This window comes from Carassius carassius, chromosome 16, assembly GCF_963082965.1.
Source record: "Carassius carassius chromosome 16, fCarCar2.1, whole genome shotgun sequence".
Taxonomy (NCBI): Eukaryota; Metazoa; Chordata; class Actinopteri; order Cypriniformes; family Cyprinidae; genus Carassius; species Carassius carassius.
In genome coordinates, this window is record NC_081770.1 from 17,187,980 (window position 1) to 17,332,158 (window position 144,179).

At 37.2% G+C, this 144,179-nt stretch overlaps 3 protein-coding genes and 2 long non-coding RNA genes across 6 annotated transcripts; all 5 read right to left on the bottom strand.

Moving 5' to 3' along the window:
* Window positions 1-544: 544 nt before the first annotated feature.
* LOC132159743 (transcription factor 15-like) lies at window positions 545-2,288 on the bottom strand. The gene is made up of 2 exons (XM_059569339.1): window positions 1,631-2,288; window positions 545-1,382 (listed from the first exon to the last, which is right to left on the bottom strand). Exons 1-2 carry the CDS (start codon window positions 2,174-2,176, stop codon window positions 1,350-1,352), a joined length of 579 nt encoding a protein of 192 aa, XP_059425322.1. The 5' UTR covers window positions 2,177-2,288; the 3' UTR covers window positions 545-1,349.
* An 8,209-nt stretch (window positions 2,289-10,497) lies between these two features.
* LOC132159765 (von Willebrand factor D and EGF domain-containing protein-like) lies at window positions 10,498-79,766 on the bottom strand. Of its 2 annotated transcripts, XM_059569365.1 has the most exons (32): window positions 79,453-79,766; window positions 72,043-72,227; window positions 71,744-71,972; window positions 70,764-70,829; window positions 70,033-70,265; window positions 64,937-65,026; window positions 64,603-64,744; window positions 63,997-64,214; window positions 62,028-62,101; window positions 60,157-60,433; window positions 58,597-58,799; window positions 56,960-57,897; window positions 45,939-46,075; window positions 43,771-43,935; window positions 42,463-42,564; window positions 39,135-39,249; window positions 35,553-35,803; window positions 34,137-34,356; window positions 26,022-26,159; window positions 23,588-23,770; window positions 19,817-19,984; window positions 17,660-18,490; window positions 16,027-16,122; window positions 15,829-15,924; window positions 15,127-15,222; window positions 14,912-15,007; window positions 13,853-13,948; window positions 13,273-13,368; window positions 11,787-11,882; window positions 11,407-11,502; window positions 10,834-10,931; window positions 10,498-10,740 (listed from the first exon to the last, which is right to left on the bottom strand). In XM_059569365.1, exons 1-32 carry the CDS (start codon window positions 79,535-79,537, stop codon window positions 10,720-10,722), a joined length of 5,937 nt encoding a protein of 1,978 aa, XP_059425348.1. In that variant the 5' UTR covers window positions 79,538-79,766; the 3' UTR covers window positions 10,498-10,719. The 2 variants fall into 2 exon arrangements, with proteins under 2 accessions (XP_059425348.1, XP_059425349.1); XM_059569366.1 differs by lacking the exons at window positions 14,912-15,007; window positions 15,127-15,222.
* LOC132159779 (uncharacterized) lies at window positions 51,463-53,419 on the bottom strand. The gene is made up of 2 exons (XM_059569385.1): window positions 53,200-53,419; window positions 51,463-52,785 (listed from the first exon to the last, which is right to left on the bottom strand). The coding sequence occupies exon 2, from the start codon at window positions 52,705-52,707 to the stop codon at window positions 51,568-51,570; it is 1,140 nt and encodes a 379-aa protein (XP_059425368.1). The 5' UTR covers window positions 52,708-52,785; window positions 53,200-53,419; the 3' UTR covers window positions 51,463-51,567.
* A 40,307-nt stretch (window positions 79,767-120,073) lies between the features above and the next one.
* On the bottom strand, window positions 120,074-122,059 carry LOC132159116 (uncharacterized). Its single transcript, XR_009437786.1, has 3 exons — window positions 121,949-122,059; window positions 120,628-121,162; window positions 120,074-120,245 (listed from the first exon to the last, which is right to left on the bottom strand). It is a non-coding gene; the product is annotated as an uncharacterized LOC132159116 (long non-coding RNA).
* Window positions 122,060-131,720: 9,661 nt separating this feature from the next.
* Window positions 131,721-134,271, bottom strand: LOC132159117 (uncharacterized). Its single transcript, XR_009437787.1, has 4 exons — window positions 134,066-134,271; window positions 133,008-133,068; window positions 131,970-132,685; window positions 131,721-131,884 (listed from the first exon to the last, which is right to left on the bottom strand). It is a non-coding gene; the product is annotated as an uncharacterized LOC132159117 (long non-coding RNA).
* Window positions 134,272-144,179: the final 9,908 nt, after the last annotated feature.

Sequence of the window (144,179 nt, forward strand, 5' to 3'; positions counted from 1 at the left end):
TGCAGTATCTAAAAATAAATTGTAATCACAGTAAATGTTAGGCTCAAATTTGTCTTTCCTACTAATTCTTTTAATGTAAACAATAAAACAAGGTTCAGCAGATGATGTTTTAGTGGTGTACTTGAGCTTAGCACACGCTCTAAGACGATTCCCTTTGACCTTAGTCAACTTGCCAATTTGTTGCACACTTTCTAAAATCCTTTCAAGGATTTGAAACTTTTTCTTTTCCTCCAAGTCAAGCAAGAGCGCGGCAATACCCAATGAAATTGCCAGATTGCCTCTCAAAAGACCAGTCTCATACATGCATACATTAAAAAAATAAACCTTTTTGACACATCATGAATCAGTTTAGCTTTGTGCATGCATTTCTAGAAGATACGATTGCGTAGCTATAGTTGTGGAAAATGATTGCATAATTGACGCATGAAATGTGCACAAAAATGTCTTAAATTGCATGTAATGCAACAAGCTTCTGTCTTGAGTTGGACTCAAATTTGTGCTCAAATGGCCTTCCTTCATGTAAGTTTAGTGAAATCTACAAGACTGAATCTGGTGTTTGATGTTTCAGAAGCATAAGCATGACAACATTTGTATAACAATTACCTCGATGTACCCTCTTCCTGAGTCTGCAAGGGTGTGAACTACTAATCGACAGTCTACGCAACTTTGTCACCAGTGTGTTCTCAAATTATGACTGCAAGGATTTAGGGTAGGCTATAAAACATTTGGGGTCAGGATCATAAAACCCAGGGTTCCTGTTAGGGATCATGTTCCTTGACCAAAAAGTAGTTCCCAAGACATGTTAGATTATGTTCTTCTCATTATGAAATACGTAGCATGAATTTGCCCAACCCAAATGATCATGCTGAGGTTAGAATCTTGTTTACAGTCTTCTGAGAGCCATGTTGGGATAGTGGTCCCGCCGTAGATGTGGAGACAAGAGGGAGGGGAGGAGATTTTTACCCGCTGTTGTACTGACAGCGACCCCTGCAAACCGCAAGGTTTCAATTACTATCATGTGACGTGCATGAGGCGGACACAAGACTGTTTTTTAAGGCGAGGGATGGTGTTGCTTACTATATCTGATTCTGAAATAGCCTCCCACCAGGTGCAACTTTACACATATTCTCCGGTTACATTAACCAAAACACAGTTGATAAAGTGGACACGCATGCAGAAAAAGTGCATATTCGTCTCTCATCTTGTTGCTTGTTTTGTCTGTCCTCAGAGATAAACAAAAAACATAAAACAATGTTTTGTCTCTGTGCAAGAAAATGTCTCTTTACATGTAAACATTCAGAAGTTCAGAGCTCCTATGTAGCAGCGGACAGTCGGGAGAACTTCTGCTGTCACGCAGTTGTGTGCTTTTCCCCATCTCTAAGCTGCAGAAGTACATGATAATTGAAAAGTGTTATACTTCATACCCACACAACAATTGGTTTACAATTCTATGCAAAATACACAGGCATGCATTATTGCAGTTGATCTCCTAAGAGATCAATTCAGGAAAAGGTAGAGGCAAGGTACTTCTGGCAAGTAATATTAAGTTTGGCATGCAAATACATTATCAAATTTGTCAGTGTCTGGAAAGTTCTGCCAGTTAATAGTTTCACCACCTTCAAGAACTCACCATTTTCCTCTGGTTACTCAAGCAGAAGGTGCAGATGGGTCGAACCGGTGGAGTTTTGAGGTTGGTGTTGCTTTGTAAGATGCTGTGATATTTCAGACATGGCTGCCCGTCCATGCAGTCCTCCCCTAGCAGAAGCACGTTGGCCAAGTGTGAAATGTAGCTCGATGCCAATCGCAGAGTCTCGATTTTTGACAACTTCCTGTCGGCTGGCTCTGTAGGGATGAGGGTACGCAGAGCCGTGAAGGCAGTGTTGACGCTATGTGTGCGGTCTCGCTCACGAGCATTAGCTGCCTGACGTTGTTTGCTCACCCCTGCAAGTCTATGACACCCTCTGCGTCTCCCAGCCTCCCTGTGGCCCTGCATGGGACTTCCTGCGCCGGTGGATTTCTCCGAGCTTTCGCTGCCACTGTCAAGCTCATCAGGGTCGGAGGGCAAGCTCTGGGTATCATGTGCAGGATGCTCATACTCCCCTGCGGTGGACTTCATGGCGTGCAGAGATAGACTGATAGTTGTGGGTAGTCCATGGTGTAGATGCTGGCTGCCCATGGTACTTTAAGCTGAGTGAAAATAGCAGCCGGGGGGCAGCTGTGTCTGATCCGGTATCCAGAGATCTTCCGTGGCCCCGTGGCACTTCAGCATGCCATTTCTTAAATGACTGATCCCTTTCTGGATTTGTCCGCCACCATGTGGCTGTGGAAAAGGATGGACAGGTGGAGATGGGGGGCACCTGTCATGTCCCAAAGAAGGAGGGCGTTTCGAAGATATATAAATAAGTGCACGCACCAACACACGTTCAGGGATTTTGGTGTTTTTTACACCTTTGGTCTATAACATTTGCGTTCTGGGTGACCTTGTGCAGGTCAACAGGAAGCCAGGATGGTGATCTGATCTATCTTCCCTGAGAAGACCTTGTTTTTGTCTCTTTGTTCTGGTCCATTCATCCCTTGCTCCTGATATTGTTTCCTCAACATTGCATGTTCTCTTTGGCTTATAAAGTCTTTGTAAGTTATATAATTTGTACGCAATAGCTAAGCAACCTTGTTCTGTTTGATCAAGCGCTAAATTTAGCTCCAAAACTTTTACACGGAGACTGTTGTCGTTGTCTGTAAAATTTGTATCACATGGACCATGGGTCACTCCAGGTCCAAAAGGAGAGAGACACATTTGGGTTTTTACTGCACGTAGGAGGCAGTGTTTCAAATCTGACAGAATTTTTTGACGAGAATAACTGTGAAGAGAGTTCTTGGAAACGGGTTGACTCAAAACAAGGTGTCAAAATCAGTTGGTGCCACTATTTAAGTAACTGGAATCATTTTGCTTACTTGAAGGCATACTCAACATTAGTATTATGAAGTTTTCTAAAAGAAAAGCTATTTTGCTATGTTTTAACATCCACCCCACCACCACCACCACAAGAATCCATGTAAGTGCTAATCAAACCAGTATTTTCCACAGAAGCTTTATGTAGCTCACAACATTAGTGCTGTATAAGAGTGCTCTCTTATTAGTCATCCTGTTCCTCTGTAATGCCCTGTCTGACTGAACAGCCCAGCTGTGTTCCTGTTTCTCACATGCACATACTGTCGTCAATCTTTAGAGGTGGTGAAAATATCAGTTGGTGTTCACCATACCTACATTACATTGTTGCTTCTTTTGTATGGTAGTTTATGCAGAAGTTTAGTTACACTTACAACTTGCTTGATGACAGTTTTATCTTTAGCCAGATTCTATGGTTTCCTTAAACTGAGTAGTAGGACACTAGGTTCATATTTTTCAGTGTCCACCACTAGATGCCAGTAGCACACCACTGGAGATTTAAGGCAAGAAGCACACATCTAAGAATTGCCAAGAAAATAAGTGAACTAATTAGGCATGAAAACAAAAATTTTAAACAAAAATTGAAAACAAGGTTTTAATGCACCGTTAACATATTAGAGGTTCCAGTGTGGAACCTATGAGCAATCAAAGCTTAATGTATGGAACTTATCAGTGCTTCATTGAATTTAAATTACTATCGACATCCTTTTTTAGCCATTTGGTAAGTTTGTCCAAATGAATTCTTCTTATATATTCACATGACAGCTCTTCACTAATTTGATTAATCTTTAAGTTCTATCTGAAGACCTAAATTACAATATTCCCAAAGTTCATGTGTGGATGAACTGCCCGTGGCCCAAACATACACTCCAGTGGGTGTGTTGTTTATCCTGACAGCATCGCCTCTAATCTTTAAGAGTGCCTGCTGGGATGCAAAACAAAGATACGCCATTATAATCCTCCGAGAGTTTGCTTGGCACTTAAATTTGCAGGTGAAAGCTCCTGGTAAGTTGCAAAACTCCGGCATTGGCTCATAGCGACGCTTTCCTGGATACCCGCCTTTGTGGAAGCAAGCAGAGCATGAAACAATTCATATTTTCATTGAACAGTTTTGCAGTTCCAAGTTTACATAGACAGTATGACATAGTTTACAATCCAGTTCCAGTTGAACGAAGCTGAGTGCTAATTAGCATTTTAAAGGCCTGATTTCTTGTGGAGCAAGATTATAAAGCTCTGTGCACACCTTTTAAGCACCTGTTTCACAAATTAGAACACTTTCAAAGCTCCAATGAAAACTCTCTGGCAGTTTTTTCTCTTGGGTTTTGGAGTGCTCTTAAATACAGGTCACCATACAAAGGATACCCTGTCCACCTACACATAGATTTGAACACTTGAAAAGCAACTAATCTATTTTGAAACCATGCCATGAAGCATAATCCAAATGATAAGGGCAATTGCAAATCATGTTTTTGAGATGCTGGTCTACTGAACAGCAGCGCCAAGAGAACATTAGCATCTTGTTATGCAGTACATTTTCACGTTCCTCATCATACATTATGTCATAATATATTACACTGATTTTTAAATTCAAAATTTTTGAAAATGTAAACCATATTAATTCCCAATTAAGTGAACACAAGACTGGTGAGAGAGAAAAAATGTAGGCCTATGTTGCAATTTTTACTAGCTGTGCTAATTAGGCTAACTGTGCTATGCTAACTTTTAAATGTTAACCCAGTAAGCTTATCCTACATGGTAGCCTTTTGTTTTGCATTTAAGGAACAAAAAACTGGTCCTTAAAATTGTGCTGTGAAATAAGTAATGGCAGATCATTTCAGATCATGTACTGTGATGAAGATCTGAAAATGTGCAAATGGATTATTGAAAAAAAAGACTAAATAACTTGAGAAGTCAATACATCAGAAGATATAAGTCTGCCATTTCACCAGAAAAATGGCAAGAAATGAAAAGAAACACACAGATTAATCATTCACAATAAGATAAAACAAGTTAATTTGGTTCAGTTTTCCCTTCATGACTTTAACAACATCATCCTCTAGGAAGTGACATCATTTTGGAGGGAAAAATGGAATGCACAATGAATGTATTAACAAAAGATTTAATGCCCCTTATCTTTTGATTGTTTTAATTTTGTTTGTGTCACTCTAAAGTTATAGAGTTCAAAAGCAACTGCGTAACAGGAACAACCTTTTGAACAAAACAAAAGACAGACAGGAAGAGACTGAGATTGAGGCCATATAATAAGGTAAAGAAACATATGACAGTCCAGCGCAGATGAGAGACACACTTCATGCTTTCATTTCTCTTGCTCGGCCGGAGAACCTTATGAGGGTCTCTCTAGTGCCCTTGCTGACCATTAAAGGCAACTAATTGGAGCCCAGGGACAGACAGCTCTGAGGGCTGTAGAAACCTCTCAAAGAAAAGAGTCCCCAGATAAGATCTCTACGAGGAAAAAAAGTAAATACTACTGCAGTGTAGGAACACAGTCTATCATGTACCTTCTTGCTACTCCAACTCAAGGGAGGAAAAAGAAAGGGAAAAAGTCTTGAGGTGATGGGTTTCTGGGATATATGGTTTACTCATCATGCTTGAGAGTTCTGAACTATGGCCAGAAAACTGCACTCCTTTCTTCTCAGCTTTTCCCTTTTCTCCTCTAATCTCCTGTGCGGTGGTCTTAACTCATTGTATAGTGGAAGTATAGTATCCATGTTTCTTTGGCACACTGATCCCCATTTGTATAACCACAGTTTTACTACAAATGCCCATGGCAACTAAACTATTGTTAGTGTAGCACAACCATGGTTAATTTTTGTAAGGGAACAGACAGCATAGACTTAGTTTTAGCAGATTTGTACACAAACATGTAGCTACGTGAACAGCCTCTTAAACGCCACTAATCGGATCTCAGACTAGCATACAGTGACATTTAGAAGCAACTTCTTCATTCATCTTTCTGATTGAATGGTTCATTCAGGAATAATGTACAGTTAGCTGGTCATTAACGCAAAATAAACCCAGACAAGGTGACCAGGACCTTGGCATAAAGCAGATGGCCCTTGTAGCACTCTGAAGGGGTTTGCTAATGCTAATGAGTGGCTAACTGCTGGCACAGCTATTTACAACATACATATATACATACAAGTTTAGATACTTGCTTAAACACTTAAAAAATAAAATATTTTAGAAATGAGGAAAACAACCAACACAGTAAAACAAATTTAGCTTAATGCTTGTGCTAATCTGCAATCCGAGGTAACAACATTTTTAGTGACAAAGTAACTCGTCTTCATCCTTTTTAAGTTCTTTTGCATCCAGCTCTTTGTGTTTCTTACCATCCAATCAATGTTGAAGTTCTGCAATCTGTAACTGCTTTGAGAGATAATGTAAGTTGCTAACTGCTAATCAGCCAAGACCGTAGAAAACAATGTTGCTGATCAGTAAAATATCTCACCTCATAACTTAAGTCAAGTACAAATAATAGATCAAATTAAGCTGCTCATCTTTCAATATGACCTCTAGACAAGCAAAATGTGATTAGAGAGAGTATCTAGCATTAACTAGACAATCCCCAACAGGTTTAAATATAACACATGGAGTGAGAATCACAGCTTGACAAAAAGATGTTAGAAAGCTGTCATCATATTCAGCATAGTTAACACATCCCAATATACTAAATAACAACACTGATCGAGTTAATAATGCAAATGTATGGCTTAATCTTTCTCTTTATTTAAAAGAGACCTTGAGACATAAGATTATTAAAGCAATAATGAGAGGTGGTGTGTTATAATACAAAGTGAAGCTGATTAGATAAACCCCCCTTTGACTCCTGTTAAATGACTGTAATGTACGTATACAGGCTCTAAAATCAAATTTCTGTTATTAAATGGTTTCAGCTGAAGTATCATAAAGAACCAAGTGTTTGATAATAATATTTTCATAATACAAATATAATACATTAGCTTGACTATTTACAGTAGATTTTTCCAATAAGCATAAACAAGAGAACCACTTATTGCTTATTTTAAAATGAAGCATATGTGTACTGAAATAATTATGTGCATGATTCATGCACATGACTGATTAATATCAAATTAGATGCATACCCAGAAGATTCAATCTGTTGAACATTAAATGGAAATATATCATTAAATGAAATAAATCTAAATGTTTTTTTTTTTTTCATTTATTAGGTCAATGCATTATAAAAAGTTTATAGCTGTTGAGGACACTTCAAAATCTAAAGAAAAAATAAATAAATCATGTTTTACACATAGAATGATGTTTTTAGGACTATTAAAAGGATGGTTCACCTAAAAAAATAAAATTCTGTCAAAAAATGTAATTGATCAAAAAAAATATAATAAAAATGAAAATAACGAATAGCCTACAATAGGCGTGTATAATACTACAATAGGCGTGTATAATACTGTAATGAAAAAAATAGTAAAATTGAATTAGTCTATAGGCCAATGAATTAAATGACAAACCTTAAATTTCTCATTTAATTTGTACAAATGATTTTTTTAAGTATTTTATTTATTTTAATATTAATATTATAAGGGTGAAGTATGACATTTCTTGATTTGAGATGTGCACACTCAGATGGTTTATTCTGTAATGTAAATGAACACCACAGTCAACTAACATAATAATACAACTCTGCCATCGTTTCAATCAGTCCTGATATTCATGTAGGCTACAGTGAGTCAAAAAGAACAGCTGATTGAAAGACATCAATTTAGCTTCGAAACCATTAAGATCAGAGCACAAGAACAGACTTTGTGCATATGTTGCTTGTTTCTTTGGCACCAGCACAAATTTATATTTCACGCACGCGCACTTTACTATCTTTCTGTGGACGTGTCTACAGGGCTGTCTGTCGGTGATTGACTGGCCTTGATGATGTCTAAAGTATAGATAAAGTATACTTCCCCCCATGATCTTCGTGTTTCTATTCCCACTCTGTGAAAACTCACACCACCTGTGGTTGTAATCTACAACCTGAGCCTGAAAGTGAGATGATGAAATTCATTGTCATGCCATCTTAGCGGGAGGTACGAGACAGGGAGCTACGCCTCTCCATGGAAACGAACACACTTTCAGTCACACCCATGGGCGGACACATTGGTAAGGTGCTTAAAGTTGTGAACTTGACGAATTATCTTACTGTGCAGGAATTCTTGATGTCTTTAATTAAAGATTTGTCTGAAAATCCCATATGACTTTCCTTAATATATCGTAAAAGTCACAAAGCCCTGCGCGACAACATGTAGACCTTAAAGAGAAAGTTCTCCTAAGAATTACAGTTCTTTAATCATGTTCTGATTATACTCCACCTTATCCAGCAGCCATATCACCCCGAAGCCCAAGACTGGTTGCCCACTGAAGCTCAGCAGGGTTGAGCCTGGTCAGTACCTGGATGGAAGACCTCCTGGGAAAACTAGGTTGCTGCTGGAAGAGGTGTTATCAAGGCCAGCAGGGAGTGCTCACCCTGTGGTCTGTGTGGGTCCTAACGCCCCAGTATAGTGACGGGGAAACTATACTGATAAAAAGCACAATCTTTCAGATGAGACATTAAACCGAGGTCCTGACTCTCTGTGGTAAATAAAAATCCAAGGATGTCATTCGAAAAATTTTTTGGGGTGTAACCCCGGCATCCTGGCCAAATTCAGCCATTGGCCTCTGACCGTCATGGCCTCCTTACCATCCTAAAATCTTCTGATTGGCTTCATCACTCTGTCTTCTCACCACCAATAAGCTGGTGTGTAGTGGGTGTTCAGGCACAATGTCTACCGGTTACGAAAATTAGACCTAATGGCTATCGTAAAAGTGTAGTAACTGTAGTAACTTTTGGCGTATACCATTTGTATAACCACAGTTACAAATACCATGGTTAAACTATGGTGAGTGTAGCAACAACATGGTTTAAGTAACCATGTTTTATTATTATTATTATTATTTATTTGTAGTAAAACCATGGTTAATTTTCACAAATTCATATAGATTAATTTCATGTTGCAAAATTAGTTTAGACAATTGAATTTTGTAAAATAAAAATTAGGTTGTGTGGCTGCATAAAGGTCCTACATCATGTAATTTTCACAACTTTCAAAGCTGTTTTAAGTTTTTGTCTGTCAAGTGTTTTTTTTTCAGAAAGCTGTTACATTGGTTGAACAATCTGTAAGTTGTTAACTGTATCTAATGAATGCGCTGTACTGATATTTTTCAGAGCCTCATTTTCATACCTGTCAGAAATTAAATATAGCCCTACATTGACTAATTCTATAATATAGATTGCTAATTTCCATTCAATTACACTGAATAGGAACAGAGGCAAAACAGATTTAAAAGTGCTATTAACGAGGTCCACTACATTCAAAAGCTTAAGGTTTGTAAGTTTTATTTTTATTTAAATGTTTTTGGAAGTCATATGTGTTCACCAAAGATTAAAATATAGTACAATTTGTAATATTATGAGATATTATTACAATTTAAAATGATTGTGAATATATTTTAAATGTAATTTATTCCTGTGATGCAAAACTGTATTTCCCGCATAATTACTGCAGTATTCAGTGTCACATGATCCTTCAAAAATCATTAGAATATGCTGATTTGCTGCTCAAGAAACTTTTCTCACAATCAGTGTTAAAAACATTTGTCCATACTGTGATCCATCATTCTTTGATGAATAGAAAGTTTAAAAGAACCATGTTTATATGAAACTTTTGTAACTTTATAAATGTCTTTACTGTCACTTTCGAGCATTTTAATTCGTCCTAGCTGAATAAACGTCTTTCAGAAAAACTCCAAACTTTTGAACAGTAGTGTGTGTATTTCATAAATATTCATAATTAATAAATCAAACTCTAATCGGCCTCCTCGTAACCCTTTCAAACTAATGATGAACAGTTTATTGCATTTAAAAACAGCAAGCAGTTTAATGTTTGCCGTCCTTTTCTCTTTATTTTTGCGCACCTCAGGTAATCGTATACGAACAGCTGGATTATTAGCTATGCATGAGAGGAACTATCTGCGGCTGACTCATTAATGGCAGCCATCAATGGCCGTTAATTAGTTCAGATGCTTGTTTGTGTTGTCACCGAGATGTCTGTTTATATTTGCCAAGCGATCTGCGGTAAACCTGCAGCCACTGCACGCTCCGCCAGGCGTGACACAAACAGCATGTTTACGTGTTTTTTTAACATTCCAGTCACATTAAAGGGGACGTCCTCTGAGAAATAGAGTGCAGCCGAATTTCAGGCCACTTAGTTGGAGGAAGGATGACAAAGGATGCTAAATTGTCTATGCCTTGGCTTGAATAACAAGAGAGATCGTTTTTCGGTCAAACTCTACTTTACACTGCAGTGTGATAAAAATCAAATCTGGCCAAACAAGTCGAAGGTCATTTAGAGGTGAAGCATGAAATTTATTTTCCACTGCCGTCCATCACTAAACGAAATTGCAAAAAATATTTAGATCTTCTGTGTAAAGTGCGAGTGGATGTTAGAATGAACTCAAAAGTGTTTCGTAAAATACACCCATTTATTTTGTTCGGAATCATTTTCACCAATATAGAAAAGTTTGAAAACCGTGTAATAAAAATATTATATTATACCTTGTACATAAATTAATATCTTCAGATATGATATTTACAAATTGAAACAGATGGTGTAACCCTGTCAGGATAATAAGTAGTAAAATATGGGCCCAGTGTCCTCAGTGCAGCAATGACTCATGTCATTTCCTTACCCTCTCTGGACAGGAAGCTGCAAAAGAATAATAATAAGAATAAGAATAATTTTTTTTTAATGCATTGTTTTTCTAATAAAAATATTTATTTATTCATTTTAATTAATTACCTTCTTAGAGCAAAGGGTTCCCATGTAACCACTTCTGCAAGCGCACACATTAGGTTGAACACATCGGCTTCCATATAAACACCTCTGTTCACAGATTGCTGTGGAAAAATCATGTCGTTAATTATCGTTTTATTAGATATATTTTAGATGACAAATTTTGAACAGAGTAAGTACAAATATAAAACATGATGAAATATGCATATATATTGATATATAGACTGATAGGAAGATAAGAAGACATTTTGAAGAATGTCATGGTTGCTCTTTTCCATATTAAAGTGAAAAAATGCTGTCAAGAAAAAGTCAAAACTTAAATCATAAATGGTATCAAAAATGAGTCCATATTTTAGCTTTATGTGATGAACTGAAAAAAATATATATATTATAAATATATATATATATATTTAAATCCATTGTAGCTCTCAAATCTCATTCAAATATGTCTAAAGTTTCATGTTAAATGAACTATTCCTATGCAGGTCAATCTCAAGGAAAAGCCATTTCAAACTGATCCTGATCCACTCTTCTCGTGAGAACATCAGCATTTCTGTTGCTCGGATAGGAGTCACTTACGGATTTGGCAGAGAGTTCCCTTCCAGCCGGGACGGCAGTGGCAGGTGTTCGTCCCCACACATTCACCTCCATTTAAACACTTCTGCAGACACACAGCTGGAGGAACAGAAACGGAGAGAAAAACTACAATCAAACAAACAAACAAGGCTCTAATCACTGGGACACACGACCAAACGTGTGATTTTGTTAAGATTATACAAGTAGAACTGTTAGTTTCTGCTAAATATTACACAGGAACTGTAGGATTTCTGTTCTAAGATACTTCTCTGGCTGTTCAAGGTCATCCCTGTGACTGGAATGTTTCCACTCTTGGACCGTTGCTAACATGAGGTAAGGAGGTCACTTCAAGGTCTTGGTCAGGATGAGGTTTGGTTACTCACGTTTATCACATCTCTTTCCGCTCCAGCCTGACGCGCAGTCACACACATCTGGTCCGACGCATCGCCCTCCGTTCATACACACCGGCTCACACACACCTGTGGAGGCATGGAAAGGTAAAGCTTTGGATTTACTGATTGACCGATGTAATAAAATAACTTTTTTTTGTAGACACATGAAGGATTTTAGAGTTGGATTGGTCTATATGTGTCTGAAATACTGATTTCAATTTTGACAACATAAAACAGATCAAATTAAAAGGATTTCTAAATAAAAAAAAAATAAAAAAAATATTTAAACCAACATTATTAATAATAATGTACTAATTTATAGACTTTTCCATTTTGATTTTTAAAAGATTGAATACCATTATAATAATAATAATAATAATAATTATTATTATTATTAATGTTTAATTCAATTATACTAATTATTCATACTTCACCCTACAAACAAATGTTTCATTTTTAATATGTAATATAAAATATGACATTCTTCTTATCATAATTGATTAAAGGCTTTAAATCAAATGTTTATTATTAATACGTTATTCTGTTTTTTTTATATTTAAAATTTGTTTAAATTATTATTTGTAATTAATGTCAAATATTTATTATTAGTATAGCTATTTAATTTAAGACATGTTTAATTATTGATAAATTATTCATGTTATGATTTATTTTTACATTTGAAATGTTCTTTATAATTATTTAATATAATACATTTTGACATTATTATTAACATTATTATTATAAACATTATTATTGTAGTTGTTGTTGTTACTATTATTATTATAAAAAACTTGTGTTTTATTTGGATGTCTTATTCATAAATCAGTTATTTAAATGTTTTTTATTATAAATATGACATTTTATTATTATTTTAATATTATTATTATTGTTATTATAATTTAAATATGCATTATTTTATCTGTTTAAATTGGTCTTTTCATTATTGACTATGATAATATTGCATTATTATTATTATTATTTTATTATTATTATTGCCATTAGCATTTTCTCTATTCCAACTATATTTAAAAGCAAAAATTAATTAGCTGCTTACTGACTATGGTGTGAAGTATATTTAGGAAAAAAATAAAAGGTTTACGTTTGACCTCAACATAAGGACATTATCAATGTATCTTAAATGTTATTTGAATATTAATTTAATGAAACTTGCCATTCAAATGATTTAATCCATTCCTGATCCCATATGTCTCGTAATTTTCACACTGAAATAACTCACTGTTTTTTCTTAATTTCATCTCTCTTCCTTCTTGATCAGACAGGCCATATGTAACTCCTCAGCTAACATCTGATATTGGCTCCCAGAGCGCCATTTTCTGTCATTTTGATCAACAAAACAACTCTATACTTTCCTTCCATATGCTGTGACTCCCATCATGTCTTGTGTTTCAAAGGGTGCTTAGAGATGTAAACCTATAAGTTTATGATTTAAGATTTACCAAAACCTGACAACACTTACTTTTCTCACAGCGTGGCCCAGAATATCCCTCCACACATGAGCAGATGTTATTTCGTATACAGTGTCCGTTGTTCTTGCAGGGTGGGCTGCACACGGCTGAAAGAAAGAGAAGCACATAAAAGTCCAGCATTTGATGAATGAAAATCACACCTGTGTTCTCTGAACTGATGACGGACACATCAAACAGCCGTAAGGTCAAAATCTGACATGGCTGGGGAAACACACTCTAAAAGCTCCTACATTTCACAAAACTTGAAGCAACCCAGACATTAGAGTCATTCCCCATCATCAAAAACATCTTTACCAAGCCGCTGTTTCAAGCCATTACGTGACTCATTCCTCACCCCATGAAGCTGCTGCAGAGGAATCGATAAATACACATCAAACGTCCTGCATCTGGAGCAAGCGCAAGACTTCAGTAGAATCCAAATGTTTTTTAAGGCCCATCCATTTTATTGTTTTAAAGTGCTATAGTCATGCTTCACCTCACACTCTTAAGAAATTGATATCCGGCCTTTGTAAGCTCTCAGAAAACAAGGCGATGCATCAGGAAAGTTGATTCAAAAAGAAGTGCTGTTACCGTTTTGACACCGAGCCCCGTAGAAACCAGGCTGGCAGGTGCAGGAGTTCGGCCGAATGCAGGTTCCACCGTTGAGACACACGGGGTCACACAGAGCTGCAGACAGATACATTTATTAAATAAAACGAGAAGGAAACCTTGGCTAGCGTTTTGGGGTCAGATCTCACTGTTGAGTGTTTGTGAGGTCAAAATCACAGCAGGGGCGGTAGAAAATACTCTGCAAAGAGAGTAAATCTGGCCTATCAATGACAGTAAATAAATAAATTATTGTTCAATGTCAAACTTTATTAAAAACCTTTTGAAAATCATAAATATAAATTGTACATGATGTTTATACAATAGTGAGATTCTAGGCTAGAATTATACACACACACACATATATATATATATATAGAGAGAGAGAGAGAGAGAGAGAGAGAGAGAGAGAGAGTGTGAGTGTGAGTGTGGTGAAATTAAAGTAAAAACATTAGAAATAACAGATGAATACCTATAAAAATAGAAAATTAGAAATGTTGCATTTGCAGTTAACTGAAATAAGCTCTAAGATATATAATTCTTAAGTTCTAAACATACTAAAAGTAAAAAATATATATATAAAAATAAACTTACACATAATAAAAAAGACAAAAGCTCATAACAAAATTAGTAAAACTTAACATTAAAATAAAAACTTACTAAATAATGATAATAATAAAAAGTTAATTCACTGTCTCTATTCCTAAAAAAACACCTCTTACCTATAGGAACATCTTATTGCTTTGTTAAGAGAGTCAGAGTTGACTTCTATTGGTTTAAAGTATTATTTATGTGAATAAAAACTACAGTTGTTACTTTGAGGCTTTCTACTCAATTGATAGTAATTGATCCTCACAGGTTGATGAGAGGAAGTTATCATCAGGCTGAAATAATAGCTGATGTTTTCTCTGCACCACCAGAAAAAATGAAAAGATAGAGGTTCTACATCAGCTAAATGCCACCAGGAAGCAGCACACACAGATATGATGGATTTAGTGAGAAGAGATTGGTCCCACAGGGAGCCAACCACACACACTCTCTCACCGGTCTCGCACGATGGTCCCGTCCACCCCACCAGACATTCACACTCATCCGGTGATGCACACTTCCCACCGTTTTGACAGTGACTGTTGCACACCACTGTGTAAATGAAACCAAAACACATGTGATACCATCCGTGGCCACTAGGGTTGCAAGAGATTATGTTTAACATCCACATGCGCATGAAATCCAAGAAAACGTGATTTATCAGGACTCACTGGTTTCACATCTGGGCCCTACGAAGCCATAGGGACATGAACAGGTGTTTCGTCCCACGCAGGTGCCTCCATGCAGGCAGGGCAAATTGCAGAGAGCTGCGGGAATATTCATACGACCAAATGCACATAAAATAAAGTCATATATCACAAAAAGCAAACCGCTAACACATACCTCATCAAGCCTGTGCAGATTATTCGACTCTAGCCTCTTTATGGAAGGCACAAATGGTACAGACTTGCAAAATGGTACCAAAAAACATAATACTTGAGGCCATCTGTATGCTATTTGACAGAAAATAAACCTACACTGATATAAAATGGACAATCATTTTCCTCATCATAAAATGCGTATGGAAACATTCGTCAAATGAAATGCTCTCAGAACAATGTTGTCTCCTATTAAATTTATAAATACCACTCCAACTTGTAATAAAAGCAGCAAATCATGGTTCATAAACAAAAGGCTGTGATGTAAACAAAAGGCTATTGACCATTAAAATCACGATTCATAGACTAAAGGCTGTTACAGACAAAAGGCTACTGACCATTGTTTAAAAAGACCAGAAAAACAGCACTTATCAAGCCATTTCATAGGATCATTAACTCAAAAACGCCTACGAACTACAAATAAGTGGAAAAATGCACTTCTTTACACAATATTTAAACTAGAGCTGAATGGCAATGAAATTTCAGCCCTCTTACCCCTTTCACAAGCCTCTCCATGGTAACCTGACATGCAATCGCATACATCTGGCGCCACACATTTCCCTCCGTTCAGGCAAGCTGGACTGCAGATTGCTGTGAGAATCCAAAATTATGTTATTCAACAAATGAGTCTTGAGATTATACCTATGACCATATTTACAACATCATAAACACTTGTGTTTTTTTGTTTGTGACCTGTTTTACAATTGGGACCACGATATCCCTTCTTGCAGCGACATGTGTTGGGGGCCGCACACTCCATGTTTCTACCGCAGGCATGTCTGCACACGGCTGAAGGCACAAATGGCATGCAAACACAAATAACACATGGTAAGATTCACTCTGTCAAAAGGCAAACACATATTTTCTGCCATCTGCGGCACTGAAGCACAGGAAGCGAAAACATACACAAATTATCTATGTACTATACTTATTTTAAGTGTGCACCTTTTAATTAAAGCAAGTCGTTTTTAAAGTTCAGGAGACACTAGTGTTATATTTTTAGAAAATGACCATGCTTGCTGTTTAAGATTCACCCTAAATTGTTCCTTCAAGCATTCAGAAAAATACAGGACTGATTTGAATAGTTGGGTATTGTTTACCACATAAATTTTGTAGAGTTCAACGCAAAACACCTGTGACTATTTTGTGCATGTTGACGCTATATTCATACCTTCAAAACAGTGCCAGAATATAATCCATGAATGCATAAGTAATTATTGTCCTGAGTGAATTTCAACATTGTAATGCAATAACATGGGATTACAATAGCAAACATGTTTCTAGTGATTCTTCCACTCACTGCTCTTGGTTTTCTCAGGTTCGCGAACCCATGGGATAGAGCTCAAGGAATGTATTTATCCCTTATGCCTAGAGCATGCTCGGGGAATTAACATATTGTTTACACCAGTTACTGTCAGTTGTCAGTCTTAAACTCCACATGCTGCACACTTTTCCATAGTCTAGACCTCAGAAATCATGCCCACAATCTGTCCACGGACATTTTACACATAAAATCAGCAATTACTATACAGATATTGAAAGTTAAAATCAGAATAAATGGCTTTGCACTGTTTCTGGGAGTCAGGGTCCACCATTTTGCCTAGGAGCCTAATCAGGAATGTCCTGGTTTAATAAAATGAACAAAGTTTGCCAGGTTAGTGGCATCTAAATTATGGTATCAACTATTTCAGGTAAACCATCCCTTAAATTACATATGGCTATCTGACCATACTTGTCGACACTCTTAGAAGGGCAGTTTTCTTAAAAGGGAAGCACCTGTCATAGAAGCACCTTAAGGGTACATATTACTGCTCTAAAGCCCTAAACACACTGCATGATTTTCGGCTGTCCCAGATGAAAGATTGGTATTGTGAATTGATCATGGCGATTTCTGTGATTGTGGCTCCTAATCGGTTGTCCTGTGTCATACAGTGAGAGAGGTTCAAAGATGGCCGTTGTCATGATTTTGCGACCAAAGTTAGCCTACGATACAGCATGATCATTGCACAGTGTGTTTGCTGGTACAATCCATGTTTACTGACCAACCAACCAATTATTAGATTCATGTCGGACAAGTGTGACCTGCAGTGATCTTGAAGGATTGCTAAAATCGTGCAGTGTGTTTTGGGCTATTTATTTATTTAAGTTATTAATATGCACATTTTAGGGGAGCGTAAGATACATAATATTTGCACATTTTGCAGTGTAAGTGGGCAATTTTTTTTCTCAGACGTTTATGTCATGGACAAGTAAGTCTCTAATGTTGGACTTGCAGGGCTAACTAATCAATAAATAAAGAAAAGTAATCTCGCAAATCTAAAATTACCTCTGCACATTCGCCCATCTCCAATGTATCCCAAAGGACACCTTCCACATATAGGTTTCCCATCCCCTGCAAGCTCACAGTGGACTCCTGGGAAGCAAGGGATATCTGCACAAGTGAAGCTTCTCTCCTCTAAGAGAACCACATTTTTGCTCTTGCTTTGGTGTCTACCATTCTGAAGAGTTGGTTGGTTTTCCAAGATTTTGGTTTGGCTTTGCTCACCAAGGTAGGTGGAACTCTCCTGAGACAGTGGTTGCGTCTCATAGGGGTCTTGGATTCCGGCCCCAAGGCCTCCATCTGCAGAGAACTCAGTCTCCGGAAAGGAGAAAGAAAGGGAGGTTAGGGCTGCCGTTAGGGGTTTCTGGGAGTCTGGAGGTGTCCAAGGTCGAGGTCGGATAATTGTGACCAGACTGGATTGCTCTGGTGACTTCCTTAGTGCTTTAATGTGCCTTGAAGTGTGAGGTAATGTGACTTTTCCAGACGTGACGCCTGCAAATCCACCTGCCAAGACTTTAAATGAAGCATCTCGCTCCTCTGGACTCTGAAGAACGTTCAGTTTACTGTGAGAGTGAGAGAGGAGGTGATCCCTGCTGCTGGTTGAGGCAGGTGTGTGTCTTGCAGTCAGCTCCAACTCCCCTTTCCCAGTGACAGGTGAAAAGGTTGGTGGAAGGGGGATGTGAGTGGTGACCTGATGGTGTGGGACCCTCGCTGGTGAGGATAGGCGTCTCTGAGGTTGCCTGAATGGAAGAACGGGTAGGTGCAGATGGGGAAAGCCGTGGGAGACATGGGGTATGTTGTTCGTGGCTTGGGTCAGTTGTGGTGAGTAGCGGGGTGCTAGATAAGAGGACAAGCTTATTATGCAAGAAGAAAAGCAACTTGTCAAGCTTATGAACAGTAAATAATTTTAATATATCTTTAAAAAAATTTACTTGTCAGCCCCAACAAAGCTCAAAATGAAAAGAACAGATTGATAGTGTTTTTTTGCAGTTATGATTCATCAACATCCTCTGGATATATTAAACAGACTATTGAAGATTATTCACAATGAGATCACCAGAAATACAGTTATGATCCAATGGTGCTCAGTACTAGCTTAAAACCTCATGGTGGTGCTGGTATATTTACTTATAAACAACAGAAAGTCACTGTGGCTGCTCGACAATATTTATTTTGTCCCCCATCCACATGCGAGAAACAAAGACACAATACAACAGAATGAAATCCCAACAACAGAGACACACAGTTGTTTCTGAGTGTGTAAGAATCTGGGATGCATGTGGCGACAATAAGGGAATTAGCTTACAAAATGAAGCTGTTTCTTTTCTAGTTCCCACTGTGTCTGCTCATGGATTCACTCCTGATAACGGCACTATTAGGAATGGTTCCAGCAGTGGCCCATTCATAGGGAAAAATGCATTAAAAGTCATTAGCCCGCTCTGAAGGCTTTTACCGTCGTGCTGCGATACTGCAACCAAGGAAAATGTATTCGAGGGATTTTTCATGCAAAGGAACAGATTAAGAAGTCTAACAACATTTCCATTGAGTAAAATGTAACATACTGTACTCTGGGGATAAGAAGGGATAAGATGCAGTCTGGTAGTTTTGCTTTTTTTTTTAATATAAAAGGAGAATCACAGACTAAAAAAAACAGAAACAAGAAAAAAATCCTCACTGTCTTCACCCCTACTCATCCCCTATCTAAATGAGTTTGCACACTTTTTCCCTAATTCCTTACTGTCTTGTTCTTTTCCCTATACTCGTCAGCCAAAAGCACATTGTTGGTCAGCAACCACCGATCCGCAGCCTGTGCATGACGGAGCATTAGACGTTTCCGGGTCTCACTTATCAACCGTATCAAAGCACCTGTCGCGTTCTGAGGATTACAATAGGCTTGTTTCCTGTTCGTTATGTTTTTCTCTAATTACTGGAGCTCTGCGCATTCAGGAGATAAAACAAGGAGGATTAAGAAAGGATTTAAATGGGAAAACAGACTCATTTTTAAACAAAGCTAAAAATGTAAGTTAAGTCTTCATGATGATGCAACAACTCTGAAAAAGTTGTATTGTTTAGTTTTGTGTCAGTCCTTGTGCATGCATTTATATATTTATATACAGTTTTGAAAGACTGATTGCAATGTTGTTAAGTTAAAAAAGTACTTACTGCTTTGCTTTGACTGTTTTGTGCAGGTGCGCCCATTGCCCTGGTATCCTGGAGGACATCGTCCACAGACGTAGCCAGTGTAGGGCGGCCGGAGGTCAATGCACTGAACACCTGGAAAACACGGCCTACTTGCACACTTGGATGTCACATTTAGTCCTTTGGGAAAACCTGCACCATAAAGAAATATTGCCTTTTAAATTTGCCATTAATATATAGACGTAATGTTCTGTTAGCATTCACTGATTAGCATCTTAATAGAAGATTAATGTGAATTTAGGGTCAGAAGCCCCCTGGGTTTTGTGTCCTCCCTCACCTTCAACTCCTAACAACAATTTCACACTCCTATATGGCCTCCGCAGCCTACAAACAGTTACCCAACCACAACAGACTGGTGAAGGATTAGCTATGCGGGGAAAACGAGGTCTCGCTCGTACACTAGGGAAGATGTCCTGATGTCAGAAGGTGTGAAGCAACACCCTGAAATCTTTACCTCATTTCCTGTGACTAAAAATGACCCCATTGTTTTATACACCACTGAACAAACCAGTGTCCTTTTTACTCTACCACATATAGGTTACAGGATCCATCTGAGCACTTTTGGAGCACGCAGGAAATTATTTTTTGCAGCAGGATATGGGGTCACATCATCATATTTTATTGAATAAGTACACCCTCATCTTGCTCATGATCATCCAGACGCACGCTCCTGTTCTGTCGAGCATCACGTGCCGTGTCAAATAAAACAAGAAGCCTGCCCTCTGCCAGTGGAGCAGAGAAAGATGAAAGCATTAGCAGCTGTCTTCCATTAAAAATAGATTTATCGGCCCTGTGATTACACATATGAAGGGTTATTGCCTGGGCTTTTTGTCCCATTTCCGCAAGGTCAGCGCAAATCCCTTAGACAACGATGGGATTTATCGGCCGAGGTGGGTGACAGCTTGCATCCCCTCTGCTTGCCATCTCATCTTCCTCCATAAGTGTGATGGCAGGCAATTTGCAATCCGGCAAGACTGTATTAGCAAGAGATGAGGTGCTCCCAAGGATGATAGCAGCTTTCCAGAGAGGTCTATTTGTCCCTGTTCCTCAAACTCTAGCCTTATCTACCTTTTGGAAAAGATGACTCATGGGATAGCAAATCTCTGTGGACTTTACAAATCCCCCCTAGTCCTCCATCTCAATCCTTTCGTCTCCTTTCCTGCATCAATTATGACAGAGACAAGAAAGGTAAGTGTAAATGAGGGTTTGACAAAATAAAAGGAGACGTACTGTTTGAATTGCTACTCGTGCAGCCTGGGGACAAATGGCCATTGGGGACACTGTCTAATTTCATTTTCAATTAGTATTTACAAAAGAACGACCAGGGTTCCTGAGAATGACAGGAATTCATTTAACCTTTGGGATTGTAGCACACAGTAACTCAAATGAATGAGTCTTTTTTTGGGATCCTATTATTGGATGTTTCTACATTGGTAATAGCCTTTAAAACAGACAGCAATTCAAAACAATTACAAGGGGTCCCCCATCTACATTGACCCTCTTAGTTTGTAAAATTAAAATGTTCTTTGCATAGAGTGAGAGATCCATTGTGCTGAATCATTCAGTTATGAGACAATCAACACCTTCCCATAGGAAAGAACAATCCCAAATGAGAGCTCATGAATATCTGAGTGATTTCTCTATGACTGAAATTAGAATTCAGTAGGGATCAAATTAAGATTCTTCCTACATACTGTGTTTCTCATCCTTTTTTTCTCCTAAAATTTCAACACTCTCAAACTGTGTTTATTTTTGCAATAATAAAGTTAAATATCTAATTATGAACACACACATTTCTAATGAAAATCTTTATAGGCCAAATGATCTTGTAATTGAAAATTCTATTCAATTTATAGCCCTAAAGTCAGTGTGCATTTGTCTATTTTATTTCTCCAAGATAATATAAAAGAAAATGAAACAAAATGTTGAGGCAAATATTGAAAGATGATGTTGTGGTGATAAAATAATAACAATATAAAAGGCATCAAAGATGTCTTTGCAAAGCTGGTTAGAGTACAAATATCCCCTGCGAACCCCCCCAAGTCTCTCTGGTTGATGTCTCATCTTTCTTTCTTTCCATTTTATTCCCAGAGGACATAACCTGAGGGAGTGAAAGGGAGGAGAGAGGGAAGATGAGAGGAGGGAATGGGGCCATAAAGCTAATTTACATTCCCCATTCTGATGTCCTCCAGGGGCCTGTTGTGCCAGTCCCAGCAAATATTGTTAGGCCCCTGAGCTATTTGCAGCAAAGTGCCATAAACATAGGTCTCATGACTTGTGTGCTCTAATCTTTGTGTCTTTTTCTTTGACAGGCCTGTTGTGAGGAAAAGAAAAACATTCTAATTGAAAATAATATTTTTCCTAATCATGTTTAGATCAGATGATTGGTCGTTTAACATAAGTAAGTTTTGCACTGCTCAAATGCTACATTTTCCAGTTTATTTTAAGATCTAGAGGTTTTGAATGCAGACTACCTTGACATTCTGACATTGCCGAGATATCCTCCAAAAAGCTCAGAGGACATGTTTAAGATTACTTTGACCTTTTTTTTTTCCTCAGGAGATCCCTTTAAAACTCATTTGTTGTTGTTGTTTTTTGTATGAAAATAAAATGGAGACTTCTGAAAAATCTCAGTAATCTTGCATACGTCTCTAAAAATAAAGATGCAGAATTTGCCGTGCAATGTTGGAGCTCATACTTGATTCTTTGTCTTTTGATTGCAAATTTATATCTTAGCAAATGTGAGGGCAATTTGAGACATTGTTGAGATCTCTTTGCAAACTCATGAGAAGTCAGGAGGTCTCTTTAATATATCAGTTGTCTCTCCTAGACACCAGTAAGGTGATCAGGGGAAAAGATCCCAGTAATTTCACCTCTAGAGTTCAAGAATTTGTCGAGTTCATATTGAGAACATATTGATTGGAGACTCGGATGTCTTGGCAAATATGAGGACAGTTTGGGACATCGGATCTTTTCCAAAACTCTAAAGAAAACTACTAAAAAGATTATCTTGGAAAATCTCCTCTAAGATAATCAAATAACAAATAACATCTCAGTTATTTCTCCTAGACAACAGATTTGATGGGATCAAATTGATTTCATTGTTTTCATTTCCTGATTCTTCGTTTTTAGTTTTCTATTGAGAAAAAGATGCCAGTATTCATTTTTAGAGTATCTCCTCTAAAATGTGATAGAATGAGATATCTGAGATTTAACAGACAATAGCATAGAAATATTACAGAGATTTGTAATTTCACTTTCATGTGGGATTATACATGCAATACAAAACACATTTGACTGTGTGTCTCTAGACTATTACTCTTCCAAACAGAGAGTGAGAGACGTCCTTTACTTAACCTTGCTCTGTTGAGTTTCATAGAGAGTCTGAATGCCTGGCATGGCTAATTAGAATCGCTTATTTTAGGCATTATACCCAGACAAGAGGGTAAGAGGTGCCAGCACAAAGGCAAGCCAGCAGGCCTTGTCTTGCTTTATGCTTAGCAGCTGGAGGAAAGTCATTTCCTGGGAACATCACACAGAAAAAAACCTAGCGCAGGAAATGACTCGAGGGGGATTGAAGGGACATCACACTGCGTCAGGGAAAAACAAAGAATCGTTTTCCGCAATGTCATGACACCAGCAGTGGGCGATTTGGCTCCGAATAAAACCCTCACAGTTTTGTTTCCTGGCCATCTGTGGACATGTAGAGACAGAACAATGGAAACAACAACTTGCCAGTTCTCTGACTCGTGCTGGTGGCGGCTTTGCTGACCGAGGTCTTGCTTGGAGATTCGTTGGACTCCGACGGGAGGTGAGTGGAGGTCGTTTTAGAAAGGGGGACGGGCATTTTGTTGATGGGCCAAACGGCGGGTCGCGTGGATGAGGTGATTGGACGAGATGTGACCAATCTTGCTGGTGCTGATGAAAAAGAGAGAAAGAAATGATTCATAATCAACTCGACAGCTTTTGCTACTGATCCCCCAATGACGACTAAAGGATAAGAGAGAGTGGGGTACGACATGTCAATTTTGGTTACATGACCATATGTTTAGGAAGGACCCATTATAAAAAATACTGACTGTAATTTAGAGATGCACATGATAAAAAAAAATTTGAAAAAAAAATTATTTTGCAAGTTGCTATTTTTTTACGAAAATATGCTAATTAAAGGGCTATCTCAGTTAAATACTTCTGGTCCTTCTAAATGACAATTAAATAATTTGTTCTGTTGCCGCATGGGTAAAAACAAAGTTGTTGTTGTTCAGCGGTCTCATTAAGTAAAGCACAAAAGTCATTTTTTTAAAGTGAGGTTATTGTTCATATTACTGTTCAGGAAAGAAAGCTTTTAATAATATTTAATATTAATAAAAAAAATTAATAATAACTTTCTTCACACTTGTAGGCTGTTGATTTCACCATGTTGGCATAAAGATAAAATACCCTTATTAACAAGAACTTTGTTTTCTAATACAATATGTTCTGAATAATACAGCATTGGATATATCTTCACAAACTTAAGGTTAAACTTTCACTTTGGTTTCCGCCGAAGAAAATCCTAGAGAATGAAAAGATTAAGACCGAAGATCTTTTTGTCTTTTTCCATTTTGAAGACTCCCACCTTGCGTTCTGTGAACATCTTGTGCCATACTCAGCCTGATACAACAACTGCCTAACCATTTCTCTAGCTCTGAAATGTTCTCCAAGGAACGATTTCAGAGTTGAGGCTGTCGTCTCCTCAGCTTGTCAGTAAAACCGCACACAGGAGACGTGAGAGTTTCACTTCCTCGCTGTCTTTCTCTCTTAACACGGAAACTACCGGGGAGCTGTTTTACCAATTATCTCTGGACAAGCACAGTGTCTGGTGTGGAGTTTGTGTGTGCACAAGGTGGAGAACTATCTTGTGCCATCTGGATTATATTGCTCTCCCTCCCGCGATTCTGCTGGTCATAATCAAAGTAGGGTGGCAGATCCAGCTCTCGCTGCTCTGTTGTATTTCTGTATGTTGCAATCAGACAGATTGTGTTTGTAATAGAGGCCCGGGCCTGGATGAAGGAGTCATCAAATCTTTGTCCCTCTGATGGAAGAAACCGTGAACACAGAGCTCCCCTGAATGAGGGTTTATCACTTGCAGATTACGGTCAAAAGACATTTGCAGAACATTTTGTCAAGGCGCATGGGGGAAGATGGAAAACAGCTGTGAGGAGCCCCTTGAGCAGCAGTGCAGAGAAAAATACAATGTTTTGTAAAACACAAATAACTAATCACTGAGCTTTAAGATTCGTGGTTTATGAAAGGCTCAATGACAATAGATGTCTGATGTGAAACAAATTTGAATTTTTAAAATGCATACAGGATCTCAGAAATCAACTATTCTGTATTCACATTCAACAGACATCTTTACATACACCTTGAATATACTTGAGTGCACACTTATTATTTCTCCCCATATTTTGAGTTTTAATTGTTTTTTTTTTTGTGTGTGTGTATTTTATTTATTTATTTTTATTTATTATTTTATTTTATTTTTTAAACCAAGACTTTATCTTTTAATTTGGTAAAGCATTTTGTCTTTTAGGCTCCCCTTTACATCCTTTGGAATGAATACACCATATACACTTTTCTTAATGAATAAATCCTTTGATTTAAAATTAAAGCATCATGTATTGTTGATCTGATTAATGTTCAAAAACTGTTTTGATAATTTTATTTTTTATTAATTTAAATTATTTAAAACACATTAAACATCATTTTTTGATAAATGTATTTTTAATCTTAATAATAAATAATATATAATAATAATATAACTTATATATACACTTACACACTCATTTAACAATTCAAAGTATAAATGTAGCCATTATTTTATTTAATATACTATTTTGACTCCTGTTTGGCAATTCTGTGAGCATATTATTCAAGGATGCTCTCAAGCTGCAAGCTGCTACTTTAAAAGCCCAGCATTCTCTAAAGTAAACTCTGGGCAGAACTACAGGATTGTGATGCTTTGGCATCCGTGGGTGAACGTGAAACAAGAAAAGAAAACAGTTTTCCCCTTTTTTGTGTGTACAATAAAACTGAGGTCATATTTTGTTTGGGACTGTTTAACTTCTCAGCAAAAACCTCTTCTTCAGAAGTAGATGTGCTTTGGGAGGAAACCTTGTTTTCTTACCTTTGCAGGAGATCCCATCTCCCTCCAGGCCCTGAGGGCAGGGGCCGCACCTGAAGGAGCCGAAGCCGTTCACACACCTGACGCCAGGAAAACATGGGCGTCTCTCACACTCATTCACATCGTCCTGACACGTGGCACCTGTGGACATTAAACAAATAAGCATTATTATAGAAATGAATGGATTCCACGAGCAGAAATAGTAAATGTGACCGCAACTTTAATGCAGTAATCAATGAATCATTCACTTAAACAAACGCACAAAACACTGATTCTTTCAGAAACAAAACTAGTTACTCTTTTATAAGTAACTGAATCATTCACTTAAACAGTTGCTCAAAACACTGATTCTTTCAGAAACAAATCAATCTACAGTCTTATAGGTAATTGATTCATTCACTCAAATGATTCATTCAAAATACTGATTCTTTCAGAGAATAATCAAGTCACTGTCTTAATAGAAATCGAATCATACACTCAAAGGATTATTCCAAACACCGATTCTTTCAGAAATAAATAATGTGACTGTCTTATACGTTTGAATCAAGTGACTGTCTTGAGTTTACATGGATTTCTACAGAAATTAAAGGATTTCATGTGGGAAAATGGTAAACATGACCCCACCTTTAATGCGGTAACCAATGGATCATTCACTCAAATGATTTGCTCAAAGCACTGATTCTTTCAGAAACGAATCAAGCTACATTCTTATGAAAGTAATTGAATCACTCACTCAACCGATTCATTCAAACAAAATGATTCACTCAGGAACAAAATGCTGGTAACTGTGTGATGCTCAGAGACAGTGGCGGACTGGCCATCTGGAGCACCGGGACTTTTCCCGGTGGGCAGCTGGCCAATGTGGGCCGGCCCACCCGGTACAAAAAAAATATATATATTTTTTAAATGACGGAAATCATAATTTTACATCTCTTTTCTATGCAAATGAATGATTGAGTCGATCGCGCGGCCGACGAGGAGTGTGTTTTGTTTGCATGAGTGTTTTGCCCTCCCTCCCCATTTAGTTTGGTCTACTCCATTGCATATCTTGAAACACATGCCAAGGGTGGCACGGGGTGGCAGGTGCCATCCTAAAAATGAGCTTTGCCACCCCAGTTGCCACCCCAAAGCAGCGTACGGGATCAAAGTGCGTTGATCGGAATAGCGCGATTTTGACTGAAGCAGGGATTTTCTGAAGGTCTGAGAATTCTGGATTTCCCTCGCTTTCAGAGTGCTCCATTACTGCTCGATCACCGGCACAATTAATGCTGTAAATACAGCCGTTCTAAACTAGTTCTACCTACAAGGATTGTACTGCACGCACACATGTACAAACACATAACTGATAACACACAAAAAAAAATATTGTCAACGCTGCCTTGTGATTTGTTAATAAAAATGCTTAGAAACTGAAAATTTATAGCCACAATTTCTTTGTGTTTTGAAGTAGTCAAAATCCACAGCTTCACCACAGAGAGACACTGTACAGACATGACTACTAATCTCACTAATGCATTCAAATTAATGTAATTTTGCTCTGCTTCTCTGTATCTGATTTAATAACCGATAAAATAACTGATTGAAATGTAGCCTACTATTATTTCATCCTTCCAAACAAAATTTGCACTTCAATAAGTTATTAATTCTGATAACCTTTGAACCGTTTCATGCCTAATTAAAGAAAAGAAAAGAAAACATATTTTTTTGTCATCATCATCATCATCATTATTATTATTAATATTACATTCATTTGGTCTTATCAGATCATTACTGTTATATACAGTTAATGCATTAAAATTAGGACAGCACAACTCACATTTTGCAGAAAATTAAACTCTTCATACTCTTCATATACTTCAATACAAATCAGTGCTGTACTTTGACAGTATTTTTTTACATTTCTTAGTAATTTTCTAATGTCTAATTATAAATCCAACAGCATAAGGTGAAAATAACTATGTACACAAGGGAGTGGAAACTGTAAGTGAATACATGAATCTTTGACAATTTTTTCACCATTGATTTGCAGAAGATTTTTTTGTGATGTTACTGTTAGGCAGTGCTGGGAAGGTTGCTTTGGAAATGTAACAGCTTACAGTTTACAGGTTACCCTATGTTGTCAAATGGTTTACTAAAGTAATGTAACAGAATATATTTGACTACATTTCTAAATGTCAAATATTTTTAACTTATTCATTTTCAAAAATATAAAGCAGGCAGGGTTAAGCTTACAGTAGAACTCAACACTTATTATTGGCAGACTTTCAAAAGCCTTCATCACTTAAATTAAGATTATAATAATTTACTTTTAAACCACAACCACCAGAAAATCACACTTTAGCACCTTTTTTACTTTGAGATGTGATTCTGATTAAATTCTGATCATTCTTGTTAAATACAGGTTTAAAATCATAACAAGAAATAGTTTGATAGCTATGATACTGTTTTTAAAATCAAATCTTTTCACAGCTATGACAGGAAACACTGGCATCTAACAATGTCTTATGTCAATGGAGGAAAAAGCCAGTTGATCTTAAAGCATATTGCATAATCCCAAATAAGAAATAAAACAGTTATTGAATAATCATGCATCTTATTCTGTGTACTAAACTCCTGAAACATTGGTGCCTTGTATTAAAGCAGTCAGTGCAATTAAGAAATAAATCAAATGCAACCCCCTTTGTAATTGTTAACATTTTCACAAGTAACTGTAATTTAATTACACTTTTTTTTTCTCAGTAACTGCAACAGATTGCACTTAAATTTATTTTGTAATTAAATGACGTAAATCCATCACATGTAACTAGTTATTCTCCCTAACCCTGGTGTTAGGGAATTGAACTAACACAATATATGCCACCCCTCATTCTGCTCTTGCCCCCTCTTTCCACCCCAAATATAAAATCCTGGACACGCCCTGCTTTCACATCGTCTAATTTACAGAGAGATAGAGGTTTTTCTTGTTTTGTTTCAATGGAAGATATCAGTTGCCCTATTGGTTAAAATCCCCAAACTGTATAGTTAAATATGAAATTAATAAATGACATCAAAACAGGGGCGGATGCGTTATGATGTGGTGGGCTGCTGTGGGCCAGAAAGTCCAGGGCCACTTTTTGGTCCCAGACAGCCCCTGCTCAGAGATGTGTTTCTACTCAGTCTTTGGAACTATTTTAACTGGGGGAGCAAAAATACACAAGGTAAGTGAAGGTGCTGTGTTTAAACGGTTAGTTATTCAGTATTAACTCACTGCTATAATTAATTGTCATTAAATTATGATAGAGACTGCATAGCAATTACCTAGCTACCACCAGAATCATAGCAGCAAGTCTGCATCAATCGTTTACCTCAGAACGTGTGACTAGTAACTCGTTGGCCAATATCTTGATTCATTATGCATGGTATGTTTATGCAAGGTATGTTTATGAATATTTTTGTCACTGTCTGGGAAAAACAATAGCATTTAGAGCCAATATTATGCTTCAAACCTCTGAAAAAAAAAAAAAAAGTTAAACTTTTCGTGTTTAAACACTTCTCAAACGCAGAACTTTGAGGCGGCAGACTCATTTGAAATTCAAATACTTCGTAAAAAAAAAAACACTAAAATTGTGGTGAAGCATTGTTTATAGAGAAAGATAATTATTTCCCCCACTTCTTTCTTCTGCTAAAACATCAAGTGGCCACACAAAGCACTGTTTTCAGCTAAGATAAAACATCTCTGAGCCGATTCATCACTGTGTTTTGGCCTGTTTACTACTCCCAGCAGCAGAATAGCATACAGATACTCTTTCCTCTGTGTGGATTCAGTAGCTGCTGGGCATTTGTCCATTTTTTTTAATTTTATTTGTATTTGTGTTGTTTGTGGCTTCTCTTAGAAATGTGTTTGAAGGGGATCTTTAATAATGTCCAAACCATCTGCAAAGGCCCAAAGTATTATGAGCCACAGAAAAACACAAACTTTTATTCAGTCAGCAGTGTTGGTTTATCTCAACCAAGCATCGCCATTAGTGGAAATGTACAAACTCTTCTGACCAGTTCGTTCCTTTGATAATAAACACAGAAAACACAAAGGTAAAAGCTTCAGTCTTGACAGGAAGGCTTCGCATTTCAACTTCAAGCAACAACAGTCATTGCATTCAGGCAGGAAAGATTAATTCGCACACTGGCAGCGAAGAGATTTCAACCACCGATCTCAGAATAGACACTGTGTGAAAACATCAACTGTTCAGCTTTTGTCTGAAATTCCCAGGCAGTTGCTTTAGAGCCTTTTTGTTTTCACCCACATACGCTCGGCTGCTTTCAAGCTTGGAGAAATTAAATGAGCTGATCCTCTCGGTCATAGCTAGGAATTGGTTTTGGCAAAATATGACTTTGTAATTGGATCAAGGATGAAACTGAGCCAAGAGTTTGTGTTTATTTAGAGGACCTGCTTCGTAATCAATAAAAAAACATGCACACACCAACAAAAAAAATGCAAAATATTGATTCAAGGATAAAGTACCAGAGCAATAATGTGAGAAAAACAATAAAACCCTAGTCATAACTCTTAATTGCTCAATGTGGATTTGTATTAATGTCAATATAATTATTTAACATACAGTATATACACCTATACTCCAATTATAACGCTTTTTTAAAGACTTTATTTGTTTATGAAGACCAGATGATCAGTTTAATTAATTAATAATCATTATTATAGTATCATTATAATTATTAAATAGCCCAATACTGCGAGAAACCTTGGACTTGGCAACACTGGAACAAGAACAATGTTAAGCGGTAGCTCTTAAAGAAATAGCAGCCAAAAAAAAAAAAAAAAAAAACAAAGAAAACACCTAATAACCAGCTGTGATGTCTGTTAATCAAAAAAAAAAAAAAAAAAATAGAAATCAATAACTTTTGCAGCCTTAACATTTAATAATTTAACATTTTAACATCTACATTTAATTTGGAATTCAGTGTTTGACAACTTTATTCAATTTCTGTATATTTCATACTTGCTGAAGGGCACAGGCAGCTAAATATGAAATTTATTACAATGGTTTTTGTGAAGATTGTTTTAATTTCACTTAAATTATAAGTTATTTTAAGTAGTATAATAAATGTTAAGATTGATAGTTCTTTTAAAGCTGAATGGCTAGTCAATGGTTAAATATTAGGGGGAGAAAAACAATTTCATAGAGACATCAGTAGAATTGGTATGACCTTCAGTCATTTAAAAGTTGCCATTATACAAATATTAGACATAGGCAACTTGCGACGTCTTTTGAACATTATTGACTCACCCGACCCGGTTAACGAACAACGTGCTATCCTCTCGCTAGATGCTGAGAAAGCCTTTGACCGGGTCGAGTGGACATATTTATGGTCTGTCTTAACCCGTTTTGGCTTTGGCCCGCGCTTTATACATATGATTCAGACCCTTTATGTTAACTCGTCTGCGCGGGTCTCAAAGGGTTTGTGCTGTTCGGAGGCATTCCCATTGAACCGGGGAACTAGACGTCCGTTATCCCCTTTACTATTCGCAATCTCATTAGAACCCTTAGCGCAGGCAATTCGACAAGACCACATTATTTCCCTGATTACTGTTGGTGACTCTAAGCATTTTATCTCTCTTTTTGCAGATGACATCCTGCTCTATATGTCTAATGTTTCCTCTTCTCTTCCTCAATGTCTTAAAATATTTAATGATTTTAGCATTATAAGTGGTTACAAAATTAATTGGGGAAAATCGGTATTAATGCCCTTGTCAGCGTCGACTATTGCTGCATTAGCATCCTCCTCGATCCCAATTAGCTCGATCTCAATCAGCAAGACATTTAAATATCTGGGAATTCAGATTTTTCCTTCACTGCAGACTATTTCTAAAGAAAATTATAGCTCTTTATTTACTTCTATCAGGCAAGATTTACAGAGATGGGATGTTATTTTAACCTCACTGCAAGGCAGAATTTCTATCATCAAAATGAATATCCTCCCTCGACTTTTATTTCTGTTCTCTATGATTCCTTTATCTCCCCATAGAACCTTCTTCAAAGAATTAGATTCCTTGATTACCAAATTCATATGGAACAAGAAGCGACCAAGAATTAAACTTTCAACACTACAGAGAAGATCCAATAAAGGAGGTTTGTCACTTCCAAACTTCCATTTGTACTTTTGGGCATGTCAGCTGCGATCTCTTAAGGTTTGGTTAAAGGATGATTCCCAGATCGCCTGGAGGGATGTGGAAGTGTCCGCTGTGCTCCCGCATCGGCTCCAGGATATTTTATTCATGGGTGTATTAAAGAAAGAGGTGAAGGTTGGGAACACAATTGTGTGTAATTCTCTGAAAATCTGGCATGAGGTATGCAAATTCATGGGGTGTTCATTTAAGTTCACGTCTGAATCTCCGATCTGGCATAATAATAATTTACAATCAGATAACAGACCTTTTGTTTTTAAGCCATGGTCGGATCAAGGTGTACATACCCTGTGTGATATATTCAATAATCAGGGCTTGAGGTCCTTTCAAGATCTGAAAGAGTGTTACAATCTTCCTGGACATTCCTATTTTTTATATTTAAGGTTGAGAAGTGCTATGCGTGCCTACGGAGTTCCGTGGAACTGTAAATTGGACTCTCACCCTCTGATGGACGGTGTGAATTATTCACAGGCACAAGGAGCAGTGTCATTTATTTACAACAGACTGCTTAAGCATGGCTGTGGTAGGCTCTCTATTACCACGATATGGGAAAAGGAATTCGCGCCCTGCAAACTAAATTGGGACTTGATATGGGACACTATTCCAACAATGTCTAAAAATCTTGCCCACCAACTGATACACTTTAAATTGCTTCATAAGGCATATGCTACTCCATATGTTTTGCACAAAATGAAGCGATTACCTACCCCCTTCTGTTCACTTTGTAATGCCAATTCTGTGGGTACCTATATTCATATGTTTTATGAGTGCCAGCGTATCAGTAACTTTTGGGATGAAGTGTTTTTAAGTGTATCAGAACTATGTGATAAGGTTATCATCAAGCACCCCGGTCTATGTTTGCTGAATATTGATGAGGATCTTGATCTGACGGTTAGCCAGCGCAGGATTCTACACACTGCTCTAACTGCAGCCAAAAAGATAATCTTTAAGATCTGGCATGAGCCTACGGTCCCAGCAGCCAAACTATGGCTTATAGAAATTAAATATATTGCACTACTAGAGCTCACTACAGCGAGAATCAACAAAGCTAAACCACAGACACTTAAGGCCTGGACTGAATTTGTTACAAAAATATCTCGTATATTAACTCGTTAGCTCATATGTACTGAATGTTTTGGAGTGTTGTTAAGGAGCAGTGGAAATCCTAGAGCTGTGCTAACGTTAATTAACCCCCTAACTTATCTATTTTTACTGTTAAATTTTTTATTTATTTATTTTTTTTTCTTCTTAAAGCAAACCCTGGTCTTGTATATAGTTATGGTATATATATATATGGTGGTCTCATATGGACCTTGTTCAATCTTGCAATTAATCAATAAATAAATAATCATAAAAAAATATTAGACATAGGCTATATAATATTTACGCTATTTTTACATTAATTTGAAGATAGGATGTGAAATTATTGCAATGTAAAAGTATTAGATTTGTTTTTAATGGGATTATTGGGATTGGTGGGATTAATCACAATTAACCGCAATCAAAGAAAAAATAGCAATTAATTAGTTAATGTTTTAAATCGATTGACAGCACTACTTTTAAAACAGTAATACAATAAGCTTTTAATAAAGCAACTCGACGTTTCTTCGCTACTAGTTCTAAAATTACGTTTTCTAATTGCTAATGGAGGTTTGCGCTCAATTTTAGATGTGAATCCATGGGAAGTAGTTCCACACACACACACACACACACACACACACAAAAAAGCTTTTAAAGACACTCCATTGTTGTTGTTTGTTTTTTTATTTACACACTCGTGCTGGCAAACTGTTGTATAAATGCAATATCACACTCGTGGCCATGCAATATGGCTTTATATCAGCACGCTGTGATGCCGAATCACAGCTGTGCAGATATACGAGTGTGATGGGTAGAAAATGGAAATGAATTTGTGTATTGCAGGTTGAACTAAATACCTGTGAGTCCAACAGGACACTGGCATTGGAAGCCGTCTATCAGATCTACACACACTCCTGCTCTACACGGGCTGGAGCTGCATTCGTTCTGCTCTTCCTGGCACAGGTCACCATAAATTCCAGCCGGGCACACGCACAGGTACTCGCCACTGCCCGCAGGATACTTGATGTTAGTCACACACGTCCCTCCGTTCATGCAGCCACACGGTCGCACCATCACCTGTAGCATGGAAACATGGACAGAACTGTAAGGTGACGCAAATAAAAATCCAACAAAATTAATTGTCTCAAAATAGCAAGAATCTGATTTTTGATTCAGATCTGATTTTTTTTTTTATTATTGCATCATAATTTACTGTATTAAAGACCAATACTAATATATTTGAATATTACACACTTTTTGCAATCCTATATTTTCCAATATTTAAATTACCTAATGGACCCAAAATATCATCTTTTTTTTTTTCAGCAGTGTTGCTAATTGCATCCAGTTGCTCTCCCTCCCCCTCTCCTGTCCTCAAACGACTGTATCTCTCAAACTCAGACAGTCTTTAATAAGCGCTAGGAGGCAGGAAGCAGATGCTTGTTAGCTGTCTAGGGCCCACAGAGGAGATGGAGAGGACGTTTGTCTTTCGTTGCACCGCATTGCTGTGAGACAAGACTCAGGAGAATCTGGGCAGCTGAGTTTTGCTGTCCTTATGTCATTTTTTGAAAGATATTAAACTCTATAACTCAGTATACTCAGTAGTACCATGGTACTGAAAGATTACCATGGTACAACATGCAACAACATACCATTTTTAGTCATCTAATGTCAGCTAGGCAAATTACACATTGTATCTAGTAGGAAAGATGCCTTGCAGGAACTACAATCCAGTCCTGTTTCAATAATTATTTTAATCTGTCTATGAATAAATGACCGGTCATTGAAAGAGATCATGAAATTTTAATATACAAGCTTTACATTTATTAATTTTAGAAGACTGTTTATCCAAAGCGATGAACAAATTGATTCACTAAAATGAATTAGATTTGCCAATCCTACATAAGTCGGAAGAAACTCTTTAGGAGAGTATATTGCATTACTGCTTCCACTCGCACAATAAAATGTGACTAAAATGTGATGTAACACTATGTAATGCCACAATAATGCTCATTGAAAAACAAAAAAGCTTGTTGCAGGAAATGCAACACTCATATGCTACTAAAATATGTTTGTAACAATTGTTATTGGAATAAATAAAAAAGGCAAACAAAAATAGATGTTTTTGGAGATGTTATTTCAGAAAAAAAGTTTAACTGTTTATTTTTATTGTAAAAATAACTGAATCATTATTTTCTACAAAACTAAAGTTTGCATCTCATTTGACCTAAACATCAAAATCTGTCAGGCATGAGTTTCTCAGAGTCTCTCACCTCCGCTGTAAATCTGCTCTGGGCATCACACTCATCAGACACAGTGAATTGAAAACTGCACGTTTCCTCCTCATCCACTTTCCAGATGAGGAGCCCGGCCGGGGAAATCGAGGCCCCAGGGGGTCCCGTCTCCAGCTGGAAGAGCAGGGCCGAGCCCTCGGGGTCCGTGGCTGTGAATTGGTACACAAAGTTCTCACCTACAAAGGTCTGCAGACCGTCCCGTGGCGCGTGGAAGGTCGGTGGATGATTAGCTGAGGAAATGAGAGGGAATAACATGAACAAATCAACAATTCCCAGAGCTGATTTTCAGGCTACGCAATATATATCAGTCAAATATTTTGTTTATTGATGAATATGTCTGATAATATTTAACAATGTCATTTTCATTAATTGTAGTCCATTGAATTTGGACTGAAATGAAATATATTTTTATTTGGCTAAGTTATTTATTATCATTATCTGTTTATTAATTGCAAATTGTAAAAGACCCAATTTATTTATTTATTTTTCAAGATTTTTTTATTGTAAAAATATATTTGTATAAATGATTGTTGCTATTCTAAAAATGTATTACAACAAATAAATTACAATTGTAAATTTTCAAAATAGAAAAATATAAATTTAATATTTCACTTTTTTATTTGCATATATAAATTCATAAATTCTGGCTAATAATTTTATGCAAAAAAAAAATAATAATAATTATATATATATATATATATATATATATATATATATATATATATTTATATAAAACAATATTATTGTTATTTGTATTTTTTTATTATTGCAAATATTTATTAATTCAAACATAATCACATAAAGATACATAAATATTCAAATATATAAATTCTTAACTCATAATCTTCAGGATTTCAGAAAGCAAAATGAGACATTTCTAAGTGATAAATAGTTATTATTATTTATTGTTAAAATAAATAACCATTACATATATATGTAATTTTGGCCATGTTATTTCTGAGAGCAAAATGAGAAATGTCTCAAATGGAACAAACAGGCACACAAGGAAAATGTGTTTTCTTAATATCTGGCATGATGACATTTGTGGGATAAAATGTCATACAGCATCATGCGTTACTATCCGACGGTTATTTCCCGCTTCTTCTTTCGTGTGAAACTTGACAAACAAAATCTGTGAAACTGAACAAAAATTTCCATCTTAAGTGACATGCAATTATCCACAACAAAACCCTAGAAAATAAACCAGCCCTGATCTTGAAATATGAAAGCATTTTCTGCACCAATCTGTCACTCATATTCAAAATCTCATTCACGAGCAGCATGACGTATACGAGCTTGTGAGTTTCTGGCTGGGAAATGTTGACTAACAACAAAATGGATCCATAAATCTGTTCTGACAGAAGTAAACAAACCCAATGCAAAATAACACGCTAAAACATAACATTGCTATTCTCACGAATGCAAACCAAGTGCAAAAACAAATGCTAATTGTTTCAAAATGGTCTGATGTCTATTTCGCTCAGTTATGTAACACTGCTTCTGCAGAACGAATGCTCATTTGAATCACTTAACATTTCAATTTCTAGATTTTCCTCTGATGATCATCTCGTCTAAATTGAATTTGTCTGCATGAATAAACGGACTCTCAGTTTTGCCACAGAATGATGAAAAAAGCACGGCAGAAAGCGTGGGGGAAATATCCAGCAGCAGGTAAGTGGATGTGAGGTGAATGCTTGTAATCTTCCTTAAAGCTGAATGTGTGTGGAGTCTCAGATAGCATCGGAGCGCAGGCAAAAAGACGGATGTTTGCTGTCATCGAGCTCTCTCTCTCTCTCTCTCTCTCTCTCTCTGAACACAGCGCTGTGGGTAAAGAGGAGGGAGTTTAATTCCCAAAGAACTCGCTAATAATAACAACAACTTGTGTGTGTTTGTTTTGCTTACTTATGAAGAATTTTATTTTTAATTGTTTGAGTCCCCATTTACAGTATATTGTGAAATATTTTTATACTTACTCTTAAGAGAGAGTGGCTGGTCTTCTAGTTTGAATAAATCTTAATTCAAATGCCATAAACATCTGACTCTAATAAGTGATTAGATGAGATGAACATTGTTTACGCGCATCAGCTGAGTTTTATATTAACACGGTTAAAACAATAAACAATATTACAAATGTTTATGAAGATGATGAACGATTTATGAACGATTAATAAAAAAGTAACAATAATCAGTCATTTCTGATAAATATATTTATCTTATTTAAATAAATAATATTTAATGATGATGCTATTTTGCTTATAATTAATAATAATTACAATAATATAAAAAATATTAATATTTAAACAAACAAATATGATAAGTTTGTGCTAAATTATGATTATTGGGATAATGATGAAGATTGTTATTGTTATTATTATTTTATTATTAATGATACTATTGTTGAAAGAGAGTGTGTGTGTGATATATATATAACAATATATATATATAATAATAAATATTTATATTATTATCAGCATTAAGCACAAATTAATTAATAATAAACTGTTTATTATGGAATATGTTTAATGTTAATATTACATAATATTATATATTATTATATTAATATTTAAAAAAACATTTGTAACAGCTCTATATTGTTTTTTACTAAATTATTTATTGACATTATAAAATTTATATATATATATACTGACATATAAAATCAACAAGATACAAGGTGTGCATCATTATGTTTTTACCACAGTAAAGGCATATTAATATTTACGCCGCTTTGCATCACGGTCAACAACAACACATCTGAATTGTGGTAAATTCACTTCATCCCATCATCTCATGACAGTCCAATACTTCATCTGTATCCTATAAAAGTCTCATGATATAAAAACAGTATTTAAAAAAAAAACCTACTGAAATATTACTCATCATTACAGACCCAGAGTCTTCTCAGGGTGCTTATAATCCCAAAACTAAAGTTTATTTCCAAGTGCTTTGCTTCATTTTTTGCAATGCTGTAAATTCTGAAAATGTAACGTCAGCTAATTGAAATTCAGAGCGAGCGTTTTCCAGCTGACTCACCATATAAAGTCTGTATTTAGCTGCTGTAATAAGGTCTGTTAGTTAAGCTGTGGGCTTTTAACTTCAAACATACTGAAAGTAATAGCAAGACATCATGTCTTTTCAGATTTACCCTACTACCTTTTACAGTTTGGTTAGAACTGACAAAATAAGGGCCTTATGCAATTTTCAATTAAATACACATTGTTAAGGTCACATTTAGTCAGTCTAAACAGTTCTTTAAAGCTTTTTTAGATATCAGGAATGGGATTCAAACCCCCATCTGCCACATGAACATTAATTAAATATTATGAATATTAAATATTAAGACTACAGCTTTGTATCTTTGTGTTAATGTCATTATGTTTGTTTGATTTAGCTTTAAATGTGATTGTACTGCAGAAGGTTGTTGGGTTGAGTCCCAAATCTGATAAAACTTGTAACTAATTTGTAGGTTAATGCTGTGCTGTGTAAGTGTCTACAGGTTCAGATAATGTTCAATATTGCTAGTCTCATCAGATCTCAGTTTGCTGTCATGTCGACTGTGTTTACCTTGACTAATGGACCAGGTGTATTTGGAGGCCGTAGAGTTACACAGGAGACAAGGAACGGAAGGACTGGAGTCTCCCTCAGCAAAACACATCCCATCTATATTGCACGTTCTCTCCTGAGAGAGAGAGAGAGAGAGAGACAGAGAGAGAGAGAGAGGTGTAATGATCAGTAATGAAAACTAAATACAAACATTAAAACTAAGTAAACTAAAAAAAAAAGGAATCTAAAATATACATATACATATATATATATGTATATGCATATATATATATATATATATATATACATATATATATATGTATATGCATATATATATATATATATATATATATATATATATATATATATATATATATATATATATACACAAATAATTAGTCCTGCATACATTTTATCGATAGCGACATTCAATTTGTGCTTTTACTGGGAATCGAACTCACAACCTTGTCACTTGTTAATGCAAAAAAAAAAAAACCTACAAGACAGAAAGAAAAAAGAAAGAAGGAGAGACAGAATTTGTGTTATTGAACTGTGCCATTGAGCGCTCCTGCGGTATCCAACAGCGTGGAGATGTTTTGCTACTGCTCACGGTTATACACTGTGACTCAAGCCAACTTCCTCTGTCAAACCTTTTTAGATAATCCTCAGCAGTCTTTGCTATAAATCACCAAAGCATAAAGCCTGGCACTGATACAATCTCTATATTTCAAGTTTTTAATATCCAGCGGGACGTGTAAGTCGCAACGCCTGGAGGACAACCGCGGCAAAGCAGAGAAGATAAACACAGACCAAACTGATCCAGCTAGATAACTCATCTCTCACGCTGAGATTACACGCTATGTGGCAGCTGAAAACCCCGAGAAAGAAAGCGAGAGAAGGGGAGGACATCAGGTGCTCAAAGGATAGGTTACTCTGTCAGTCTCTGGTTTTGATGTTGGGAATAATATTGTCTGTTTTCCACATCCATGCTCTGGGTTTTTCCAGCACACACCCCAGTGGCCTCACGTATCACTGTTGTCCTGCTGCATCGAGAGCAGTTTAGACACTAAACGGCTATGACAGACCTTTTGCCTTTTGAGTCTATAAACACGCATCCTCTGTGACTTATTTTCCAGAGGAAAATCCAGGCTGTTAATGTAGGAAGTGTTATTCCGCACAGTGTATACAAAGTACAGGATGATGGACAGATGGACAAATGAACAGAAGGTCCATGAGGGAAGCTGTGCGGGTGCAATCATGGATGTTTTTACACACAGTACTACAAATAACCGTCATTCAAAAGCTATTTAGAATCTGTTTAAGGGCTTTCTGAACAACTGCTGATATTGAAATGTTCCTTCTTTATAATGTTCTCCACGTTTTTTCTGTAATTAATTCAGATCAACCTAAATGTATCTTGAAATTAAGATTAGGATATTTGTGATATTTGATCAATTAATACATATTATTAATAAATAATATTGTTTATATTTTAATAATAGTAATAATAACAATAATAATAATAAAGAGATTGTTATAAATGTTAATATGACATTTTAATAAACGTAAGCATTTCAAATCAAACATCAGCAGTAATATCACTGTTTCTTGCATTTTTGCTGTTGTTGCAAAAATGATTAATTTATCAATAATATAATATTAATACTATTATTATTTCTAAGATACGCATTTAAAATATAATTATGAATATAAAATGTATTAATAATATTAGTGTGTGTGTATAATTTATAATACATTCATATAATAGTCATTAATAATAATATTATTATTAAGAAATGTATTATACATTAAAATATGCTCATTAAAATGTCTGAATATTATAGATATCTTCATAAATTGTAATAATACATTTGAATAAACTTGTATATATATATATATATATATATATATATATATATATATATATATATAAGAAATTAATAATCAATAATAAATATAATTAATAAAATATTTTATATAATATATGTGATATAATATATAATCACCTTTGAATTGCAAATGTAGTTACAATGCATACAATAAATAGTTGGAAGAAATGGTAACACTTTACTTGAAGGGGTGTGCATAAGACTGACATGACACCATCATAATCATGACATAACACATGTCATGAATATGAAGGAGGTTTTATGCATGTTTATGACAAATGTCATTAAGTGTCATTCGCTCAATTATGACATTTTTAATGCAAACATTACATTGTTTGAGATGTCTTTGTTATGACAACTTGACTTTACTAAGACAACACAACCTGTCATAAATATGTCATAAACATGACATAGCAGATTAATTATCAAACACTTAGCTTTATGGGTTAACATTTCATTAAACTGTCATGTGGTTGGTTTTGACATTGGCTGTCATGAAGCCATTATAACATTTTAATGACAAATTAAATTTGTACCACTGTAGTTGAGGTCAAGAAAAACATTCATGACACAGTTATAATGGCCTCATGACAGCCAATGTCAAAACCAATCACATGACAGTTTAATGTAATGTTAACCCATAAAGCTAGTGGTTTCTTAAAGGGATAGTTCGCCCAAAAATGAAAATTCTGTTCTCATTTACTCACCCTCAAGTTGTTTCAAACCTGTATGAGTTTCTTTTTTCTGCTGAACACAAAAGAAGATATTTTGAAAAATTTCGGTAACCAAACAGTTGATGGACCCCATTGACTTCCATAGTATTTTTTTTTCCTACTATGGAAGTCAATGGGGTCCATCAACTGTTTGGTTACCGACATTTTTCAAAATATCTTCTTTTGTGTTCAGCAGAAAAAAAAAAAAAAATCATACAGGTTTGAAACAACTTGAGGGTGAGTAAATGATGACAGAATTTTCATTTTTTGGCGAACTATCCCTTTAAATTTGATAGTTAATCTGCTATGTCATGTTTATGACATATTTATGACAATTTATGTTGTCTTGGTAATGTCAAGTTGTAATGACAAAGACACTGACAGGTTATGATGTATTGGTTTATGTCAAGTTGTCATAACAAAGACATCTCTAACAATGTCATATTTGCATTAAAAATGTCATAATTGAGCGAATGACACTTAATGACAGTTGTCATAAACATGCATAAGACCTCCTTCACATTTATGACATCTGTCATGTCATGATTATGATGGTGTCATGTCAGTCTTATGCACACCCCTTCAAGTAAAGTGTTACCGAAGAAATGCTATGTGCATTTGTGCATGTGTATTTTTATTTCACTTTTTTTTGTGCTAATCATGAGCAAAATATGAGAAAGAAGGACCGTTCAAAATCTATAGGTCTATTTATGCATGCATTACTAATATTTGTTTACATAGCATTACCTTCAGTTTGCAAAGTCCAGAGGCAGTCACACACAGCTGGCAAATACCGTCATAAAGGGTTAAAAATTTCCCCTCGCTGTACTGACGACCATCATTTGTCACCTAAAGAAGAAAAAGAGAATTAGAAAGGTTTAGATATCTATCCTGAGCCAATACAGTACTTCTAATAAATGTATTTTATTGTTTAAAGCCTAAAGTGCAGCTTTATGTGTGTGGTTGATTCAACATAAAGCTGTTTATTATATACTTACCAAAATGCTCAAATAACTTGACATAAACATTGATTCGAGTCATAATGTGAGAAAAAAAAGACAAGAACTACAAAAAATGAATAATAATAATAATAATATTTGCTCTGTCATATCAACCAAAGAAATGTGAAATAAGGATCATGCGAAATAAATGCATATTAAGAAATATCTATGGTCAGTAAACCTCAGATTGTTCGCCACTGGCGGGTGATGCAAAAAACTACATCTTCTTGTAATACTTCAGACTTCAGTGTCTTTAGCAGCACTAGTTTGTGCAAATCCAAAAGCAAAGTTAATTTTTCACCCCCTCAGTGAGTTTTAATCCCACAAGCCTTTGAGATTAATGCGGGCAGGAGTTATGTGGATTTTGAGATGTGTTACCTCACGGATATGTCTTTGCGCTGACCTTCAGAGACACCCTGTGGCTCTTTCAACATCTAAATTTATGTTAATGATTCTCCTCATCACAGGCCATCAATTTTTAACATCAGTAAACACACTCATTAACACGTACACACATTGATCAAGCCCCACTTTGGGATTGAGCGCCGAGGTCAATGATCAAAAGACCTGAATGGAGTTTACGAACTTTTTAATGTTCATGTAAGCCATATACTTAAAGATAAAGCCAAATTGGTTTTCAATATGAGCCGTCAAAGTATAAAAATGATTAAATTGATTGTGTTGCCTTTATGGCTGTCATTCAGAATGGAAAAGCTATCCTCCATCTCACGGCTCGTGATATAATATTTTAACGCACCCGGTACGCGTCATTTATCTTGGCCTTAAACAGCGGCCGGCATAAATTCAAGCAGATTTTAAACGTTAAAACCCACAACTGTGAAGGAGACTTTCTGCGTAATTGCATTTCGCCAACGTCCTCAATTCAATGGCCACTTCATCTTTCAATCGAAATGGAAAGTTTCGAAAAAGATGGCTAGCTTTTATCTAAACGATGACATTTTGATTAATTCAGTCACTGCAAAAGGTGTCACTGGAAAATCAATAACATGAACCCTCGGACAGATCTCTGTCCTTGAGATTGATGGACAGGTACCTTAATCTCCCATCTGGCATAGGGCTGCTCGCTGGCCATCATGATGTCCATCATGTTGACGTCCATGTTGCTGAGTCTCGGGACGGAGCAGTCCACCGCTTTAGAGCTCAGGAAGGTTGCTTTGGTTCTGCCTTCCTCTTTAGGGATCCAAACTCCGTTCATGTGCTAAAAAAACATAAATGAAAAGGAATTGTTTATCTTGAAAGGGACACCCAAAAAGAAGTACATTATAATAATGTAGAAATAATATTTAAAACAATATACTTAAGTATGAATGGAATGTAATGTTTTTGCACACTTAATTGTTATGTACATTTAAATGCAAATGTATTATTATAGTTTAAATTCATGTTTAGTTCAGCTAGTTAAACTTAAAAGTGTTATTTTTGACTCACTTAAGTAGGATTTAAGTATATCTTTAATTGTAATTTTCTAATGCCGAATGTATTTGTATTAATACAAGTTTATTGTAAACTAAAATATACTTATTCTAATTTCTTTTGAACTTGTATGGCATGCATTTAAATGTATTTGTAATGATCAGGGACATTACAAATACATTTAAATGCATGCCATACAAGTTCAAAAGAAATGTCTTTAGGGAACATGTATGACTTTGTTTTTTACATTCAACAAAAATGAACTTGGAATAAAAATTTTAGGTAACATTTTTTATGCCGAAAGTTTAGTATGGGCATCTGTGCTTCAGTTGTTCACAACTGTTTGAGATAAAAACTGCAATTAGAGCAATCTTCACCCCTGGGCCTTCGTTCTCTGAGAAAAACAGAAACAGCTAGAATAATGAATGTCAAACCAATTTGCTCAAATGGGATGACCTCACACAGCAGGCGAAACACCCCCTGAGAAAAGAGGGTGAGAAAAGTGGCCGGTTCGGAAATATCTGAGCGGTGGAATTCAAATGAGATGAAAGCGTGCAGGGAGCAGATTCAGATTTGCATGGTGGGATTCGTTAGTTACATTTGCTTTTAAACCATGATGTTTTCAGGTCCCAAATACTCCAAAGCTGAATTTTTCAAAAAAAAAATAAATAACTATATTTATTTAGAAATTACCCTTTGGTTTGCTATTAAATGCGTTTAAATTGTTCGTCTGAAGTCAAATACAAAGTAGACCTGATCTTTTCATAATTTCAGAAGTATTCAAAGTTAATGAAAGTATGTTTTTGAACTATTCAAGGGCTCTAGGTTTTTTTTTAGACCATGAGAGTTAAACTCAACCCTGCAGGGCATCAATTTGAGATCATTAAATTAACTTAAGCCCAAAACTTTTAAGTAAACTCGACAATTTAATAAAGGAGTCACCAGCGCATATAAATTCTCAGATAATTACAGCATATTATGTGTGTATTGCATGTTGTTTACTGGTCTTATTGTGTGATGTTTTCTTTGTATGTGCTCTGCTGTGTTGACTGATTACAGTTTTTATTGCTTTGGTTATCTCCTCAGATGTCCCCTATGCCTTTCCTCCCTCATTCTTTTAATTAAATATAAAAACAGATGGCAAGCAGGTATTAAAAAAAGCCATGCTAAGATTCATAAAGACTCCTTGATGAAATATTAAAGAAGACTGGCTTAGAAGAGTTGAACGTGATCTAATAATCACTATAAAAAAGCACAAAAATTGCAATTAAAAGATGGATGGATCAGTGTAATATGTGTATCCTAGATGTACAAATCATGTATATGTTTATACAAATTTATTATTATTATATATCTATTTTTTATGACTAAGTGATCATGTCTGATATATATATATATATATATATATATATATATATATATATATCATTATATATATATATATATATATATATATATATATATATATATATTCACACATGGTAGTATATAAAAATTTTATAAAACAAAAAATGTTATACTATAATAATATGTAGGCTATTATACCAAATTTACTTTGTATAAAATACTTTATTATTGTTTTAAAATACTTTAGTAATACGATACTATTTTTTTAATTATTAAATTATATACAAATAAAAATAAATATAATTATTATGATATTAAATTATTCAAATTATTTAATTATGGATAGTTTTTTTAATTAAAAAAAAAAACCCAAGTATAAAATACTACATTTGTCTTAATATACATTTTGCCAAATAAACACAAGTGTCATTTGTGTCTCACCTTTAGTCTAGTTACAAGACAAGCAAGGTCAGGTGACTCGATGAATCCCAGCCCAAAAACCCTCACGCTGTCACAGTCGAACTCCCGAACGTCACACAAACCGCCATTCTCCAGATCGGTGATTTCTATTGGCTGACCTGAGGAAACAAAATAAAACACACAATTATACACATAGCCTCAAAAAGAGCATAAGTAACAGTAGCAGTGGTTCCTTTAAGTATATGAGGGCGTGGCCTATTCAAGGGGTGTGGCCTTTTTGCTGGGTGTGGTCTCTTAAGCGACTTTTCAGACCTCTTAGCGACTTTTTTCCAAAAAAGCAACTTTCTTGGACAAACCTTACTTAGTCTCTGAGACTATCCAGTACTGCCGCACAAGCTTGAGGTCTTGCTTTCTCCTCTCTCTCTGCATCTGCAAAAAGATATTCTGTTGCTTCTAACTCTATTTTACATGCAAATATAGCCAAAATCACAGTACAACATTGACTTAATTTTATGTTAATTTGATTTCATTAGACAATGTCATGAAGTTTTAATGCAGATTAATATCTTTGAGATCTGGTTATGTAGTCTTAATGGTCCTCGTTTCAGTCATTATAATATTAATTCCGTTGTCCGACAACAGAAAAATGTAAATATAATAATAAAAACAGTTTTATTGAGAATTTGGCTGCATTAAAATGTAGTACATGAGCACAGGGAGGCAAGACAATAGACGCACTTATGTAATGAATATGCTAATTAGCGTATGACGTCATCTAGCGACATTTAGCGAGGGATAAGCTACTTTCCATTGAAAGAAGTTGGCAACAACACTTGTCCTTGACACTGCAGTTTTACAGCTCAAGACAACCAAACCCAGACAGCTAAATACACACAATCGCTTGGTAGAAAACAATTTGGGGAGTAAATGGAAAAAGTACAGACTTTTCTGGGTCACAGGGTCAAATCCAATTTGTTCTCTGTCATTCAACTCAACAACCTCATTCAAAACCTCACAGAAAAAGTCTTTCAGTCGAATGAGCCTGCAAAAATGACAGTCTGCCGTCTACTCATTGTTGATTCATTGAAAAGTCACTATGGGAGTCTTGTTAAACCCAAAAGCTAAATTGTAAATTTATGTGAAGTCTTTAATAATGCGCGTTCCCCGTCCTTTCCAAAACCCCCCAGTGACTAAAGTTTACAAGACTCAAATGGTAAAATGCAACACCGGCAGTTTGAAAGATGCCGTTAAACCAAATGAAAGTCATTTCGAAGTACATCGCCGCTAACAAACAAACAAACAAAACAATCCCAGCTTTAAGCTGTACAATACAGTACATCACTAAATATTCAGACTGCTGGATTCTGACCTTGCCAGCCCACGTTTGTCATTAAATAGGGAACAGATTCATTCTGTAAACATTATGGTATAATTAGTGCTGGGGAAAATAACGTTCTCCATAACTGAGGCTCCTAAATAATGCAAATGAGTAAATACAAGCTTGTTTGGGTGTCTCTCAGGCCTTATAAAACACAACAACATTTAATATAGTTTCAGTGACAGACTAAAATGACTGTGCCTTGGCTGCATTGCGCTTGATTAATGCCATTATCGCTCCCATCTCAGCTCATTTCAAATCAGTGTTTTTATTACCAGAGCATAACCTTATGTTCAGATCTCCGTGGGGCGGAAGTCTATTTAAGTCGCATATCTGAGACACAAACGAAAATGGATGTACTGGGACGGGATACTAAACTAAGCCAGAAGTGTAGTGAATATCTAAAAATGAAGAAGGAAAACAATGAGAGATATCAGAGAAAATGGTCCTCGGAGGAGAACAATTAAGCACAGAGTGAGTGCTAATGAATTTTGGCCTCATCAAAGAACTTCCTCCAGATGGTCTCATTTTGTGTAATTTTACACTGGTTAAAAAAGTAATAACAAAATAATTACAAAAAACAAGTCGCCACCCACAACTGTTTAGAAAAGATATACTACCATCAGAGACAATTAAGTTAGTTTTAAAATATTTTTGAAGAGTCATGCAATGAAAGTTACAACATCTGATAAAGAAAATATTCTATTAAGTATTTAGTTAGCTTAAAAAAATATACAAATAAAAAATATTAAAGTATTAAAAATATTATTTTTGATTCTGTATTTTTCATAAACGTTAAAAACATATTTGCATATTTTACGCATTTATCAACATATAGCCTGTATAAACTATAGAATATAAACTATAATTATAACTGTAAGTATAAACTATAATATAAATATATTATATAGATGCTTTTAATTAACATTGAATGACATTATCTCATAAACTGTTTAAATATATATAGAAATTCACTTATAAAAAATAACTTTCCAAAATGTGCATATTTTATACATTTGTCTAAATACATGAAATGAATTAAATAAATGAAATATTAATTATATAAAAAATAATGTAAATGTATAATTATAAACTATAATACATACATATATAGACTTAAATGCCTTTATTATATCAAAAATGCAGAGCATGAATTCTGAGTATGGCTCACCATACTTGGATGTTTGTCACGTCACTTTCAAAATGTTTAAAATATCTAGAAATTTACTTTACCTTTTCAAAACGCATAAGGCCTATTTCAATTATTCTTGCAACTTCTGAGTTAAACAATTAGCATGTTATGTGACATAAAAAGATTAAAAGGCAGTTGAAACAAGGATCATAATGGCTTCAAAACAAGCCAAAGATTCTAGGACCTTAAAAAAAGCATTACTCTCACTGCAGGAGTACCACACATATACTTTCCTAATCGCCTTGGAGATCAAAAATTTCCAGCTCAGCAGGTCAGTGAGGTGATTTTAAGATTTTCCCATGATTCACTCTGCTCCCAAGCTCCTAAAATGCAGATCTGAACCAGACAAGCCTCAAGTACTGACGCAGTGTACACACACACTTACACACTCTCACACAGTGTCCCTGACCATCCAGGAAGGGAGCGTCAGTGATATTCAGGAGTTTTTCATCTCTGCCACAAGGGCGAACCAAGTGCTTAATGTTTGAAGAGAAATGATGAATGAGGAGCGATCGGGATGACTCACTGAACCAGCTGTATGTATATATATATATATATATATATATATATATATATATATATATATATATATATAAAGTCAGAGATTAATCTAAGAGGAGTCCTTTCTACAGAATGTGACCCCTGCCTCACAGCTGAATAAAGGCAAAAGGGTGATTCTCATGAAATCCAGATATAGAAGGTGTCTAGCATCAGAATTTTTAAAATGCCCTTGAAGCCAATTTTCTTTTTGCACATATAAGATTGAGGTCTGAACTTACTATAACCATTATTTTTAGAAGATTTAAAAAAATATTTCCTATATAACTCTTACATTTTTTTAGATGAAGTCCATAAAAAATTATCATTACCGCAACATGACATTACATTAAATATATGGTTAAAAATTTGTATTTTTGGCTAATGTTAAAGTAGACCCTTATTACTCATGCTCAAAGCTATGTAAAACTCTGGAAAGATTACTTTTTCATATTTATTATTTTTTGTAATTTCCTTATTTTCTCTCATTACCGAAACATGCGTGATGATTTACAATTTCTTTTATTTAATTGTTTTACTAAAAGATACCGTACACATTTGTCATGTAGCAGACCTTAAATAAGCAGTGTTGTATAATATGTATATACATTTTAAAACAAAGTATGATTATCTAATTATTGCTTAATTTGTAAAAAATATACATGTTGCGGTAATGAAAATGCCATTTCGGTAATGAGGATCAATGTTTCGGAAATGATATTTAGCTCACACATTCACTGTTGACAAAGGGGTTTGATGCTTAAACCTATTTTACATATTTAAAACTCATACAATTTTTAAAAGAACATTTATTTCATAAACAGTGTTTAATTTTCTCATTTATCGTAATCATCGCAGTACCATGCCTTGTGTTAACAAGTTACAATCTTATGCTCTTCTTAAGAATCATGTCATGTAGCCTACACTGAAGTACTAATAATTATACAACCATTAGTATACATTTTATCATTCTAGTTAAACATACAACCATGTGATGAGAACTTTTTCAATGTAACATATCGTCATGTGGTCCTGAGAACATTTAAATATAACAGCATCATGTGCTCTTGTAAAAATAATTTAGTTTAGCTAAAACACTTTGAATAGCAGCAACTCGATTTATGAGTTGGTCAAACAACTAAAACAAACAACTGGAACGACTGCTCTGTACCAATCACGTTTTCCCTCAACTGTAACTCATTCATGAGCATTTCTTGTGTTTTGCCCATATGTCAGGTAAAATGCAGAAATGTCTAGCAGAGGAGGTGACAGGAAGTGGTTCTGGGATTATGTCCCGTATGTCCTGACGATAGTACCAGACCCTTTCTCCTGGAAATCTGATGCTTGGTACATAGAAGCGGTTCTCCCCGGCACAATTCATGGTGTCGACTTCATACTGCCCTTCAGCAATCTGTTTTAAAAACATTTGTATAGCCTCTACACATTTTGACTGGACAGCATGTACTGTAATATAATGTAACTGAGAAATATTCACACATTAACAGAAATCTTGAAATTAAATTCACCTGTGTGACTGTACCAGGAAACAAGTCACCATCGTATTCAATCAGGACCCACTTTCCAACCTCTATGGTGGCCTCTGTTCTGTCAGGGTCCTCATCTCTTCCCTCAGAGAACATGTGGCAATTTGTAGAAAAGCACTGGCAATTTTTTCCACAAAAGCATGACACCTCCCGTGTATTTATGACTCCTGGTTTTGTGGATGTCAGCTGTTAGGGTTGAATTGAAAAAGACACAATAACTCAGTTACATTATTTTATGAGATTATTTCAGATACTGGTGTGGTCTGCTTTCCATGTTAATTACATGGAGAATTTAACTTATTTATTTAACTTCTGTAACTACATACTACTTAACTACATTTACCTATTAAACTACATTTCTTCATATTTAATCATATAATTAACATAAATGTTGACTCACTTGGTGTATTTTCAGTGTCCCAGGAACTGCTTTCAGGTTGGGGGGAACCAATTCGCAGCTGGCCTTTATTTTCTCCTCTGATACTTTGTACAGAGTCACTGATGAATTGTTCTTCAGCTGCTCATACAGAGAGTCTGCATCAGGAATACTGGTCCCATAAGAAACAATTCTGTCCGCAAGATTCTTCAAGGCCCCACCAACTCCATCTGGTGCACCTTTGCCATGTGATGCCTCAGTATAGTTCCAGGTCACCCATTCAAATCCATGCATAAAGGGCACAGTGGAGGCTAGATAGAAAGATGTTTTGTTTCTATACTGGGAAGTTGGGCCATCTGAAATGAAATGTAGGTTGTGGACTTCAGGATACTTTCCTCGTATGTATCTCAGCACTGGGTCAAGATGAGCCCAGGTTGCCACTGCATCGTGCTGTAGAGATGATGAGAGGGATGCGAAGGCTTCCACTCTGCCCCTACTGAGATAAGAGTACCCCGGTGTGGAGGGTTACCTGATCATTCCCAGTTCCAAAATGGGTGTCCTTGATTTCTTTGGCATATTTGCAGCTGTAATTTTCGCTGTAATCCACATGCACAGCAACAGCATCATCTGTCAGGGTATCTTTCATTGCTTTCAATGACAAATATTGGTTTCTTGACATTAAACATGTGAATGGCAAAACCTGGAAGGTGTTCTGTTGTTAGGGCCAGCAACCGCTCAATGGATGAGGTACGTTTTTCGAGGACCGTTTTCTTTGTCTGCCTTTCCTCTGTAGATCCATCCTTGAGGGTCTTTGTTACAGTGACAGACCTTGTGACCCACTCTTGCCAGATGACAGTGTTCCCCTGAGTGAGAGGATCTAAGGATGTGGGAAAGGTCTTTTCTATGCATTTTTGACATCTGCTGTACATGCAGGACATGTTGCCAGTGTCACACACACTGGACTGCACAAGATCCTCTGGGCTTGATGTTTCAGTGATACCCAGTTGTTGCATTCTTTTTAATTTAAAGCCAATGTTCTCATGTATTTTACATGCACACGTCTCTCTGTCTTTAACTTTAGGCCTAATAATCCAAAATGGCCTCAATCTAAAGAACTGAGCTTTGGACACTGTTTGCTCAGGATGTTCAACAAGGAAGCGTTGATGGAGTTTTGCCAAGGTGTCTGTGAGTGCTCTTTTTCTATAAATTTGTCCCTTGCGACGAATCTCTCCAGACTTGCCATTTATGATAGTTGAGACATCATCCCGATGTAGGAACATGCTCACAACCTTGTCAAGTTGTTTGCGCCTGCTATTGATCATCAGTCCCTTTTTAGCCTCTCTGATACTGACCCCCTGTGAAATATTTGCTGGTAGCATTGCACTTTTTGTTCTATTAGCCGCCAGCCTTCTAATTTTTCTGTTTAGTGTCAGCAGTTGTGTTTTCTTTGCCCTAAGTTTCTCTTCAACATACCTTAGTTTTGCTCTTAATTTGGCCACAGTCCTTGATGCCCGCTCTCTTTTTTTAATGACTGGCCGTGTTCTCTGGGGGGTGGATGCCTCAATTGGCCCTTTCAGGTCTAAACTTTCTTTTGCTGGTGTTCTGTTCAGACTTTCATTATTTGTGTCTAGTTCCTGTCTGTTATTTTCTTCATTTCCAAAGGAATTTTCTGTCTCACTTAATGAAGATGTTGGGGTTAGATCTAGAAGTGCTTGCTCTTGCTTTTTTTTTCTGTAATATTTTGCCGAATTTTTCTTCCACATTTTTTTTTTCTCTCATGCTGTCTACTTGTGAGGTCCTGAGTAGTCTTAATTTTACCATTTTCTTTACGTTTCCGATACCTGAAAAAGAAAAAATAATGAAAGGTGAAATGCAGTAAGCACTGACATAAATACAAACTTTGGACACAATTTGCACACAATTTTTCATTTATGAATGGTAGGTGTGTGTGTGTGTGTGTGTGTGTGTGTGTGTGTGTGTGTTTGTGTGTGTGTGCATGCGTGTGTGATATTAGTGAAAGAGAGTGTGTGTATCTACAATATAGTGTATACTGTACAATTATGTCAGCCTTCACATTTGCATGTCAGCAACTGTGTGTTTGTGTGTGTGTGTGTGTGTGTGTGTGTGTGTGTGTGTGTGTGTGTACTTATGTTTCTGTGCGCGTACATGTGTCTGTGTGGGAATGAGTGCAAGTGTTGGTCAAAACAATTAATCCAAGTTATATTTGCTCCCTATTATCGCCCTGTCCCCCTGACCTTTCTCTCTCCTTTCTTCTGTACTCCTCAAGTAACACTGGATTACTATATATTTTTTCCCTATGCTTTGCAAGCCTGTCTTTCGCTGATGCCCTTTTCTTTTCAACTGATGCTTGCCTGTAACAAAATATACAATATCCATCTTGATTGAATGTAACATTTTATAAAAAAGACATAGAAATACATTGTTTTACAGTAAAAAATTAAATAATTAAATTAAATATTACATTTATAGTAGGTGGCCTATACTGCATTCATAATCCTTTTTGTGGAAGCACTTCATAAAAATGAAAAATTAGTGAGCCTTGCTGGGGGGGTTGTAATAGCTATTTTGTTTACGCAATCTGTTCAAGAAGTGTTTAAGGCAAATATCAAGTTATATTGAAATTAGCAAGAGTTATAGTGCACGTTTCTCCTTCATAAGTCTTTTTCTCATTACTGAAACATTGAGTATCTCCACCGCAACAGGCCTTCAATTGTTGCGGTGAATGATAATGGTGTTGCGGAGGATGAGCGACCTTAAACATTTTTGCTTACTGTGGAAGCTAAATGAGGGTTAGCTAAACTTTCCCTCTCTTTTTATATTTAGACCATAATGGGGTATATAGTAATCAAAAAATTAAACTGGCAACATTTTTTAAAACTTCGCAAACTCATGTTTCGGTAATGAGAACTAAAATGTTGTGTAGGTACTTTGACAAACAAAATTTTAACTTTTATCTGGAGAAAAAAAATAAGAACTGCTTACCTGGTAGCCATCTTGAGTGTCACAGTCAATTATGTCCCTTCCAGCAAAACTCCTTGAAAATGTTAGTTCCTTGAGGACTTAAACAACGATTGAAAATTGTTGCGGAGGATGAGAAAATTGGTCTTGGACACATTTATATTCCTTATTATTTTTACTACATTTACCACTGATCACCAAATACCACATGTTTATTTACTGTAAATGTTTATAGTACAACATGCACTGAAGCTTTTTATTTTTTATATTTTTTAATTATAAAAAATTCCACCTCAAAGAACCCAAATCCAGTCATGGACACGTTGCGGTAATGAGAAATTTTCCCTTAAATGTGAAAAAAAAAAAAAAATTGGTATTTATGATGTAATTTGAAATCATGTGCAAAATAGTAGATGAAGAGATGTTTATAACTGTATCTTTCTTATTTTGATAGCATTTACTTTTATCATCAAAATGTTTCATGACACCTCATAAGTCTAATTTCGCGAGAATCACCCAAAAGTGAGGTTTTCCATACTGTTCCACTATTGAATGCAACCCAGATATGCACAGGTATTGAATCCAGTCTGATTGCCTTTTCAATAGACTCGATTTTTACTCTTCCTGGAATTATATGAAATAAAGAGTAGTACAGCTTCATTCCGGACACCCTTCATGTTGGCAATAATAGCATTAAATCTGCCACAAGACTAAAGAGAATATGTGATGTGCAGTTTCCTGGCAGGTGCGAAAATGTCAATTGAATCCCTTTAGTTCCTTTTTCTCATCATTTTCAAATCTTGAGGTGAATCTAATGAACACACAGCCTGAAAATGTAGTCAGGATTCACCATTTGTATACTACAGGAATCATTCAGACAAAATGAAAACCCATTGTTTATTCTCCCTCATTTCGTTCCAAACTTGTATAGAGTCATTTTGGTGTTATCAAGCTTGAAAGATCACTTCAAGCTCCCATTGTATGAGAAAAGCTATGTAATCTTCAAAATATTAGCTTATTCTGTTTTACATGCAGAAAAAAAAAACCTTTTTGCAGTTTTGGAATGATGTAGTGTGATGACAGATGGCTAGTCTTAATATTCTATATTCTGTGGTATACTCCACTCTTTGGCTAATAGTAGGTCACCAAGTCAAAAAATTGCATACAGTACACAATATACATGCTATATTCAACAGAAATAAATGTAGCATGTTAGCACACTAACATATTTACAAATCAGAAGGCCAAAGGTGAACACAAACAAAATGAAGCCCTGCAAAAATCCACATTTGACTAGATGAAGTGGAATTAAAGTCAACTGAAAATGCTTAGGCATAAACGTGTCATAGGCTTCCGAAATAAACTAATGAATGGCGATCCCAGATGTGGAAGAGGCATCAGCCGATGATCAGTTGCGCAATTAAGCAGATTTATCTAGCCATCCTCCCTGTGCTACCTTGCACGTTGATCCTAGCGTGGTTATCATAAATGAGAGCTCGCTCTCGGAGAGGTTGAAAAATGTCAGTCTGTGATAAACAGCCCTCTCTAGCTCTCCTAATCTGTTCGCTAATTTGTGTTAAAACTCCCATTTTGTCACCAAAGCAGCCCCAGGGAGCATGCGAAAAACATCGAGGGAAACGGGGAAGATCCCAATGCTAATCAGAGCGTCTGGCACAAAGTCATGCGTTAGCATACCTGCATAACAATATCTCATTGATATGAAGGTTGGCTGGGAAAGCTAATAGCACTTGTGAGCCTCGCAGCTATTGCCAGAAACAATCAGTCAATACACACGCTCAATGACTTTGCCGTTTGAAAAGAGTTCCATACAGCAATTCAAATAATTCACATAATCAATAAAAAAACACATTGCTCAATCGTATGCCATCTGCGGTATCTTTGAAGACACGCTTGAGGGAGTAGGAAATTATTCTTTGCAGAGTGTAAGGACAAGGAATGCAGAACAACAGCATTCAGAGCGAAATATAATTAAAAGGAATTGAAAGCATACAACAAACAACAAGACCCTAAAAATACATACTTGATGAAAATAGCTGGCACAGGAAAAAAAATCATGACAAAAATGCTCTGACATGTTGGCCACCATCTGGTAATGGCAGCTGTAGTGAACTCTGTACTTGTGCCAATGAACAGGATTTTAATTGCACAAATTTGGCCAAAAGTGCAGCAAAAGTATTGACCCATAGAGATGCAACATCACATCACACTAGACAGTCATCTCCCATGCTTGTAAATGCAATAATAAATTGCCGAATTTGTAACGTCAACTGCTATCACACAAGACATATTTCCAGAGCCCTAGAGTTATCTATAGAGAAAATAAAAATGATATGTTCAGCAGGATTTCCTTCAAAATGTGGTATACTGCTCACATTGCACCTGCTTTATCTCCAGGAGCAGGAAGCGATGTGCCTTTAAACAGGAATTGATAGTGCAAAGATTTTCCTGAGGTTCTCCTGTTCTTCTAAGAAAAATACCCTTATAATCTCACTGGAATCACAACAATCTCACAGATTTGTGCTCTGATCTACCAAGATTATATAAACACTATAGAAGTAACAGATGCCAATCCCCAAGACCAAATTACTTAAGAAAATACTACATCTGATTTTGAATTTAAAGCTTTGCTCTCTTATATGTCAACAATTTTTCTCACTTCTGTTTTAACTTTAGAAGTTGACAGTCACCTGAGATATGAATGAACAACCTCTGATCAATAAATCTCCTCTCAGACCACACATCTTATGTAGAAAACTTTCAAATGACTCCATAATTTCCAGAGAGAGTGAGAACAAAGGTGGACGTTCCCTAGTCACCCGAACAAAGCCTCAAAGATAACTTTGATCCACAACTGTTTCCTGTTCAATTCTCACATCCCCTGCAGGCACGTCACACAAAACATGTTGTAGTACCCCGTACGAATTTCTTATTAATAAGCCTAGAGTGTGTCTCATAATTGAGGATCCCTGTGGATCACATTTGAAGCAATAGATGGATGTCAAAACGATCACTTACTGATAGTAAGACTGCAGTCGTAAAAGCTGTAGCCTGGATAGCACTGACATCCCTGCTCCACACATTCCCCATTTCCATTACAGAAATTTGGACAACGTAGGGCTGTTGCGATATCCGCAAATGGTCTAGAAGCCTGGGAATGCTGGATTCGGTTCTCCAACCACTTCCGTTCACATTCGTTCTCCAGGAAGGACACAAGGGCATCCTCCCAGGCCAAATCATCTTTCAACTGAAGATCCAGGATGCAGAGATCAACAGCTTCTTCCAGGCACCGACCCAGCAGACTCTTGCATACTGTGCCCACGGTTGAGTTCACCAAGGCCAGCTGGCAGACCTCCAAAGCTTTGGCAGAATTGAGGCCACTAGCTGTCGCCCAGGAAGGGTGGGCAGCTGGATGGCTGGAAGAGCGGTGGTCATCTGGAAAGAAGTAGGCAAAACTTTCGAGGTCAGTCTGGCTTAGGGCCTGGACGGTGTAAATGGGCAAAATGTCAAGGGTTTGTCTTTTAGGCCTTCCACCTGAGCTTGGTAAGGGCACCTTAGATTCATTCAAGCGAGGAGCATCAACTTTAAATAATGAGTCTAATTCTAATTCCTCTAAAGAAGGAGAGTTTTCTGCCAGACCTTGGGACACTTGAGACTTCAGTTTAACACCTAATTCTAACACTTCAATCAACGCCTCCCGCTTCTGGACGTTACGGGTGGAGACAGTTTTAACGGCGTACTCGGCAGTGGCATCTTTGTAAGGGAATAGGGTTGTGTAATCTGTGTCATCGTGAGATAGGCAGCGAGAGATGGGAGGCGGGTTTAATAGGTCTTTGGAGGCACGTGCTGAATGGAGGGACAGGCTGTATCCCTTTTGACAAGCACAGAAATTCCACTTTATCTCCTCATCCACGGCAGGTGGCGTGCTGTCAAACAGGCTCTCCCCAGGCGCGATCCTGACATGAGAAATAAAACAAAAATATGACTGTCTCAAATCAGCCTTTGAATTAAACCCTCAAGCACTGCGTCAAGAGAGGATTTAGAGTTCGAGAAAGGTTAACCCATTAGATTAGAGACCTTTCTCTGTTTTAATTATATTTGTCATCAAAACTAGCAAATGAAGGTTAAGTGGTGATGCAAAACCAAACTGATATCCAAGCCTCCTATTAACTCCAACTTATTTGGCATCTTTTGGAAGTTTACAGATTGTAAATGTGTGATAATTTTTGTACATATATCTGACCATGTTCATAGTTCTTACCAGCATTATAGCACCATATTTCTGAGCAGGACCATTAGTTGAATCTTCAGGTACACCTTAGAGAATGGCACTTCAACTTCAGTCCTGTGGGGCAAGTGTCCTCCTGAGTTTAAAACTTACCCCAACCAAACAACCCCAAGCAAACTAATTAAGGTGTTCAGAATTACTTTCAAATTACAGAAGGGTGGGTTAAATTGGGATTGGTACCAACGTTTGCAGGACAATAGCCCTCCAGGACTGGAGTTGAGGAGCCTTAGAGGACCTTAGTGGCACATCTCATGACAGCTTTGGTTCTGACTTATTTACCCATTCAGATTTATTACCCTTCTTATACTCTGTATATTGTTTCAAGTGAAAATATAGACTACATGGATGTTAAAAAAGCATTTCTCACCTCCAGTCCTGAATGAATTCCTCTAGGTTTTTGTCATGGTAGCTTGTGCCTACAGGATGGTGGAGGTCATTGTGGCTGTTCCGGTCAAATAACCCACACAGGCCTCTGGTGGCGTTAAAGTCCTGACTTGGAGCCCTGACGGACAGACTCATTCCCCAGTCACTGACGTCTGCTCGCACAAACGCCCCTGAGGCAAAAACGATCTGCAGGGGTCAGACAAAAATCACATAACATTCTTACATATTTAATGTCAAACATTAAACCATCAAACATTAAATCATCAAAATCAGGTAATGTTGACCCTTAAATATGTAAGGCTTTTTTTTTTTTTAATAAATATGGAGAAAAGATCTACAAAGAGAAAAACCTGTTCATTTATATTTCTATTTATTATTAATAAATTAACATATACATATATATATATATATATATATATATATATATATATATTTTATATTTGACAAAAATATTATTTATAATATATTATAAATTTATATACATAAATATATTCTTTTCACTGTCTGTCCATGCATACACTGGGTCTATTCAACATCTGAAATCATTACTTCATCTATTGCCTAAACTAAACATCAGTTTACCTCAACTTTAATCATAAACTAAATGCACACGTTAGTAAAAGATCCCATTTCTGTGGCAGCTGGTTATGAGGACATTAGCGGCAATTTGTCAAGGCTCTACATCAGAATATTACAAATCTAGATAAATGTATCCATCACAACCCACTTTCTCATTCAAACTGTGTCACAATGCAACAATGATAACATCTGCTGCATTGACAGGCCGATGGTCTATGGAGACGAGAGCTTTCAAAATCTTTTTGCAGGGAAAAAAAAAATCATCTTTTCTAGACAGATGAGGTCTGTGTTAACTTTTCAGACAATTTTGCCATGAAATTTAAACTTGAACAGCATATATTTCACAGTGAGCTTGACTGAGATTTCCTGAGATTGCATGTCAATGTGGTATCATACAGTCTATTGTGTATTCAGTTAGATCAAATATATATTTTAAAATTTGAGCAGTGTTTGGGAAAGTTACCTTTTAAAGTAATGCATTACAATATTGTATTGCTCCATGTGAAAATTTACAAATTTAATTACTTAGATACATTTTCTGGAAAGTAATGCATTAAATTACTTTTGAGATACTTTTTTTCACCTGGGCTGGGCTTGCTTATTTGTTTTTAATAACAAAACAACCACAAAAGTTATATTTTTGGCGACTGTAATGGCCATTTCACACCTCACTCCCAATTTCTCTCAATGGGGAGAGGTGTGAGTGAATAAATGGGAACAATAACTTGAAAAAGTAACTCAGATATTTTGTTGTAAATTTAAACGTAATACATTACTAGTTACTTGAAAAAGTAATCTGATTAACTTGCGTTACTTGCAATGCTTTACCCCAACACTGAATGAATTAGTGAAACAAATGTTTTACTGCAGCATAAAGTAGTCTACGAATAAAGCCTCATTTTTTAAAACCTATCCATATTAATTCATAATTATTAGCTACCACAGCATTGTATTGTAACCATACCGTGACTTTCTTCCCTTGATGCGTCTCATGGATCTTAATTTGATTTGTTATGTACGGTCCCAATGCCTTGACGGACAAGTGGGGGCGAGTTTCTCGCAGCTGCCCATTGCACATGTCAAAGGTCACAACCTCGTTGCCCTCTCGAGCCGCCACTCCGCAGGTACACGCCACAGAATAATGTCGGCTCCCACAATCCCATTGCCTCGTATGGACCTCAAAAACACGCTTTGTGCTCTTATAAAGCAAAAACGTGCCTGTTTGCTGGTTCTCGTATCGCCTGAGTGGAATAAGGTTAAAGTAAGATTAATAGATGACAATTTTAAAATGAATTAAATGTAATAAGATACACAGAAAGAGATACACAGACTGATAGCTATCTTGCTTCTTTTCCAAGTTCTGTTTTGCTGTGCTAAAAGTCATGGTGATTAAAATAAATGAAATTCAGAAAACCTCTGTGTGCACTCTATAAACAACCTTTAAAGACTAGACAGCTGAATACAACCTCTCAGAGGACTACTTGAACTTAATAGCAAAGTGGAGAAGAGGCAAGAAGAAAGAGTCTTCTTAAAAAGAACTGCAAGATAAAACAAGAGCAAGAAATTGAGGGAGAGAAACCGAGGCAGCCATTTTCACAAGACAGTTTCAGCATCATTTACTTTGATGGTGACCGTGACACTTTGCAGTTATTGCTCTGTGCGGTGGCTTTGCTGTAAACACACAGTGCTCTATATATTGCGCTATAGTGTGTGTTTAAATCCATATCTATTGTCCATTCAGGCCATATGTGCTTCTCCACTGGAGGAAATTGTGGCATAGGGCCGACATCTGTCAAGGACATATCCGCTAATGAGGACAGTTCCTGTACACTTTCATGAAGATCCCTCCTTCTGAGCCAAATTCAAAGTGTACAAACTGCGCCACACGAATCTGAAATCCAAAGTGACCTTTACGTTTCTGCCTCATTACCTGAAAATGTACCATTTGAGCATATGTCTTGTAAAAGTCACATAACTTATGTCGAAATAATCACAGGCGATCTAAAACAGTTAAATTGTCCTTTGCAAATGCCAAAGAAAGAAATAAAAACTCTCAGTAAATTATTTGTGCTGCTTCACAAAGAATCAAAAGTCATTGTTCTGTTCATTGTTTGCGCAATTCTTTACCATATGATCTCCAAAAAACAACTTGTACAAATCTTCCCTGCCATCAAATCAAATTTAAGAGTACAAATGATAGATCTGCGCTACACAAATGTGAAATCCAAAGTGACCTTTACGTTTGTGCCTCATTACCTGAAAATGTACAATTTGAGCATCTGTCATGTAACAACTTAAGTCACACAACCAGACAATTTATAAGAATTCAATTCGTCAATCACAAATAACAAAGAAATAAATAAAAAAGCCTTCGGGAAATTTTCTTTGTGTTCACTTTTGGGAATCGAACCCACAACCTTGGCGATGTTAGCCGTTATCACAATGCTTTACCAGTTAAGGTACAAAAAAAAGGACCTCCTTTTCTGAAAACTTGTAAATGTTTTACCTAAAAGTGCAAGTGATCAGTCTGTACCACACAAATCTTAAATCCAAAATGACCTATACATTTGGGCCTCATTAACTGAAAATGTACCATTTGAGCATCTGCCATGTAAAACTCACATAATTTGTTAATCACAGGCAGTCTAGCAGAATTCATATTGTCCACTGAAATGCCCAATAAAAGGGAATAAAAAGCTTTCAGTATATTTATTGTGGTCCTTTGGATTCAAACCTATGACCTTACCATGGTTATTGTCATATTATCAGAAAGCTTTACCAGTTGAGAACCAATAAAAAGAAAGAAACTTGTCTAAAAATTCAGAAATATTTTACCTGCCATCCAATGTAATGACATGAGGGTCAGTTAGGGAGTAACAGGTTGCCGTTGGAACATCTTGAACTGTGATCTGCATTCAGAAAAAAAGATTTAATTGGTAATGAATCATTCATACTGGCAGCTATTTGCACTGCAAATTTATCCATTGCTTACATAGAAAAATGACTCATAAAAAAGTAGCGAAACCATCTCAGGGAATCAAATTTCACAATTTAGATGCCACTGATGGGAATAATAGTTGCGGAGCTATGCTGTCTCTTGCCTAATTATAATGCTGAAGAGTATACAGTCTCTTCCCATTATTAAAGGGCACTGAGCAGCTTTCATGTTTACAGACAACACAGATGGTGGTCTGGGGCCAGCGGTGACAGATTATTTAAGAAGACTGGTGGTTTATGTGTGTTTATGTTTCTTTCCTTCATAATTACCACATTCTTGTCTGTCCTTTCAGTGTCAGCCTTATTAGAGGCTCTCTCTTCCTTTCAGAAGGGGTCAATTATAAGAGCTGTAAGGCCGAGTCACATTGGCTACGTTGACATGCACAATTTTTGGTTCAATCGGACTGAACTCATTCCGAATGATGAATCTGACTGTAGTGTTTAAATGAACGCTAAATAAAGTTATTGGGTTGATGTGCACATTTATATGTCCAAGCTTCGAATCGGAACAGATCTTTTTTTGACATGCGCACACTGCACAAATATAGAGTTCAACACCCACGCCCAAAACGGGTTGTCTGTACTTGAGTATCCAAAACAAGGTTGTCCTGCTCCACTTTACAGTTGCCGAGTGAAAGGACAGGACACGCATTTATACAACACTTTATTCTAAAGGAAGAGCCGTTCGTTCCGCGCTTCACACATCATTACGTTATTTCTGTGTCATTGCACATACGTAGTACTTTTAATTTTGTGGTTCAATCCGATCGAGTGTTTATATGCACTCTCAATCATATTTGAAGAGAAATAACCCACCCCCTTCAATCGGATCGAAATGTCCTTCCTATCAAGCTCAATCGGATCGATTAAGGTGTTTACATGAAGGCTTTCAGCCCGATTGAGGCTTCAATCTGATTACAAACGGATTATTTGGTTGCATGTAAATGTAGACAGTGTATCTCAAACCTGAAGAATTACGGAAAAAAAAAGAGAGAGAAGAAAATGCTCATGTCAAACTGTCTCTCTAAATTCTATATGAGCAGTTTTAACTTTTATATAAATATATTTTATATCAGATTTTATTTTATTTTTCAACCGTTACAAAAAAAGTATGACTGGATGAATGAATAAATAAAATAAATAAATAAAAAAGCTAAAAAAAAGAAAATGCAAATAAATATATATATATATATATATATATATATATATATATATATATATATATATATATATATATATAGTGGGAGGGGGGCACCAATTCCGAGTATGGGTTACCGTACAGTACTTGGCAAATGTCACAACTTTCACTTAAACTTATTTTACCCAAAAATAACTGAACAAAAATAATTTTCTAATTTTCCTGTGATCCTTTTTTATTTATGTTTTCCTTCTTACTTGGTAAAAGTGTTGAATGTTTTACTAATGCAATCATTACAACATAATTTGTAAAATAAAATTACTAAAATGTAATAACATCACACCTTGAAGTAGAAATGTTCCAAATGGTGCTACGTCTTGGGTACTGTACCTTTAAGACTTCTTAATGCATATAACCTTTGCTATGATTGGTTAATGTCAGAGTACCACCAGGGCACACTAGGGTTTCTTCAGGGTGGGTCAAATTGTAAAAAGAGCAAGAAAAATTCCCCTTGAAAACATTATCATGTAAATATATTCTAATCTTAAGCACTTCATTGTCCTTAAGGCCATTTCAAAGAGCACTTATCAAATTACAGATATTAATTAAGTACAAAACCACTCAAGCAACTAATATTAAATGTGAAATGCCTGCTAAAGTTGGGCTAACCTTCAGTGCAGGAGGGTTGTAACCTCTCCAGAGACGAGGGCTGCCTTCGGCGGGCTGAGTGGAGAGGAAGCTGACCCGGTCCCCGTCCCGGGTGAAATCAGTAACAGCGCTGAGAGTCACGGTACCCTGAGCACAGACGCTGTTTCGACAGGGCTGGGACAGGAGCTCGACTGAGCAGGATGATAAGGCCACGTTTGAAACCTTCACAACTACATTGTCTGAGACACACGGACAGAGATTATCAGTAGATACATCCTCAACCAAAATGAAAAAACTCAGAGACAAAATGTCCTTGAGAGGAAAAGGACAATTCATGCACAGGTGGTCACATTCAAGACATTTTACCTAAGCTACATAAAGCTTGGGAACAGTTTTTACAGAAGTGACTGAAGCACCTGCGTTGATAAAATAAACATACACACACACACACACACACATATATATATATATATATATATATATATATATATATATATATATATATGAATGTGACAATGAACCATTAAAAAAACCTGTTAAATAGTTTATGACACAAACAATTAAAACTTTACTTACCCATAGATTCAAAATGTACGTTAATAAAAAATAACACCAACATACACACACCTGCTTCATGTACGCTGAGAGCAAGAGTCACTTTGCAGCGGCGGTTGTGCTCAAACCCATGGCAGGGAATAGGGACTGTGCTGTGTACAGCCAAAACGTGCTTTTTAGCATCCTCACGGATGTGCAGGACATCTGGAACAAACTGCACAAAAAGTATTGTGTGGTTGGCCGAAGCCAGTGTAAACCAAACACCATCGTACAGCTCTTTTAGACATGGGTAATTATGCAACATAATATTTGCAATGCTGCAATGTGTATTTAGCCAGTAATTATTGCTTCAGATGTTGTGCATGATCCATCATAATTATGAAGAATTAAATGTGACAGGATTTACCTTAATTCCTGCGAAAACCCCTGCGCTTTCTTTAGACGCCGACTGCAAGCTGGAGGAGTTTAACAGGAAGGTGGACACGCTGCAGGAAAACTGTCAATCAAATAATACTGCCATGAAGGTCATGCTGATTGAGCAAAGAGATAGAAACTAGAAATCAATAGAAATCAATAATACACTTGTATTGCAGGGACCGTGTGTGTGTTTTTTTTTAATTAAGTTAATAAAAATGTAAATAATTCAAATTACAACTTGAAAATGTATTATTTTGTTATATATATATATATATATATATATATATATATACATGTTTTTGTTTATTCATGTATGGGAATGTAATAAAATATTGTCTACAAATAACTTTATTAAATATTTATTATTATTATTATTATTATTATTTCATATATGGATATATAATTTAAAATATATTAAAATAATAAATAACATAATGATAATAATAATAATAATACTACAAGGAAACATTAATTACTAAATAAAAATGAGAACTAAAACCTGAGATGGCAAAAATCAATGTTTCGTTTCATAATAATAATATTAATAATATTAATAATAATAATAATAATAATAATAAATACAAAATAAATGAATAATATATTTTTTTAATAATGTAAATATCAATATATAGTGAATTTACTTTTATTTTAAGGATCACTTTACTTTATTTATAAATAATGAAAAGAAAATGTACATTAAATGAATCATTTTATTTTAATTTTATTAATAATAATAATTTATTTCATTTTAATTTTAATAGTTGTATTCATACATGAGAATGTAGCCTTGCTGACATATCTTTCCAAAAAAAAGAAATACATACTTTTTTAAATAAATAATAATTAAATAAAAATAAATTTTTGTTTAAAAAGTGAAATTATTTATTTATTTTTCTTTTATTTATATATATATATATATATATATATATATATATATATATATATATACACACACACACACACACACACACACACAATACAATATACATGGACCCATTGGTTACAAAACAAAGATGAGAATTAAATCTTAATGCACGAATGTATTTGACAGACTTCATCATTACATGGCATTTAAAGCAATATATGGCACTGAAACAAATTATTTTTGTTTGAATTTGCTTTTGTGTGTGTATGAAGGATTTTCAGGTCTGTTTTGCCTGTATATGGTAATTACAGAGAGCATGAGGTGTGCTTGTATGACTGTGTGTGTGTGTGTGTGTGTGTTTAACTAAGTCCAGCTGTGACATGTTTAAGGGAACCTCACAACCCAAATCACAATGATGGTGTTCCTCAAACAGGGGCCTCTGTGATCTACAAACACGTTTTTTTATGACTGCAGGTAGCACAGAACATCTTAAAGTCAAACTTCACATCAAAATTAGCAAATCAGAATTAAACTTCTAGATAAAACTCCTTAATGTTATTTATGGTTTGTACACATGTGGCTTTGATTTGACCTTTCCTTTGACCTTCTTGACCAGCTCTCACTTCCGCTGTAACTCTTTCTAAACTCACATTAGAGGTCAAAGAGCGTCATGACTGAAGACACCCCTCACCAAAAACCCTTTCCTTTCTTGGTCTTGTGAGAAGAGAGCTAGATGGCTCTCTGGAGTATGTCCGTTATGCCAGAGAAAAAAAAAGAAAAAAAATTCAAAAGACAATGATGTGGCTAAAATTCAAACATATTTTTATCACTCAGTTATCAGTCAAAAAACTTCAATAAAAAAATCAACAACATACATTTTAAGTTGACTTTATATATTAAACGTTGTTTTAAGATTTCAGAGTCTAGCCAGATTCACATTTACATATATATTTTTACAAATTATACAAATTTTTCAAGTGTATACGAATATGTGTGTGTACATTGTTTTTTTTTTTTTTTACATTTTTGTACTAATTGTGGTATATCATAGTAAATTATTCTCGGTTTTGTCTGCCTTTAGCAAATAACATTTCCAAAATGTGCATATAAAAACGTATACACTCACTCCAGAAATAAATATTTTAGTACGGTAAGAAGCTGCACATATATATATATATATATATATATATATATATATATATATATATATATATATATATATTAGTGGTGGGCATAGATTAATTTTTTTAAATCTAGATTAATCTCACTGTGATCTTGAAATTAATCTAGATTAAAATGTCTCATTCGAATTCTGCCGAAGGCATTCAGAATATGTGTGTTACCCAAAGGTTTGAGAAGGGGTTTATCAAGCTAGGTGGTGCATTAGAAAAGGGGCTCATCTCCTGTTTCCAAAATGCATCACAAAGTGCTTGAACAAGCTGTAAACTAATTCCACATTGCACAAGGTGCAAACAACCTTACGCCTGTTTCACACATACTCCGTCTGCAGTGCCTATGCATTGCATATTTTTTTACGCAGCCATGTTAACGGATTCCAGTTGCGTTCCAGGAGCGTTGTGTCTGCAGCAGTGCAGCGATCGTTTATGTACCGAGTAGCGAACTGCAAACGCGTCCTGTGTGAAAGCACATCGAGTCTGTGCTGCACCACATATGTAACCCACACGGACTGCGTACGCACTGCAGACGGAGTATGTGTGAAACAGGCGTGAGCAGGGCCGGAGCTGGGGTCAGCGGGGACCCGGTGAAAGTTGTACCAGTGGGCCCTGTTGAAATTGTTTAATTTGTATATTCGTTTATTTTTATATTTATTTGTGCTATTATACACAATGTTTGAGTTTGTAGGTGTCAAGGTACAGAAACCAAATAATTAAATGTAAAATAGCACTGGATAGTCTTCAATGTAAAAATGAAATATACAATCAAACCTAAATTTATTCAGACACCTTCTACATTTCTCACATTATAACAGTTTTGCTATATATATCAAAAATTATATCTGGTGTCTGAATTAAATTTTGGTTTGACTGTTAAAACTACAAAGTAATTCAGTCAAGAGCAGTGAGTGATTTTCATTTTCATTTTCTTGGATTAACATTACAGCAGACAGTAGCTAAATTAGACGCGGTCACTTTAAGAGACGATGAACGCATCCAATATAATACACATTAGAGCTTAGATCGGGCCCAACAAATCCCCACGACTAGTTTAAAATGTTTCCATACCTCCAATTTTCCTCCAAACTTGCTCAAAGTTAATTCTCCTGTTTTAATTTTTTTCTTTGATTCTTCAAGCTCCATGTTGCACTTATTCTACTGAATAGTACAGCACGCACAGCAGATAAGATGCGTCACGCATGCGAGACTGCGAGTGGACGAGACGCTGCGCATGACACGTGACGTGCTTTATCAAGGGCCCGACCCGACCCGGCCCGGGGACGGTGGCGGGAACTATGGGCCCGGCCCGGCCCGGCCCGCGGGTCGATCTAAGCTCTAATACACATCCCATTTTTTTCCTCAACTGTTTACTTTCACTTAAGAAATAACTGACAGTTTTTTCGAGCATAATTTCCAAGGTGGATTTTTTGACATATTTTGTATGTATTTGTCGGCACAAGAGCAAAAATAAGCAAATTCGATGTTCAAGTGTTTTGTGACACCTTTCTCTGCGTGAGCCCTGAACACCAGAACACCGCGAGTACTGAATTGGGCTCTTTCACATCTTTTTGTTTGTTCAAACTGCGATTTGTTTTTGTTCGTTCAGGTGCAGGAGGGAGTTCGAGGAGAACTTCGCAGAAGAGAGCTCGGTTGAGTGTCGCTGTCCATGATACGCGGCTCTCTCTCTCGTGCGCATCGAACACAGCGCGCGAGTAACCAGCTCTGTTCAGCTTTTCCGTGTCTTGTTTTTGGATGCTTTAATGTTTAAATCGACAAGCGGTAAGGCTTAAAAAGACGTGAAAAAGATAAGCTTTCGTGACGATGCGCAGCAGTGGCCCGTCAACTGTCCTGAGCATCTTTTTAGGCTGGCCTCAGCCAGTCGGTTATATAAAATATCAAGGTGAAAGTCATCATAGCTTGCTTAGTATAGACCCAGCTCCCAAGCCAACTTTGAGAATAGATTAACGGCGATATTTTTTTTACCGCCCGATAAGAGTCTCACGTTATATATATAGTTATATATATATATTTATACACACACAAATAAGGTGTTTTTTACAACATTATTCCTTTTGCATAGTAGCAGTTAAAATATTTATTGTAAATCTAAACTTATAACATTAATGTAATTAAAATAAAAAATAAAACTAGCTATTTGTCACTGCCAGGATATTAACGTTTTTATAGAAAATATTTTATAGTTTGTTATAGAAAAACAAGTTATGCTCAGAGTCCAGAGCCTTGATCATAACATTATAACAGGCATCTTCCGAGTAGAGACCTGCGTGATCGCGGGACCCATCGCTGCAGAGTGCGGCGCGGGACAACACTTGTTGGGCGGGTACACACTCATGTGTGTGGGATGCGGGAGAATAATTAGGATGTGCTCACACTAGACAATCTTAACCCCCAAAGCCTGGTTCGTTTGACTAGTGTGATCGCACCGTTTAGCGGTCCCTGGCTCGGTTGGAAGAGGTGGACCAGAGCGCGGTTCAGTTATCTACAGATCAGTGAGTGTAAGCGCCGGAGCGCAGGTGTTCTGATACATGCTGCATGATTGCGTGAATATTTCTGAGCAGCAAAAGCGATAGAGGTGTACAGCAATATATTGACAGGCACATGTTCAATGTATGCACTATACAATATGTCCATCAAAGAAGTTATGTGACTGAATAATTCACTAGTCGTTAACAAACATAACATTTGTTAGAGCTATATATATATATATATATATATATATATATAAATTAATTTAGAAATTAAATTTACCACCTTAAAGGAAATGTTACGAGAAGCAAAAAACATCCAATCCGAACACGTTATGTATGTTTAATATGCAGATATGCGCTGCAGGATTTTAGACCAATAAGATTACACTGTGGGCAGGGCTAACCAGGCTAAAATGTATTTGCATAACATTGGAAATTTTACAGCAATTCACTAAAAATTTTAGCCCTTTTCATCATTCTCAACAAATCCAAAGTAAAATTAGATTTTCAAAATTTCATTTTACATTAAAACCACATTCTACAATCATCTCTTTACCGTTTCTCCCAGTCTGAAGTGAACTCCGTCCATCTCCACCAGTGAGTAGAGTCTGGTGGTTGTGTCTCGTCTGATCTCTACCTTCATGGTGTTGGAGGAGTATCTGGCCCACACAACCTGATACCCCACCGGCCACATGGACGTCACCCCAGTAAAGGAGCAGCGGAGGTGGACACTGCTACCGACCAGCTCTGGGGTCACCAAGGGTTTTGAGGTCAGTGAGGGGACGTTTGCTTTACAGAAAAACAAGAAAAAAAACAAAAAAAAAAACAAGGTCATAGGATGAAATAGAAATGCATTTGTGACCCTGGACCACAAAACCAGTCTTAAGTCGCTGGGTATATTGTTAGCAATAGCCAAAAAAACATTGCATTGGTCAAAATTATAGATTTTAAGTAAAGATCACTTTCCATGAAGATATTTTGTAAATTTCCCACCGTAAATCAAAACTTAATTTTTGATTAGTAATATGCATTGCTAAGAATTAATTTGGACAATTTTAAAGGCAATAAATTTTGCACCCTCAGATTCCGGATTTTCAAATAGTTTATCTCGGCCAAATGTATTCCGATCCTGATAAACCATACATCAATTGAAACCTTATGTATTCAGCTTTCAGATGATGTATGACCTTTTTTTTTTAGAAACTGACACTTAAGACTGGTTTTGTGCTCCAGGGTCACATATATGTATTGTATTGTATGTAGAAAATTCTAGAACTTAAAACTTACCCTTACATACACTGCTAACTATGGTTTCTCCAGGTGGGCACAGTTTAGGTGTGTATGGTGAAGCAACTAATTAAACAAAACAAACAACAACAACAAAAAATCATTAAACTTCCTTTTTATACTTTAATAGTATAAAGAAATCAATACTTATCATGTAATCTGTAAATATTATATATATTTTTTTATTATTTAGATTTTTTTTTTCTATAAGACCAGTTACCTTCCTGCTTATACTTTCCTATTATAAATAAATAGATATATAAAATCGAATATACAAGTGTGTTTTTTATTAAACAAATTAATAATTTATTTTTTTAGGCAGGCAGGCAGATATATAGATAGATGTCACCTTAAATAATGCATAGTGCTATGGGATGAAGCCCTCACTTTCATGTCGTGCCAAAACTCTAAAATCCAAACAGTTTCCTTCTCCCTGAAGCCATCATCGAAGTGTCATAAATCCGTGAAAAATTGCTACATGAATCCAGTAATCTGATTTGCGCCCCTGCAGAACTTCGGTCACCCAAAATCGATCCTAAGCTAAAAACGACCCAAATACTCTCACACATGGTTGATGATACAGTCATTTATATGGATATAGGAGATGTTTGAGAAAGTCAGTGAGGAAATGCAGCCAAAGAAAGTGAAATATTGATCACCCACTACAAATTAGATGGCAGTTTCTCACTGGGCTGTTGTGTAGGGAACATCTTGACGTGCTATTAAATGGGCCTAAAAGAAACTCTTCATTGTTTCTTCTACTGGGGCAAGCCTCGCTGTTTTAGAGGCTATTACAGGTGAATTATATCACTAAGATGCAAATCAATAGGAATTAGATTTAATTCTGCCTTTTCATTTCAAACATTGTGTGGTCTCACGCCAAAATCAGAAGTATTAAATTATTTTAGAATCATTATTATTTTGTGTCTGATAACATTATTTTCATAAAAATCCAGCATATTTATTAATATAATATATACCTTCCGCACAGTATCCCATGCAACCCTGTGTCGGCTGCAGGAAGTAGAGCAGGAACTTTCCACAATTCCGGACGGAGATTGGTATACGGAAAAGGCAGCAGTCTTTGGTGCTTCCATGGAAGAACTGCCAAGTGGCACAGGCCGAGAGCTGCTTGACCTCTCCAGGCCTCGGAAGAGAGCTGTCCTTTAGAGACAACCACACTGGAGCCTGTGTCCCACAGCGGTTCATCTACAAAAAGAAACACAGATCAAGAAACTGCAGTTTGGAAACCAGTCAGAACTAATTGACAACTTCCCACCTCAACGCAGTGGGTCGGCATCTCCGCAGGCTTGTTGTTTATGGAAAATCGGTACCATCCGGGTGGCAGCGAATGGTCACATATCAGATCCTGTATCGCTGTGTTCTGAAGTTCAGTAGAGTCGAAATCAACACTACGGTATGCATTTCTCAATGTCCTGTATCCGCCCGGATAGCACTCTGGAGCTGGAAGAACCAAGGACACAGTCAAACCACAGACTGAATTACAACCTTCAATATTCATGAAAGAGTTTAAAACAACCTTTTGGCAAAGACAAAGGTCAGGACTCAGAAGACAGCGAGCGAGAAGGTAGAAAACTGTGTCATTATGGTGGCTTGAAAACGTCACTCAGGTTCATTAAAACCCAAATGGGGGTTAAAGTGACCTCCTCAGCTGCACACATTTATCTAAGGTAAAAATAAAGCACCTTTATCGGACCCCCTTTTCATTGCTCCTAACTTTACATCATAAAGGTCAGCAGAATCAGTGATGTGTGTCCGTGTCTAACGGCAAAACAGAGGAACAAAAACCGATGTGTGACTTTCAGGCTAAAACCTTTTTAATCCCTTGCCTTTTCCTAAGACAGCACATCGGTAATACCTTCTCCTTCTCCTTCTCCTTCCTGTATCTCAGAGCCGAAGTGGGTCGGATGTCTCTATTGCGGCTAATTATGAGGGAAGGGAGATCGACAGGACCTGTCTCGCTTTTTTGTATGAGGATGCCTGAGGCCAGCAGTACACTGGTAATCCTCTAATGCTCCTCCTGAACATGCTAATAGAAAGTTTGGGTTGGATATCATGCCATCTCTGCCAGTGAACGTGGGAAACAGAGACAGGGCAGATAGCAGACATTATAGACACAATAAACTGGTGGGAAAATGTAGACTTTAGACAGTACACAAGACTTTCACTTGGTGCTTATATCAGCAAAGCATAAAAAAACAAAAAGAAAAAAAGACCAAAACAAACACACGCACAATACAAAAATGTCACCAAAGCCTAACGAAAAAAAAAAAAAAAAGTCAGCTAAAAATAAAAAAATCACTAAAGCAACAAAACAAAAACAAAAAAAGAAAATGAAAAAAACAAAAACAAAAAAAGAAACAAAAAATAATGTTAGTAAACAATTAAATTGTTAACAAAACACAATAAAGCAGTAAAGTACAATTAAACAAAAAAGCAAAGCAAAACATCGCAAACACGCAAATTAAAACACAAAATAAACATCCGCAAAGAACAACAAAACAGAAAAGAAATAAGCAAAGCAACAAATAAATTTTCACCAAAGCACAATTAAACAAATAAAACTGTCAGCAAGTGAAAAAACAAACATCAGCAAAACACAACAAAAGCAAAAGGCCAAACGAAGCAATATTACATTGTTATAGTATCCTCTGACGAGATTTCAGAGTTTTTGCCAGAGTGGTCTAAAAGAACAGAGACTTTAGAGGCTTAAACAAGTAAGTAATCAACCATTTCAGCATCAAGTTTTGCATAGTAAAGCACTCACATTTTCATCAAAAAATGTTAAGAACTAGTTTAAGCTACATCTCTTAGTGAAGCCTCAAATACAGAGTTTGTTCAGAGGAACACATTTCCACTAACTATCTAAAAGTCCTCATAAAGAATAAGGGCAGGAGACCTTTGACCAGCATGGAAAAGAGCAGAAAATATCTCCTTTAATCCTGTCTGCTTTCCAGAGGGTAGACGAAGACGGGCCGAGACGGCTTTCTGCCCCACTGGAGTGCTGATGAGATCATGTCTCGGCTGGTTTAGAGTCTCTCCAGCCTAATTCAAGGATCATTACTCTGCAATTACGTCTTAAGCTTTACCCTTAGAGGTGTAATGGGGCAAGATGAAGATAAAGACATTAAAGTGTTCATTTTCTAAATTCCTAATAATGGTTTGGTGGGGAGATGCAGGGATGATTTGAAGCAACATTTCTTAAGAGGAGGTAATGGAGTTTCAAGGTGGCCGCCTTAAAGACAAGATGAAAGCAAAAGCAGCTACTGCCACACCAAAAACCCATGTCATAGAGACAGAGCAGAAGTTTCGTTTGTTTAGAAGATCTGAGCACATTTGGTCTCTGTCTGTATTTGCAGGGGTGACAACCATGGACAGATTTTGTTACCCAAGGTCAAAGGTCCCAAAAACACTTTCAGCCCTCAGCCCTCAAACCAAAGCTGGGACAGCGCTGCTGGGTAAACACCTCAGATCGCTCGGTTAATTTGTTGACTTAAGGACGGGGTGAATTTCAGACACTTCCTCACAAGGGAATTCCACTGAAAACTTCAGACGCCGTCCACTTTCTCAACATGTCACTGCTGTTGCACACAACACTACTTTTGAACAATGCACACACTTTTTTTGTGCTAAGCCAGTTACTGCAAAAGACTAGAAGATGGATGGAATAATTCCATATGTGGTCAAAACCTTTGACATCTTAAAGTGGTTTAAGAAATGAAATATAAATAGACCAAAATGGGTTTGACAGCCTGATGTCCTAGTAGAACCTAAGTTGCACAATTAACTTTTTATAGTTCTATGTGCTGGCGTTTTAAATGAACCACAAATCAATGCTCTGATCGTATGACACTACTCCATTCTGACATATACCTGACAACAGGCCCGCCTACTCAACCATCAATCAAATGAGTTTAAACTTAAGAAATACCTGAAAAAATTTGGAAAAGTGCATACAGACATTAAAAAAGATGCAAATGTTTTCAGGCCAAAGTAAAAATAAATGGAAAACAAAATAATTCTAGAATAAAATTTTAATAAGAACTACTCATATTATAATAAATAAAGTCACATTATGAAATGTAAAGTCTAAAGAAAACATTGAAAAAGTTTTTGAAAGCAAATGCAAAGCTTCTTACAGGGAATGCAAGCAAATCGTCGATTTATCGGGGTCAACAAAACTTTCAAAAGCAAAAGGTTTTTGCTGTCATTCGTGAAGTTTCTAAATGTTGAGAGAACACAAATGCTTTGAGAGCGAAATAGCATTTCCTTGAATCTTGATGGTACTCCATCACAAATATCATTTACAAGGATTTTGAAACATTTTGACAAAATGCTAAAGTTTTGCGACCAAATGCAAATTTCAATCATAAAACGTTTGCGAGAGAAACATAGGCTGGTTTTCCTCCCATCTATTTCTGTTGTCAATTGTGGATTAACTTACACAAGTCTCTAAAAGTTTTGAGTACACGCAAAAGTGTTGTCAGCGAGGAGAGCAATAAACTTTTAAGGGCAGATGCTAAAGTAGGGCTGGGCGATATATCGAATATTAGCGATAATATCGGAATAATTTTGACGACGATGTACAATTTGAATATATCGGGAATATCGAATATTTCAAATTCAAGCATACTTTCCCAAAAGAAGGCGCCGAATGTCCAAAAAAGGAACCTGTAACTGCTGACTGCTCTACGCCCCTCTGCTACGAGAGCTTTAATGATAGCGGTTGCCAGATAACAAGAGTTTAAATCTCCGAATCAGAGCTCCACTGTTAGAAGGATACATTTTCTGACCGGTGTTTGCTTATTTTAAGCAATCTGGCAACCATGCGCACGTGCTCACTCCTCATTGCGGAAGAGCTGCTGACGATAATCTGAAAACACTGACAAGCTGGAATTGAGCGATCTAATGAAAGCGTCGTTCAGCCGGTCTGTGTTCTGTCGTGAGATTTCAACTGTATTGTTTGCATTTGTGATCGCAAAATAAATGCACTTACTCGACCGCTGATGTTTGAATAGAGAAACATAGGCTATGGCCATTTGGAATTACTATTGGGGAATTTCACTGATATGTTTACCAGTTTCCATAATATAGACAGAGAGAATGCAAAAGTCTTTGGTATTCATTTATATATATTTATATATAAGAAATTGCTATGTGCTTCAGCAACTAGCTCCCCATCTAAGAGGGTTTTTAGTGTCAGTAGGAACATAGTTTCATGCCACAGAGCTTCTCTTAAAACCACAGACAGTTGACAGACTTGTGTTCTTAGCTTAAAAACTTATTAAAAAAATTAAAATAAAATACTTATCCTAGTTGCATAGTTTAAATTGTGAATTGCATGCACTAAAAAGTTGACAGAATGCACTTTCTGTAACTGTTACTTAATTTGCACTGCTTCAGTTACATATAGGCCTACATGTATTCATTTAATAAAAAGCAGTAAGTGATTTAACTGCTGAAATTAGCTGTTTAATCTAAATAGTTTTTTTTTTTTTAATGGGCAAAAGAAAATCATGTTTCATTTTTTATTATTTAAATGCAAATGCAAACATATCGAGATATATATCGAATATCGTAAAAATTTTGACAATATCGAGATATAATTTTTTTTGTTTATCGCCCAGCCCTATGCTAAAGCAATATTTTTTTCCATCACCATGTTAGATATAAAGTTATATAAAGACATAAAGTCATGGTTTAATCAAACAAAAACTATATAGCCAATCAAGACTCAACTCAACTCCTACAGAGTAAAAAAAAAAAAAACAAATCAATAAAAAGGAACCTGCTGAACCAAACAAGCTGCAAAGAATCTTTTTTTTTAAGCATGTAGTGTTTAAGGATTCTTAAAACTGGAGAACTTTCACACAAGTTCATCCATATGTGCGTGTGGGAGGGTTGCAGCGCTGCTAAATGTGAGTTATCTGTTGTGACAGTCTGCCTCTCGGTAGAATGAAGAGCTGATTACACTGCAGGAGAGGAACAGCTCCAGATATTTACTTTCTCTGGCCCTAGAGAGAGATTCATTCAAAAAAAATTGGTTTGTTGGGTCTGGGTCTGTTGCGTTTATGAAATATCAGTGACCACAGGAAACCATCCTTGATATTAAAGCGAAAGACTTTCACAGTCGCAAACGCACTCATCTGTTTACTCCTCTCACTCAGCCAGGAATTCAACCAAACCCAGAGGACTCAGTAATGTCTCTTTTTCACTCGATTTTGTTGAGTGAGGCTTATGAGGGATGAGATCGCATGATCCAAACACACGGCTGTCAGACATTTAATAAAGACTGAAAAGTCAACGCTGATGATTAACTGAAGAAATATCATGGAGAAGGGCTCGTTCACGGTCTGCTGAATGAAAGGACACCACTGGGAGGATTTTGTGAAAGAGACAATACCAGAAATTGAGACATTATATATTTTATGTACAGCTTTGTTTATTCCTAAAACTCCAAAACAATAGAAATATTACTTGCCAAAAATTGTAGTTTAGCACAAAATAATTGATATACAATATGTCAAAACTTTAATATACATTAATGTCATTCATTACCTACAATAATGTTTTTCCTGGTGACCCTAACAAACAAAATGCAACCAAAATCACCAAATGCCTGATACAGATGATCAGGTAAAATGTTTTGCAATTAACTGAATAAAAAAATAAAATAAATAATAATAATAATAATAATAAAAAGGTTTTTTACGATATTTACCATTAGACTTTTGCTACATTTAAGTGATAATTATGTTTTGAATATGGATATTTTTCTTAAAACCCCCTAAACCTCCCCAAGGTCCCCCATTTTTGTATTTTTGTATTTTTTATGGATGGCCGCTTTTTATTTAACTTCTTTTGGACTGATGCACTGTAACACACACTGAGTGCCATTAAACAGCTTGAAAGATCAAACACTATATTTAACATAACTCCGACTGGATTCGTCTGAAAGAAGAAAGTCATATACACCCAGGATTCCTTGAGGGTGAGTAATTCATGAGCTAATTTTCATTTTTGCGTGAACTAACTCTTTTTGTACCTTGTGGTCATAAAAGGCACTGCAGGACATGCACATAAATAATAAATAAAATAAAAATAATTAATCAAACAGTAACCCAGTTAATAACATAAATAAAGAACAAACAATAAGACAAAAATCACGAAAATCCACAAAACTACTTAATAATACAATAAATCTAAAAGAAAGAAATGCAATAATAATTATAATGATAAAAAATGCATTACAACAATATTTTTCCAGGTAACAGATAAAATGCAACCAAAGTTGCCTCATTCCTGGTTTAAATAAACTGCTAAAATGATTTACAATTTTGACTCGATTCAAAAAATAAAAAGAAAGAAAAGAAAAATCTCAATATTTTCCTCTTGATTTATGATGAAAAGGTACTGCAGGCTATGTACTAAGAAGGTACAGAAATTACATAAACAAAAAAATAATCATGGAATATCTAAGCAATTTAAAATTCAAACAGAAAGTAATTTAAAAATACTGTATTAAATTTAATTATATAATTAAATCTAATTAAATTATAGAAATGTATCACCAATCCATCCATCCATGCAAAAAAAAAAAAATTAAAATTAAAAACAAAATATTATTAAATAAATGTTATATACTATGTCATTTTATTGTATTGTATTTAACTTTATTTACAGAGCAATATAGACTATAAAAAATAAAAATAGTAATAATTAAATGAAATTATTAAACAAAGCAAAAAGCAAAACAGTATAGTGTATTGTGCATGATGTATAGTCCAAGTTCTCTAACTGTGTAAATGAGCACATTTACACAGCCTGCAATGGCACTGAGGTATGAGCTGGAGGAAAGGACAGTAAAGATATCACAGCCTCACTAATCAGTCTGACCCCACAATCATGAGGCTCACATTCCCACAATTACTGCACCCCTGAGGCTTAATACTCACCTACTGACTGCTCTAATGACTGCTGAAAACATCTGCACGCACACACACACACACACACACACACAGAGAGAGAGAGAGAGAGAGAGAGAGAGAGAGAGAGAGAGAGAGCGTGCGTCCATTTCTCCACAGAGCACGTTTTCATCACTGCGCAGACAGACTCTCCATTTGGTGCGCAAATGGATGTCAGTGCGCAGAGCTACAACAAAGTTTAGCACAGGTTTCAAACAGCTGTTCAATCCCGCTGGACCGGAATATTGAGCACTAATGAAAACAATGTCTTGCGGATTGAAAGCACATTATCTCAACACCACGTTCCTGACGCAGACAGACAAAAATCTTATGCACACCTTTTAAACGGTTATGAGCTACAATAACTATAAAAAGCCTACATTTCAACATAATAATTTGCAGAAAAAAAATAAATAAATAAACAAAAACAATCATAAATAATGACAAAATGAAATAAGGGGGGAAAATACAACATTTCTATGCACAAGGTTTGTGAATCTTTAAATTTCCCACTGGGAATGTGGCAAAATCTTGAGTAAACAAGCAAGCATCGCCTTTTAGCTTTCAGAGCTTAGAAGTTGCATGCGTAAACTATTTCCACCAATAACGCATCTGCAGCATTATACAGAAACCGTCTTAAAACTGCGCCAAATGATGCCTTCTAAACAGCGTTTGTATTTAATATAAGCATGTTTTTGACTTACCCAGCTGCGCAAGTAACTTCAGCGGTAATAAACACAGGCACCAGATGCAGATGGGTGAGTTTAAAAAGACGTTGAAAAGTTCCATGTTTGAGACTCACAGTTGCGCGTTTTTCCACGAGGATCTCATCGGAAAGTTTGGGGCAGTTTGCTAACACAGGAAAAAAGTTCGCGGGGTGATTGAACACTCTGCTCCTGATGTTGGCATTCCTACAAAAAAGACTAAGGAAGATCCCTCGCGAACAACATATTGTCCTTAATTTATGGGCAGTAAGAAGAATCCTGGACCATTTTTGTCCCCCTCGTATGTGTGTGTGTGTGTGTAAACACTCAGCTGTTTTGAGGAGTGAAGGGGGCACTCCAAGTCAGAAGCCCTCAATTAACTGGAGAGCTGGAGGACACTTACAGGGTCTCTCTAGTGAAAAAAACTCGCGAAAAGCAATGAATAGCTCAGAGAAAGGTAATTTACTGAAGCTAAAATGGAGAAAAGATGATTATTTCCACATTAAATTATGTGAAATCACTTTTCCATGGCGGCATGTTTCTGCACAAGGTTCCACATTCAAACAACCTTTCTAAATAGAAGTGAAAAGGTGTTTTACAAAGATGTAAACAAAGATGCTTTTGACTTGATGGGTCATGGGTGTTTTCTAGGGTCACGGACAGAAAAGCAATGCCAAATGCACCACAACTAATGCATAGCCTACTGTGCGTGTGTGTGTGTGTGTGTGTGTGTGTGTGTGTGTGTATATAGAGAAAGAGAGAGAGAGAGAGAGAGAGAGAGAGAGAGAGAAAACCAATTAAAACAGGAAACAAAAATGACAAGAAAATCACAATAAGAGCCAAAACATAAGTAATTGATTGGTTGCTAAATGGGGCATTTTTCTTTTCTCACTCTCTCAGCGTCCTCTTAGTACAGTACATCAAAATAAATAAATAAAAAATCATTAACAATCCTTAAAAACTATTCAAATGTGTGAATTCGGTTCTCTTGATGTATCTATTAGCCCAGATGAAAATGGTTGTGCTGCGTAAAGAAATGTGAACAAATATGAAGTTGGGGTGTGGATGAATAAGAAGAAACCGAGTCAAATGGACTAATAACAATAAATTGGTGGTAAATTATCATCATGGATGGATGAATCTGTGTTTGAACTTTTTTCGTGGTACATTTTGAATGGTAACACATGTAGAATTTTTTCAAAGCACCTGAATGGGCTTCATTTTACCTCTGTTAAAGGTTGATACCTAAAACCAATGCACTGAACTATAGAAAAAAAAAGAAAGAAAGACAATCCAAAGATACACATATAACATCAATACAGCAGTTCTTGAACCTTATCCTGCAAAGAACCAGCTAGGATTATAGCTGATTATAGCTAGACCTTCATTTGAATGCTGTTAAGATGACGTTTCACTACTCTTTCAGTGTGAATTCCCCTATCTGAAAATATCTGGCACTTTTCAATATCAGCTGATCTTCTTTAAAGCATCCAGCTTTTGGTCTCAGACCTTCAGCCCTCCAGAGCTCATGATAAGGCCAACACCTTGCCTCTCTGGGCTTGTTCTTCTCCAAACCAAATTCCTGACTGGCCAAATGTGTATATCCCTCTCAATCTCTTGGCACGGAACGACTCGGATGCCACCTGGAAGAGGGTGAGAATGCTGAACTGTCTAAGGCTGAAGATTAAACCATTATATCCGCTTCTAATGCCTGCAGTCTGGCTGAGAGAAGAAGTTGAGGTCCCTGTCATGAACTGACGTTAGTGAAGGTCTTTGGGTCTCATTCTCCCTCAAGCTGTTGGATTAAAGTTCAAACCTCATGCCAAGGGAGAGCCTTTGGAGTTGGGCTGAAAAAAGTCTCCATCCTTCCTCGCAATTGATGAGCATCTCTGAGAAGGGATTTTCCTTTAAGCTGGAGCTTTGAATAGAAGATCCCCAGAAGATGTGATCAAGGACCAGTGCTATGTTCCAAAATCCTTTACCATCATAAGAGAAATATAAAACTTTTCTCAGATCATCTGCCTGGGACGTCAAAAGCTTCTAGACTTTACACTTGAGAGAAGCCTTCAGAGATCCAGTTTGTTTTTCTTCCTGAGAAGTCACTTACCAGATAAAACTGTGGAAAACGTCCACATTCTCAAATTCTGGAGGTGATTTCCATCCCAGTGTGTCCAAAATATACCTATACTTGTGGTGAATATAAATTAAGGTTTTCTCATAAAATTGTTATAAAAGGTAGGCAAAGAAAATGAGGACCTGGAATATTTTGAGTGATAATTACACAACCTTCTAGCAATGCAATCCACTCTATACAATGCCATATAAGAATCTTTTTTTGTCTAAATGGTTTTATAAAGAACCTTAAAGGTTGTGGTGAAAGACGGTTCTTTAGAGTATAAAAAGGTAAGAAAGAGATGGTTCTTTAAAGAACCTTTGACTGAATGCTTCTTTGTGGAACCAAAAATGGTTCTTCCATGGCATCGCTGTGCAGAACCTTTTGAAGCACCTTTATTTATAAGTAAGGCAGGAATCACAATGTTTTAATCAGGACTTAAAGTATTAAATGCAAGCTCAGACAAGCAACCAATCAAACAAACAAATTGTATTTATATGTACGTATTGTATGTGCAATGCTAATTCATAATTTGGATATTTCTTTTTTTTTTTTTTTAAATAAGAGACAAATGACGGACCCATTCACCTTTTAAAATTAATCATCTAAAGGCATTCAATCAAAATATGAGCTACAAACTTCTTTACCAGCTTAAATGTAAAAAGAAAAAGAAAACCCTTCTAAAATCATCTTGTACTGGGATGCTAAATCAAGATCTTTCATGTTTTAAAAGGTCATGCTGGAAGGTGTCAGTTTAGGAAACCTGTCACTCTGAAAGCCCTCTAAGGTCTTTTATTCTTTTATATACGCTCATCCCTCCCCTGCATATTTTTTCCCTCTAACTTTGTGTTAGAAGCACTAGGTTTCTTTATTCTCAAAGCTTAAAAACACATTAATATTTGACAAAAAAAGATAAAATCGACATTCAGTGACATTGACATACAATTAATTATTCCCTCAGTGCAGCTGGAGCTATAAAAGACACTTTTCTGTCAGTTTAAGTTCAGATCAACGGAGGTCTATTTAACACTAACTTCTCTAAAGCTATTTTAGGCAAAAATTATTCTTAACAATGTCTTTCCTGCTGAGCTTTTGACTGAGATTGTCTTGCTATCTCAAACACAAACATACATGTGATTTTTCCCCACATGAAACTGGCTTTTGTGACAAGCACCAGTCTTGCTTTCTTTACTCATAAACAAACTTCACAGGGGGTTGAGTGTCAAATCAGCAGGTAACAAGCTAAGCCGTCTCAGTTCTTCAAGGCACACTGAGCGTTGTGTCTTTTAAGGTAGAATTTGGTAGTTCATAAATTGTTAATGTGTGCGCTCAGGCCTAAATCTGTCAAAGCGTAGTCCTTGTTTCAATCGAGCTTCCACAAAAAAAAAAAAAAAAGAAAATTGAGAGGAAAATGATTAACTGCAGCTCTTGCTGTACTAATATATTCAATGTTATATCAGAACATGTTTTTCAGAAGATGATCAACTAATGAATGATTTGTGTTCATAATCATCATCTTATTTTGATCTATTTTGATTTTGTAGATAAAAATGAAAACGGTGCATTCTTGTGATACCATTTATATTTGAAAGTTACTGAAAAATATTTAGATATTTTACTTTATATATATATATATATATATATATATATATATATATAAATAAAATGTTCACACAACGTCCACCCACAATCAAGTTTAAGCCTCAGTTGTCACGCCCACGGACCATTGGCAAAATGTCTGATGCGTATGGGACACAAAAGTGGAAACACTTCAGGAATGTCGAAGTTGTCATCGAATTGGGGGAATTATTCAGGATTTCCGGGAGACGTGTGTCACGTTCTTTAATGTTCTGCCTAGAGACAAAGATGCTGTTGCGCCAAACCCCCTCACAAAAGAAGAAAGCCGTAGTGTTTATAACAGTGACAAAGAGCGCTTATCAGGATCAACTAAACGCTGGATATTCAAAAGTATGTGAAATATTTAAAGTTTGCGGCATAGAATCTTTCAATTATGTCCGACCGTTTTACACACCGATCTGTTATTGAGGTGTCATTTCCACGCCCTGAAATGTGGTGCTGTACGAAACAAACTGCGATTAACATGTCGTTCTAACGGCTTCATGGGCGGGCCATGGCCAATGAAAGCTGCCTTGAATTCCAGACCTTCAGCCATCAGTCTAAAGGTCTGGCTACGCGAGACTACCCACAATCTAACCAACCCCCCAAAAAATTCCCATCTGAGACTGGATTTTACCACCGTCTCTCCAAACAGTGGGGAAAACAAAGAAACATCTTTATGACCGCCTGTTTAAAAGCTCTGTAAAGCTGTGACTGTAAATGTTTTCAGGCCAAAACCGGAAAGTCATCAGTGTCTGAGCATTATCAAGCTCAGGAAGGACTCTGATAGTTTGTCCTCTCCTAGAGCTTTCCCCTGACCACTTCAAGCAACTTCACAAGGGAGAAAACATCATCCGGATGCTTTGATCCTAAACCTCTCCCAGGGAATCACAGACTACGGGGCTGAAACCTGTTCCAGATGTCACCCGTGATGTTTACGATGAGAAAACACAAAACGAAAACCACGTGTAAGTCTGTAAGTTCGTAAGTAAGAGTGTAATTGTTTGGTTAAAATTTCAATATACAGAGAAAATGAAAACTAAATTGTTAGTAAACTGATTCCCCTAGAAAACTGTAAACATAAAAACATTCCTTTGTTTGTTTAAAAATTCAACCAGTCTGACATAGCAACACTGGCTCAACCAATGGTGTGAGTTTAGGGCGGAGCTGTCAGTCTGGCCAACCAATTACAGAGAGGGGAGCCCAATCTTCAAATTAACTCTGGAAACATTACATTTGTCTTTAAAGCATTATTATAATTGTAAAAAAAAAAAAAAAAAAAGATTAACAAACTTTGGAAATGTAACAGCTGCAGAGAACTTTACAGAGCAAACACTAAAAGCCACTAATGTTGGAGAGATGTCCTCCGTCTCAGAGGTGTCTGGGAAACACTATAATTAGGGTATAAAGTGGTTTTACGGGCCCACATCATTCACAGAGTGAGCAGCAGGACGTTCTGAGGTTCGTTACAGTAGACCGCAGGAGTTCTTCTCCAGTGCCCGCCATGTGTGTTTTATCATTAATTAAACATCATTACAGATCAGGCTGGACTAGTTTTATGAAACCATGTGCTCACAAGTTATTAATCATCCTCATCTATCAAAAGGTTAAATGTATACTCATAAATGTTAAATAGCGTTTATATGATTTAATAAAAATATGGTACCGTTGTACAGTGATTTTGTCAGGGAATAATATGGTATATATATTTTAGGTTTGTTTTTAATATATTTTTTTATAAAGTAACTACAGGTCTTAGAGCTGTTTTGGTCATTGCAATGGGTAAATCCAGTGTTATCAAAAATATCCTGGTTTTCAGTAAGAAAACGGATCAAATAGACACGGAGGTGAATGTTTTGAAGGCAAGATCAGGCATGACACTGCATGTAAGATATGGACTAGTGCAGAGAAACCGAATGAGAGAGGGGGGCTGATGCAGGGGTCAGTGGGGGTCTGTCTGGTTGTTGGTTTGTTGAAAGTCAATACAATTTTCACTGCGGGGGTTACAGCATCATGATAAGGAGAGCTGTGGTTTGTTATTTACTGCTTTTGGTGTCCCAAATATCAATTAAAACTAATTCAGAAGCCTGAATGCACAAGCACTCATTTATATTGCTGCTGATCAAGGTGGACAATTTTATAATTCTAGAATTTTCCAAAACAGTTTTTGTGTCAGACTGCCAAAATACGTCCCAAAAGTTACTTAATCACAGTTTTCCATTAAGCATATCTAAAAATGCTTCATACGAGATAACTGCAAAATTCACTATCCAAAGCAGCTTACAAAATAGGAAACAAGTGATTCTAGTGATTTTAAAGAGGCAAAACACAACCGCAAGCCATACAAAGTTGAAAACATTTTCCAGAATAGCCTAGTACAAGAGAGAGTTTTAAACTTGAAACTTTTGTGAGATAGGGCAAAAATATATATAAGATATTAAATGATGCAATGCTAATGCAAAAAACACCACATTAGCAACAATGGCTAGGAAGGCAGCACAAGCATGTGATATTTGAACTGTGCAATTAGCAAGAAGCTAAAACTTAGCTTACATTAAAACTCTATATTATCAGTTTGTCTGTTTCTGCTCTGAAAGCAAATATATTTCCAGACAAAACTAACAGAACCATCAAGCGCCGGCGAACAAAAACAGTGGTGATTCATACTCGGATGGATCAGCGTGTTTGAGCGAATTGATTGAATTAACGATTCAAAGAATAACTCATAAATATAAACGTGTGTGTATATGACAGGTATTGCATTTAATTCACTTAATTTGTGATAAAGCATGCAAACACCGCGTGAGTGTCACTAATGGGAGCAGAAAGTGTTCGGTTTGATGGCTCCATTTTCAACTCTGTCCCCGACTGCAAGCGGCTGCTTTCGCCGATCACCGTCTGTAGCTGTGCTTCAAGTCAAATACACCCAATGGTTGACTTACTCATAAAGACCCTAATTGCATTCCTGAACAACTCAAGGCTGCCAAACGAATCAGTTTGAGTAATTGATTTAAATGAATCACGCATAATGACAGTCGCTTGTCGCCACCCACTGGGAGTAAACAACAGAAATAGCATAATACAAATACTAAGCAAACAACACCATACGAGGTCACAACCTTAAGGTTGAGAACATGAGCTTTAACTGTATAAAATATCCTTTTTGATATATTTTTAAACGGATTTGACTGAGCTGAGAAGATTACTTTATTGATCTGTGTCATGCTATCAGTCTTTCAGATTCATAAATTGTCATATCCGTGCACACCTACGAACATAGAACCACATGTTCCCTTCAAAACTGCATAAACCGCACACATTTCATCTCTGGACCAGGTGCTCTTGCAGATAAGACCTGAGGAGGTGTGAATACATGAAAAGACAGATGAAAGATAAAAACAATAATAAAAAAAAAACTATATATTTCATAAAATTTCAGGAGATTCTCAAGTGCCCCTATTCTAATTCAATCAATGCCTGTTTCTAAACAGTAATTACACTGATTAAGAAAATTAAGTGTGTTTGAGGGGAAAAGTAAGAGGTGCTGCTTCTACTCTCGGTTAATTACAAGCCACTTTGTGAGCCGACTGGCAGCCAAATGTTACACAACACTTTCTTGCATCCTCTAATCGAAAGTGTAAACTACTCATCAGTTGTAAATGTTTTACAAACCTTCCGGTTACAGGTTGTGTGTGTGTGTGTGTACAGAACCTGTAATTGGACTGATGAGTAGTTTACACTTTAGATTAGGGGATGCAGAAAGTGTTGTAAATGATTTATTCATGCATTTACACAACGAGTTTTGAATACTTCTTAGTGTGTACTGCAATGTATAAGCTGACTAGAGAGGATAAAGCCAGATGTCTTCTCTGACACACATGGAGTACTTTAACGCTGTTAATTCGGTTTTTTTTCTTTTAATTTTTCTGAATTCCATTTTAATGGTTAAATTAAATTGTATTAATCAAAAAGCGGGGTGGGACGGGGTGTCCCCTAATATAATGGCAGGGAAAATACTGCTTTGCATTTTAAAATCAACTTCTAAATGTCTGTTCAGTGGTCCCTATAACATGACAGTTTCATTTGTGGAAGTAGATTCCAGACCACAAACAATCTGTTCAAAATTTAGCTAATAATATTAGGCAATTAATGGTTGACTTTTCTTATTTTTAAACAGTAAAAAATCCAGGTCCCTGCATATCATCAGTTTAAGGACCTTAACCTTTGTTTCTAATCTTGTTCAGAGAGGGGTTTTTATGATCCTGTTCACCGGCTGGAGTTGTGATTGGGATTTAGTTTGACAGGAACTTTTAGTGCCCTCTGCTGCCTTTAAATACTCACAAAAGTTGCTGAAGAACTCCTGAAGGACTTGAGTCGGACAGCTCTTTCTCTGGATTACTTGCTAGTTTACTCGCAGGTGACATGAGGCGTAGATAAAACATACAAGATGTGGAAGGATTAAAGGATTGATTTCATCACTTTCTTATCAAAGTTCTTCAAATCTGCAGTGAAAAACTTTGAAACTCTACTGAAATGAGTGTAAATGATTGTAGGCTATAGCCTATACCTGCATAAATCATTATAATAATATTTTTTGACTGTATGACAAACTAAAAATGGGTAGGCTATAAGTTTAATAAAAGTTTGAAAACCTAAAGTTAATGACACACCGTGGAAAACCGTCAATGTGTCATTTTAGCAGTTGTGGATAGATCAGAGCTAGTGTATTTCACTCTGAGATTGAAATACAATTCTACAAATTACACAACATTTGGAGAAATACATTTTTGGATGCCTTTTTTTCAAGACAAACCTGTTCTGAGGGATAACAAGACTTTTTTATTTTATTTTTATTTTTCTATACTATTCAAAAAGGCTTTAATTATCAGGAAGTACAGTAAAAAAAAAAAAAAAAAAAAAAAAACTTACAAGACTTGGAATAATGTAGCCTATGGTGTATATGCATACATAGCAATTGCATTGCATTTAGAAAGTTACTTATTTTGTTAAGATTTTTCCTCTTTTACGTAATAAGAGCAATGATTTTGGCAAACCAAGCAATAGTTAGAGAGATTCTACGTTTTAAGAAAGTTCAATCCCCTGTCCCAGCATTGAGGTTTCTACAAATTAAACAACATTTGGAGAAATACATTTTTGAATGCCTTTTTTTTTTTAGCTGTGACATTCTCAAGATGCTCAAGATGAACATTACAATCCTACGTTTTATGTTTCACTTACATTTTTTATATTATAAAGTGAAAATGTAAAGGGATTGTCAACTTAGTGTATAGTCAGTACCTTACTGTGTAAACAGAGCAAATGATAAATAAACCTGACTTTTCTCTTACACTTTTAATTGTACACTTAGGGTGTCGAAATCATTTCATGAAGATGCCAATTAAATGCAATTTAGCAGATACCAAAAGGCTGTTATTGTAACTCGACATCAATTGCAAGCTAATACATACAATTATTATTATTATTATTATTTTTATTATTATTATTTTGGTTGCTTCTGTTTCTTGAAATATCCAGGAGTGAAGTTCACTAGATGCTTTCACTTTTACTTTGCAATATATATATATATTTTTTTCTCAGAGCATACAGGCATATTGAAGAAAAATCTACAAATACATACATGTTGGGACAACATGAACACACACATATGAATTCCTTTACTTTATTAACTTGCCAATCACACCTATAAAAGCTATAAAGACAGGATCTGTACTTTGATTCATCAGCTAGGTTAAGCCACAAAACAGTCAAACATGACTGGATGATTTCCTGCTGCAGTGATACAAACAAGATAATAAAGTTATTCAAGAAATACAAAGTATCACACGATAATAAAGTTATTCAAGAAACACAAAGTATCGCACAACACATACAAGGACACATGCATAATACCCGACAAATCTTTGAAAATATACTATTGTGGATCGTAGTATTTCAGTGTGATTTGTTGCTTTTAAAGAAAGTTGTATTTTTTCACTGTAATTCAAAGTCACGTTATGTAAACTTACTGTAAATACTTACTGTAGAATAAAGCATTAGCCTACTACAATACTGTGCCTAATGATATTGAAACAAATCCTACTGATAACAGAATAAAACAAATAAAATGCAAATGAGAAAATACTTGCACTCTCGGAAATAGAATATGTAGAGAATATAAACACAACACATGATCTGGAAATTATCTATTAAACTTTTTCTTCTATTTCTTCTATAACTTGACTTGGATGTCTAAGTCGGGAGCCATAATCCTGAAACTTGCCCATCTCATGTTGCACACTTTGTTTCTTGCGTATGTCTGCCAACATATCACACCGTTCCTCGCCGTCATTTTCTGGAGCTGCATTTCTGCAGCAGGCTGAATTGCGACCTCTGTTGCAGTCGTTAGCAGTCACAATAATAATTGCTATAATGCAGAAGAGAGATGCCAGACTATAGCCTATACACTGAAAAAAAGGGAAGAAGATAAGATTCAATAAATAAGGAAAGTATTTGAACAAATACCTACTGCTATTTACCACTTCTGAGTTCATAGTTAGAAACAGTGTTGCAAAGTCAACGATTTTCCCGTGAAACTGGAATGCTTTTACACTGTTGTCGCATGTTGTTGGCTGCACCGTATCCTAACTATCTGCGACACGACAGTGGATTTTATTTAGAAACTGTTCTATTCCGTCGACATAGCGGCTGGTTCAAAAACATACAATGACAATGATAGTCTATGATTATGTGTGTAATTCACTGATAAAAATGTCTAATGTGAGTTTGAAAATCATTTTGCATGACCTTTATAGCCACAATGAAAGCAACAATAGATAAATTACGTTAGATATTTAAAATAAATTAAAGAAAATTGTAAGTTAAAACTGTCAACAATGCGACCAACAATGTATTCCATAAAAAAGATGGTATCAGTCACTCTGTAGGGCCTATGTAATATTTCTAAAGTTAAAAGGTTTTATATTTGAATGTGAATCCAGAGAGAGCCCACCCACACATGCTTCTGACTGGCTGTGATATTTGATTTATTCGAAAATTAAACCAAATCAATTTTGACAGTCTGTTAAAGATTCTTGGATGTGTATTTCCTCACATACTGTATATATGCGGACATAACACCTTAATAAATCAGTTTTCGAAAAAAAAAAAAAATTGGAAAACTGGTTCCCAAGCAAATGATTGCTATAATCCAGGGCCCGGTTCCCCAAAACGTTCTTATCGCTAAGTAGTTCTTAACCTATTCCTTAACCTCTCTCTTAACCTCATGGCACGATTCCCAACACGTTCGTACGCTAAGTATATTTTCTGTAAGTCACACTTTCGTAATGTTGGTCTGGACCATTCGTAAGCTCTCTCAGCATTGTTTGAGCTCAAGACGCTAGTCACCTCCACTGTGCAGCAGTCTTTAGAAATCAGCGCAGCGCAGTACAAGTCAAACTATGGTATGACAACAATGATTTTATGTTATGGACATTTTAAGACTCATAATAAAATATGTTCGCAATGGATATAGGCCTATTTATGAAGTTGACTTTATGTGGTATCAGAACTAATATGGTGGTAATTAGCCTAGGCTATTTTGTAATGTAATTAAAGCGTTTAAATTGGCAATCACTTTTGATAATTCAAATCTGGCAAACAATTTGGCTCTAAAACGCTAAGATCTATAAATGGGTAAGCATGGTGGCGTCCAGTAAGCGACCAACTATGGCAGATATCCAACGTGTCCTTAATTGAATCAAAGACGGAGCTTGACGTGGAGCCGTTTAGTCCATGTCAATTTTTTTATTCAGTAAAACTTAAGCCCTTTTGACATTTTGCCTGACATGGATATATTTAAAAAAATAGCCTCCCAAGACATCTCATTATGGTGCTGCTGGACCTTCTCAGACCTGCGCTTGCCATGCTAACGCAGCGGAATTTTGCTTTAAGCCCTGAAGTCCAGCTGCTTGCAGCACTACTTTTTTTTTTTTTTTTTGCTACAGGGAGCTTCATCGAGGTCGTGGGAGAAGGCTACGGCCTAATCAAGACCTCGGTGTGGAGGTGCGTCCACACTGTCACCAAAACCTTTCTGCGCCATGCCGGGGATTACGTCCTGGTAGATGGCACACTCATCCCTATCGCCAATCCATCAGTGATTGATCAGGCATACATATCGCGAAAGGGATACGCAGCCATAAACATGCAGATTATAGTGGACCATAGGGGTGTGATCCCCGACCTGGTGGCAAGGTCCAGCAAAACTTCAAGTTCCTCTGACGAGAAGCTTGGTGCCCTTTTTTACGTTGCTTCCCCAGCATATTTTGTATCTAACTCTCTCTCTCTCTGTTCATTGTAGATAGGTTGCTTTTTATTGAAAACATTAACCAATGGCAATCAATACCGCATTAAACAGAAGTAACTGCAGCTGCTTGCCAATCAATTCTGATTGTAAAGTACCTTACCATTAATATAAAAGTGTATTACATAATTTTTAGAAGTTGTTAAACCCATGTCAAGAAGCAGCACAAGTGGCACAACGGGATAAGAAATAAAAAACTATATAAACTATATAAAAAAATAATATAGTAATTGTAATTTTCATAATGAACCAAGAAATGTTAATGGGCTTATGTTATGCCAATAATAATAATAATCTATACAATTCCCATCCTTAACTGTATGTTGTATATTTGTTCTTTCATATGTAACCCTTGGCCAAATATGTATCTGTTGTGGTTCTTGTGGTTGTGTGTTCTGAGGTTATGTTGGTCTTTGAGGTAAAATCCTCTGACATTTACCTTTGATTTGTCAATCAACTCTCTTGTTCGTTCATATAGTTCAGTGTCATTTCCTCTTTGGTTTAATTCAGTAGGTTTGCACCAGTTCACACAAATTGGATGCAGGTCCTTATCACAGGCATAGCGTCCATTCCAGTCTGTGAATCCACATGCAAGATAATCCCCATCAATTAAAAATATGCAGACCCACACAATCGGTGGAATCAGACAGGCCATCAAAACGGTCCCAAAACTCTGCATCGTTTCTTTAGACTCATATTTTGCACTTTTGTCCTGTTCTTGAGATTGACCACTTTTTTCTTGTTCGTGAGAGGCTTCATTGTTGTCCTGACCTTGGATTCTTCCACCGCTGTTCTGTCTTTCAGAACGGCTGCATTTATATTTACAAGGCCTCAGAAGCATGAGCATTATGACGAAAGCAAAGAGACTGGGTACAACAAAGAGGAAACCTGATATAAGTGAATTCCACTTAACTTTGCATGGGCATGCAAACTGGACATCAAGCAACGCCTGCAAGCCCAATAACATAAAGCTCAATGGAACAGAGGTGATGGCATTTTTATTGGAAATCATCTTAACAACTGATTTAAAAAAGGTTTTTAGTTGCATCTTCAAAGCTGTAGGAATTCTGTCACAAAGCTGTTCCTCTCTTACAGTTTGGGAAAATCTTCCACAAGATACAATAGTGAGAATCCTATTCAATGAAAAGGACACAAATAATTTTCAACATTTCTTCAATACAGGTAATACAATAACAGAGTAAAAAAAAAGTTTTTTAAAACTTACTTATACAGGTGATGAGAGTGTCGCAAACAGGTAAGTGTTGTTTGATTATTTTTCCTTTTTTCCACATTTATACTCTCACTCTTTCAGTACTTACCATTGGTCAGCCGATCCTTCAATCTCAATAACTAATTCTGATTTGTGCATTCAGAATCACATAGTGCAACAACAGGTTTCAGATTTCTAAATACAACAGGAGCGATCGCCTAGTATTTTTTCCTAGTAAAAATGCATTTCAGTCATTGCTGTCAAAGATTGTTGTTTCACCTTAATTTTATTCTTTAATGCAGACATATGGTAAAAATAACTCTTTATTTAAAAATGTTTGAGCCAAGTTTAAAATAATTCAATATATTAAACAGCATTTTAAATGAGAGAGTAACATTGCTTTGTGAGTAACATTAAGACGATATTTTAAAACAACCATTGGGCTTACATTGTTTTAACTGTTTATTATATTTCACATCCACACTATTTCCATACATTTTACTTAACACAGTTAGAAGGTCAATTTGAATTGAAATAGTTACCAAGACCGAACAGCGAACCACAAAGGTGCATTAGCAAACAATCCATCAAGCAAAAATGCAGTGAATCCAGATAGTTTTGTCAAAACAACAGACATCACCTTAGAAATGACCCATCACCCAAGTTGTTCCATGTAACAGTCTTAATCTAGGTGTATCTATATGCAGATCAGCCTGATGAGTTCAGACATGCCACTTTAGTTCAACCTCAGAACCGTAGAGGGATGAATCTGATAGTTGTGTTGGTCTATTCCACTTTTCTTGATGCTTCAGACATCTTGATCTACAACCCCAAAAGCTTACATTGGCGAGGAATGCGAGCAGCACTAAAGATGAATATATATATATATATATATATATATATATATATATATATATATATATATATATATATATATATATATATATATATATATATATATAGAGAGAGAGAGAGAGAGAGAGAGAGAGAGATAGATAGATAGATAGATAGATAGATAGATAGATAGATAGATAGATAGATAGATAGATAGATAGATAGATAGATAGATAAAGATAAAGCCCAAGACAAAGAGCGTTAAAAAAGAAACCATAAATCTGAAAAAAAGCTAATTCAGTGCATTGATACAATACAAAAACAATTATGATAATGGCACACTTAAAGTGACAGTACTTCAATTCTAATTCAACAAATGCTTAACCCCTTAAAGGTGCTCTAAGCAATGCCGGGAGTCGAAACTTCTTGTTGACGTTCAAATTGTTGTCAAACAAAACGGAGGCTAGCTGCACCCTCCCTCCTCCTCATCCATGCACCAACCCCCCAAACCCCACCCCCAAATCTTTCTTGTCGGTTATTGGCTGGAACAGTTTGTTATGTTTTGTGGTGGGGGTGAGCCCAGTTTGTTTTTCTTGTTGTTTGTGGAGCCTGTGGTGTCTAGAGAGACCCCATTTTTTTTACAGTGTGTTTAGGGGACAAGCAGCTAGAGGATAGTGAGGAGATGTTTGCTGGATGTGACAAAACATGTTTTGGCCTAAAAAATGTGTGACATCACTTAGAGCACCTTTAACTGTCACTCACGTTTTTGAAAAAAGACTTTATAGTGCACTTACAACTTACATTTTTATAATTCATGAATGAAAAAATTTTGTAACATGATATTGATGGCCTATTTACATTGTAATGCAATGTCTGATTTTAAATTGGGTTTTAAAGGATGAATTTTGAGATTTTACGTTTTCAGTTGATATATAATTTCTGATGATTTCTAAAATGTGATAGAGAAAAAGGCAACGTCTTTTTTTTTAAACAAAGGTCAAAACTACTGTTATAATGTAGATTTTTGAGGGTGCAATTTTGTCATAACTTAATCTATTACTTTTCCTACATAACTTAAAAATAAACATTGGTAAAATATATATGTGGGAGTCTTAGACCTTTCCAACGATATACTGTATAGTTTGTCAAGATTAGATAAAATTTAATTGTAATATAGTGAAGTAAATGTAGGCGTCCCGTATATGGGACAGGGTGACAGTTAGTAAGCTCATTCTTATTTCTTGCACAGTACATATACTACTTCAGAGAATTTGTGAAACTTTGTGTGCATCACATTTTTTTAATGATCTAAACATAGACTAAACATTTCGGAAGATAGGAACATGGAGAAATCTTCCAGTATATGACTTACCTGTGATTTGGCGATAATGTTAATAGTCAGAGCTTGTAGTTCGGTCTCATTTTTTCCTGGAACTGGTTCAGTGGGTTTGCACCATTTCACATGTTGTTGTTCATCTGAAACATACACTTTATTCCAGTCTGTTTTCTGACAGGCAATATAATCACCACCAATGAGCACAAGCATGATCCACACAAAAGGTGAAGTTAGGGTAAACAAAAAATGTTTTACAAGACATTATAGGTCCATGTTTAATTAGCTGAAAAATGCACATTAAACTAAAACAAAAATGCATGGTGCAATGAGAATTAGGGTTAGTAAAGGGCTAGTTCACCCAAAAATGAAAATTATGTCATTAATGACTCACCCTCATGTCGTTCCAAACCTGTGAGACCTCCATTAATCCTCGGAACACAGTTTAAGATATTTTAGATGTAGTCCGAGAGCTTTCTGTCCCTCCATTGAAAATGCAGTGTTCTATGTCAACAGCATCACTGTATTGTTATGAACGCATTGTTCCAGCTTTCTGGAGATTGTTGGTAATTTTACAGACATGTATTTTAGAGTTAATTTTCACAACTTGTATGATTTGTCTGTCATCAACTACTGTTGTTTTTCTCAGCCGATCAGGTCATCGTTGTTTGCTGATGTCGCCAGTACTTTCCAAACTCTTGATTTCTCCATGCCCTTTGTTTTTCCTATAGTTTTAATTGACTTCTTCTTTTAGCATTAAAATTTCTTGCTTTTCTTTCAGAGTCGGTTTCCTTGCCTTCAGGGGCGTAGCAAGCTTTTCAAAAGAAAGCATAAATACTCATTCAAAGTACCTGGAAAAGGGAGATGTAAATAACCATAACCATAAGTTCCCGCCTCCTCAGCACGAGCTGACCGATAACACCCCAAGAGAGGCGGGACTTAAGGCAGAACAGCCAATCATCAGCCGGTCACACTCAAAGCCGGTGTCATGTTTGAGAGGGAGGGGAAGAGGAGGCAGCCGCAGCAGCGAGCACTGACACAGAGCGGCCAGAGAAACGGAGGAGCGACTGTAGTAAGGCGTTTGTGCAAAACTGCGGAAAAACTGCAGAAAACGTGCAGGTGTTGAACCCTCTCACTGGGAAAAGTGTCCCCCACGGGTGCGACGCCCCTGCTTGCCTTCATCCTGGTTTGTCATGTCAAGTCAAGTCACCTTTATTTATATAGCGCTTTAAACAAAATACATTGCTTCAAAGCAACTGAACAACATTCATTAGGATAACAGTGTGTCAATAATGCAAAATGACAGTTAAAGGCAGTTAATCATTGAATTCAGTGATGTCATCTCTGTTCAGTTTAAATAGTGTCTGTGCATTTATTTGCAATCAAGTCAACGATATCGCTGTAGATGAAGTGACCCCAACTAAGCAAGCCAGAGGCGACAGCGACAAGGAACCAAAACTCCATCGGTGACAGAATGGAGAAAAAACCTTGGGAGAAACCAGGCTCAGTTGGGGGGCCAGTTCTCCTTTGACCAGACGAAACCAGCAGTTCAATTCCAGGCTGCAGCAAAGTCAGATTGTGCAAAAGAATCATCTGTTTTGTCCTGGTGGTCATCTGAGACAAGGTCTTTACAGGGGATCTGTATCTGGGGCTATAGTTGTCCTGGTCTCCGCTGTCTTTCAGGGCTGTAGAGGCCCTTTCTAGGTGCTGATCCACCATCTGGTCTGGATACGTACTGGATCCGGGTGACTGCAGTGACCCTCTGATCTGGATACAGACTGGATCTGGTGGCTACGGTGACCTCGGAATAAGAGAAAAACAGACTAATATTAGCGTAGATGCCATTCTTCTAATGATGTAGCAAGTACATTGGGTGTTATGGGAAGTGTTCCCGGTTCCGGTTTACCTAATTAATGCAGCCTAAAAATATTTAACCGATTTGGATATTAAAAGCATATTAGTACGTTATGTGTAAGCCAGGTTAAAGGGGTGGGTCTTTAATCTAGATTTAAACTGCAAGAGTGTGTCTGCCTCTTGAACAATGTTAGGTAGGTTATTCCTGAGTTTAGGTGCCAAATAGGAAAAGGATCTGCCGCCCGCAGTTGATTTTGATATTCTAGGTATTATCAAATTGCCTGAGTTTTGAGAACGCAGCGGATGTGGAGAATTATAATGTAACAGGAGCTCATTCAAATACTTAGGTGCTAAACCATTCAGGGCTTTATAAGTAATAAGCAATATTTAAAAATCTATACAATGTTTGAAAGGGAGCCAGTGCAGTGTTGACAGGACCGGGCTAATATGGTCATACTTCCTGGTTATAATAAGAACTCTTGCTGCTGCATTTTGGACTAGCTGTAGTTTTTTTACTAAGCGTGCAGAACAACCACCCAATAAAGAATTACAATAATCAAACCTTGAGGTCCTAAATGCATGGATTAACATTTCTGCATTTGACATTGAGAGCATAGGCTGTAATTTAGATATATTTTTGAGATTGAAAAATGCAGTTTTACAAATGCTAGAAACATGGCTTTCTAAGGAAAGATTGCTATCATATAGCACACCTAGGTTCCTAACTGATGACAAAGAATTGACAGAGCAGCCATCAAGTCTTAGACAGTGTTCTATGTTAATACATGCAGAGTTTTTAGGTCCTATAATTAACACCTCTGTTTTTTTAGAATTTAGCAGTAAGAAATTACTTGTCTAGTTTTTATATTGACTATGCATTCCGTTAGTTTTTCAAATTGGTGTGTTTAACCGGGCCGCGAAGAAATATAGAGCTGAGGATCATCAGCATAACAGTGAAAGCTAACACCATGTTTCCTGATTATATCTCCCAAGGGTAACATATAAAGTGTGAAGAATAGCTGCCCTAGTACTGAGCCTTGAGGTACTCCATACTGCACTTGTGATCGATATGATACATCTTCATTCACTGCTACGAATTGATGGCGGTCATATAAGTGCGATTTAAACCATGCTAATGCACTTCCATTAATGCCAACAAAGTGTTCAAGTCTATGCAAAAGAATGTTGTGATCAATAGTGTCAAACGCAGCACTAAGGTCCAATAGAACTAATAGAGAGATACAACCACGATCAGATGAAAAGAGCAGGTCATTTGTAACTCTAAGGAGAGCAGTTTCAGTACTATGATACGGTCTAAATCCTGATTGGAAATCCTCACAGATACCATTTTTCTCTAAGAAAGAGTATAATTGTGAGGATACTACCTTTTCTAGTATCTTGGACAGAAAAGGGAGATTCGAGATCGGTCTATAATTAACTAGTTCTTTGGGGTCAAGTTGTGGTTTTTTGATGAGAGGCTTAATAACAGCCAGTTTGAAGGTTTTGGGGACATATCCTAATGACAATGAGAAATTAATAATAGTCTGAAGAGGATCTATGACTTCTGGAAGCACGTCTTTTAGGAACTTAGATGGTATAGGGTCTAACATACATGTTGTTGGTTTAGATGATTTAACAAGTTTATACAATTCTTCCTCTCCTATAGTAGAGAATGAGTGGAACTGTTCCTCATGGGGTCTATAGTGCACTGTCTGATGCGATACTGTAGCTGACGGCTGAATGGTTACAATTTTATCTCTAATAGTATCGATTTTAAAAGTAAAGTAGTTCATAAAGTCATTACTGCTGTGATGTTGGGAAATGTCAACATCTGTTTGTGTGTCATCGTCGAATGCAAGACTTGCAATGGCTATAACTGATAAGACACATTCCCTGCTTTTAATATCTAAAGAATTAATGCAACAGGACACAGCTGAACACTTAGAAGGACCTGTTATTATTATAATTTGTAAGGTTTAAGGATATTTTTTTTATAAGTAGCTTATATTGTATAACGTATTTAACCTTAACACAATTAAGTGAGTCTGATCTGGGAGTTTAGTCTCATTCCTCCTTTGTTTTAGAAGCTACTTTAAAGTAACCTGTTAAACAGGCAATAGCATCATTATCAGAACATATGAGAATAAAAGGAATCAACTTGCTTTATAAAGTGGCAGCTCCCGGGATTTACACTGACGCAATCTGTCTCCTGCAGTCCAAAAGAAATTATACCAACCCAGTGATTATACACATGCACACACGCAGACTGCATAAAAATGTACAGAACAAATTTATATCTCTTTTTACTCAAATGATTATTACAGGGGGCAGATTATTAAATAAACAAAGCCTTGTTTTGCACAGTTTTGTAAGAGTAAGACAGAGCATGATACACTTTCTTTTTCTGTTCCATCTATAGGCATTGTTTAATCTGGGTCTGTCTAACATAGCTAATGATCATTACAATAATAATTATAGAAGAATAACAGATTTCAGAATATTAGTTAAATAATGGATTAGGGGTCCATTTTTTAAATTGACAATCTCAGTTTCTGTCATGCAAAATAATTAACACAATACAATAAAATGATACAGAGGAAGACATTCCTGGTTTATTTCAGAATGGACTTTGACAAAATGCTATCAGATAACTCCATCTCTTCCTCTTTTGTAGAATATCTGTAATATTATTAATCTGTCTGAGCCAGACATACAACTGCTCAATACTTTGTACTTATGAATCTCTGTTTATGTATTTTCATAATTTCATATTTTTTTTATAAACAATTTCATTACAATAAAAATACAAATGGACAAATGGACATATATATATATATATATATATATATATATATATATGGAATTATATACATAACAATAAAGTGTGAAACAACTGAAAATATGTCATATTGTAGGTTCTTCAAAGTAGCCACCTTTTGCTTTGATTACTGCTTTGCACACTCTTGGCATTCTCTTGATGAGCTTCAAGAGGTAGTCACCTGAAATGGTCTTCCAACAGTCTTGAAGGAGTTCTTTGCTTGGGATCATGTAGAGCCCTTTGAAGCTGCATTGAAACTAAAATTTAGACCTTCAAGCCTGTGGGGTCTCATTGAGGTCTACTATATGGATAAAAATCCTGGAAAGTTTTCCTCAAAAACCTAAATTTATTTTTGACTGAAGAAAGAAAGACATGAACATCTTAGATGACATGGGAGTGAGTAAAATATAAGGACATTTTTATTCTGGAAGTGAACTAATCCTTTAATATAGGCACTTTTGTACTTCCATGCAACTGATGTTTTGTTACAGTGAAAAATTATTTTATGTTCGTATATGTTGTCTCTGTCATTTAAATCTGGCCAACAACATAAATTGATCGTTGTTTAAATATAAGCTAGGTTCATAAGTTCATCACCTGAGCTGGAAAAGGAAACCGCATTCCAATCAAACAATTTTGCAGCAATGTTCTTGGGTAAACATGAATGTAAAAAATCTTTGCAGTGTTTGTTGTGTGGAAAATGTACATTAACATTTATTAATTAACAGATACAGTAAGCGTTTCAACTTTAAGAGAGATTAACAATAATAGATATCTATTCATTACTCCCTGCAGTTGGATCATTTTCATGTCCATCTACTCAATTAGAATAAAAATATATAATAATTTTATATATTATTATTATTAAGCATAATAATTGGCCTGTTTACTTTTAATGTTGTGTGCAGAAGATACAGAGTGGAAGCAGTCTTATTTACATTCAAATGAGCTTACTTTGCATACTGCACATGCTTTGTTTTATCTTTATAATAAATACCAAAATTACTGATAAAATGATTTGTACAAGCAAAATAAAAATAAAAATAACCCTACATACTGTAGTCATATTTAAATGCAGACTAAACAATGCACTTGTTAACCTGGGCCTAAGAACAAAGATGTGACTCAACTGACAAGTTACTTTCTTTCTTTTTGTTTTTCTCGTGACACACCTGCTTCAGGAATGTACTCTTTCCTACCTCCTTTCTTTTCTTTCTCTTAACTATAACAGTAAACATTTTTTGGCGAGCACGTTGTGGCACGTTGTATGTTATACTACATCATGTATACACTCACTAAAGAAAAAGTGTCAGCTTTTTAGCGGTTATGAGTACTCAAGCAAGCTTTCTAGTCTATAATCCATTTAAAATCTAGAACTTGCATGTTGCAAAGTTTCGGGAATGACGTCTGCATATTTATACGGGATTTGCTTTCAAAGAACAGTGATTGGGGCAATGTCCTTCAAAGTTTAGCTCCAACCAGCTCAAACACATTTGCCAGGAAGCTTCAATCAAGTCTGAAGACCTTGATTACTATCAAGCAAAACAATGCAGGACATGTCCCAAGATGTCCCTCTAGGAACAGGTTTGGACACCCTTGAACTTGGGGTGCACCCTCCTCTTCCCAGATGTCCACCTTCTACTCTTAAATGGTTCTGTCACTAAAAACAGTAGCATTAATCTCTTTTTTTTGTAAATTTTGCAGCATGTGTAACTCTCCCTCTTGTGGTTGAACAGTGCTGAACGTGTCACTGGATAGTTGATGTGGTTTCATTGTCCAGCTCTACATGCTGCTCAAATCACCATTTTTTTCTGATTTTCCAGAAAAACAGTGAGAGAAACAGAAATCTAAATATAACCAAAGAGCTGATTAAGAATAAATCAATAAATCTTTATTTAAATGCATTGAATTTACTACATGTGAGAAATACTTACCTTTAATTCACCGGTTGTCACACAAGGCAGATGAGGAAATCATGCCATGATGTCGACCCATGGTGGAGCCGATGGAGGGAGGAGCCATGGAGGAGGATTGGGGGCCAACCAACGGCAGCGGAGCAGGTGGAGGAGGAGCCTGAGGCAGAGAAGGAGAGCCAACGAGTCAGGGAACAAAGTGGAGTAACAAGGTGGAGCTGGCAGGAGGAAGGAGCCCAATGGAGCTGGTGGGACAGAGCAATGAGGCATTTTCAAGGAGTGGGCACTGGAGGGCACATTCTTGGAGTCGGCACTGGAGAATCAGAAGCCTCAACAGTGCTGGTCGAGGGAACCATGGACAAAGGAGGCCTGGATGGTACCAGCGGAGACAACGGAGAGAGGAGAGGGGGCAGTTCAATCTCCAGTTCAGACTCTCAGTCTATTAGATTACCCTTCCGGTTTTGGCTCCATCTCCGCTCCATGCTCAGCTCACCCTCAGCCGCGATGCAGTGGGCGGAGATCGTCACTGCACTCATACCATCCTCTGCTTTCTCCCTCATGGTGGGACCAAAGGCAGCAAAATTTGCTCGGGGACTGTTACGGTCCCTACAAAGGTCTAGGAGTTTAAAGGGACGCATAACATAATAGATGGACACAGCTGGAGTATCCCAAATTAATCCTTTATTTTAACACAAAATACTCACAAAAATAACAACAAGATAAGAGCAGGAGACGATGTGGTAGTGGAGAAGTCTGTGGCTGGCAGAGAGAGAATGAAATGGTCCGCCTCCTTCCATTTTATAGCCTCGTTTCCCCAGCTCAACCAATCAGAATCTGAAGAAGACAAAAAGAATAAAAAAATTAGCACTACTAATTATTGTAGGACTCTGGGCGGGGCGTACGCGAGACGCGCATAACAGGGACCACCCTCACACGACGGCGCTCTGTACGAGATGTTCAAGCTGACGTTGTAGAATGCACAGACCAACCACATCGTTCGAGTAGTTGGTGAGGCTTGCCAGTACCAAGGAACAGTCTGGTTTTGGGCCCCGAATGATTTCTCCCCCTGCTACAGCAGGAGGATGAGGTATTCTGGGTGAAGGAGGGGATTCATGGGACACAACGGAAAGAAAAACACTGGGGGAAAAAAGAAACAAAACGGAGGGACAGACAAGGAATTCATGAAACGAGAGTCTTTAATAATCCAAATGGGGAACATAGAGCACATGGAAGACATTCAGACATCATGCAAATGCAAACTGAAAGGACTAGGGCTTATAAACACAGGATAATTGGAGAAACACAGGTGCATGCAATAACTAATTAACAGAGACATGGAACACATGTGGATGGAAAACACAACATAATGAGTCCAGGGGTGTAACACCAGTGTACTATTCATCCAGATTTTGAAGTGTTGTCCCATTTTATTCATAGAACACTCAAATTATACAGCAGTATGTTGTTCAACAAACAACATATTTGCTTAAATGTAACACTTAGTTCCTTTTCAGGAACTCGAGCTGCGTCGAAACGCTTTTGGGGAACGTCCCTGACGAGACCGACTCTGAATATCGTGTGCAATCAGTCCATCGGAAAGGCGTGACGTCACGGGCGGGGTGACGTAGCGACCAGGAAGCTATAAAAGCACGTGCCGTGCAGCTGGCTTCAGCTTCGGATCTGTCAGCAAGCGCTCTGTGTGTGCATGTCAAAGTCTGTCCTGTTGGTCCTATTTATTGTTGTCTGTCCCTTAGCCATTAAAAAGATCGCTAAAACAGCTCAATATGCCTAAGCAAAAGCAAAAGACCAAACATATGAAGGGCGATTCCAAGCCACGTTATAGATTGTGTGTTCCTCCCTGCCCTCGCTACATTACGAGCGGGGATACACACAGTCTGTGCGTGGCTTGCCTGGGATCGAAGCACGCTGAGTCGGCTCTCGAGGGGGCCGACTGTCCGCATTGCGAGCGATTGCCAATGCGGATGCTTCGATCCCGGAGGGATCTCTTCGAGGAGGGAGCCTTCACCAGTGTTCCTCGCGGTGCTGGCCCCGCTTCTGCCGAGGCAGAGCGGCTGCTGCACTCGTGGGGTTCGCAGGTGGATCTGTCAGAAGGAATGGAGACGGGCCAGTCCTTATCTCCTTCCTCATCTGCCAGATCCGGCGCCCAAACCCTGGGTTCGGAAGCACGCCCGGGGTGAGGGATCAGCTCTTCACCTCTCGTCCTCCGAGGAGGTCGATGTGGAGACTGTTGCTGGGGATTCACCACCCCTGTCGCCCCAGTATGAGGAGCTTTTGGAGGTGGTCACGCAAGCAGTAGATAAATTAAAAATCGACTGGCCTGCTGAGAAACAAACTGAGCCGCAGAGAAGCAAATTAGACGAATGCTTTCTGCGGCCGAGGCAACCACCTCCACGTCGGAGCCTTCCGTATTTTCCCGATCTCCATGATGAGTTATCGAGATCGTGGAACCACCCGTATTCGACCCGCCTCTTTGGCCCCGATTCACTTTATTATGGCAACGTGATGGGGCTGGGAGAGCGTGGTTATAGAGCGATGCCACGGGTCGAACAGACGCTCGCGGGCTATCTGTCACCCGGTTCGGCTTCGTCTCTAAAGGCTCCTACATTGCCCACTAAGCCGCTTCGAGTTACATCATCGCTAGTGGGCAAAGGTTATGTGGCAGCAGGTCAGGCTGGGGCGTGCCTTCATACTATGGCAGTCCTGCAAGCTTATCAGGCTGACCTGCTGAGAGATATCGATGAGGGGGAGGGGATTAAGTCTGAAGATGTAGAAGAACTCAGAAAGACCGCTGATCTCTCCCTCCGCGCCACTAAAGAGACCGCTCGCGCAATTGGGTGGTCTATGGCAGCCTTAGTGGCCGCGGAGAGGCATTTGTGGCTGACCCTGTCAGAAATTAAAGAACGAGACAGGGTCTGCCTCCTGGACGCCCCGCTTCAAGCCTCGGACCTGTTCGGCGACACAGTCAACACTGTCGTCGATAGGTTCCAGGAGGCACACAAGCAGGCGGCGGCGTTCCAGAGTTTCCTCCCTCGTCGCTCTCGTGGTGCATCTGGGCGGGAGATGACCACGCCACATACCGGCTCCTCACACCGGGAAGCGCAAAAACAGAGTGTCGCCACTCGTGCTCCCCCACGTCGGGACCGAAGGCAACGACGCTCTGAGTCGGGGGCTTCTAGGGCAAAAACCGATTTAAGATCTGTCATCGAATCCCGGAAGTCCTCGACGAAAAGATCCTGACGCCAGGATCCAGAGGGTAGCCCCTGCTGGGGTAGAGCGCGGTCCACCTCATTATACGGTGCCCGTCTCACCTCAGTACCCTCAGGAGGTCGGTCTGCCAACCCTGACAGAGTTTCAGGGCGCAGCGGCCTCCAGCGAGCGCCACTCCCAGTTACTTCCGCCCGTGAGCGTAGCGGAGCTGGGATGCTCGCCGCCCCTTCGGGGGCCTCTTACACCAGAGGTCAGTCTCGAGAGACTGATTCCCTTAGTAGATTATTAAGCAGCGTGGAAGCTACTGCCAAATGTATCTCAGTGGGTCCTGCGTACAATAGAAAGAGGCTATTGCATTCAGGTCGGTCATCCACCACCGAAGTTCAACGGGGTTACACCAACTGTGGTCGGCCCCCAGCAGGCTCTGGTTATGGAACAAGAACTGAATACCCTTTTAAGGAAGGAGGCCATCGAGGTGGTCCCTCCTCTAGACAGGGAATCCGGGTTTTACAGCCGGTATTTCATAGTTCCAAAGAAGGATGGGAGGTTGTGTCCGATCTTAGACTTACGTCTCCTGAACCGCTCAGTCATGTCACTGAAGTTCAAAATGCTCACTGTCAACCAGGTTGTAGCTCAAATCAGATCCGAGGACTGGTTTGTCACAATAGATCTCAAAGACGCATACTTCCACATATCCATCCTTCCACAACACAGGAAGTTTATGAGGTTCGCTTTCGGGGGCAAAGCTTATCAATATCGAGTACTTCCCTTTGGCCTCGCACTCTCACCCCGCACGTTCACGAAATGTATGGATGTGGCTCTGGTATCCCTCCGTATGCAGGGCATCCGCATATTAAATTATATCGACGATTGGTTGATCCTAGCTCAATCAGAGCAGATGGCGGCTCGACATCGAGATGTCGTTCTCGCACACATGGGGGAGCTGGGTTTGAGACTAAACGTCAAGAAGAGTGTACTTTCTCCAGTTCAGAGAACCACCTATCTAGGCGTAGTGTGGAATTCGACCACAATGCAGGCACGTTTGTCTCCTGCTCGGATCGAGTCGATCCTCACATCAGTCGAGAGAGTCAAAGAAGGCCAGTCACTCACTGTCAAACAATTCCAGAGATTGTTAGGGCTGATGGCAGCTGCGTCCAACGTGATACCTTTTGGCCTGCTGCACATGAGACCCCTACAGTGGTGGCTCAAGTCCAAGGGCTTTTCCCCGAGGGGAAATCCACTTCGAGTTATCAAGGTCACGCGGCGGTGCCTTCGTGCCTTAGACATGTGGAAGAAACCTTGGTTCTTGAATCAGGGCCCGGTGCTGGGAGTTCCTTGTCGCCGTGTAACACTAGTGACAGATGCGTCCCTCACCGGTTGGGGTGCGGTCATGAGTGGCCACCCTGCCCGCGGTCTGTGGAGTGGTCGCCATCTGACATGGCACATCAATTGCCTAGAGATACTAGCAGTCTATCGAGCATTGAAATATTTCCTCCCAGACCTGAGAGGTCACCATGTGTTGGTGCGCACCGACAACACATCAGTGGTCTCTTATATCAATCACCAGGGGGGTCTGCGTTCGCGCCCCTTGTACAAGCTGGCATACCAAATCCTTCTGTGGTCCCAGGGCAAACTCCTCTCGATCAGAGCAGTGTATGTTCCTGGGAGATTGAATGTGGGAGCAGACATACTGTCGAGACAGGGGCCGAGGCCCGGGGAATGGATGCTTCACCCCGAGGTGGTGAAGCAGATATGGAGAGTATTTGGCACAGCCCAGGTGGACCTCTTTGCAACTCAGGAGACATCGCAATGTCCCCTCTGGTTCTCTCTAGTTCATCCAGCTCCTCTGGGACTGGACGCTATGGTACAGACCTGGCCGAGGCTTCGTCTGTACGCTTTTCCCCCTATCGCTCTGCTCCTGGGAGTTCTGGCGAGAGTACGCCGGGACGGGGCCCGTCTACTACTAGTAGCCTCGTTCTGGCCGGGCCGAGTATGGTTCTCAGATCTAGTCTCGCTCCTCGACGGCTCTCCGTGGGAGATACCGATCAGGACAGACCTATTCTCACAGGCGCAGGGCACGATAATTAACCCTCGCCCGGAGTTTTGGAAGCTGTGGGTGTGGCCCCTGAGGGGGCACAACTGTTAGCAGCTGGTCTCTCAACCGAGGTTGTTGAGACCCTACTCCAATCCAGAGCTCCCTCTACGAGGAAACTGTACGCCCTGAAGTGGAAGCTCTTCACTTCATGGTGCAGATACCGCCAGCTTGACCCAGCAGACCACAACCTATCGTACTGCAGGCCTTCTGTCCTCCTCCCTTTCGGGAGCCAGACCAAGAGAAGCTAAACTGTATGTGTCCAGTGCGAGCACTGGACGCATACGTCCACAGAGCTGCCCTGTGGAGAAAATCCGACCAATTGCTTGTTTGCTACGGTCCTTCTAACAAGGGTTCTCCAGCCACCAAGCAGACCCTTAGTCGTTGGATAGTCGAGGCTATCAACGTCTCCTATGAGTCCTCTGGTCTTCCCCCTCCTTTGGGGGCCAAGGCTCACTCTACTCGGTGTATGGCGGCCTCCAAGGCCTTCTCAGCAGGTGTGTCCCTCTTGGACATCTGCAACGCTGCGGGGTGGTCCACGCCCTCCACATTTGTCCGATTTTACGATCTTGACATGCGAGCCACGCCGGGCTCTTCTGTTCTCTCGTCTTAGCTGTGCTCTTTGACTACACACTAGGCAGGGATTTGGAAGTCTGGCAGCGTGGGCACATCGTTCCCCAAAAGCGTTTCGACGCAGCTCGAGTTCCTGAAAAGGAACGTCCCAAGGTTACGTATGTAACCCTAGTTCCTTGAAGGAACGAGACGCTGCGTCCCAGAGCCATACTCCCGGCACCCCTGCCGGCGCTTGCTTCCCTACTCGAAGCTGAAGCCAGCTGCTCGGCACGTGCTTTTATAGCTTCCTAGTCGCTACGTCACCCCGCCCGTGACGTCACGCCTTTCCGATGGACTGATTGCACACGATATTCAGAGTTGGTCTCGTCAGGGACGTTCCCCAAAAGCGTTTCGACGCAGCGTCTCGTTCCTTCAAGGAACTAGGGTTACATACGTAACCTTGGGACGATTTGCTCCACTCTCTTATGGTCTATTTCCCATGATGATAGGTCCAGATATTGATAAGAAACAACAGTGTTTTAAAGTATCCAATAAACAGAACACAAACGACTAGTTTTAGCTTTATATTTAGAAAATATTAAATAATGATAATGAATAATAATAATAATAATAATAATAATGCAGCTTTTATGAAGTGCAGACAATTTTAGAGTGACTACAAGGTAATAAAAAACCAAATAAGACCTACATACAAATGTCATTAGTGTAAAAATAAATAAAATAAAATAAACACCATCCCTTCGACCTGTCATTCTCTTAAATTACCTTCAATGTAGTAGACATGTACTTGATAATGATCCATAAATCCTCTAATAAAGCAACTATTGGGTTTGAATTTAATTGTTTATTACATACCCACACTGTTAACACACTTGCATTTTAGGAATAATGGGGTACACAACTGAGCATATTACTTTTAAAAAAACATTATTAAACAGTAGACGTCATCATAAAATTGACCCATCACTCAAGTGGTCCCCTGTATTAATGTGAATTTGTATGTAAATAATCCCAATGATTTTAGGTGGCCCGCTGTAGTTATACCTCTGAACGATAGTAATCTCCTTTCCAGTGTGCCATGCGACACGCAACATATTAACCTTCAAACAACAACAGAAACATCCACAATGATGGTGGAATCAGACTTAATAAAACGAGCCCAGCACAATGAGAAGATGAACGTCTGCAAGGTCTTTGGAAGAACATCGTCATAGTCAGAGCCAGAAGAGCAGGTCCAAGAAAGATGAAGCTGATCAGCACCATGTTAAACCCAGGGTTACATGGGCAGAAAAACTCCTGATCTATCAACTTCTCCAGGCTAATTAGTATTAGCATTATCCCATATCATAGTCCATGACAGCAAACAGCAGATATTTACACTGAATCTCTGGTAAACCCTTATCTTTAAATTAGAAAACATTAGATGAAGCCTTACTGACTTTTCACAAAGATGAACAGGTCACATATAAAAGCTATATAAAACCGAATAAATATGTATGACAAATCACATAGTCATATTAAAATAACCAGCACAATCCAGACTGTTTTGAATCTCCTAGCTCAGTCTTAATAGTACACTGCTAATAAAGTGATAAATAATGTACTCGCTTGTTTTGCTGATGCACCACCCTTTACTGAAAAGCACTAGAACAGCTGCTAATTTCCATTTCCACTGAAAAAATGTGGCTCAGTGTGAGACTATGTACACTGGTTTAGTTTTACACGTTTGTGGTTAATGAAGTGATGTTTGAAAAAACTGTGGAAATACTTGGGTAATATGAAGAATTAACAAAAGCTTTCCTTACAATCTTGCAAACTCACCTGTTGAACATTCATCTGTTTCCATCAGTTTCATGATAGCTGGTTCATTGGCATGTTGGTGTAGACTTACTAAATCACAATCATTATTAGTTTACTGTTAACACTAGATAAACTATAAGGCAAAAAGAATAAGAATTTGTACAAAAAGTAAAATGTACAAAACATATGTTTCAAAACAAAAGTAACACATATACAACACAGCGCCACCATTGGTGACTAAGGGAAGTTCAGCTAATAATATTAGTTTGGTCTCAATTCTTCAGTTTTCGAAGTCACTCCAAAAATTCAACAGCATCATCAGAACCATCAGAAATAAAAATTAAAGAAATCGAAACTGCTTTATGAATTGGCATTCCTCTTGATTGGAATATAAATTGGTATCGTTTCATTAAGACTTCATGATTGCAGTATATGTGTCACGATCGTCAGCTGGAGTGCCAATGATGATGGCCCACGTTGCCTTGTACCTTACATGTGCAGTGACAATAAAGTTGAATCTAGTCTAAATCTAAATCTAGAGGGCACTTCACTCAGGACTCTTGAATTTGGTGTCCATTCCCATTTCCAACTCCATTTCCCATAATCCCGTGCTTAGGGCTAATCACCACCAGGTGTTCCCCATTACCACTCCCCTATACTGTGTTTGGACTCTCAATGAGTGCGAAGTCTTGTTTAGCCTTGTCTAGCATTTCTGAGCATTTTCCTAGTGTTTGTTCTTTCAGTGTGTGATTGTTTATACCACCTGTGATTCTCTGCCGCCTGCCCTGACCTCTGCCTGTTATTGTTTCTGACTCTGGATATCCCTTGACATACTTGACACTATTCTCTGATAACTGCCTGTTTGACCATTCTATATTAAACTACTGCAAATGGTTCCAAACGTCTCTGACTCCATGTTACAATAAGCATGTTTGCAGTCTGGGTTCATGATTGTACCAGATCGGTGAAGTAAATATAATGCATGTTATTAGCCACTCTTACTTATATTTCACCTTATAATATCCACCAAAAAAAAAAAAAAGAAAAAAGAAAAAAGAAAAAGAGAGTGCCTATGTAGTAAATATAAAAATTACAGTCAAAACATGATTTACATATAATGAAAAGATAAACTATATATATATATGTGTGTATGTGTGTGTGTGTGTGTGTGTGTGTGTGTGTGTGTGTGTGTGTGTGTGTGTGTGTGTGTGTGTGTGTGAAAAAACACTTATCATGCAAAGATGTTGCTTTTTGTGTAGGTTTAGTATTGTTATTCTTTTAGCAAGTTTACAAAGACTGCTTCATTCAGCACATTGTAGCCTACATTGTAAGGACCAAAACAACAAATTCTGGATGATTTTAAACCACTCACGGAGGAACTGGGCATTAGTTGTTCTTTCATTTTCTGTGCTGTGTTGTTGTTAGCTCAGCATATATTGCCAACAAGTCACATGGGTGTCTGGTTCGAGTGAGAAGCGTGCAATCTGAAATCGCTAATGCAATCGCTTTTTTTGTGTGTGCTTTTTTTTTTTTACTTTCACTTTCGCTTTTAAAATTGATTACAGTGAGTAGGGAGGGGCAGGGCCGGCCCAGGGCATAGGCGGTATAGGCAAATGCTAAGGGTGCCACTCATCCATAGGGGCGCCAGAATGAGTGAACGAGTGAATTATTATTATTATTTTTTTTTTTACATATTTTTTTTATTTTACACACACACACACAAAAAGTCCGGCTCTTCAATCTTCCCCCGCCCATCGAGTGCTTGAAGTGCGTCAGAAACAGAGCGCGCGCACGATGAGTTGTTGGTAATTTGTTGTGTAGCGTGCCCGACGCCGCATCCAATGTAGACAGCACTGCTTTTGTTAACACACAGCTCGTAGAAACGGGCCTGGCAGCTCGCGCCAGTTCTAGACACGGTGAAAGTTTCCTGATTGTGACGGAAGGCCGAATTTACATGACACATTATAAATGAGCATAGTCTGCGATAGATACAGTGCCAAAAAGAAGAGAAGAGGATAAAGACAGAGGTAAAGAGATGTAGTGAAAGAACAATTTATTGCATAGGAGTAAGATAGTATAATTTCATGGCAGTTATTTTTACCTTAAACTTAATGTTAGCAGTTGTTCTGAGTTCTGATTCCCCAGACTGTGATTTTGTACAATCATGTCAGTTTTAAGACGCATTTTTTATTATCACTTTTTTATTAATGTTTTACTCTACAGTTGTGCAGTTTTGGGGGATACAGTACAGGCCAAAAGTTTGGAAACATTGCTATTTTTTATATTTTTGAAAGAAGTTTCTTCTGCTCATCAAGCCTGCATTTATTTGATCAAAAATAAAGAAAAAAATGTAATATTGTGATATATTATTACAATTTAAAATAATTTGTTTTCAATTTATTATACTTTAAATTATCATTTATTTCTGTGATGCAAAGCTGAATTTTCAGCATCATTACTCCATTCCTCAGTGTCACATGTGACATCCGGTCTATCACATGATCCTTTAGAAATCATTCTAATATGATGATTTATTATGAGTGTTGGAAACAGTTCTGCTGTAATTTGTGTGTGTGTGTGTGTGTGTGTGTGTGTGTGTGTATATATATATATATATATATATATATATATATATATATATATATGCTAAATCATGAACACAATGACAGGGTGAAATGGGCTGCGATGCATGGGGCGCCAGGTAAAATCTTGCCTAGGGCAGCATATTGGTCAGGGCCGGCCCTGGGGAGATGAGGCATGTTCCTCTTTTGGAGTTGCATTTATATTATATAATGATCCAATAATATGTAAGATAGATAGATAGATAGATAGATAGATAGATAGATACATAGATAGATAGATACATGGATTTCTCGGCGACGTCATCACTGCTTGCGCACACAACCAAGAGGCAAAAGACCCGCGCTCTTCGTACCGGAGTAAATGGTTTAGGTCAGTGGTTCCCAAACTTTTCCATTCCACGACCCACCTAGACAAGTGTAATATATTTCACGACCCACCAAAATATTAAAAAAAAAAAAAAAACAACGAGTGAAATTACTTTAAACCTAATCTTACTTAAAATTTTTATGACAGAAATTAAGTATTTAAGAAAAATAACCATTTTATTTTAGAGTACAACTGAAAATTTCACTACAAATTTACAAGTTTTAATTTTTGTTTACTGGCGTTAAAATATGTAGTGTCCATAAAAACGTGAAGCAGGCTCACTCCAGTGAAGTGTGATCTGCGCTGCTGTGTTTTGTTGCATTCATGATCCTTCCGTGTGTGTCGGCGAGAACGGAGCACAATCCAACACTTTTTTAGAAAAGCATAAGAAGCAAAGCAGAACTATCTAAAACAGTTTGGAGATTAAAATAATTGTGAAATAGGTAAAAAAAGACCGATTGAACCTTTTAATGACATTGCTCTGAGACCTTCAAAACACGCAACGCACACGGACTTAATTGCAATTTGAAAATCACACTAAGGATATTGCAGTTCATTATTAATGTTGGTGGGCTATATCGTTGTGATGAGTGGGTTCCCAGTTCCCGCCTCCTTCTTCCTGTGATTGTGAAGATTTTAATGTTTTACACTGGTGCCGAAGCCAGGGAGGAAGGAGGGGCGCGCTGCCGAAGATCCTTCGCCGCTGGGGTGAATCCGCAGTGCCATCGAGCAGGGCGAAGGAGTCTGCCGCCGAGGGTGCTCGATGTGGTGGGCTGGAGTGAGTTGCCGGGGGGGGGGGGGGGGGGGCGAACTCACTCCAGCCCACCGCCTCGATGACTCCTTCGTGGAAAGAGGTGGGAACCGGCGGACAATCAAACAAAGTTTTAATAACCAAATAAACACAAAACAGCGCGACAGCCCCTCTCGGATGACTGCCGTGCACAAATAAAAAACAAACACAAAATAAAACCCAGGCCTGGTCCTCTCTCGTCCTTCACTGTCATCGCTCCTCTTTTGTATCTTTCCGATCTCCTCCGTGGTTCTTGAGACCGGTGAGTGTTGCTCATTTCCCAATCACTCCACCGGCCTAGCTCTGTTCCCATGGCACTAGGCCCCGCCCCACTCGTCACATTCGTGCAGCCCTAGACTGAACTGTGTTAGTGTCTGTGTGTCATTGAAACGCAAAATTAGCTGCAGCCAAGTGACTTTGTGCGACCCACCTTGTTCCATTCCGTGACCCACGAGTGGGTCGCGACCCACAGTTTGAAAACCCCTGGTTTAGGTGGTGGTGTTGTCGCTAGTCAAAATGCCAAGGAGTTGTTGCGTTGTCAATTGTACCAACCGAGCCAGTGCTGGGTGTCAGATGTTCAACGTGCCTAGGGGGAAGCATGTTTTTTTTTTACAGTTGGACGTTTTACATAATGTTATATTAATAATATATTTATATGAAACACAAACAAACAGATCCAACTCTGAAATTGCAATTTATTATTGAGCCAACAAGAAATTACAAACAATGCGAAATCTACGTTGATTACAATGTTATTTTACTGAACTCGGCATAACAGATAGCGGTTTTCTGCCTCCTGGATGCGCGCGCATCTGGTATTGTTTGTATACAAGAAACCCGTGTATAGATAGATCTGGACTAGTACATAAAACAGATAAACATTTATCTATATTTTAAAAGTTTTTATTTTCATAGTACAACTAATACTGATAGATCTGTGCCCCTTAGATCTGTGCAGTGTGGAAAGTGTGTTGTTCATGGTTGTGTCCATTTGAGTTCAGCCACGTCCAGCTCTGGAGCAGCAGGCAGATTTTCCACAGCAGTCAATAATTCCCACACAGATAATTGGAAAGACGATGAAGACCGTGCTCACACCATAACCATATATCTGAAGAAGAACAAAACATAAGAGAAAAATAACTATAAGTTGAGGTTTGTCGAAGGTTAAACTGTTCATAAGCACAGGAAAATAATATACATGTGTAAGAAAAAACATTGTAAGTTTTATTTTCCTGTCTGACATATGTGGGGTGAAAGGAATTAATTACAAATTTCTATTATGATAACAGGAAACACTTGTACAGTTATATTTACCTGAGATTGATGGATATGTGTTTGAGTCAAATTTCGAAGCGCTGTCACATTTCTGAACTTTTCGATAGGTTTACACCACGATCTGTTGAGCTGACTGTCAAATGTGGAAATTCCCTTCCAATATGTCATGGCACAAGCAAAGTAATCTCCATCGAGTAACAAGATGATGACCCACATTATAGGTGGAATCAGACACGATGTGAAAGCTTTAGGACAGTTCTGCTGAGTATCATCACCTGCTCCCGCAGAAAAATGACTGCATTTCTCTCTAAAAGGCCTTAAAAAAAGGAAGAGTAGTTCGAAAATAAAGAGAGCAGGTCCGATGAAGACGCACGCCGTTAGTTGTACATTCAGATCATGTCTGCACGGGCATGAGAAAACTTTTGCTTCCATGAACTCCTCAAATCCGATTAACAAAAGACTCAATAGAAAAATGATTACAAAAGAATGTCGTTTCAGAAATGCATATATTTTCTTAAAAACCGAAGAAAAACATTTAGTTAGTGGCATCTCTGTCTCACTGACTGGAAACAGTCTTAATATGGTGCACAGATCCCCTTTAATGAAGAAAATATTTTAGTTAATTTCATTAAATTCTCACTTCTGAATACACACACTACAGTGCAATATATATATATATATATATATATTTAAGTAAATCTTAATGAAAGTTAGCATTTTTAGACTTACTCTTGTGTTGTTTCTTCTTTTCTGTAGTGATGTGTTGTCGATGTGTGGTTAAATTCTGCTTCTGCATTAATATTTAAAGGATGCTGTGCCATAAATTTGAACAGAAAATAAAAAAGAAGTGGTTTTTCAGTGAGAACAACTCAGTGGGGAAAAAAACGTGACTACCTACACTTCTGCTCTGTATATACATACAGTTTGCTGAAGTTTCCATTGCCAGTAAAGACTGCAATAAAACACAAGCAATTTTATTCATTTTACAAATCTGATATATAAAGTCCCATCTAGTGCTGTATTTTTTAGATATTGCTTCATATATTCAAAAAGGCGGAGGGAAGAGGTGCACCAAGAACCTCATAATAAGTGTTGAGTCTTTTTATTCTCAGAAAACCAGACAATATTCTGCCTTATTTTCTATGTTTTATTTCAATTATGATACTTAAATGGTTTGGTTGAACAGAAATATTAAAAAGTCTTCAGACTGTATCGTTTATTTCACTGCTTACAGTCTATGTTAATTTATTAGGTCATATAAAAGTGCAGGCATGTATACATCCAAAATACAAGTTTTTGTTTACTTAATATATGTGTGTGTGCTGTATATATTTATTATGTAAATACAAACACAGGCATGTATACATTTAAGAAAAGGATGCTATGTTTATATATTAAATATGTTTATATACAGTGTAATATAAAATACAAGAATATAAATATATACATGTATATGTAAATATTTCCAAAATATATACTGCATGTGTGTGTGTGTGTGTATATTTATATATACATAATAAATATACACAGTATGCATACAATATAAAAATAAATAAATAAATAAATGAAGAGTTCAGATGCAAAAACCTCTAAGTGCCATCTGATTTTTATCAGGTTTCTATATTTATGTTCAGTTATTTCACTTTAATAGCCTGGAAAAGGACCTGCACATTGCCATTAAAGTAAAGTGACTCAACCTTTGCATAGGAGCTTAATAAAAAATCCTAATTTTAGATGAAAATTTCAGATGGCACTTAGAGGCTTTTGCATCTGAACTCTTCAAATACTTTCATTTTATATGTGATTGTCACACCATAGAACTGTCTTGTTGTGTTTTCATTCCTCATGTTTTCTGTGACCTAGTTTCTGTCTCGTGTTGATTGTGTCATTATGTTCAGGTGTATCTTGTCAGTTACCCTCATTAACATTCACCTTATAAGATGCATTCAGTTCAGTGTTTGGTTGTCCGGTCTCGTCAATGTACAGTCGTGGCCAAAAGTTTTGAGAATTACATAAATATTGGAAATTGTAAAATTTGCTGCTTAAGTTTTTATAATAGCAATTTGCATATACTCCAGAATGTTATGAGGAGTGATCAGATGAATTGCATAGTCCTTCTTTGCCATGAAAATTAACTTAATCCCAAAAAAACCTTTCCACTGCATTTCATTGCTGTCATTAAAGGACCTGCTGAGATTACATTATGAGATTACATTTCAGTAATCGTCTTGTTAACTCAGGTGAGAATGTTGACGAGCACAAGAGCTGGAGCTGTAGGTGGAGATCATTATGTGAGGCTGATTGGGTTAGAATGGCAGACTTGACATGTTAAAAGGAGGGTGATGCTTGAAATCATTGTTCTTCCATTGTTAACCATGGTGACCTGCAAAGAAACACGTGCAGCCATCATTGCGTTGCATAAAAATGGCTTCACAGGCAAGGATATTGTGGCTACTAAGATTGCACCTAAATCAACAATTTATAGGATCATCAAGAACTTCAAGGAAAGAGGTTTAATTCTTGTAAAGAAGGCTTCAGGGCGTCCAAGAAAGTCCAGCAAACTCCAGGATCGTCTCCTAAAGAGGATTCAGCTGTGGGATCGGAGTGCCACCAGTGCAGAGCTTGCTCAGGAATGGCAGCAGGCAGGTGTGAGCGCATCTGCACACACAGTGAGGAGAAGACTTTTGGAAGATGGCCTGGTGTCAAGAAGGGCAGCAAAGAAGCCACTTCTCTTAAAAAAAACATCAGGGACAGATTGATCTGATGCAGAAAGTATAGTGAATAGACTGCTGAGGACTGATTTCCGATTGTTTGGGGCATCTGGAAAAAGGCTTGTCCGGAGAAGAAAAGGTGAGCGCTACCATCAGTCCTGTGTCATGCCAACAGTAAAGCATCCTGACACCATTCATGTGTGGGGTTGCTTCTCATCCAAGGGAGTGGGCTCACTCACAATTCTGCCCAAAAACACAGCCATGAATAAAGAATGGTACCAAAACACCCTCCAACAGCAACTTCTTCCAACAATCCAACAACAGTTTGGTGAAGAACAATGCAGTTTCCAGCACGATGGAGCACCGTGCCATAAGGCAAAAGTGATAACTAAGTGGCTCGGGGACCAGAATGTTGAAATTTTGGGTCCATGGCCTGAAAACTCCCCAGATCTTAATCCCATTGAGAACTTGTGGTCAATCCTCAAGAGTCGGGTGGACAAACAAAAACCCACTAATTCTAACAAACTCCAAGAAGTGATTATGAAAGAATGGGTTGCTATCAGTCAGGATTTGGCCCAGAAGTTAATTGAGAGCATGCCCAGTCGAATTGCAGAGGTCCTGAAAAAGAAGGGCCAACATTGCAAATACTGACTCTTTGCATAAATGTCATGTAATTGTCGATAAAAGCCTTTAAAATGTATAAAGTGCTTGTAATTACATTTCAGTACATCACAGAAACAAATGAAACAAAGATCTAAAAGCAGTTTAGCAGCAAACTTTTTGAAAGCTAATATTTATGTAATTCTCAAAACTTTTGGCCACGACTGTATATGTGTGTTTCTGCCTCCTTATCGATTACCCCTATGTGGATTATTAAAGACTTTCTTTCATCTTCTTCCTCGATTATGTGCTTCTCTCCCGCACCACACCGTGACAGCGATTACATTTACATTTACATTTTTATTTACATTTACTCATTTAGCAGACGCTTTTATCCAAAGCGACTTAGAGAGAACAACAATAGTATAAAAGTGCCGTGAGAAGTCTCATTTAGTCAAGCACAGAACCCGTAGGTATGATTTTTTTTTCTAGAATAGAATAGAAAAGAAAAGGTAAGTGTTAGTATTAGTTGGTCATCACTATTAGTCATTTGACAGCACTAATGTAAATACAATGTGCATAGGTTTGGTCTTGGTGGACTAGATCTGCTATGCTGCTGAAATCCCCCGTAGCAGATATAGGCAGGTGGAGCTGGGGAGGTGGAGGGCTACACAGTGCGCAGATAGGACATTCATTGAATACGTCCTGGTTATATAGGTAAACAGTAATGAGTATATGTATCTTACTGGTTAACAAAACTGAATTGAACAACCAGTTAGAATGCAAATAGAGTTGAAAAATACATTTCTCATATCTTTCCAGCAGATAACAAAACTATTACTGAAAAGCTAAAAGAACAACCGAAATCAGTCTACTTTATGTATTTGTCGATTTATGTTTCTTACAGTATATTCACACATCTCGTATATATGGGGTAGTAGGTTGTAGCCTACATATTTGTTCCTGTCAATTCAATAAATGAACGTCTTTATTTATACACTTTGTTTAAAAAAAAAAAAAAAAAAAAAAAAAAAAACTTTTCGTAAGCTTATTAATAACTAATAATAGCTACATGTTTTATCAAGATAAAAATGGAATTAACTCTCAAGGTCTTGAGGCATGTTTTTTCTTAACTTGATGTGGCTTTCTGACATGAAAAGATGTCAATGGTCAAAAGATGTCCTCTGAGCCTACGTTTACATAGAAAAACTAAAATTATGGCAAAAACATGTAGTGTTTAAACACAGAAGTGTGTAAACAGTCCCTTAGAGCAGGGGTTTTCAAACTGTGGGTCGCGACCCACTCGTGGGTCACGGAATGGAACAAGGTGGGTCGCACAAAGTCACTTGGCTGCAGCTAATTTTGCGTTTCAATGACACACAGACACTAACACAGTTCAGTCTAGGGCTGCACGAATGTGACGAGTGGGGCGGGGCCTAGTGCCATGGGAACAGAGCTAGGCCGGTGGAGTGATTGGGAAATGAGCAACACTCACCGGTCTCAAGAACCACGGAGGAGATCGGAAAGATACAAAAGAGGAGCGATGACAGTGAAGGACGAGAGAGGACCAGGCCTGGGTTTTATTTTGTGTTTGTTTTTTATTTGTGCACGGCAGTCATCCGAGAGGGGCTGTCGCGCTGTTTTGTGTTTATTTGGTTATTAAAACTTTGTTTGATTGTCCGCCGGTTCCCACCTCTTTCCACGAAGGAGTCATCGAGGCGGTGGGCTGGAGTGAGTTCGCCCCCCCCCCCCCCCCCCCCCCCCGGCAACTCACTCCAGCCCACCACATCGAGCACCCTCGGCGGCAGACTCCTTCGCCCTGCTCGATGGCACTGCGGATTCACCCCAGCGGCGAAGGATCTTCGGCAGCGCGCCCCTCCTTCCTCCCTGGCTTCGGCACCAGTGTAAAACATTAAAATCTTCACAATCACAGGAAGAAGGAGGCGGGAACTGGGAACCCACTCATCACAACGATATAGCCCACCAACATTAATAATGAACTGCAATATCCTTAGTGTGATTTTCAAATTGCAATTAAGTCCGTGTGCGTTGCGTGTTTTGAAGGTCTCAGAGCAATGTCATTAAAAGGTTCAATCGGTCTTTTTTTACCTATTTCACAATTATTTTAATCTCCAAACTGTTTTAGATAGTTCTGCTTTGCTTCTTATGCTTTTCTAAAAAAGTGTTGGATTGTGCTCCGTTCTCGCCGACACACACGGAAGGATCATGAATGCAACAAAACACAGCAGCGCAGATCACACTTCACTGGAGTGAGTCTGCTTCACGTTTTTATGGACACTACATATTTTAACGCCAGTAAACAAAAATTAAAACTTGTAAATTTGTAGTGAAATTTTCAGTTGTACTCTAAAATAAAATGGTTATTTTTCTTAAATACTTAATTTCTGTCATAAAAATTTTAAGTAAGATTAGGTTTAAAGTAATTTCACTCGTTGTTTTTTTTTTTTTTTTAATATTTTGGTGGGTCGTGAAATATATTACACTTGTCTAGGTGGGTCGTGGAATGGAAAAGTTTGGGAACCACTGGCTTAGAGAACCTGCTCCAGAATCTTGTTGCTCACTCTGTGTCTCCATCATTTGTCCGCAGCAGCACGACAGTTCACGTGGGCACCATTTACATTTTCCACTAATGCAGCAGTCATAAATACCCACTACGGCAATCACCAAGACACTGAAGACAGTGATCCAGACATAACCTGCATGCTGAGGAAAAGAAATAAATAATGTCACATGACGTGATAAATGTGATTAATTCTTGCACATCAAACAAGCACTTATAAGCTTCTGTTTACTATATCTGATGTGCTCTGTATAGGTGTGGACCAATTTTCATATGTAAATAAAATCCTAAATCAAACCTGTTTCATCATATAAAGTACTTTTACAACATGTTATTTTTTTTTCTTCATTTGCGTTTTGAAGATTACATTTTATTTGTACTGTTGTTTTACAATTTGTTTTTTCATTTTGTGAACTAACCCTTTCCACTCTTTCCATTATAGAACTATAATAATAATGATATACTTATTTACATTATGATACTATACAGTATATCAAGAAAAGTTCATACAGTACATTTTATTACCTGAGATTCATGAATGTATTTGCGATTCAAATCACGTAGCACAGTCTCGTTTCGTGTTTTTTCAGTAGGTTTACACCAAGGCCTGTTGAGCTCCTGATCGTACACATAAACTCCCTTCCAGTCTGTCATGCCACAAGCAAAGTATTCACCATCAAGGAACAAGAGGAAGATCCATATCACAGGTGGAATCAGACAAGATGCAAAGGCTTTAGGGCAGTTCTGCTGAGTATCATCATATACTCCTGCACAACAACGACTGCACCCATGTTTACAAGGTCTTAAAAGGATGAACATTAAAGTAAATGTAAAAAGAGCTGGACCAATGAAGATAGATGTGGTTAGTAATGCATTTAGCTCAACTACGCATGGGCATGAAAAAAGTTCTATTTCAGTCAGCTTCTCCAATCCAATTAACAAAAGACTCAAAGGAAAAGACAATGAAAAAACTGCAGTTCCTTTCAGAAATGTGTGTACTTTCCCTAAAAAAACTTGTGGCGACAGCATCTTCTGAAAGATTTGATTGTGTACAGATTTCCTTCAATGATAAAGAAAACAATAATTATTAATAAACCATAATTGTTACATCATAAAATACAATATTTTAGTCTCTAATATAGTTTTTAATAGTTTTTTTTTTTAAACTTTTTTAAGTGTAAATAATACTTTATTGTTCTAAAGAATCCTTTTTACTTTAAAGATTCTTTTGTGCAATGGAAAGTTTCTGTAAATGTTAAAGGTTCTTTGTGGAACCATACATGCCAGTAAAGAAGCTATTGTAAGGCTGTTTGTTCTCAGTAGTGGAAGCCAATGTGGTCTACTGCTGTTGTAACACATCTGCTTCAAGGTTTACCATGCTAAAGCTCCTGACCTGTATTAGCATGATTTTACTGATTAGACAATTGAATAATAATGTGTACATGTAAAACGTGATAAACAGACAAATAGATAAATAAATATTTTGAGTTCTTTTGTAAATTTTTCGTTGGTAAAGCAAAACCAAATGAGTAAACATAAAAGTATATAAAATACATAAAGGCAAAGCGAGCTGGTACATTGAAGGTAAGTGAAATACAGCTCTTTCAAGTTGAAACTCTAGGTATGGAAATTTTACATACATCATTGCCTACAAATGTACCTATATATATATATATATATATATATATATATATTACAGTATTTTCAAATCCATAAGTTGATTTGATGATGCTTTTGGCTGTAAAATTGTAACATTAAAATAAATTACATTTACAGGTTTTATTATTATTATTATTATTATTATATTTAATTATTATTATTATTTTTTATTTCTTTTTTTACTTACTTGTACAGGTGATGCGTACAGGTGATATTGTGTGCCAGTATGTGTTGTTGTTGTTTTTTTGTCATTCTCTTTATCCAATTTGAAGTTTCACTCTTTAGATGGAACTGCTTGCCATTGGTCAGCTTTGTTCATTTAAATACTGTGCTCTGGCATGCAAAACCTAAAGAAATAAGGTTATAGTTGACTGCCACTCAGGGGGATAGAGAGATAGATGTCTGTGAAGAAAACGATTAGTTGAATGTTATTTGTATGTCAGATAAAATTCATGTTATTTTCCTTTTCCTCTCTGATATATTGTGAAGACAGAACTAATTTAATATTTAAATTGTGCTATAACATTGAAAGGTGAAAAAGTGAAAGTGAAAGTGCTGTGTGGCCATGTTTACACACACAGCAGTGAGTAGTGAACACACACACACACACACACACACACACACACACACACACACACACACACACGCACACACACGCACACGCACACACACGCACACACACGCGCACACACACACACACACACACACACACACACACACACACACACACACACACACACACACACACACACACACACACACACACATACGAATGCACACCCAAAGCAGTGGGGAGCCATTCTTGCTGCAGTTGGGGGTTCTGTTCCTTGCACCTCAGTCGTGGTATTTAAGGTGGAATAGAGCACTGTACACTCTTGACAATAAAAGCTCATACAGTAGTAGTAGTATGCATAGTATGATATTTACCTGTGATTAATTTGCAAGTCAAATCTTGAGTCTCGGTCTCATTTTACATACTTTGCACAGGTTTACACCATTGTGTCACACATCAAGAACATAAACTTGCTTTCAGTCTGTCATGCGAGAAGCAACATAATCACAATATTTTAACAACATGACCATTCACATCACAGATGGGATAAGACAAGAAATGAGAGCTTTAGGCCATAATCATATTCTCCTTCAGGGCATTGAAACCATCCATATCTAAGACTTTTTCTGACATTTTTTTTCCCTTAAAATGTGGAACAAATACGGTTGTACGTTTTATAAAGTTTATTGTGGTGTCCAAATATATATGTGTGCTTTGCATGCCATGCACTTTAATACAGTTTTTCTGGAAGTTTTTCTGCCATTTTCTCACAACTATAAACACAATCTCAAAAATACATACCAATTTGTGCAAACTTCCAGGTCAAAATCAAGTAGTTTAGTCAAAAAAAATTCTCTTTTGTAAGATTCAAACTTTGGCCTTTTGGTGATACACAAACCTGTCAAATACACAGATTATTTTCCTGCCTAAAGAACACTAGTGAGATATATTCAAAACACTGTTACAAAAGCCTCCTTTTGGGAAATAGGAATCCCTTTGCTTGTCAATTTCTGTTACAGTATATGACATACATAGATGGGGTGTTTACTTTCATTACACTACTGTAAAGAAATATTACAGTAGATGAAAAGCACTAGAAGAAAAGAGTTCAAAAACCAAACAGAATATAGAGTACAATAACACACACATTGGAACATACTGTCCGTTAGTGTAAATAAATATTTAAATAAACAAATAAATAAAATAAATTCTGAATTACTAAAACACTAAACCCCAATCTGTTGAACCAAATTCTCACTAGCTTAAAACAATTTGTCAAATAAAGCACTCTTTCTGTTAAACCTTTAACACTTTCAGGCAGTTAGGCTCTTTTTGTAAATCTCAGGTATTCTTTTTGCAAAACTTTAAACTTGTTCTCATTCACTTAAACACTGTGATGTATTTGTGATACAAAATGCTAAAGACAAGCGGCAAAAGTTAACCACAACTAAAGCACAGTTGTCATCGTTTACACACAAAATTACAAAATTGTTCACACTTGTTTCTAATGATGTGATCAAACCAAGTGGACAAAACCTGAGCAAGTTCAGAGTGCAAAAGTGGAACAGGTGACTGAATGATGATACAAGCAATACATGGAAACAATCTGAGAAGGATAGAAGGAAGAATACATGTAAGAAGTGGAGGATGAGGAGAGAAACAATAAAGCTTTGAGAATGTTGTCAAGGTTGGATCTTGTTTTTTTTCCTTTTTGTCTAGAAAAAATACAACTTTGGGGGGCTTATGGATCCCACCTTCTGTTTGGATCTGGCCACAAGACCTCGTCAACATCACAGGCGCTGTCCTCGTGGGCTAGGCATCGGGGAAAATAACGCCTTGTGTGCCGAATCCACCCTTGGATTGATCCAACCTAAATGTCTCCACATGCCTCTTCCATTGCTTGCAGAAGAGTAATGCGGGCATATGGTTGCTGATCATATAATTCCTTGATTGCATTTAGAAAAGGGCTGTAAGGGGGCAGCAATAAAAGTGTGAAATGATTATGGTTGTTGAACCATTCTCAAACCAGAGCAGCCCGGTGGAAACTAACATTATCCCAGATGACAACAAACCTGGGCTGTCCTGCACAACTGCATGTAGTGCATCTAGAAATGCAATGATCTGTCCTGTATTGTAGGGACCTAGAGTGGCATGGTTATGCAGGACTCCTTGGACAATAATTGCAGCACACAATGTGATATTTCCCCCACACTGCCCAGGGACATTTACAACAGCCCTTTGTCCAACTATGTTACAGCCCCGACACCTGGTTTTGGTCAGATTGAAACCTGCTTCATCCACATAGATGAACTCATGTGGCAGTTTGGCGGCATCAAAATCCAGAACTGTCAGTAACAAAAAATACTGAGAAGTGTTACTGAAAATACATACAGTAACTACAATGTCTATATTTTCACATACTGTAAGTAGGGGCTGGGTTGGGTCAGTATAGACAAAGACTACAAGCTACAGCCAGGGCAAGTGGCAGCATAAACCTTCATTCCCACTTCACAATATATAGTATGTAAAGTTAAGTGATACATACCTGCACATAATCATGGCATAGATCCCTGACCCTGACATTGTTCCTCTCAAATGGCACCCTGTACAGCTGCTTCATTCTGAAGTTATGTTTCTGTAGGATGCAACTTAGTGTAGAAATGCTGACCCTGTTGATATTGTTGAATACATTTCTATTTGCAATAATGCGTTGTTGCAACGCACAAAGATGGATTGCATTATTTTCTTGCAGCATTTCAATGATGGCAAGCTCTTGCTGTTGAGTGAAGAGCCGTTCCCTTCCACCCTGAGGAGGTTATTCAACCATTCTGTAGAAAATGCCACCACACGATAACATTGGTTTGGTTCTTTTTCACATACTGTCTTTTCAAACTGTATACAGTACTGTAACATCACAATGGTATTCCTTTACATATACTCCAAAGCACTACCCTGTTAGTACAGTAATACTTAGGGTGGATTTTTTGCCCAGCCTCCCTCATGGACAGACCATTATTCATCACATGGTCCACCGGAGTAGTCCTGATGTCATTTGATACACATCTCCACACTGGTCCTTGTCCTCTTCCACTACTCTCTCTCTCTTTGTCCTCCTCTTACTCTGACTCTCATTGCCTCCATGCTTGCAAAGTTCTCAAAATGGCTTACCTGAGGCCTATTTGTAGTGCTACCTTTACAAAACAGAAGTTTATTAAGTGTGCTATTAGTATACTTCTTTTAAACTAGAAATAGGAAAGTATGCTTTTAGTTTACTTTTTATGCAATACTCAGAAATGGGCTTTATGTACTCCTCAGAAAAACTTCAATATCAATGTCAATGTCACTTTTATTTATATAGCACCATTCAAACAACACATGTTGACCAATGTGCTTTACACCATCTCAATAAAACAATACAACAATATTAGGACAAACTGATTAAAATATATAAATAATAATAATCATTATCATCAAATAGATGAATAGGCCATTTCAAACAAGTGTGTTTTAAGTTGTACTTTAAAAACATGTACTATGTTTGGCTATTCCAAAGTTTTGGACCAACTACCCCAAAGGCACGATCCCTGTTCTGGCTTAGCTTGGTCCTCGGAACTTTTAACAGGTTTTGAGTTGAAGATCTCAAGGTTCTACCTGTCTTGTACCCTATTAACAAATCTGATAAATAAGTCGGTGCAAGGCCGTGAAGAGATTTATACACTAATAAAAGGAGTTTAAAATCAATTATATATTGTACTGGGAGCTAATGTAAATGGACCAAGGATGCAGTGATGTGTTCACGTTTTTTAGTGTTAGTTAATAATCTCGCTGCAGCATTTTGTACCTTTTGTAGCCGTTGAATAGATGCTTGACTAATACCCTTATATAAAGAATTGCAATAGTCAAGTCTTGAGGATATAAGAGCATGGATTGCAATTTCAAGGCTCTTATGTGTCAAAGATGATTTCATTTTAGCCAAATTTCTCAAGTGAAAAAAACTTGACTTGACCACATAATTTACCTGTGCATTCAATTTCAGTGCGCTATCAATATAAACACCCAAGTTTTTAACACGGTCTTTCACATATAATGAAAATGATCCGAAATTGAACTCTGCTGCGCCTTTGTTTCCTCAAGGGCCAAACACTACAACCTCTGTCTTTTTTTCATTGAGGTATAAAAAATTACAAGCAAGCCATGATTTAAGATCAGACAGGCAAGACATTAGAGATTGCACATTATTTCCATTTTGTAACGGTAAATATATTTGCAAGTCATCTGCATAACAATGAAATGTGATGCCGTACTTCTTAAAAATGTCTCCTAATGGGAGCATGTAAAGAGAAAAAAAGCATAGGGGCTTGGATAGAGCCTTGTGGCACACCACATTTAAGTAATGTCGATCTCGATGTGTACATGCCCAGTCTCACTGCCATGGTTCTGGCAGTCAGGTAAGACTGAAACCAATTTAGGGCCTTCCCCTGAATCCCTACATATTCCTCTAGCCGTGAAAGCATTACCGTGTGATCTATTGTGTCAAAAGCCGCAGTTAAGTATAATAAAACTAACACTGCTGAATCACCAGCATCCACTGTCATCAGCAAATCACTGAACACTTTTACAAGAGCAGTCTCTGTGGAATGATGCTTCTTAAAATCAGACTGGTAAACTTCACCAATACTACTCTGTTCTAAGTATACATGTAATTGATTTCAACTCATTTAACTGATTTTTGACATAAATGAAAGATGAGAGACCGGTCTAAAATTGGTCAAGTCAGTTAGATCTAAGTTAGGTATTTTTTAATATAGGTTGCACCAGGGCCTGCTTCAGCATGCTTGGAAAAGTACCTGTGTTCAAGCTTTTATTCACAATCTGTAGAATACTAGGTCCAATAACCTCAATGTTTTCTTTTAAAAACCATGGAGGAACCATATCTATAGCTGACCCAGTAGGTTTCAGTCTGCTTACCGTTTCCAGCAGCTGCTGAAATATGTTCAAACTGATTTAAAGCTGGATTTTGTGTAACATGGCCCAAAGAGTCACCGCTCATTTGTGGGATAATTCTTCTAAGATTCTCAATCTTAATTGTAAATGAATCTAGAAAATTATCGCACATCGCACATTAAAATGACATTTAAGTATACTTGACTGATACTTACAAAAAGTCTAAATATATTTGTTATACTCCTAGACTCCGTCTTTTCATTATTCGTTAGATGGCGCTAGTACACATCTTCTGCTCAGAATTTCCAAAAAACACAAGTGAAGAAGAAAAAATAAACACTTGATACTAACACATGTAACGCGATCATCTGACATGAAACAGCATCAAAGCTGTAACGTTATGGAATAAAATGTCGACCGGTGAAGAGGTAATAATAAGCTTTGGGGTGTTGACTTACTCCATCTATGTTTTGATTATTATTCTGATTCCAATTCATAGTCTTTTTTTCAACTTTTTGTTCATAATGTCATTTCTTTATTTTTCATGAAACTTACCCACATTAAAGTGTTTTTAAAAAGACTGCATGAAGCTAGAATAAAATGTTTTTGTTTACAAGCAGATACCCTGTTCTTTCTTTGGATGCTTCGAATTTTCATATATTCATATAACAAAATATATGCAAAGTAAAACCTAAATAGGGACATAGTAGTATATTTAAAGGAAGATGTAAAGAAAACTTATGAGTATAGTTGCAGTATAAAACTACTAAACTAGTAGTTTACTGACACTAAATGTCAAAGTTCACAGGCATCCAGTATGGTTTTCCGGCCTTGACCCTTACGCACAGAGATTGTTCCAAATTCTCTGAAGCTTTGGATGATATTATGCACTGTAGATGATGATAATTTCAAACTCTTTGCAATTTTTCTCTGAGAAACTCCTTTCTGATATTACTCCATTATTTTCCACCACAGCATTGGGGGAATTGGTGATCCTCTGCCCATCTTGACTTCTAAGAGACACTGCCACTCTGAGAGGCTCTTTTTATACCCAATCATGTTGCCAGTTGTCCTAATAAGTTGCAAATTGGTCATCCAGCTGTTCCTTATATGTACATTTAACTTTTCTGGCCTGTTATTGCTACATGTCCCAACTTTTTTGGAATGTGTAGCTCTAATGAAATCCAAAATGAGCCAATATTTGTCATGACATTTCAAAATGTCTCACTTTCAACAATTGATATGTTATTTATCGTAAACCATGAGGCAAGGAATTCTTTGTTTAAAAAAGGACACTAAACTTTTCGCTATTGATATGATTCTGAGTTAGCTCCTTTCCTTTGGAGTGAGAGTAATGTAGACTTGTTCCACTGAACGTCTCGGTTACGTATGGTAACCCTCGTTCCCTGAAGGAGGGAACGGAGACGCCACGTCGGTGACCGACGAATATGGGATATCGCTTCTATAGACCAATCTACTTCGAGTGTAAACTAAACGAGCCAACGCACATTGGCATGCAATTATTGCATCCAGCTGCCGCTGATCACTGCGTGAGTATAAGAGGGCAGCAGGTGCAATGCATACCAGTTTTTCGCTGAGGAGCTGAGCCGGGGACCCGGCAGCTCAGCGGCGGTACAGCAACCATGGCGACGGGACGTGGCGTCTCCGTTCCCTCCTTCAGGGAACGAGGGTTACCATACGTAACCGAGACGTTCCCTTTCAGTCGGTCACTCTCGACGCCACGTCGGTGACGGACGAATATGCGATCCCAATCAAAGCGCCATGGGTGCTGCCCCTTCCAGTGCCCTGTGCAAGCCCCCTGTGCCCCTATTAGGTGTAGGCCGGGGCTCAGAATAAGTAGCTCCACTCACCGTTGTCAAAACACTACCTCACTGGGTGAGATTGGATAATCGTGAATGGCACAAAGTGACCTCAGAACCTTCTGACTCCAAAGGAGGAGGTGGCGAGCGAGTTGCGATATGCGACAGAAGCGCAGACCACCTTGTCGGTTGATGTACGCAACGGTCGCAGTGTTGTCCGTTCGGACCAGCACATGCTTGCCTCACAAGAGACCTTTGAGACGGTTCAAGGCAAGGTGTACTGCTAGCAACTCTAGGCAATTGATGTGCCACTGCAGCTGCGGGCCCGTCCAAACCCCTGAGACTGCATGCCCATTGTACGTGGCCCCCCAGTCGGTGGTGGAGGCATCCGTGTAAACCACAGCATGCCTGGAGATCTGCTCTAGGGGCACCCCTGCCTGGAGAAATGCAAGATCTGACCACGGAGTGAGGGTTTGGCGACAGGCCGGTGTAACTTGGACCCGGTGAGTGCCGCGCTTCCACGCCCACCTCGGGACTCGGCCATAAAGCCAGTGCTGGAGCGGTCTCATATGTAATAGGCCGAGCGGTGTAAGTGCCGCTGCGGCCGCCATATGCCCTAGGAGCCTCTGAAAGAGTTTCAGTGGGACCGCTGTCCTGCTCTTGATCGTATTCAAGCAGGCTAGCACCGACCGCGCACGTTCCTCTGTGAGGCGTGCTGTCTGTTCGACCGAATCCAAATTCCATATCGAGAAAAGAGATCCTCCACGGGAGTTTGCTCTTTTCCGAGCTGACCTGAAGGCCCAACAGGCTCAGGTGCCGGAGCACCACATCCCTGTGCTCGCACAACTGATCTCGAGACTGTGCTAGTATCAGCCAATCGTCTAAGAACGAGAGCTGCCTCCATGACTTTCGTAAAGACACGGGGAGACCGGGACAGCCTGCAGGGCAGGACCTTGTACTGATATGCCAGTCCTTCAAACGCAAACCACAGAAAAGGTCTGTGGTGCGGAAGGGTGGAAAAATGAAAGTACACGTCCTTCAGGTCGATCGCTGCAAACCAATCTTGGGGATGGACGCACCCGAAAATGCGTTTCTGTGTCAACATTTTGAATGGTAGCCGATGGAGGGCCCGTTTCAAAACTCGCAGATCCAAGATCGGTCGTAACCCACCGCCTTTCTTGGGTACAATGAAGGTACCCGGGCGGCTTGTGGGCAGGCCGGAGTGTGGTGCGAGGGTGGGGTGCAGGGCTCACCTGGTTCCACGGGTTGGCAGAGGGTGCGTGAGTAGGGCCTTTGTTGACACTCTCGAACCGCCCGCTGATGAGTGAGGTCTCATCCACGAAAGCCACCTCAGCGTGCTCGACGCCCAGACACGTGAGGCAGCGATCGTGACCATCATCCGTTGCCAGGTAATGACCGCACCCAGAAACGCACGGGTGAAACGGCATCCTTATAAGGATGATCCGTCGTCTTTACAAAGACGCACCCATGAAGCTCTTTTAGAGAAATTTGCTCATTAGGAAATGGTCTTTTAGTGCTGAGGCGCACAGGGGAATTGGCCGTTTGCAATACGACAGGGGTAGTGCAGCCTGAAGTGTGCAATCCACTCGACACAGGAACGACCGCCGCTGAAGCGCCGTCTCGCCAACACACGAAGCTTCCGAGAGCGTGCTGAACTCGTAGTTCACAGCAGACACAGTTGAGCAGAGCGATACTAACGCTCGGCTCCGAAGCGAAAAGCTGGTATGCATTGCACCTGCTGCCCTCTTATACTCACGCAGTGATCAGCGGCAGCTGGATGCAATAATTGCATGCCGATGTGCATTGGCTCGTTTAGTTTACACTCGAAGTAGATTGGTCTATCGAAGCGATTTCCCATATTCGTCGGTCACCGACGTGGCGTCGAGAGTGACCGACTGAAAGGGAACTCAATTCAATCAAATTAATCAGGAATAAATAAGATCCTGTGCTCAATTTTAACTGTACATGTTTTCTATTTGTGTTGCAACCAGTTAGGGTGAATTTACTATTAATATAGATATATCCCTGTCCAAATAAATAAATAAATAAAGAAATCGGTCCTGATTTGTTAACCTAAACTTGACATTAACTGTAAACTTTCCTCTCAGATCTAATCGGCTGATCTGAATGTTGACCCATGACTAACAATGAAGCAGATCCAGGAACAGATTATTTCAATACATTAAAATGCATACATTAAAAATGTAATTTATTTTTCTTAGTAGATATACTTTTACAAATGTGCAAATGCAAAATATTCACACGTAAACTTTCCTGCAATAAATTTCCTCTCACATTGTCTGAGTTGTGTAAAATAAAAAGGCAGTTTCACATTCTGCAAAAAAACAAAAACAAAAAAACACTCAGGAATAAAAAGTGCTGATGCAAATATTATATGAATTTATATATGCCCTGTTAACTTCTACAACATTTTCTTTCTACTAAATCTAAGACACTTGCATGCATTTCATGAAAAAAAAGGAAATCTCTTTTAATCTTAAAACACTTAAAAGAATGCATAATTATGTGCATAAACCTTGACAGTCTGAAATAGAAAAAATATGTTTAACATTTTTACATTATTTTATTTTATTTTATTATTATTATTATTATTTTTTTACAGTTGGAGTGGAGGGGACATTAAGCATTAAGCATTAGGTGATGCAGATTCTGTGTGTTCAGTCTGTTCTTGAGGTTTGCAAAACAGTTTCCAGCAGCAGTCATAAATACCCACGAAGACAATGACCAGTGCGCTGAAGATAGAGAGCACGGCATAACCTGATAACTGAAAGACAAACAATGCAGATAATGGATTTAATATTCCTGTTCTGATATAGACAGGATAACCCCACACAGTACATGATATTTACCTGAGACCAATGAATATATGTGCGCGTCATATCTTGTAGAATTGTTTCATTTCGTGTCTCTTCAGTAGGTTTACACCAAGACCTTTTGAGCTGATTATCAAACTTATAAACTCCACTCCAGTCTGTCATTCCACAAGCAAAATAATCACCATCAAGTAAAAATAAGACGATCCACATTACAGGTGGAATCAGACAAGATAAAAAAGCATTGAAACAATTATTTTCATTCTTGTTCTTCTTGATACACTTACTTGCACAGCAACACGTAAGTCTAAAAGGTCTTAAAAGGAAATACATTAAAGCACACATAAAAAGTGCAGGTCCAATTAAAATGAAAGATGTTACCAGTTTATTAAGATCAGATCGACACGGGCATATAAATAATTCCCTTTCAATCAACTCCTCCAATGGAAGTAACAAAAGGCTCAATGGAAAAGAGCTGAAAACTTTAGATTCAGACAGAAATGTATGTACTTGCTTTAGAAGAGCTCGATCTCTAGATGTTTTTGAGGGAAGATTTGATGCCGTTTCCCGGACACTATTGACCCCTTGCATTATTGACAAACAATTTTCTGTTTTAACACAGTAAAGCTGTTTTGAAACAATCAGTATTGTAAAAAGTGCAGTAAAAAAAAAAAAGTTGACTTGACTTTTGGCTGCTTCTGTCTCTTAAAGTCTGTATTCCAGTTCACAAGATCTGTATATGGTGCCGATTCCTATAAATGGAGAACATAACAATTACTTTTTATATCTGTATGAATAAGGAAATCATTGTTTATTTAATATGCACACAGTCAACACTGCAGAACAAAAATTATATTTTATGTTTGTGTATAAGCTTTAAGAAACAAGGTTACATCAGTGTTAGGAAGCCAAAATACAGTTTATCCCAATAGCATTCCTATAACAAAAGTGGCACGTAAACTGATATAATGCTTTTACAATGTTAGATTTTACCACAGTTATCAGATCAAGAAATTGAAACATACAAAAATACACAGCAACCAGATACCCAAATATCTTTTATATCACACTTACCTGTAACACAAGAATACTCCTGTGAGTCTGATCTTTTGTTCAGCAGTCCAAAGACTGCAGTCTGAAATTTGATCAGAGAAAGCTTTTTTTCACTTTGTGTTTTAATATGTCAACTCCTGATTTTAGTTTTGGATAATATTTACTATTTTTTAATATTTAAAACAGTGAAGAAATCACTGATGGCCAGCATGTTCTGCAGCTAGTTTAGAATGGTTTTCAGTAAAGACATCCCAAAAAGTAGTATACTTCAAGTTTATTTTACTAAGTATACTTAAGTAAAGTTGAAGTATATTTTTAAGTATACTTTATGTACAGTAGCAAGTATATAAATATCAGTGTTCTAGTAGTATACTTGTAAGTGTACTGTTTCAGTACTCCTTGGGACTAAACTGGCCAACTTTCTAGTACATAAAAGTATACTTTAAGTGTACTTTAAGTATTACAGTAGCAAACTTTGAGTACACAACAAGTTAACATCTATGTTTGTACTGCAATTATAATAAAGTGAAGTTATAGGTTTACTGGCAGTTTACTAATTAAACACTGTGTTCACTTTGAAGTATAGTCTCAGTAAACTACTAGTTTAGTAGTTTTATACTGCAAGTATACTTATAAGTTTTCTTTAAGTGAACTTTACATCATACTTTAACTATACTACTATGGCCCTATTTAGGTTTGAATTTGAATATATTTTGTTATATGAATATCTGAACATACAAAACATCCAAAGAACATCCAAATTTTTTTTAAGAAATTTTTAAAGACTTATCTGTAAATTGCTTACAGTAACTGAGTATGTCTATACAGTTTTTTATTGTGTGTTTATTGCTGTTATTTTATTATGCATGTTGTTGCACTATGGATTATGAAACCTAAGCTTGTTGTTGCTCATGCCCGTAATTGTAGCGCTTTGGGTTAAGAAAAGCACATGATAAATAAAATGCATTATTATTATTATTATTATTATTATAAGAAAGAAAGTATTATATAATACCAATTTCATCATCTTGATATTCCAATGAGTTTATTTAAAAGTGAATATATGTTTTTAGACTTACTCTGGTCTTGTCTTTCAGGATGTGTTGTCTGTATCTTTCGGATCCTTCCTCAAGTTTCAAGGTGGCTGTGCTGCACGTCTCAACCGAAAAGAGACATGAAGTGTTCAGTTTATCTAGAAAATGCGTTGCCAGTACACAAGATCATTGCAAATGTGAGAAAACACACCACCAGTAGTGGCTCCTTACCGTTAATTTAGGTGGGGCAGATTCTGGGTCATAGCACTCATGTATGAAAAATATATTATAAACTTTATAATCTAATCTCTGAAAGCATGTGGACAAAATTTTGGCAGAGATGTCCTTGCGTTATCATGTGGGTGACAGACTAATGTTGATTGACAGTCTTGGAGAACACACATAAAATGCTGTTTTATAATTGCCTTAATATAGCATTTATCACCTCCAAATATTGATTTACAATGTTACAAGTTGTGGAGCAATTCGGGTGAGAAAAGACGATCACATGTCTATTCGCAGAATAATAATAAAATTAGCACAATATAACCATATAAAGGATAGTCATGTGAGCACATTTAAACTAAATAATTTATATTTTGGTAATTTGATCCACTCCTCCACATAGAAAAAAAGAAAATAAATTAGGAGTAAAATTTGCATATGTGGTTTCAACAACCAGATACATTTACACTTGTCCAGTTTCGTCTGGAATGCATTCCAGACCACCTCCTGAAGTGGTTTGAGCGATCGGATTTATATCTGTCTCAAATGCATTTCGGAGGGCATTTACTGGTCTTCTCACAAACGGATAGCTATCTGATCAGAAAAATTGCTAAATTGTGGGGCGCTGTTGAGCACGGGAGGTCTCAGGCACCGTCTACCCGGCTTAGTATCATGTATGCCTGCTAGAGCCATGCGCAGGATTTTAATATATACTGCTTACTTTATGACTTAAAATAGTATAGAAAATCTGAAAAATATTTCTTTGCAGAATGCTAAACACATTTACAATTTATTATTGCTTCAGTTTATATAGAGGTCTATGTTATGGGTGAATATTTTTGTGTGCCTCTGCACCATCTGCCCATATAGACGAGCCTCGCCTGCACACAACTCTATGACTGTTTTTATTTATTGTTTTATTTTTTTTATTAAATTTTTTTTAACAATACAGAGTTTAGAGGAATGTTATATGTCTATGAATTCTATTAATTTATGCATACTTGTTTCTTCATATACCTTAGAATATACAATATCCCCAGCCATACATCTGGCCTTCATGTAATAAAATGGATATAGTGTATGAGTTACAGCCATAATGTCCTGGCACAGCACAGAATCTACAGTAAAACTGGATCCACACTATATTAAAATGTTACATTTAGCAGCAATCACTAACCTTTTTTTTTTTTTTACATTATTGCTATGAAAATAGCAATGAGGTTTTCAGCTTAAATGCAGCACATCATAAAAGCTAAAAAAAAAAAAAAAAAAAAAAACAGTCATACATTAATAACCACCATTCACACAGACAAAAATTTGCACATTTACTGTGTGATAGTCTACAAGGCTAAATATATTTGAGATGTCCAGTTAATTTTTAATAGGTATATGTTTTTGTACATGAATGGATTCATGTGCCATTCAAAAGACGACTATGTTTTGTTGGAGCACCTCCAGATCATCACAGATTCTCCACTAGATTTCAAAGTGCAATGAACATGTAGACTTCTCCAGGTCTCTGTCCAACCATTAGATGACCAAATTGGAAAATTGGACTCATCAGAGACGATCCACTCCTTATGGTCTTTTGCAAATGTCAGCCTGGCTCTTCTTTCTCTACAGCTCTGGGGTTTGGTAAGTGAGTGTATGGCAACCAATGAGTGTAACTTTGGAGACAAATGAGGCACACAGCAAAGGGCAAAGCAAACACAAAAACATGTAACAATACCACTTGTTCTTGTAATAATAATAATTATAGCCGCCCAGATAATATCATCCTGATTCGGTTTAAATGGCATCTTTCTGCAGTAGAAGTGTCATGAAAAGAACCGATTTTTACAGACTATGTTCCTCTACTTCAGGGGTTCTCAAACCTGTCCTGGAGTAGCCCCAGCCCTGCACATTTTGTATGTATCCCTCATCTATCACACCTGATTCAACTCATCAGCTCATTAGTGAAAACTGCAAGACCTGAATTGGATGTGTAAGAAATAGAGAGATATACAAAATGTGCAGTGCTGGATGGAGAGGTTTGAGAATCCCTGCACCACTCTGTCCTTGACCTCACCTCCTATAAAATGTTTTTTTTTTTTTTTTTTTTTTACTTTTTGCTAAAAACCTCTGCTACATTAATATTAAAATGATCTTTTAAACTCAAAATATGAAATGTAGACCATATTGTTTTTACTTATTATTGTTTATACTCTACTTGTCTGTTACAGGGTTTAATACTGCTTCTGCACCAGCAGTTTTGGTTAATCAAAGCACTTGTCTTTCTTCTTCTTTTTTTTTCATTGACCTGAACAGACACTCGCAAACAGGCGTAATATAACCTTGAGGACATATCCATCAATAATTTCTGTTAGCAAAGATCGTCAACAAAATGCTGATTTTTTGTTGGGTACTCAAGGTCGAGAAGATTTCTCATGAAACAAGTCATTTTAACAACTCATGAGCATCACTGAAAAAAAAGTGTGTTGAACTGATATGATTTAATCACGCACATCAGTTTCACATTAATCAATAAGTATACAGAGACATAATTTGTTCAAGTAACATAGAATGAAGTTATTATTTAGCCTCAAAGTGATTTGTTTCTCTGATCAGATTAATTTAATCAATATCAATTAAGTGAATAAATGTTACATTTGTAAATATTAAAATTACATTATACATTTTCCCCCTCATCATTTAGGTAATAAAAATGTATTAAATTATACTCTTATTATAAAATGTATTTTAAATAAATAACAGCAACAATAATATGGGCAATTAAACAAAATGATTTATCATATATATACATATATATATATATATATATATATATATAAACAAAATATATTTTACAGAAAGTTGGCAACCAAACAGTTGCTGAGCTTTTCTGGACTCCCACAGCATGAAAATTATTAAATAAATAAATAAAATACGGTAACACTTTAGTACAGGGACCAATTCTAACCATTAACTAGTTGCTTATTAACATTCCTGTTATTAACACATTGCCTCTTTATTAATAGTTATAAAGCACATATTTTGCATGATCATATTCTACATCCCTAGTTCTATCCAATAACTAAACCAAACAATTACCTAACTAACTATTTATTATTAATTATTAATTAGGCATTAATTGAGGCAAAAGTCATAGTTAATGGTTTGTTAATAGCAAGAATTGAATCTTAAAATAAAATGTGACTAAAAATATTTGATGGGGACCAGCAACTGTTTGGTTACTCACATTCTCGGGGGTTGGGGGTGGGGGGTGATAACTATTTCTTAAAGTTACTGTATCGAACATCCCTCCCAGCTTCTCATACAGTGAAATGGCTACGTATGTTGCTAAAGAAAACAGAGAAAAACAGACAGATCTTCATTTGTTATGTCATTACAAGTTATACAGGTCAATTTAAATGACTTGTCTCTATAGTACTGGAGGAAGGATCCAGTATTGAGCAGTACTCAGGGCTGTTTTTGACAACGATGGTGTTGTAGGAGGTGAATTTCAGAGGTGTCGGGGGTGGAGGCGCCCCTTTCTCCGTCGTTTGTGCTTCTTTAACTGAGGTCTCTTTAGGCCACCAAGACTGCCAGATTCGTTTTGTCTAGAGCACTCTAATAATACATTTGAAGAGTCATACGTTTTTCCACTGAAGCAGTCATAAATACCCACTACGATAATCACCAGAACACTATAGACTGCGAGCACAACATAACCTAAAAACTGAAAGAGAGAGAGAAAAAATACATTAAGAAAAAAATAAATGCTTGTAGTGTATTATGCAGAGATATAACATATCTATTATTAGATCCACAAAGCTCAAGTTTTGTTAACTGAAGTTTGCTTTGGGTTTAAATCATACATAAAGAACAGAAAATGTATAACAATGGGATTATAATTTTTCTGTGAGGTAGAGAAAGAATTAATCCAATATTTCTATTATGATTTTACAATAACAGAACAAGCTCTTGTGGTTTATCATATTTACCTGAGATTCATGAATAAATTCGCGAGTCTGATCTCGCAGCTCGGTCTTATTTGCATACATCTCTGCAGTGGGTTTACACCAGAACCTGTTCAGCTCATCATCAAACACATACACTCCCATCCAGTCTGTCATGGCACAAGCAACATAATCACCATCAAGTAACAAGAAGACGCTCCACATTACAGGCAGAATCAGACAAGGCGCAAAAGCTGTAGGACAGCTCTGTTGAGTTTCATCATTTGCAAACAAACAAAGTCCATGTCTAAAAGGCCTTAAAAGGAGGAACATTAAAGCAAAACTAAAAAGAGCAGGTCCAATGAAGATGGATGCTGTAAGTTTTTTATTAAGGTTGACTGTGCATGGGCATGAGAAGATGATTTCAATCAACTTCTCCAATCCATATAACAGAAGGCTCAAAGGAAAAGCGATGAAACCCTCAGGTTGTTTTAGAAATGCATGCAATTTCCTTAAAAGATCTCGTGGCGTAGCCATCTTCTGATGGAATGTTGATGCACTTAGCTGTTTCTGACTCTTATGATCTTTAGAAATGTCTGTAATCCGGTTCACAAGATTTGATGGACAGATCTCCTTCAATCAAGAAGATAAAAATTACTTTGCATATCAGTGGAATAAATAATAAATCATTTATTTTTGAATACACAAACAATGAGCACTATTCAGATCAAAAATAATTAGATGGACCTAATGTGTGTTTTTAATTTAGCTTTCTAATGATACTGGGTATAAACATTTGCTGCAAAAATGTACCACTTAAAATTTTATAAATCCTTTAGGAACAATATAAATGACGTCATCGCAGATGTCATTTTGAGCAACTAGAAACATCCCAAAACCAAGAACTGCGGCTGTAAAAATTGTAACAATGCCACAATAGCTTCTATCTTGGAAATTAACAGAACAATTGTTGTACACTTACCTGGAAACTTGTGAGCGTGATGTGGCTTTGTTCAGCCAGTCAATATATACGTTCTGAAAGTTGTTCATAGGAAGCTATAATATTTTCAGATTCACCTAATAATACATCAGCTCAATTAAAAATAAATAAGAAAAAAAGAAAAAAAAAAGAAAAGAAAAAAAGAAAGAAAAACAACCAAGGGTAAAGAGAATGAATGTAAATGTAAATTCAAATGCAATGGAAAAGAGTAAAAAAAAACAGCTGTTGTAGTCAGCTGGTCCTGTAACTGGTTTAGAATGGCTCTGAGTAAAGATCACCTGTGTATGCACCATAAAAATGTTGAGTTTTTGATGCTGCTCCAGTGTTTTATAATCTGTCAAATGGCCGCAGTCTAAATATCTGCATACCATCAGCATTAACTCAAGATTCTTTACATGTTACTCTATAAAGAAAAAGACAAGATAGAGATAGGTGTCTGTCATTCTTCTTTGATCTTTCACATTAGTCATGATGAGCATTATATATATATATATATCTATCTATATATATATATATATAGATATATACATATGTACATATAGATATATACATATGTACATATAGATATATCTATCTATCTATCTATCTATCTATCTATCTATATAGATAGATATATAGATAGATAGATCCAAAATTAAAGTTTTTGTTTACATAATATATGATATATATGTATATGATGTACAGTTCTCTCTCCACCTGCAATACCACGACTTAGGTGCCCTTGAGCAAGTCACTGAACCCCCAACTGCTCCCCGGGCGCCGCAGCATAAATGGCTGCCCACTGCTCCGGGTGTGTGCTCACAGTGTGTGTGTGTGTTCACTGCTCTGTGTGTGTGCACTTTGGATGGGTTAAAAGCAGAGCACGAATTCTGAGTATGGGTCACCATACTTGGCTGAATGTCACGTCACTTTCATATATATAAACACACACACTTATACAGTATATTTTTTGAAAATATTTGCATGTATATACATTTATATATTTATATTCTTATATTTTATATTATATAAAATATATTTACTATATAAACATAACATATGTTTCATACATGCATAAATATATATATACTTACACACACACACACACACACACAGATAAATATATAGAGTATTTGTCACATTTAATAAAATGCAAAAATCAGCCTAGTCTGCTCTAATGTTTAACCAGTAAGTATGTTTTGAAAATATATTATTTTGTACAAGAAAAGACTAAATAATAATAATAATAATAGTAATAATAACAATGACAATAATAATAAAATTAACCTTGTAGTGTTCTCTATCGTAAATGACAAAAAAAAGCTAAAAACATTTTTTTTTTTAAATCTCTTCTTTTGCTATATTATCACCTAGGATAGAATTCAGTATCCCCCATACATTTTACAAAGGATGGTCATCTTTGACCAATTTAAGTTCAGATCAGATTTTTTTTTTTTTTGTCTTGTTCAAAAGCTGAGGTACGCAAGCTCAGATTAATGAAGCCTGTGATCAATCAGTTCCAAAAAAAAAAAAATAATAATAATAATTAGTACAAAACCAGTTAAATTGAAAGAAAACAAGTTGACAAAAATATTGTGATATTATAGAATAGCAAATGATTTATAAACTACTTTTGGGCTGGACAATTTTGACCGGAAACTGGTCCGTGTCACAAGGTGCAATACATTTCTTTCTTTTTTTTCTTATTCAGTTGTTCATCATCATTTTATGCACATGAAGTAAGAATTTTCACTTTCGGTTTTACAGCAATGACTCTTTTCATCGGTATGAAAACCCTGCAGACATACAGTACGTCATTGTCTACAGGTGGAACAACTCAAAATATGTTTTTCTTTGTCAAACTGCAGGCATGACTAATTATCAGGAAGCAACATGGACAATGTCATTGCTCCAATACGTATTTATTTTGTGTTGGACATTGTTCGTTTTACATTCAGTTCATTCCTAAGCACAATACAAATACATGTGAATGGAAATGTGTGTAACACTAATGAGCTGATGGTATTTCAGCCATCTGTTCCATATTAATGAATCCTGACTCTCCAACACATTCTGCACTCAAAGACCAGAACGTGAGTAAACAAGGACATTCGTTTTACAACATCTTCCAACATAATTCACCATTTAGGGCGCCGCGATGTCGGCAACATCTTGATATGGGTGACAGTTATTACACACATTGAGACTGTCCAGGGATACCCGCGCGAGCCTCAAAGAAGAAACGAAACACCCACATTCCTAAACACACACACACAAACTTTTCTTTACGCTTTTTATGTAAGTCCTTAATAATATGTATTTTGAATAGGTTTGTGTGTTGCATAAAATGGTTAATCCTGTTATGCGAGGATTATAAGTTGCTGACTTGTAAATTGGAAATGTTTCTCCTAATTTTAATGTTCTCAAATAGAATCATGAGTTGTAACCCCACCCCCCTGACCAGGTCGTAAAACTTTATGACCTAACTGACAGAACAGCAAAGCCAGATCACTGGTACCTTTTTAAAACATATTTCTTAACATATTGACTGTGTTGCCTTTTTGGTGCATTAGATGTTTTCTATAATCAAATTGGAGTATAATGTTTATCGTGTGTTAATCAAACTTTAAATGTGTGTAATTCTGCATATGAATGTAACGTTGTGTTTCTATCAGTTATATATGTTATTTTTGGTATCTGTTTAGTCGTCATGCCTTGATGGACTCACTTATATAAAGGAAATTAATTAAAAATGTATTAATCTGGAATTACGAACCTGCTAGAATATTACTGCTGAAATCTGATAAGCCATAACTTATTAGAGTGGGTGGTTCCCCAGAGACAAAGGAACGTTTTTCCCGCTTCAGATCGCGGACGTTCATTGGTTGTTCACGCAAACAGAGGCGTGAACCAGTCAAGCCATAAGAACGGAAACCAGGAAGTTCCTCCCTGTTCTTGCTCTTCTTTGCTCTCTTGTCCCTGTCTGGTCCCTCTCATCATGGCGGCTGAGAGAACAGCCGTTCTCATGGCTCCTTCGGGAGCTTTCATCTCCGTAGCTTTCATCTCCGTTGTTTTCATTTCTTTTACTTACTAAGTTCTTCTCTACACGAGGAAGACAAATTCTGAATCATTACGTTCGTTGGAACTTTCAAATATTGCGCGAGTCCGCAGCAGCCCCAGAAGACACGAGATAACACGCCCAATCACAAAGAGACCACATGCAAGTATTATTTTCTAGAGAGATTTAAATGCTGATTAAAGTTTGTCTATTACATTTTCAAGGTGATTTGATTCGTTGTTGTCTTTCAAAAGGTTACTGTCTGTGAGTTTGCATAACTGAGCGATTATTCTGTGATCACGCCTATTCTCTCACCTCTCTCTCTCATCCTCTCTCACTCATTCTCTCTCTCTCTCTCTCCCTCATTTAGATTCCGTTATGTCTTGTACAAAGTTTACTGTCTGTATTGTAGTACGCTTATTTACTCTGTGTGATTTGTAGTTTGATGTATTATTAGTCCAATTATTAAAAACCAATATACATTCATGATTGCTTCTGTCTAAAATGCTCACATCACGAGTCAATGAAATGTCTGATCTTTAGCTACAAGCTCTTTACTTTTTAGTAACCAAAATTTCATAATGATAGGATAATGTTTTCATGGCCAGAGAATATTTTTCCTTGAATTATAAGAAGTGATAACTTTATTTAAAGTTGATAAGTTAATCTTACGGCCGTTTGCTGGACAAACCACTATTTGATTTGCGGTAATTCACAGTAAGAGATATCTCTATAATTGATATGAAGAATGGAATATTGACATATTAATGAGTAAATTACAGTGCCTTGTAATGAGTTATTGATATATACAATTGACCTATTTTTCATCTTCAATAATTTTAATGTAACTGTCATATGATATATATATATTAATCATATTCCTGATTAATTATTAAAATTCCCTAAATATCATTTGAGTTAATTATAATGTACAACCCAGTGTGGCTACATGTGCATGAACTGACAGTGCATGGGCATGAATGTGGATTTCAATAAACTGCTCCAATCCAAATAGCAAAAGACTTAATTAAAATGTTATGAAAACAAGAAGATACAATAGTAGTTAATTAGTTATATGAAAAAAGTTAGGTCTCACTGAATCCGAGCTGTGGGATTTACAACACGCAAATTCATCCTCTCCTCCTGAAACACATTTAAGTAGGTCTCTAGTAAACTCGAGAAGGGCAGAATAAACTTTATAGTTACCTACAAAATCTGTATATTGCCGTTTCCATACACATCAGCTTGTATTTTACAAACTGTAAATGTATGGTTTTGCTAGTACTTATATGTATATCTGAAACCTAAAATAAGCATTATATTGTTGAAAACACTGAATATTTGTGATAATACGTCAAGCACTCAGTGCGTCCAATCTGGCGCTGTGCCAGCCAAAGAGCGAAATTGGATTTAAATTCAGCAGTTGATGACATGACGCAGTGCAAGTTCTAATCACACCAGTGTGATCGTATGCTTCAGGGACCAGCCAAGACTGATCACACCAGTGTTATCATACAGGTTAAAGGGTTAAGCATTAGGTGGTCCACCTAGGATTTAGTGTTCAGCATTTGAGATTGAAGTTCAGTAAGCTGACCGCTGAGAGAAAGAAACTGTTCCTGAGTCTGCTGGTGTGACATTGAAGGCTCCTACAGTATAACGTGTTCCCGAAGGGAGATGAGTGAACAGTCTGTGACTGGAGTGAGAGGAGTCTTTGATGGTACTTCTCACTCTCTTTAGGCACCATTTGTGTGTTGTTTTTTTTCCTGATTCATGTCAAAGTGTGCGTGTGCGTTAATGACCAAAAGTAAGTGTTTATTTATCTTGTATAGTGTTGTTAATGCTGATTAAGATCATTTGTTGAGATGTTTATATATAAGATTAGACAACTGTGCGGAAGACCCGCGGCCTGGCACGATCAATCATTTATGCATACGTAGAATTGTCATATTTAACTCATTA

Bases quoted from the DNA above. Each gene is read 5' to 3' on its own strand.
- LOC132159743 (XM_059569339.1), bottom strand. From the start codon at position 2,176: ATGGGCAGCCAGCATCTACACCATGGACTACCCACAACTATCAGTCTA. The intron at 1,383-1,630 runs GTGAGTTCTTGA...GTACTTCTGCAG, and splicing joins TGAGTAACCAGAGGAAAATG to CTTAGAGATGGGGAAAAGCA.
- LOC132159765 (XM_059569365.1), bottom strand. From the start codon at position 79,537: ATGGAACTTTTCAACGTCTTTTTAAACTCACCCATCTGCATCTGGTGC. The intron at 70,830-71,743 runs GTATATATTATA...TTGTTTAATTAG, and splicing joins CATGGGATACTGTGCGGAAG to TTGCTTCACCATACACACCT. The intron at 10,932-11,406 runs GTAAGTGACTCC...ATTTTTCCACAG, and splicing joins GGGAACTCTCTGCCAAATCC to CAATCTGTGAACAGAGGTGT.
- LOC132159779 (XM_059569385.1), bottom strand. From the start codon at position 52,707: ATGTGGAAGAAAAATTCGGCAAAATATTACAGAAAAAAAAAGCAAGAG.